At 43.7% G+C, this 143,726-nt stretch overlaps 4 protein-coding genes across 7 annotated transcripts; 3 read left to right on the top strand and 1 right to left on the bottom strand.

The window, feature by feature from the left end:
* Positions 1 to 42,256: 42,256 nt before the first annotated feature.
* TACC3 (transforming acidic coiled-coil containing protein 3) lies at positions 42,257 to 56,759 on the bottom strand. 2 transcript variants are annotated; one of them, XM_035138214.3, is made up of 14 exons: positions 56,207 to 56,759; positions 53,485 to 53,647; positions 52,676 to 52,818; positions 51,325 to 51,491; positions 50,132 to 50,184; positions 49,547 to 49,665; positions 49,373 to 49,466; positions 48,548 to 48,751; positions 48,025 to 48,101; positions 47,119 to 47,162; positions 45,365 to 45,525; positions 43,211 to 43,317; positions 42,983 to 43,103; positions 42,257 to 42,494 (listed from the first exon to the last, which is right to left on the bottom strand). In XM_035138214.3, the coding sequence occupies exons 2-14, from the start codon at positions 53,644 to 53,646 to the stop codon at positions 42,429 to 42,431; spliced, it is 1,518 nt and encodes a 505-aa protein (XP_034994105.1). In that variant the 5' UTR covers position 53,647; positions 56,207 to 56,759; the 3' UTR covers positions 42,257 to 42,428. The 2 variants fall into 2 exon arrangements, with proteins under 2 accessions (XP_034994105.1, XP_088526131.1); XM_088670005.1 differs by having other exon boundaries at positions 56,537 to 56,759.
* On the top strand, positions 56,724 to 66,066 carry TMEM129 (transmembrane protein 129, E3 ubiquitin ligase). The gene is made up of 4 exons (XM_035138392.3): positions 56,724 to 57,026; positions 58,186 to 58,660; positions 59,970 to 60,129; positions 63,739 to 66,066. Exons 1-4 carry the CDS (start codon positions 56,822 to 56,824, stop codon positions 63,985 to 63,987), a joined length of 1,089 nt encoding a protein of 362 aa, XP_034994283.1. The 5' UTR covers positions 56,724 to 56,821; the 3' UTR covers positions 63,988 to 66,066.
* Positions 66,067 to 67,422: 1,356 nt separating this feature from the next.
* SLBP (stem-loop histone mRNA binding protein) lies at positions 67,423 to 76,979 on the top strand. Of its 2 annotated transcripts, none has more exons than XM_088670006.1 (8): positions 67,423 to 67,570; positions 69,048 to 69,176; positions 69,439 to 69,543; positions 71,538 to 71,597; positions 72,950 to 73,081; positions 73,538 to 73,687; positions 74,148 to 74,232; positions 76,106 to 76,979. In XM_088670006.1, exons 2-8 carry the CDS (start codon positions 69,121 to 69,123, stop codon positions 76,184 to 76,186), a joined length of 669 nt encoding a protein of 222 aa, XP_088526132.1. In that variant the 5' UTR covers positions 67,423 to 67,570; positions 69,048 to 69,120; the 3' UTR covers positions 76,187 to 76,979. The 2 variants fall into 2 exon arrangements, with proteins under 2 accessions (XP_088526132.1, XP_034994450.1); XM_035138559.3 differs by lacking the exon at positions 67,423 to 67,570 and adding an exon at positions 67,634 to 67,786.
* A 1,451-nt stretch (positions 76,980 to 78,430) lies between these two features.
* On the top strand, positions 78,431 to 89,416 carry FAM53A (family with sequence similarity 53 member A). 2 transcript variants are annotated; one of them, XM_035138515.3, is made up of 5 exons: positions 78,431 to 78,551; positions 81,906 to 82,096; positions 83,160 to 83,214; positions 85,019 to 85,821; positions 88,077 to 89,416. In XM_035138515.3, the coding sequence occupies exons 2-5, from the start codon at positions 82,019 to 82,021 to the stop codon at positions 88,398 to 88,400; spliced, it is 1,260 nt and encodes a 419-aa protein (XP_034994406.1). In that variant the 5' UTR covers positions 78,431 to 78,551; positions 81,906 to 82,018; the 3' UTR covers positions 88,401 to 89,416. The 2 variants fall into 2 exon arrangements, with proteins under 2 accessions (XP_034994406.1, XP_034994405.1); XM_035138514.3 differs by having other exon boundaries at positions 85,016 to 85,821.
* Positions 89,417 to 143,726: the final 54,310 nt, after the last annotated feature.

Genomic DNA, 143,726 nt, shown 5'->3' with positions numbered 1-143,726 from the left:
ATATTAATATTGTTTTTAAGTTGTTGCAACCCACTTTGGGGCCTCAGGGTGAAGGGCGGGTAATAAACTGTAGCAATAATCATAATAATTGCAAGTTCATTGGCTCCATGCGTGGGCATCGTTGCTGGTTCAGACCCTGATTGGTGGGCTTTCATTGAGTTTTCCTTTTTTATAATAAATTTTATTTAATTTTCAATTTTACAAACTTTAAAATATCCAATGACTTCCCTTCTTTTCTTTCTATGGTTCATTTGACATATCATGCATCCCTGCATATTTTACTGTAACCATTGAAATCAGTTTTCCACTTTTATATCCATCAACAATTATTTGCTCTGTTGAATTTATCTTTAATGCTGCCAGCGTTTTCAGCTGTATACAGTTATTTTCCATATGTTCAATAAATGTTTTCCAATCCTTTTGAAATGTATAGTCATTCCTTGGTTCTCGAACGCCTTGTGACTCAAATGTTTTGGCTCCCGAATGCTGCAAACCCGGAAGTGAGTATTCCGGTTTGCAAACTTTTTTTGGAAGCTGAACGTCCAATTGCGGCTTCCGATTGAGTGCAGGAAGCTCCTGCAGCCAATCGGAAGCTGCGCCTTGGTTTTCGGAAGTCAGACGGACTTCCGGAACGGATTCCGTTCGAGAACCAAGGTACGACTGTATGTTCTTCTTGCTCCCTTATTCTGTATGTTAAATCTGCAAGTTGTGCATATTCTGTCAACTTAAGTTGGCAATCCTCTTTGGTTCGCACCTATTCATTTTTGGGCTAGCAAAACACGGGCTGCAGTTGTTGCATACATAAATAACCTTTTCTGACACCTAGGAATTTCAGTCTGGGTTGTCCCCAACAAAAAGGACCCTAGTTCTTTTTTGGGGGGGAGGAAGTAGTTATAAACATTTTTTTCAATTCATCATGAATCATCTCCCAATACACTTTTACCTTTTTACATGTCCGGCTTTCATTGAGTTTTCAGAGACATTGAGAGGCGTGCTTGTTTTCTCTCTGCCATTTTCTGATTTTCTATTATGCATGTTTTCCTCTCTTCTACTGGGCCAAGTGGGTATAGGATATGGCAGCCATTCCACTCCATAGCTCAAGTATAGGATTGGGTGGGTGGTTGTTCAGCCCCCCCACTTCTGTTTTTTAAGTACTGTATTCTTTCTCTGGTCCTCACTTTTCGGAAGAAACAGGAACTGTGAAGAACCTCTTGGAAAATGTCCCGTCCACAGTTTCCTACGCAGATGCAACACTGCATGCCAATAGCAGAGAGGGTTTCACTCTTAGGTCCAAATTAGTTTTCTGTATGTCTTGCTTCATGGCTTTTCTTTTTTATATATATTTCATCAAAGTGGGCACATTTGCACAACATGTTTCACCACATAGCAAAGCTACAGCTTAAGTCTATGAACATTAATGATGTGCAATAATATGGTTGGAATTGGCAGGCTGCGTTGGCAGTCACAACCGGAAATAGACAACAGTTGTAAATTACAAAAACCATGTTCTTCTCCCACGAAACTTTAAGAGGAGTTAATTCCTCAGAGGCTTCTGCTCTTTTATGTTTTTGATGTTATTGTTACACGGAAACGTTCTGTCTTTTGCTCCAAATCTTTGCCAAACTGTGGCCAGCAGTGCATCTCTTCAAGAAAAATAGGTGCCGGAACTCACTGTGACGTTTATTGCAGAGGTATTCATGAGGTGGGGCATGGGTGGCGCTGTGGTCTAAACCACTGAGCCTAGGGCTTGCTGATCAGAAGGTTGGCGGTTTGAATCCCCGCGACAGGGTGAGCTCCCGTTGCTCTGTCCCAGCTCCTGCCAACCTAGCAGTTCGAAAGCACGTCAAAGTGCAAGTAGATAAATAGGTACTGCTCCGGTGGGAAGGTAAGTGGTGTTTCCGTGTGCTGCTCTGGTTTGCCAGAAAGCGGCTTAGTCATGCTGGCCACATGACCCGGAAGCTATATGCCCACTCCCTCGGCCAGTAAAGTGAGATGAGTGCCGCAACCCAGAGTCGTTCGCGACTGGACCTAACGGCCAGGAGTCCCTTTACCTTTATTCATGAGGTGTGCAGGGTGTGTGAAATCCTGCTCCTTTTAATTATGTAGCTGAGACAACTCCCGCACTGTAGAAAATTCACAGTCCTTGAAAGCATTCGGATATTTGGCACGTGGGGAGTCCCACATGCTCCCCTCATTGAACACATCTGGTGCGTCACTGCCAGCGTCAAAAAAGCGATGTGCTTGTCAAATGCTGAGTGTTTCTCAGAATTTTCCAAGTCACAGTTTTTGAGTTTTGTTAACTTTTGTGTGAATCCGATTGTTAGTCGCAAGTAATAGTTTTGCTCACATCTCAGGGGAGTACTGAACACTGTGGGAACACATTATTTACTGTCTATGAAACAGACGAGACGCACCACTTTTGCCTCAGATTATAGCTACAAGCAAGCTCCATAGACAGGCTCCTGTCAGTACATTATTTATCTAGCTGCGTCTGAGTGTACACAGGGACTCCGGAACTGCCAGAGCACATTAGATCCCTGATCCGCACTGGATCAATAGAATACCGACAACATTTCCAAATACCTACCAGTTAAATGCAAGTGTCATCAAACACTGACAGCAGTTAACAAAAGAAGCAATGTCAGTTGCCTTCTGGGAAATGCACAGAGTAAAGGATTGCTGCCACTGTTTCCGAGCCCCGGAACCATCAGCTGCTTATGGTATAGCCAGGTGACCTGATCCAGTGGGAAAGATCCATGGGCTGAAACAGGGTTTCATGGGGTGATTACGGTGCTGGATCAAAACCACTTGCGCAGCTCAGATCCTGATACACATGGGGCACCTCAGACTTTTGGCCTGTGTTGTTGTTGTTTAGTCGTTTAGTCGTGTCCGACTCTTCATTACCCCATGGACCATAGCACGCCAGGCACTTCTGTCTTCCACTGCCTCCCGCAGTTTGGTCAAACTCATGTTCGTAGCTTCGAGAACACTGTCCAACCATCTCGTCCTCTGTCGTCCCCTTCTCCTAGTGCCCTCAATCTTTCCCAGCATCAGGGTCTTTTCCAGGGAGTCTTCTCTTCTCATGAGGTGGCCAAAGTATTGGAGCCTCAGCTTCACGATCTGTCCTTCCAGTGAGCACTCAGGGCTGATTTCCTTCAGAATGGATAGGTTTGGTCTTCTTGCAGTCCATGGGACTCTCAAGAGTCTCCTCCAGCACCATAATTCAAAAGCACCAATTCTTCGGCGATCAGCCTTCTTTATGGTCCAGCTCTCACTTCCATACATCACTACTGGGAAAAGCATAGCTTTAACGATACGGACCTTTGTCGGCAAGGTGATGTCTCTGCTTTTTAAGATGCTGTCTAGGTTTGTCATTGCTTTTCTCCCAAGAAGCAGGCGTCTTTTAATTTCGTGACTGCTTTGCCATTAATAAGTACAAGTAATGCACTTTTGTGCCCGTAGTGCTTTAATTCTTATTTTCTGCTGCTTATTATTGAGCCACCTAACATAGCTCAGTTTTTAGATGGGAGTCTTTATGAAAGAAGATATGCAGAAGCGGTTAGGTGAATGAAATTAAAATGAAGCAGGCATCTTTTAATTTTGGCCTGTAAGCTCCTCTTTTTCTGAACTGTATCTGCTCTCTGTTCATGGCACACTGCTATTGGAGCCAAATAGGATGTTCTGTGAGGAGCAGGGGTTACCGCCTGTGAAACAACAGTGGTTTGAAACTGATCTACACGGTCTTTTACATCATTGATTTTATTTATTACTTAAATTTGTACATTGCCCTTCATCTGAACATCACAGGGCGGTTCACAACCGCCCCAGAAGGAAACCATGGTCGATGGTATTGAAAGCTGCTGAGACGTCGAGGAGAATTAACAAGGACACATTGCCCCTGTCTCTCCTCTGACAGACGTCATCATACAGGGTGACCAAAGCAATTTCTGTGCCAAAACCAGGCCTAAACCCCAATTGAAATGGACCTAGAAATCGGTTTCCTCCAAGAGGCCCTGGATCTCGTCCACAACCACGCACTGAAGAACCTTGCCCAAGAAGGGGAGATTAACAAACTGTCCAGCAGTTATGTAGATTATTATTTTCTGAGTTCAGGGTTTATTGAGGAATTGTTTTATCACTGCTTCCTTCAAGCAGGCAGGGACCACTCCCTCTCACAAGGAGGCATTGATCACCTCCCTGGCCCAGCCAGCTATCACCTCCTTGCGAGCTTTTAAAAGCCAAGAGAGGCAAGGGTCAAGAGGGCAAGTGGTCGCCCTGACTGATCCAAGCACCTTGTCTGCATCCTTGAGCCTTACCAGCTGAAACTCATCCAACACAATGGGAGTAGACAGGGCTCCGGACGCACCTTGAGAGTCACCTGCTGTAACAGCGGAGTCAATATCTTTTTAAAAAAACCAAAATCAGATTTGGAAGAGGGAAATAAGAAGCGTGGGAGCCATGTGTGTGTGTGCACGTTTTTTTTAATTATAAAAAAGCAATATATATATATATATATATATATATATATATATATATATATATATATATATCAGCGCCGGTGATAGGGCTTTTTGCGCCCTAGGGTAAATCACCTTCTGGCGCCTTCCCCCCCCCTGCACATGCTGCTGACGCCGCTGCGTCCCCTCCATAGGCGGGAGGGCGCTGAGCTCTCATTTTGGCTCGCGCGCCTCCCGCCTATGGAGGGGACGCTGTGAGCTCTTCAGCAGCAGTGGCAGTGAGCGAGCGGCGGCAGCGGCAGCAACAGCGCCCATAGCTGAAGGCTTCAGCTACGGGCGCCGCCGCCGCCGTCACCACCGCCACTGCTCGCTCGTTGCTCTCGGCGCCGGCGGCAGCGCGGCCGGCCGGCGGGCAGGCGGCGAGCAGGCTCGCCAGCGCCCCCTCCATTTCAGGGGCAGAGCCGAGCAGCCGAGCAGCCACCCGCCAGGCTCTGGGGATGCGTGTGGAGGTGCTGGCAGGCAGCGGGCAGGCTCGACAGCGCCCCCTCCATTTCGGTGCCCTAGGCCATGGCCTAGTTTGCCTAAATGGAGGCGCCGGCCCTGTATATATTAGGAGAATGCTACCCACATCTATGTGTGACATCTAGTTTGGCTCCAAACAGGGCTGAGAGTGTTGGACCAATTTCACCTGAAAGCCGGCAATTTTATTTATAACATTTAGTTGCTTGTATTTGTTCCAACGTTGCATTCATTGTGGGCTGCTTATAAACGAGGAGAAAATTAATGAAACAAGATCTGAATTGAAAACAGGCTCCCCAATTATTTCACTTCCCTCAGTTTGAGAAATCCACACAGCTTCCAAAAAATAATAATGAAAATTATCCCAACTTCACCAGACATTTAAAGTAACGCTCACTAGCGCAATAGTGTGCAAGATGTAGTATCACCCCGAATATATTTTGATTCTATTTGGGTTCATGGGACATTTGCTGCTCATCTGTGTGCCTGGGGTGAACTCTCCAAAAAGAATCTAGCGCTCCTCTCCCCTTTCCTTATGGACCACAATAGTGATGTCATTTTTAAAAAAGTCTCGGCTTAATCAAGTTAAGTGGTTTTGAAGTTGTTTAATAAAAAGTGGGTATCAGCTTATCACGGAATGTTGTTTTTCCATCACTGTAATGATTATGTTTTCAATGTGCATTTATTACATTCACTTGTTACTGCAAAATTCCACGTTGTTAATACTTGTAGAGGAGCCTGTTCCATACGCAAGGAATTCATGCCATTGAAGTTTAGAGGGCCATGACTGTTGGATTTGGAAAGTTTTAGAAAGGCTTCCCATTTCCATCCGTTTAGTGCAGCCAATCAGAATTAGTACCCCAGCATTCAATTCAGACGCTTCTCTTTAACTTGGAGTTTGCCTCAAGTTCAGTCTTGCCCTCTCCTCTCATTCCCAAAGGATTTCTAGGAAGGGAGGGGCCAATTCAATTCTGATTATTTACTCCCTCCAATCTTGAGCTTGGAGGTGGAGTAACTTATTCCAAGGTTTGGAGGACGTGGCATCACTAATGACAGGAGAACTCTCACCCCCCCTTTTCATTTCTGACTATCCATCATGGATGCTGAGCAGGAGTAAGGAATACCATCAAGAAAACAGCTGAATCGCTTGATTTTAGGGTAACCAGCCTCATATAACCATTATGCTTTAGTCTCTTTAGTGCATGAAAGGGTTAAAACCATAGAGCAAGCTGTCCTGCCAGGCTTACCCTATGTCACTTCCCCTCACCTTGGGAGGAAATGAGTAACCAAGTTTTTCTTATCTTACTATCATTGCATACAATCAGTATGGAATGAGATCTGAGCTGGTCGTTCCAGCACATGACTTTAAGTAGCCTCTTTTGTTTCATACCAGAACATAGTCTGAAACTAGTATTTTCTCTACCAATAGTATAGTTTTTTGTTTTTGTTTTACCTTTTGTAACTAAGCCATGTTCTTAACCATATGTGCTCCCCCCCTAACTGCAGTATGGAAAAGCACATGAATCCAACCTTTGAAGAGTTTTGTAAGTAAATTATTTTGTGACTTACCAAATGTGTGGTCCATCTCTGTGCTAGGGATGTGGGAAGACTTGAAAATAACTTAAAAGGAACATTTTGGGCCTGACTGGAAAGGCACATTTTAAAGGTTTCACAGCCTGTACTTCCACAAGTTTATTTGCTGCGTGTTTCGCAATGTTAAGTCTCTGCCAGGATTCTCTCACCCAAGAGTAGTTGGATCTTGGCTTCCATGATTCCAACACTGATAAAAATGTTGAGAAACTGGAATGATCAAAGAATAAACAATGGGTACTAGCAAATCACTGACAATACTGTAGCAGCTGCCAAATTCTACTACACGAACTCAGAGAATATAAGCGAGGAGTTTTTGAATGGTTTTGAACCGAGGTTAGTGAGAGAGGCAGTCACTGTACTCCAGCAACTGGTGAGAGCTTAAAAAATTGATCAGTGCTCTTGGGAGTGCAATCTGGAGCACAGCAGGGTGGGAAATTCTTCCCCATGTGGTGGGATTATTTAGTGCATGAAAGGGTTAAAACCATAGAGTAAGCTGTCAGGCCAGGCTTAGCCTATGTCTTGCTCTCTTGTTTTGTTTTGTTTTACCTTTTAAACAAATTTTCAGACTGCTTCTCTGCGTAATGCCATCAAAGTGACGAACAGGGCGAAACCCAAGCTCTAAGAAGAATGACATCAGTTCAATGGGGTCTAAAACCATTAAACCACCCACACAACAGAGGCATTCGGGAACCAAGGTTCGACTGTGCCACCCGGAAGTTGGGTGGTCCCAGGTTACCTAGAGACCTTTGCCTTCTCAGCTGTATGTGAGAAGAAGACCCCCTCTATGCAGACAGGGAGGGGCTAGTCGGTGCACTCCTGTGGCAGCCCCACCATGCGTTAATTTAAACACTTAAGTAGAATGCCTGAATAAGGCTCCTGTTATCAGTTTTAAGTCTGCTGCTTAGAGCACAGAAGTGTTATTTTCTCAATTTTGTAGATGAGGAAAGGGAAATATTTTCAACAGAGTGTTCACTCCAAGCCCACCCAGAAAGCGTGGCAAGCCCTCAAATGAAATCCCCCTGGCTCTGAGACAATCTTCCTCCCCATCTTCCCCCTTAGAACAAGACTTTCCTTTCCTGTGAAGCTGTCGCAGAGCAGGCTGGCATCAACAGAGTCGGTCGAGGCAAACCTTCACGAAGCCTCAGGAATGCTCTCGGCACGGTTTTCAAGCCGTCAGGGGGCCAGTCAGCTGTCTCAGAAAAAACGCTTCCAGTAAAAATAGGACAGGAAGATTAAGTCGTGAGCAGCGCAGTTTTGGCACATGTACTTCCACCTTTCCTATTCTGCATTGCAACCCTATGTCTTGACTCAGAGCACTTTCCTGTATAAGTGGAAAGCAGAATACCCTCATACCCACCAACATTTCTCTGATAGAAATTGTTGTTGTTTAGTCATTTAGTCGTGTCCGACTCTTCGTGACCCCATGAACCATAGCACGCCAGGCACTCCTGTCTTACACTGCCTCCCGCAGTTTGGTCAAACTCATGTTCGTAGCTTCGAAAACACTGTCCAACCATCTCGTCCTCTGTCGCCCCCTCTCCTAGTGCCCTCCATCTTTCCCAACATCAGGGTCTTATCCAGGGAGTCTTCTCTTCTCATGAGGTGGCCAAAGTAGGAAATTCTTACCGTGGATTTCTGTTCCCAGCGACTCCTGGAGGACAGCCTTAACCAGGGGTCAGAAAACTTTTTCAGCAGGGGGCTGGTCCACTGTCCCTCAGACCTTGTGGGAGGGCCGGACTATATTGTGGAGGGGGGAAAAGAACAAAGTCCTATGCCCCACAAATAACCCAGAGATGCATTTTAAATAAAAGGGCAAATTCTACTCATGTCAAAACACGCTGATTCCTGGACCGTCCACGGGCCGGATTTAGAAGGCGATTGTGCTGGATCTGACCCCTGGGCCTTAGTTTGCCTACCCATGGATTTAACACTGGGATTTGCTCCTCCTCCAAAGAATTGGCTGATTAGATAGCAATTGGCCAAATCTCATCAGTTTAGAAGTGGTTTAGTATTTACACACCTCCCCGGCAAGCATTCTGAAAAAGCTTGTCTGTATTCCGGGAGTTCCTTCCTGGCTCATACTGTTGGCCCATGCCTGTTGATGATGCCATGTGAATTCACACTATTTTATTGGCCTGTAGGAGTTGTACTTTGGTTTTACTTGCTCTTTGAAAAGCACCAGCCATGGCAGAGGGCCACTTGGAAATTCAGCCCTGAAACAAACACACTCAGAAAAAGAGGAGGTTATAGTTCTACAAGGGGAACGAAAAGCTCATGAATTTGTTTCGCAGGATATGATCCAAGAGGGTTGACCCAAACAGACGAATGTCTTGCCACGTATTTCACAGCAACCAAGCTAAGATTCATTGAGAATAAGGGTAAATAACTTCCACTCAAGCGTCTACCTTATTTTTGGGTGCTGTTCATAGAATCATAGAGTTGGAAGAGACCACAAGGGCCATCCAGTCCAACCCCCTGCCAAGCAGGAAACACCATCAAAGCATTCTTGACATATGCCTGTCAAGTCTCTGCATAAAGACCTCCAAAGAAGGAGACTCCACCGCACTCCTTGGTAGCAAATTCCACTGTTGAACAGCTCTTAATGTCAGGAAGTTCTTCCTAATGTTTAGGTGGAATCTTCTTTCTTGTAGTTTGAATCCATTGCTCCGTGTCCGCTTCTCTGGAGCAGCAGAAAACAACCTTTCTCCCTCCTCTATATGACATCCTTTTATATATTTGAACATGGCTATCATGTTGTTGATCATGGCTATCTGTTGTTGTTTAGTTGTTTAGTCATGTCCAACTCTTCGTGACCCCATGGACCAGAGCATGCCAGGCACTCCTGTCTTCCACTGCCTCCCGCAATTTGGTCAGATTTCATGTTCGTAGCTTCAAGAACACTGTCCAACCATCTCGTCCTCTGTCGTCCCCTTCTCCTTGTGCCCTCCATCTTTCCCAACATCAGGGTCTTTTCCAGGGAGTCTTCTCTTCTCATGAGGTGGCCAAAGTATTGGAGCCTCAGCTTCAGGATCTGTCCTTCCAGTGAGCACACAGGGCTGATTTCCTTCAGAATGGATAGGTTTGATCTTCTTGCAGTCCATGGGACTCTCAAGAGTCTCCTCCAGCACCAATTCTTCAGCAATCTTGGTTCAAATTCTGAGCGGTGACATTTGCAGAATCATCTTTAATATTCCAAGCCGAAGGGAACTGCGGAAATGACTCTTGATTCACAATACAGTTGAGCATTATGAGTTGGACAAATTTGTAAACTAAACCTAAATATTTATAAATTTATCAACATCACAGGTGATAAGTCGCATTGAGTCAGCAGTGTGATGCAGCAGCAAAAAAAGGCTAGTACTGTACTATCCTAGGCTGCATCAACAGAAGTCTAGTGTCCCGATCAAAGTAGCAAATAGTACCGCTCTATTCAGACCACACCTGGAATACTGTGACCAGTTCTAGGTGCCACAATTTAAGAAGGATATGGACAAGCTGCAACATGTGCAGAGGGCGTTTAAGATGATCAAGGGTCTGGAAACCGAGCCATATGAAGAACAGTTGAGGGAGTTGGAGGTGTTTAGCCTGGAAAAGAGAAAGACAATGGAAAGGACCCCATGTCCCCTAAGTCATGTAGTTTAAAACTGCAACTAAATCTCTTTTCAGGCTCCTGGCAGAACCTTCTACGGTATGTTTTGTCTCTTCAAGACTACTTCTTGATTCAGGCATGGTCAAACTTGGCCCTCCAGATGTTTTGGGACTACAATTCCCATCATCCCTAGCTAACAGGACCAGTGGTCAGGGATGATGGGAATTGTAGTCCCAAAATTTCTGGAGGGCCAAGTTTGGCCATGCCTGAGTAGATATAAATAGATAGATATAACACAGAGAAAGAGGGAGGGAGGGAGGGAGGGAGTGTTTTACAGCCCAGTGAATAGAGAAATCTCTTTCCAGGTCAATGTAAGAAATTGTAGAGCACTGGAAAGGCCTAGTTTTATCTCCTGCCAGAGAAGGGATTAAGATACCATGATTCACAAGCCTAAGGTTCCCCCCCCCTGCCTTTGCCTTTGCTTCTCTGAGGGTAAACTGACAGAGACGAGTTTTTACTCCAAACAGCTGTCTGTTATTTGAATGGAGACAGCTCTTAATCCCACACATGACAGCCATCAGAGTCTGCTGTTGTGGAAATGTTTCTTGGATCCAGACAAAGCCTCTGGCACAGTACTGAAAATAACGCCGCTGCGTTTGTAAGTTGTAACCCTACAGGCTCTGTTTTCGGCAAGGCAGCAGCCTGCTGGCTAGTCGTCACCGAATCAATTAAGAAAAAGAGATGGAGCCAGACTTGCGTATGCAGGAAGAAAGGAAAATAAATGGAAGTATTTCTCCAAGATCCTTTTCGGAAAGTAGGGTGGGAATCAGAAAGTGCGCTGCAGCAAATTAGCAAGGGGTGGTTCTGTTCAGAGTACTGTTTGCAAGAGCACTCCACTATTGGTGAAGCTGTGCACTGATAGAAAATATCTTGATTAGTTTTAATTAATCAGCGTATCTGCGGCACCACTCACTTTGAGCCATCTGTGTCTGAAAACTGCAAAAGTGCCTCGGCCCAAGTCCTATTGCTGTTCATTACTACTCCTCGGCTGAGTTCAGGTCCATGAAAGGTAGCTATACTTAGAAGAGGAAGAAGCCTTCCTGCTGTACATTTGGACAAATGTCTCTTTTATAGTCCCGCAGCCCAGGCATGGTCTCCCTTGCCCCTCTTTATCAGAGTTATCCCCCTTCCCCGCATCTAATTGAACTGATTTTGTGCGAGCCTGCTCACTCCTCGTAAGCATTTCGCTAATTCATTCTCCTAATTTGGGAAGGAACGGCAGTTTCTCTCCTGGCAAAAACTTCACCGTTTTCATCACAGTTCCAGGGAGACATTTCATGGTAGCCTCTTCCTTTCTTCCACGTTGCATCAAATATACGAATGAGTGTATAGATGCTGAAATGCACGGATATTTGCACACCTTTATAAAGTTTTTGGTTGTTGTTGTTTAGTCATTTAGTCGTCACCGACTCTTCGTGACCCCATGGACCAGAGCATGCCAGGCACTCCTGTCTTCCGCTGCCTCCTGCAGTTTGGTCAAACTCATGTTGGTAGCTTCGAGGACACTGTCCAACCATCTCGTCCTCTGTCGTCCCCTTCTCCTTGTGCCCTCCATCTTTCCCAACATCAGGGTCTTGTCCAGGGAGTCTTCTCTTCTCATGAGGTGGCCAAAGTATTGGAGCCTCAGCTTCAGGATCTGTCCTTCCAGTGAGCACACAGGGCTGATTTCCTTTAGAATGGATAGGTTTGATCTTCTTGCAGTCCATGGGACTCTCAAGAGTCCCCTCCAGCACCATAATTCGTAATTTCAGTTGTACCCATTTAATTAATTGAAAATAATTTGCCAATAATTTGCTAATAAATTGATCCTGCAATGTGAATTTTGAAATGGTATACCATACCCTCCAACATTTCTCCAATGAAAATAGGGACGTCTCATTCCATAATGATAATTTTCCTATTTATACCCCACACATCTTAATGGGTTGCCCCAGCCACTCTGGGCAGCTTCCAACATATATAGAAACTTAATAAACCATTAAACTTTTTTTTAAATCTTCCCTATACAGGATTACCTTCAGACAGCTCGGGAGCTGCATGACTCCATACCCTCCAACATTTCTCCAATGAAAATAAGGACATCCTAAGGAAAAGTGGGATATTCCGGGATCAAATCAGAAACAGGGGCGGCTTCTGTAAATCTGGGACATCCCTGGAAAACAGGGACACTTGGAGGGGTCGAGTGTACAGTGTCTGTATTTAATACCTGATAATATTTAACTTTTGATATGTGACAATATATGGCAGTTTTTACCATTGCTATCTTAAGTACCGGTATGTGTTTCTTTATTTCCTTTTTCTATTATTGTATCTTGCCTACCGTGTTTCTCCAAAAATAAGACACCGTCTTATATTTATTTTTCCTTTAAAAAAAACCAAAAAAAACCACGGTGGCTTATTTTCAGGGGATGTCTTATTTTTTATTAAGTATTGTACAGTTTAACCTACAAGGTTAAACTGCCTATCACGATGGCTTATTTTTGGGGTATGGCTTATTTTTGGGGTATGACTTATTTTCAGGGTATGGCATATTTTCGGAGAAACACGGTAGGCAAATTCATCTTAATGCAGAATAAATTATTGACCTCACAACCATCCCGTTTGGGGGTTATATTTGTATTATTTCCTTTGTTGTACATACTGTATTTCTCTTTATTGCATAACTGAAAATTGGGGTGGGTGGGAAGGATTTCTCCCTTAAGGCACTAAATTAAAGCAATAATATGAAACAAATATAAATACAGTTTAATAGCAGGTGGTTGAGTCAATTTGGCCTACTTATAAGGTAAAGGTAAAGGGACCCCTGACCATTAGGTCCAGTCGTGACCGACTCTGGGGTTGCGGCACTCATCTCGCATTATTGGCCGAGGGAGCCGGCGTATAGCTTCCAGGTCATGTGGCCAGCATGACAAAGCCGCTTCTTGTGAACCAGAGCAGCACATGGAAACGCCGTTTACCTTCCCGTTCTAGCGGTTCCTATTTATCTACTTGCATTTTGACGTGCTTTCAAACTGCTAGGTGGGCAGGAGCTGGGACCGAGTAATGGGAGCTCACCCCGTCACAGGGATTCGAACCGTCGACCTTCTGATCAGCAAGCCCTAGGCTCAGTTGTTTAGCCCACAGCCCCACCTGGGTCCTGGGCTACTTATATCTCCCTTCAATAATACCGTAAAAAGAAAATTCAAGGGAACTTAACAGTAAGCAAAAGAAGAAGAAGATAGTATTTGATAGTTTACCTGCAATGATGTTTCACTATATGCTTGTATTTGATCTATGGAGATAGACAGATAGTTGAAACACGACATAACCACAGAATCAGTAACATTATTTAGAGCACTTAAATTTTATTTTTGAAGTTGAGAAGAAAAAGTTGAATTAAAAAATGGAATCCCGAGGCTTGTTTCTTTTTTACACGTGAAATGAAATATATATGAATTTGACATTTTAAAAATATTTCGAAATTCATATCCAGCTCTATGAATTTAGTATATTTCATAAAAGTATGGGTATATATGTATGAGAAAAGTATAGGAAATATACGTCAATTGGTACAAGTAAAATGAGGCAGTAATGGGAGCTCAGAGTTTGGTCCTCTGGCTGGTATGGGCTCTGATACAATCGCTCCAACTGCACCATTGAAAATCTGGCCTTGCAAGTGATTTTATTCTCCATTCCAAGTGCTTAGCAAACATGTCCCAGCACGCTTCAGAGTGTGCCTTCATCCCACCCGACAGGGTCAAGTCACAACTGGTCCCACATAGCATGGAAAAATAATAATAACACCACACTAAATTTCCCCAAACTCTTGGTTCTTAAAAAATATTTTAAGGAAACAAGATCTTCTTCATTCCACCTTTAGGTGCTTTTGCACTTTTCATTGCACACATTTACAGGCTGACTTCTCCACACCTCTTCCACCATAGTCCCACAACCAATTTTTAGGAACGAGACTAGAAAACACCAGCCGATTTAGAAGCTCGTTCAGGTGTAGCATTTGTGCATACTATATCCATTAGGTGGGTTTCAATTTTAAAAGACACCTTTGAAAAGTACTGCACTTTTCCGTGTATAAGACGATCTTGTTTTTCTGATAAAACAATGCTAAAAAATTGTGGTCGTCTTATACATGGGTAGTGCAAAGTGGGGACGGGGAATTTGTTGCTTTTGCGAGTATTAGATCGTCAGCGTCAATTCTGCGGTTGATTGGTGGGTGCGGCAAGGGCTGCTGTTGATTCGCTGCTGTTGTGGCAATTGGGCAGGCTAATGGCGGCTGCTTGCGGCGGGCAGACGATTATTGGCTCCTGTGACATGTGTGCTTTGCAGCGTTGGCCATTAGGGCGAGCAATTTTCGGCATCCCCTCCCCCCAAAAAGCTCAACCACTCTGGGTAATCCTCTCCCACAAAAGCTCAAGAACTCTTGGCAATCACCCCCCCCCCCATTTTCTTAATTTTGTGTCCCCCAAATAAGAGGCGTCTTATACACGGGGGCGTGTTATACACGGGAAAATACGGTAAGTAGTGAATGTAGGGAAGTATCATAAAAGTGGACATTAAAAATATAGGATGGCTAACAATCCATATCCAAAAAGCTTTGGAGCAAGCTGATTGGGCGCCCAGTGGTGAGGCCCCAGTCCCGCGAGGCTGGCAGAAGGCTGGCCTCGCAGCAGTGGCGGCAAGAGCCTGATCCTGTGAGGCCATCAGAAGGCCAGCCTCGCAGCAGCGCCGGCGAGGGCTTGATCCAGCGGCGAGTGCAGGGCAGCGAGGCCGTTCGGATGTCGAAAATTTCGTAAGCGCGCCGCCATTTTTTACTATTTTTTTCGCTTGGTAAGTAGAAAAATTGGTAAGTAGAGTCATTCGTAAGTAGAGGTGCCACTGTAGTTAAAAAACTGAAGAAGACCAAACCGAAACAGTATGATTACCTTGGATCACTGTCCCGCATGTCGTTATAGTTTATAAAGATAAAAACAGATACATTTCACCAGTTGGAATTGGTCGAAGTGTTGCCTCTTTTTTTGATATTTTGACTCAAGTCTGCAACACAGGGGTTGTTTCATTAGCATAGATTTTCAAAGCCTGGCAGTCATTCACACCTCCAGAATACCCCTTGCCTCTTCGCACCTCCCTGGGGAATCACACTACCCCGGGGTGGGGTGCTGTCCAATTCAAGAGCCTCTGGTTTAAACAGACCTATAGCCTAGTGTTGTTACACGCGCTTAACGTGTGGTTTGAGCCTGGGGGGGGGGGGAAGTGGCTGCATTTACTCTCCAATTCTCAGCAGAAGTCCAGGCCTCCGTCTCTCCCCTCTTGGCCTGCAGCCAATAAAGGGTGTTGTTTGACTCTGTCATCTCTTTGCTAGACAAAGTACAAATAATCGAAGTAAAAGACAAATGGCTGAGCTGCGAACGAGACTTGGGAGTGGTAGCGTTTTCTTTTATCAGACTCGACGTGTTTCATTAAGCCAGGCTGACCAAACTCATTTCACAGAGCCAGTTTCCTCTTTGAATGATCAGCCGCCTCCAACATTTCTCTGATGAAAATTGGGGTGTCCTATTCAACAACAACAACAACAACAACTTTATTATTTACGGACATAGAGTTAACCAGGATTTTTATATTTCCAATAGCACCCCTTTTGGATTACATCCCAGTCATACCCTCCAATATTTCTCTGATAAAAATGGGGATGCCCTATTCCACAACAACAACAATTTTATTAGTCATAGCCCGCCCATCTGGCAGGGTTGCCCCAGCTACTATGGGCAGCTTCCAACATATACAAAAACATAATAAAACATTAAACATTAACAAACTTCCCTCTACAGGGCTGCTTTCAGATGCTGCCTAATTGACTCAGGTGGGTCTCATAAGTCCATAACATTCAACATTTCTCTGATGAAAATAGGGAAAAGTGGAATTTTGGGACAATGAACTCAAAAAGATCTTAAAATTCTCATTAAAAAAAACAAACCTGGAGCTTATCACCAAGCTCAAAACCATGGAGTTTGAACAGAGACAATGGATTATTATCTCATAATACATGATAAAGCACTCTTCAGCCATCTCACCCATTGCTTTTTCATGCAAGACCATTTGCAGTCGTTTACAGTCGTCAACAGCTATCAGTCAGTCAATCATCCACTTCCACCACCCTTCTGAGTGATACCCCCTCCCCACCCTTTCTCTACATAAGCTTTCAGTGTATCTGAAGAAGTGTGCATGCACATGAAAGCTCATACCAAAATAAAAACTTAGTTGGTCTTTAAGGGCTGGAAGGAATTTTTTTTATCTGACTGGCAACCAAAAATGTTAGAATATTTCGAACTTGCAAAGATGACTGGGAGAATAAGAGGAAACTCTAACCAGAAAGTCAGTAAAGATTGGACAATATTTAAAGAATATCTTGAAAAGTACTGTAATAACACAAATCTGACACATTACCAAGCTTAAAACCACGGAGCCACCTGGGATGAACAAAGACATAGGATTCTTATCTCATTATGCATGATCTAGCTTTCTTTAGTCTCAGCCCTTGCCCCCCCCCGGCACGGCCTTTTGCAGTAATCAGCAGTCGTTAACAGCCATCAACAGGTTTACCACTCTTACAGCCCATCACCCATTCCCATCACCCCCCCCCACCCTCTGAATATATATAAGGGTCTGTTTGCTTCTGTTTCAAGTGTATCTGACGAAGTGTGCATGCACACGAAAGCTCATACCAAAATAAAAACTCAGTTGGTCTTTAAGGTGCTACTGAAGGAATTTTTTTATTTTACAAATCTGACAGATTTGGATTGAATCTTGAAGGTTAAGGAAATTATAAAAGCAAAAAATTTCTCCTGAAAAGAATAATAAATAATGAAGTGCGTATAGATTTGTAAGATATAGAAAAGCACAATGAGGTGAATTAGAAGTTAGAGTGTATGTAATTTCAAATGATGTGTTGTTAGTCAGGGTCTATGGACTGTTTATGTTCTTTTTTTGTTTTGTTTATGTTTTATGTAAATTGTTTTGTAATAAAGAATCTTTTAAAAATAAAAAAGAGAAAATAGGGGAAAGCAGGACATTCCGGGATCAAATCAAAACACCAGGACTGGTTCTGTATATCCAGGACTGTCCCTGGAAAATAGGGACCCTTGAAGGGCCTTCAGCTGCAGACCCTCCTCTATACTATACACAAGTTATAAACTGCATATTGCACAGCCTTAATTCCGAGTCTTGTCCTCTCAAAAAAGTGCTGCAATACTATCCCGTCACCAGGATTCACTGACTAAATTCATTGTCCGCAAGATCGCCAAGAGCTGCAGTTGGTCACATGTAGAAGGAGGTTGGGAGAGAGAGATGGCAGATCCAGTTTCTGGACTTAGACTGGACAGCCCTTCAAATGGAGGTCTGTCCTCTATAATGTAGGACATGTAGCCATCCTGCAAGACTTGATTAAAATGCATTTACACACTTCAGATGGTGCCCCTTCCTGGAACTAGTGAGGCCACCGGAGAAAGGAGAAACCTGCTCTTGCGGTGCTTTTCTGAGTTCTCCCAAGTACATACGCTGAATAACTCTTGTTTCAAGTCAGGCTATTTTAACATAGGATCACACCTATTTTTAGCTAGATTTATCTGTCAGCAGTGCAAACGTTCTTCTCGCCGTTTGGAATTGTACTAGGCACTCTGACAAATCTGACCCAAATCTAAACCCAACCTGCTTATTAGTGAACACATACATGTCCAACGTATACATCTGAGTCAGCGCAGTTGGTTTCTCATTATAAATAGTCACATTACTTTTAAGTTGCTTTCCATTTCTCCAAGCTGATTAACACCCAGATCCTGATGGTCTAATACAGGGGTTGGCAAGGTTTACCTCGCCTGGACCAGTTTACTCCCGTGGAGATCGCTCTGTGGGCCAGATCGCGTCTCTGATTTCCAGCGGCACAAAAGCGAGTCCCTGCTCCGCGCCACACCGGTTTATCACAGCGCATGGGGACTCGCCAAGTGGGCAGCTCGGTTCGGGGGCAGCTTGTGGGCCATTTAAACAACCCCCGCTGGCCGCTTGTGGCCCATGGGGTGCAGGTTGCCAACCCCTGGTCTAATAGGACACTTCCCCATCCCGAGGGCATCAAGGTCTGTTGGACTACAACTCCCATCATCTCTGACTATTGGACGTGTTGACTGTGGCTTATGGGAGATGTAGTCCAAAACATCTTGAGGGGGCCAAGTTGGGGAAGGCTCCTTGTCTTAAAACAGAGGCAAGAACACATGCGCAAGCCCTGCCTTCAATGTCCCAGGGCATATGGGCTGCTCTTGAGGCCTTCATATGGTTACTGCAAAGGTCTCAAGTGTTTTTGGTTGAATGTGTTTAGAAGCAGAAAACCTGTTTATTTCACCCGGGTCAAAGACTCAATTTGGCACACCCATTTGTGTACACACACAGGCTAGGAGCCTCAATGGTGCCCCCCCCGGAGGCTTCACCTGGGGCAAAAAACCTTGCTAGCCCCACCCCACCCCACCCAGCTATGGCTCTAATTCATCTCAAGGAGAGGGTCACTTTCCAGAGTCCTCCCACGAAGCTACGAATCAATCACACACGGGCGCCGAGGGGGTTATCAGGCTTTATTGCCATCTTCTCTGGCACCAGCTACAGAACATCAAACAGCAAGTCTAATCCACAGCATGTTCTCTCTCTCCCCTGGCAGGTCAACTCAAAGATATTTACTATAACTCAAAGATATTTACTATAACCATTTGGCACTAATTCATACTCTGAGCAGGTGCACCAAAGTTACAGTGCACAAATACCGTAAATGTGTGGGATCTAAGATGTGATGCAAGTTTACGTGCCAAATTCCACAAAGGCCCACCATTGCTAGAAATGCTACCTCTGTTTTTCACCTTGTTGTTGTTGTTTAGTTGTTTAGTCGTGTCCGACTCTTCGTGACCCCATGGACCAGAGCACGACAGGCACTCCTGTCTTCCACTGCCTCCCGCAGTTTGGTCAAACTCATGTTGGTGGCTTCGAGAACACTGTCCAACCATCTCGTCCTCTGTCATCCCCTTCTCCTTGTGCCCTCAATCTTTCCCAACATCAGGGACTTTTCCAGGGAGTCTTCTCTTCTCATGAGGTGGCCAAAGTATTGGAGCCTCAGCTTCAGGATCTGTCCTTCCAGTGAGCACTCAGGGCTGATTTCCTTCAGAATGGATAGGTTTGATCTTCTTGCAGTCCGTGGGACTCTCAAGAGTCTCCTCCAGTACCATAATTCAAAAGCATCAATTCTTCGGCGATCAGCCTTCTTGATGGTCCAGCTCTCACTTCCATACATCATAGCTTTAACTATACGGACCTTTGTCGGCAAGGTGATGTCTCTGCTTTTTAAGATGCTGTCTAGGTTTGTCATTGCTTTTCTCCCAAGAAGCAGGCGTCTTTTAATTTCGTGACTGCTGTCACCATCTGCAGTGATCAAGGAGCCCAAGAAAGTAAAATCTCTCACTGCCTCCATTTCTTCCCCTTCTGTTTGCCAGGAGGTGATGGGACCAGTGGCCATGATCTTGGTTTTTTTGATGTTTTTTTGATGTTGAGCTTCAGACCATATTTTACCTACTGAATGCTAAAGAAGACCTGTCTCTGATTGGTGCCTGGATGTTGGTGCTCAATATTTTGGAAAGACTGAGAAATGGATGAGGCTGGGAAATGGATGAGGCACTGTATCCCTTTCTTTGCCCAGTCCTTTTCTACTGTCTCTTGAGAGCGGTGCATGTTATTTGGGCTCATGGCATGTCTGATGTGTGCATATAGGGGAAAGTGTGGGGAGATGGCTTCAGAAGAAAGGAGTGAATTGGGTAGAGTGGTTTTTCCCCTTTGCTGACTTTTCTTACTGCTGCTTGGCTCACTCAGGACCCCTGCTCATGAGGAGCAGATGGGGTTCATCAACCTAGGAAGGTAGCCCATCGAGGAGAAGGAAAACTCTGACCCCAACTGTTAAAAGTGTTTTGACATTTCGTACCTTAGCTTCCCCTCTGGGGGCGGGGAAGGACAAAAGATAACACTGATTTGTTTCATGTTCTCCTCTGAGAGATCAGCTGAAGGTGAGACCATTTATTTGATAATGATGCCAGCTCGGTTGGAGACTGAAGCCCACCAACCCTAACGGCTGTCTCAATCCATTCATTTTCACAAACAACCAGCAAGCTTAACCAATATTTTTGGAGATACGTGAAATTGTTGCTAAATAACCACATTCATAGAAAATTATAGTGTGCCCATTGGCAAACATCTTTATTTATATTTCCCCCTGGTTTGTTTTATGTTTCCAGCATTTCCCTTTCTGGCAACCGTTCAGCAATTCTCGGTTAGGACAAAATACTGGCTTCTGCTCCAAAGAACACCACTTAGTGGTTTATGCAAGGCTGTCATTAGATAGCTCTCCCTCTCTCAAATTTCTGAACAGCTCTACCATATCAAAATCTGTGGTGCGGCTTTCAATTATGCTGGGCAAGGCAATAACAAAAACCAAGCGCAAAGTTCTGGGGAAAGGTCCAGAACAGCAAAAGAACACAAGGCTTGCTTTCTGATTGCACATAGTTCCGACATTGGCCTTTTCGCTTGACGGACAGGTAGATAGAGACCCTGGGATGCTGTCTAATCCCATTGTAAAATATCACTGCCAAATATTATGTGCAGTTTTCTCTGCTTGCATAATGGCAGATGGAGCTAAGCAGAAACACTCAGGTAGCAGGGAGGCAGCTGGGGAGAGCATAAGGAAGTCTTGAGCCACATCCTTCCTACAAACTGATGAGGAACACCACACCACACAACCCCACACCTTAATCTTGTGCCTCCAAGTCCTTTGTCAATGAACTACTAGTTCTGTGGCTTTAGGCCCAAGACCCATCTTGGGATTGCATATCCACAATCACCTGTAAAGTGTAAATGACGGGTTGGGTTGGCTCACAATCCCAGTGGGATTCCACCATTTAAGGCTGAGGTGCAGCACTCCTTTGTAGAAACTCTCGCGCTGCTGTGAAGTTCTTAAATTGAGAGGAAAGTGCATACCCTCCAACATTTCTCCAATGAAAATAGGGACGTCCTATTCCATAATACGGTAATAATGATGATGATGATGATGATGATGATGATTTTATTTATACCCACCCATCTGAATGGGTTGTCCCAGCCACCCTGGGCAGCTTTCAATATATATAAGAACATAATACAACGTTAATAATTTTTTAAAAAACTTCGCTATACGGTGCTGCCTTCAGATGTCTTCTAAAGGTCATGCAGCCAAGGAAATATGTAACTATACAACCTTTAGAAGACATCTGAAGACAGGTATACAGTCGTACCTTGGAAGTAAAACAGAATCAGTTCCGGAAGTCCGTTCAACTTCCAAAACATTTGAAAACCAAAGCGCGGCTTCTGATTGGCTGCACGAAGCCCCTGCACATGGCACACCCCGCCCCAAAAGGCACGCCCACCCCCAAAACGCACATCCCGCCCCTGCGCACAGCGCACCCCGCCACAAAACCCGTGTCCCGCCCCTGCGCACGGTGCACCCTGCCTCCAAAACGCACACCGTGCCCCTCCCCCAGAACGCGCGCCCCGTCCCTGGGGGCAGCGCGACTGCTCTCTGCCCCCAGTGGCGGAGCATGAAGTTCCGCCGCTGGGTACTGCTCCGGCGGGAAGGTAAACGGCGTTTCTGTGCACTGCTCTGGTTCACAGGAAACGGCTTAGCCATGCTGGCCACATGACCTGGAAGCTGTACGCCGGCTCCCTCGGCCAGTAAAGCTAGATGAGCGCCGCAACCCCAGAGTCGTCTGTGACTGGACTTAATGGTCAGGGGTCCCTTTACCTTTATTTTCATTTGGAGAAATGTCTGAGGGTATGTGGTTTTACCAGTTTCTGTGGCAAAAAGTGGTAACATACAGAAGTGTTGAAAAAATAAATGCATGAAACCCCAATTACATAGTGTTCTAGGTCGTATGGAAGCTTTTGCACATGCAGTTGCATGCATGAAGTTGCTTGGGATATAGCCAGGCTACAGGGCCCATACAATATGGGTGGGGCTGCTTGGCATGGTACCACCTCACCTTGCAAGTTGGTTTCAGATGTAAGTAGACACCTGAATACGTCTCCTTTGTCTGTTCCAAACCAGAAAAATGTAACCATGATCCGAGAGTGATTTGAGCTGCGCATTCTTGCTTTCAATCGAGGCTTTCTACTCTTGAGTATGCATGGCTGGAAGTAATTCAGGTCAGAAAGGAATATACACCTCAGACTCAACAGTAGCTGCCAATTACGCCTGAACTTGTTTTAAGGTGATTCCAGGGAGACTAATTCTATTGTTCACTACCTGTCTCTTGACTTGTTTTTCCCCTTTCGTCCAAGAAAACTTCTCAGCTTTCCATTCAAGAAGTCAGTTTGGCCGCTGTGAAAATATGATTGTGGTTGCTTTCTCAGACAAGTGTTGTGTTAACGCAGACAAGCAAACATTTGATAAAAAAGACAGCTCCTTCAAATCTTGACATATGATTTTTGTTTTCTAAAAAAGATAAACACTATTTAGTTTAATTTTCTATATAAAAGTATAGTTTGAAGGAGAAGCTCCATCTGTATCGTACGTTTTCTTGCCACAGTTTTACTAGGAACCTGATATACTTTCTTTTTTGCAAAGTTATAGATTACATGTCTTGCAAAAAAACCCCCAAAAAACAAAAAACCCACCTTCTGTTTTCTGAGATAATCTGGGGGTTTTGTTTTATATCTTTCATCATTAGGTCTTTGAATCTTAGGTCTCCAAACTAAATCAGCACATCCCTGTTCCACTTAAGCACTTTGGTTATTATATTATATTAGTTCTGTATTCTCTGAATCCAGAATAGTTATAAATAGCTTTTCAAGGTTCTCAACTAGATTTTTCCCTTTGGACCTTTCTTTCAAGTCCCTGATTTTAATGCCCAATCTTCCGGCTGAATTACCTATTTTCTTAATCCTATTTTCCAGTCCTTCTTCTTTTTTATCAGTTGCTCTGTTGATTCCGCCTTCTTTCACTTTACCCTTAAACTCTCCTATCTGTTGCACAAGCAGTTCTTTATTTCCCTTAAGCTCATTCATACCTTTAATTCCCCCTGCAGCAAATTCACTCTTCTCCTGCACCATTTTTAGCCTTTGGTTTATTCCATTTATTTTTCTTCTTCTAATGCCAGTTTGTGGAATCCATTTTGTGAATAACTTTTGCCTCTGATTTTTCAAAATATCTTCACAAAACTATATTTAACTCCCCAACAGTCAGAGCCATATCCCATTAACCATTTCCTCCTCTCCTCCTCCTCCTCCTCCTCCTCCTCCTCCTCCTCTTCTTCTTCTTCTTCTTCTTCTTCTTCTTCTTCTTCTTCTTCTTCTTCTTCTTCTTCTTCTTCTTCTTCTTCTTCTTCTTCTTCTTCTTCTTCTTCTTCTTCTTGACATTATGCTTGTTTCCTCAAGGTTCCAAGGCTACCTTTTATTTTATTTTTTGAACATGAGAGAATGTTATTAACTGGAAGTAATCCCCAAGCCACTGATCCAAAATACTGAATCAATGAGGTCACCACTTCTTGCTCCACTGTTCCAAACCATGACGATGATATCACACGATGTCACACAATAAAGTTCTGTACAGCTGAAGCTCAGCAAAAGAGAGATTCACTTATTGACATAAGACCATCTCTTTCCTTCTGACTTCACTTAAGGAAGGCAGGGGATGAGATGAAGGGACAGCAAGGTGGGAAGGAACCAGTTGTTTTATTCTGAAATAGCATGTATCTGCAAAAAAATATCCTACCCAGTCCCCTTTCCCAAGATGCTCCAGAAAAAGGGTGCCAACTGGAATAAAATGTGGGGGGGGGGGCATTGCCCCACATAATCGATCACAAGATGCAACATTCAGGCATGCATCATTTGAATGGTAATGTCCATCAACTTTGGGGAGGGGGGGCCTTGTCCCCTCAAAAAAATTTTTTTCGCCATATCATTTTTACAATAATGCTTTCCATTACAATCTCTCCTCTTATATTATGCATTTTGGCTTTTTAGGGCCATGACTTCCTTCAAACCTTCCTTATGATTTTCTATCTTTCATTTCAAATTTCTGCATTTTCACTATTTAACCATTGCTTTCAAATCAGAAACATCATATTTTCTTATTCTTCTCTGCAGTGATTTTTATACCTTTCCTTACAAAGCTTCTTGCAATACTACCAATGTGTTTGATTGACTACAATTGTCTTTCAAATAATTTACAAATTTAGTCCAGTCCTTGATGAACTTCTGGTCCCGCTGTTCTCGGATTCTTCCCGTCATTTTAGCCAGTTCCACATACTCCATTAACTTCAATTGCCATTCTTCCTCTGTTGGTAATTCTTCCTGTTTCCACTTCTGTGCTAATAAAAATTTTGCTGTGGTTGTTGCGTATAGGAAAAGCTTAGTATCTTATCTGTTAATGTCTGTACCTACAATTCCCAGTAGAAAAGCTTCCAGTTTTTTTTAATATATGTATATTTCAACATTTTCTTAATTTCATTATTGAAATATACTCGGAGTCCTGTAGTGATTTCATGCTCTTTATTGCAGCTTGTAAAACAGTGAATGAAACTTTCCCCAAAATGTCTGCTATATATACATTATTTACACAATGGGCCCCTGCGTGATTGGCTAATTCCGGGCTGCTCCTGTAGGCCAATCAGGTTGCGGATTCACTTCATCCAGGAGCCTGATTGGCTGCTCCTGCAGGCCAATCAGGTCACTGATTCACTTCCACCTGGAGCTGGATTGGGTGGCTCCTGCAGACCAATCAGACTGCTGCATTCTGGATCCTATTGTTCTAGGATTCAGCTCAGAACAGTGGTTACAAACGCTTCAGGTTACAAACTCCGCTAACCCAGAAATAGTACCTCAGGTTAAGAACTTTGCTTCAGGATGAGAACAGAACAGGATGAGAACACTTGCCCTATTAGCAAGTGGTACCTCAGGTTAAGAACAGTTTCAGGTTAAGAACGGACCTCCGGAACGAATTAAGTTCTTAACCAGAGGTACCACTGTACATAACAATTATATATCACATCCCAGAAGCATTTCACTTTCTTCCATTCCCACCATGTCTCCTCAAATATTTTATGGCGGGACAAAGGGACCTCACCTCCTGGGAGTTGACTCCTATGCTCCAATATCAAGTGTAGCCAAATAGACCTGAAAATTATAGGCTGATAAACCTTTGTTTGACTTAAGCAATGCGACTGTCTCTTTACCGACAAACAATTTGGGGGATTGCTATTTAAATACAGCTAGCAGTTCATTATCATTTGTGTTTCTCTGTTGAGCTTTTACCCTTTTTGTAAATCCACTTACATCCTGGATTGAGACATTCCCAAACCTGCCAGGTCACTGCTGCTTATCTTTCCCATGACACCCTGTGTTCTAATCTTCCTGGGGCCATGTCAGTGCATTTCCACATAAAGCAATTATTCCAACTGAATGGAGATATTCCTCCCTCTTTCTCCCACAGTGGTTTTTTTTGGGGGGGAGGAGGAGGTGGGATGCTGTGGGCGAGGTGATGAAACTATTAGCAAGGTTTAAACACAGACAAGTATGAGAGATGTGTGGCGATTTTCTCATGCAGAATAGAGTTCGGCACCACGGACTGAATGTTAAATGGACCATACCTTAAACATAAAAACAGCCCAAACATGCCTGCTTGATTTATACTAATGCTTATTTTCTCTGTCTGGTCAAAGGTTTAGGCACTTCAAATAGTTTCCCAGGGCAACATGACTGCGACAGACTTTAAAGAAGCTTCAAGGCCTAAAATTGAATTACAGTACGCTTAGCTTGCGGTTGCTAGGGAGACTCGCAAGACTGAGAGAAAGTCCCTGGCAATTCTTTGCTAGGTGAAATTAAAGCTTTTTGGAAACTCCGCTGGGACAAAACTTTGCTGGGCTTTATCCACGGCCATCCGGTCCGAGAGAACAAACTTGTATGAAGCAGATTTGACAGAGAAGTCTGATGAAGCCAGGTGTTTTGAACGTGTTGCATCTGACGGCGGACCTTAAGATTTCATCTGAGAAATTCTGGAGGGGACACCTGTATTTTCATCGGAGAAATGTTGGAGGGTATTCGGCACGGTGATTGGGAAATGCTTTGTCTTGTGGTCCTTCTCCAGCTCCCTTTCTGCCCTGTCCAACTCCCCATCCTGGTTTTCTCCCGATTTGATGTCGTCCATGAGGCGACGTGAAGCCATTTGCCTCAGGCGGCAGATCCATCCCCCGGGCCACCCTTGCTCTGCTGCCAGGGCCACTGGGGATTTCCCTGGGCTGCCACCACAGCGCTGTTGCCCTCACCATGAGGCAGCGTGCAATGACAAGGGCACAGTGGGCACAACTGCAGGCAAGCTGGCAGGGGCAACCGCAGGGGCAGGGAGGGGGCAGGGCCAAGATTTGCAGTGGGTTGTCGGGACGGGGGGCATCATAGGGGCAGAGCAGCCTATCGCTGGGTGCTCCAATTACTGTAAAAATTGCAACAGTTTGGAGAGTGTCTGCCTTTCCGAGAGACTTTCGAGCTACTTGTGAGCACAAATTGGTTGGGGATGACTCAACCCACTCTGCAGTGATTTGCAGCTGCTTCACCCAGATCTGGACAGGTTCAGGATTCAGCCAGATCTGGTACACAGCCTTAATAGAAATAATAATAATAATAATAATAATAATAATAACAATAACAACAACAACAACAACAACAACAACAACAACAACAACAACAACAACAGGAGAATCACATTTTCGTTTGTAGACAGTCATGAACTTCTCAGCCTTCCTTCCCTGGGATGCTATTGAGAGAACACATCCTCCAAATATTTAAACAACAGTTGGAAATGGATTTATTTTTCCAGGCCTTTGGAACCTGATGGTGCTCACAGGCAGTGTTGATGTTTTTTACAATGGATGCAATATAAAATTTATATTATATATATTATATATATTTACCATTTTTATTTCAGTGTTACGTTGTCAGCTCCCTTGTGCTCTGATCTGGAGGGCCATTGGGCAATGTTCTGTGGAGGTGTTTAGAGCAGTCTGATTAGCAGTCTGATCTATGGGACCCAGGTGGCGCTGTGGTTAAACCACTGAGCCTAGGGCTTGCTGATCAGAAGGTCGGCGGTTCAAATCCCTGTGACGGGGTGAGCTCCCGTTGCTTGGTCCCAGCTCCTGCCAACCTAGCAGTTCGAAAGCACGTCAAAATGCAAGTAGATAAATAGGTACCGCTCCGGCGGGAAGGTAAACGGCGTTTCCATGTGCTGCTTTGGTTTGCCAGAAGCGGCTTTGTCATGCTGGCCACATGACCTGGAAGCTATACGCCGGCTCCCTCGGCCAATAATGCAAGATGAGCGCGCAACCCCAGAGTCGGTCACGACTGGACCTAATGGTCAGGGGTCCCTTTACCTTTACCTATGGGATCAGCTCCAGTTGCTGCGGCCTGAGGAGGTGGACAGGACACTTGCAGAAACCCTCTCGGTCCCAGGACATCTTGACTTGTTCAGTTGGCTGGTTGGGTCCAGGGTGTGGGAAATGCCTCATTGCAGGAGCAAACAATGCCCACCATTTTGAAAGAAGCAGTGGTGTCGTCAGGCGTCAATGGATCAAACCCCATGGTAGGTTGCCAGGACCGGACAAGACAGAGTAAGTTCTTGCCAACTGCCTTTTATTCAATATTCACAGAGAGAGGCTTGGAAATGCAGACTCTTGGAATAAGGGCATTGCTCTGAGTACATCTCCACTCACTTCTCTCCCACTTTCGCATTCGTCAACATCACCCCCCTCCCTTACGGTTGCCGCTTAGGGCCCTCTGTCTTTGAGCTCTTTGCTCTTCTACTTTCAAGCTTGCCGGGTTCTGGGAGATGGTGATTCTGGAATGCTTTCCTGTGATAACGTGCCAGCCGGCTGCTCCAGCTCTGCCTCCTCCTCCTCTCCCATTATTTCCCAACTTTCCCCCTTATCTGCCTCTGAGCTGTGACCTCCCTCAAACCCCTGTTGTAATTCGGAACTGTCTTCTTCTCTGGAAGGGTCTCCACCGTTCCTCTTCTGCCCAGTCCCTGACAGGTGTCCACCTCCTCAGTTCCTGGGGTTTCAAACAACCGCTGCCCAGCTGGGAATATCCCTTTTCTTGTGCGAGATGGCAGAGAGGGTAGTTAGCTGTCCAACTGCAGACATTCCTAGATGAAGTGGATTATCCTAGACTCAATTCAGTCTGGCTTCAGACCTGGATTTGGTACAGAAACTGCTTGGGTAACTCTGGTGACCTTTATTGGGAGAGAAGAGGACTGGTACCCTACGGGTTCTCCTTGACCTTGCACCAGCGATCAGTACCATTGGCCCGTACCTAGTGGCCTGTGCTTTGAGATTGGTGGGGAAGATCCTGCTCATTATTTTTATTATTTATATTCCATTTTTCATCCCAAAGGAGTCCAGAGCAGCAGTTCAAGGCTGCTTGCTGCACCACCCATACTGTTAATACACAGCAAAAAAGTTCCCATCTTTAACCCATTACAGGAGTGCCAACTTGGACTCGCGATCGTTGGTGCCTGGGGCCGTGGGTGCCATGCAGCTTGCATAGCCCTGGCACCAACATTTGTGGTTGCCCAACGCCCTCATGGGGAATTTTTTGGGTGCTCAGGCATCCAGGCCCCAGGTGTTGGCACCCATGACCCATTAGGATTGCTATCAGTCGATGGGGAAAGCATTGACCTCATCTTAGCCATTACGAAAAGTCAGGTGTTGAAGCTGCAGATTTATGATACTGAATTATATAGACTTACAGCATCAACAGTGCCAACGACGAGACAGGCGTAATTCAAAAAATATCAGTCAGCTTGCCCAACGATATCTGAACTTTGCAGGGTATAATTTGTAAAAATGGAGCTGGTGAGCTAGTACAAAATTACAACCCTCGAGGAACCAGCAACACCCACTGGACTTATTGCAGAATATATTGAAATTAAGTGTAATTGGAAAAAGATGGGTGTGAGGGTTGCTGCAGAAAATCTTAGTATGTGTAGGGGGGGACACACATATAAGAACCCATTTCCTTTAATAATAATGTTATGATAAGGTTGGTTTTTTTAGGCAAGTGAAACCTTTATTTTCATTCAATGGTCTATTGATTTTGGGCAGGAATGCCTGGGGTGCTCATCTTATGGGCAAAGGCTGGCTCAGAGTTGTATAATTTCTGCTTTATTACCTCCACTGAATAGGTTCTGGGCAATCCAAAAATAACTTCAAAGATTTGGTCATAAGCATCCACTTTGGGAAATAGTTGTCTTCAGATTTCAGGGAAGGGGGGGGGGACGCAGGGCCATTTTAAGGGTATCCAGCGCCGTGGTGCAATTTCTACGGCGCCCCCCTTTCCCTCCGGCCTGCGCAGCTCCCGGCTCTGAGTCAGAGTGCAGGGACGGGAACTCACCTCTGGGAGGGATCACCTGCTGTGCCCTGGCCACAACGAGGATGGGCGGGCGGCGGGCAGCCTCAAACCCTGGGCTTGCTCAGGATCCCAAGGATGGGAAGGAGGTCGGCTCCCCCCCCCCACAGAGCCAGCAGGGAGAGCTCCGGACTGCCGGAGGGCTTACGAAGGCCCTCCTGCAGTCCGGAGTCCTCCCGCCGGCAGCAGAGGCCAGATGGGCGCCACGGAGCCTTTCCGCCAGCAGGTATGACCCTGGCACTGTGTTTCATTGGTAGTGTAGGGAGAGAATTGCCAATTGTATTATTGAGTTAATTCTGATCCTATGGTTTGCATTGCCAATATCCTATAGTTATCCTGTAGTTTGCATTGCCCCCCCCCCCAATATTCCTCCTAAAATGCTTCTTAAAATGCTTTCCTCTTTGCCTCTATGCCTCTGTGTGTCAAAGTGCAATGTAACAGTGAGACCTGCTATCAAGGCTAAGAGCTGGCCTTGTCTGGAGGACAGAACGAGAGGCAGAGAGGGGCTTATTATCAGCGATGATGCACTTCCAGCCTGACGCTGGAAGTTGCTAGCTTGATGCGTAAACTAACCTTACTGAAGGCTTACTGAAGGCTGAAGGCTTTGTTGAGTCAGCATGTGTTTATGCACAGGACCGGACACGGATCTTCCTTATATGTACTTGTGACCCCCTTTGTGTTTATGAGAAGGACCGGACAGAGTGCCTGCACACTCTTACAGAGGAGGGGGAAGGAGCCCAAAGAAGTGTATAAGAATCTTTGCAAATTTGTGTTTCTTTGCTCTTGTCGTGAGGCTTAACCACCAAGAGTCTCTTAATTAATTAAGAATTAAACTCTTTCTCTGGATTCAACCCCCGGTGTCATTATTGGCTATCTCTGTCCTGCCTGGGCGCAACTTAAGGACCCTTATCAGCAAATAAGGCTACAGTAGAGCTGCTGCCGTTGCCTCTACCAATGAAACGCAGCGCCAGGATGAGGGATGACCCTGGCGCTGCAGGGCGGAACAGGGTCCTAGTGCCTGCTCCGCCTCGCTTACCTCCCTGCTCTCCCCTGAGCGGTGCAGCTCGCGGGCGTGCAGGAGGGAAAAGGGAGGCCGCTGCGCAGCTCCCCCACTTGCTGGGGCGCCACTGAGCGTCCAGCGCCCTGGCGCACCGCGCCAGTAGACCCAATGGGCAAGACGGGCCTGGGTGGGAGGGATTTTTCAATTCTGCCTAAGCGCCTGAAATGCTCTCTCCCCTCCGCCCCCTTCAAGGAAAGCTCAGGCTGCACTTCTGAGTACACTCAGCATATTGAGAAAGGAGTGAGGAGGAGAGGTCACGTCGGGGTGGCAGAGGGGGCAAGTGGTGGCAGACCCCCACTGTGCTAGACTGGGGGGGGCAGCTGAGGAGGAACACCTGCAAGAGGGAAGGAAGGCAGTCACTATTGTCATTCACGCCCGGCCAGGCTCCTTGTCCACCTGTTCAAGCGGGACAGAGGACACTTTTGTCCAAAAACAGGACGACCCCATTTCTTCTAGTGTAATATATTTTTATTAATTTTCATTTACGACAATCCAATAAAAGCCACATTGATACAATACCAAATTACAATACAATTAAAAGAGCCAATTTATTCAATACCAAATTAAACCGTTTTGTTTGACTCCCCGTGCTCTGGTTTTCTGGGGTTGCTATTCTTATTTGGTCCTGCTCCAAAACTCTTAGTTAGTCCAAATGCATCAGTTCCGACATTGATCCTTTGTTTTATTTTAACAGCCACTGATCTGGTGACTTTCATTCATATTTAAATATTCCATATCCATTAATTTTGCAAAGGGATTTTCATCCTGTGGATTTCTGTGTAAAATATTCATTTTACATTCATCTTTTCCTTTTTCTGTTGTAATCTGACGTCTTCAAGCATTTCCTTTTACTTTCGCTTACTCAAGGACTGAAATTCTCTTTTTTTTTTTAAACATAATTTTTATTGATTTTACAAATTACAAAGAATGGTACATACATGAACACCTTTTCCACCTTCTTCCCACCCCCCTCCATGGGTCCTCCCCTGCCACAGAAGTATCCCACGCAGGTGAACAGTCAGAAGTGGTCCATTTTATGATTGGATTTCTGTCCTCCTCCCCCTCCCCTGCCCCCGAAGCCCCCCCTGCCACCAGGAAGCTCCAGTGAACCAGGGCAGTACGCAGGAGTTCATCCATCCAACCATCTATTGTCATACCAAAAAAAAAAGAGAATACAAAAAGAGAAAAAGAGAAAAAAGAGAAGAAAAAAATGACAAAAAAGAAAAAAGACCAAAAAATTCATCATAATTGTTAAATTCATAATTGTTAAACCATATTTTGTGGGCTTCCCCACCCTCCCCCCTTCCCCGGTTTTCCTCCCTTATTTATCATCTTCAACAGTTTCATAGTTTCATATTTTATAACATACACCTTTATAGCTTATACCACTTTTAAACTAACTATTATCATTTTCACCTAATGTCCAATCACTGAAAAATCAAACTCCCATTTTTTCTTCCCGTGCCTAATTTTTACCCCCTCTATAGGCCTCCATATTTTCACCTTTTTCCAGAATCAATTCACTTTTTAAACCTATAACTATTCCCAATCTAACCTTACACCCCCCCGAGTACCGGCTCCACCCCACCAATCCAGCAAGTTCCATGGTCAGCAGTCCAGTTATAATCCTATTAACCCATCCTTACAATCACAACTTCACTTTCCCTTCACCCCACCCCCTGTTTACAGTCTTTTGCCATCCAGGCCTCCATATCAGACCCCTGAGCTTCTTCTCTTCTCTGCTTAATTTTTCCTTCTTCCCTGTGGTCATTCTGGAGTTCCAGTAAATCCAATCGTGCCCCCCTCGAAGGGGAGGCACTCCATCCGACTTTTTGTAGAATAAAAACATCATTTTTTTCCTGGTGGGCTTCATTTTGTGTTATATTATCGCAGTCCTCATCCTCCTCTTTTCCTTCCAAATCACAGTCTCCATCATTGTCATTCTCTCTCTCATCTTCTTCATTTTCAATAGCTTCATCCTCTATGAAATCATATTCTGCCATCACCATCCGGAATTGTTGCTGTAACTCACGCTGTTGTGTCTCCTCTTGACATAGTTCTATTCTTACTTCCCACATTAAGGTCAAAACAGTCCGCTGAAACTCAGGCGAGTACCTTTTTGTTGACATAGTTCAATCCTGTCAAGGTCAAAACTTGTCACATGTGGTGGAATATGATCGCAGTTTATTTTCTCGACTCCATTTTAACAAGCTGGCTGCATTCTTAAAAATAAAGTTCGAACTCACATTTCAAAAGCATATAGACCAAAAAGGAGTTTCCAAAAAGTCCAGAAATAAAGATAGAAATAAAATTTAACTATAAATCCTGATCAGCTCACTGGGTTGTCTGGGCTGCCGGCTCCCGAGGAAAAGAAAGGTCTTTCTTAGTCTTAACCTCTTTCTGCAGGGCATTCACAACCACAGTCTCTCTCCCCTTTTACCCTGCATTTAGGGGAGATTCTCTTTGATGCCTTTGAGGGATCCTTTTAAGTTAAGATCTTCTGTTTACGGCTTCGGGTTTCTGTTTACTGTCTCTTATGTTACCGTGGGGGGGGTGGCTTCCTCTTTCCCCCCTCTCTCCCAGGTCCAAATTATTGCCTTAATTTAAATTCCAAACAATCCAAATTACTCACAGTCTATTCATTTGCTGAATATTCTTGGAAGAATTGGTCGCCTCCACTTCCCAGACTCGCAGCTTCGCGCTCTCAGAGCAGCAGTGTCAGCCTGTCCGCCGCGGTTCACCTCCTCGCTCTCGGGAGCTTAAACAAAGCCGATCCGGGGAGGAGAGAGCCCGCTTTTGGCGCCGCCAAGCAAAATCCGTCCCCAAAAAGCTCGATTTGGGGCTTTTAAGGAGGTTTCGCTTCGCTGGAGCGATTCCCTCCACCTCTGAAGCGCCGAGGTCCGCTCCGCTGAGCGGACCCCCGTCTGAGCAAGATGGCGCGGTCAACCGGAAGCCCAAGGTTTTTATTCCAAGGACTGAAATTCTCACTGCGACACACAAGGCACTTAAAGATGTGGCATTTTGCCAGTGTCCCAGGCAGATATCCAGTTTCTTTCATTGTCGCCTGACCTCTAACAAGCTGGTATCCTTCCAAAGTCATAACAAATAAATGCTCTTTACCATTCTATGTAAGGGACCCAGGTGGCACTGTGGGTTAAACCACGGAGTCTAGGGCTTGCTGATCAGAAGGTCGGTGGTTCGAAACCCTGCAACGGGGTGAGCTCCCGTTGCTCGGTCCCAGCTCCTGTCCACCTAGCAGTTCGAAAGCACATCAAAGTGCAAGTAGATAAATAGGGACCGCTCCGGCGGGAAGGTAAACGGCATTTCCGTGTGCTGCTCTGGTTCACCAGAAGCAGCTTTGTCATGCTGGCCACATGACCTGGAAGCTGTCTGCGGACAAGCGCCGGCTCCCTCGGCCTATAGAGCGAGATGAGCGCCGCAACCCCAGAGTCGGACACAGAGTAATTTTAAGGGAAAAGAAAAGGGACTTTTCCTCTTCTTGTCTTTGAGGTGTAAACTGGAAATGTCTTACATGCTAACTACTGCCTTCTCTTTCATCAGGGAGCATTTATTGACTTTATAGGCGATTATTATTATTACGGTATTATCCTTAGTAAGATCCATCATCCGAGTTCATGATAAATTGTGGCGCTCAGCTCCGGATCAATTTCAGGCATGGCACATGACTTTATTTTGGAAAACACACAGGTCTCTTTGATGGCAGGGAGAGGTTGGGTGAAAGGCTTCAAGAATTCACTTTTATTGCACGTAGCAGAGCTTAAATTTTATTTTCTTCTCATACCCACACTATATCATTGTGGGTTACTTATGCGTGTGGTCCCATTGGCAGAGGTTCCTCTTAATTGCTTCTGTGGCAATACTCTGGGCAGAATCCTCATTGCCACAGTTGCCTTCTCCCAACCAATTTCTGCCTCTCAGGTCACTCCTTTGGGCTTTTAAAGCTCAGATCTGGCTTGAGGTTTGGAGCTCGCTCCTCTGATGCTGGTTTCCATCACAGCCATACATTACTTTTAATATATGCATGTCTTCATTCATTTGATATCTCTTCTTGCCAGGCAAAAAGCAAAAGCATACAAGGACGATTTACACTACTGAATTTCCCCACATGGTTGGATGGGGGAATGTGTCCATATGAATTGGTTGATGTGTGAGGTTGTGGCCCTTGCTGTGATCATGGTTGTGCCTTTCAGCTTAGAAAATGTGGCCAGGGGTGCCATCGGGGGGGGGGTTGGGGCGAGGCCCCCCCCTGAAATTTCCAAGGAGGGGACTGGGACTCTCAACACTGGCATAGCAAGAGGGTGCATTGGGGTGGGCTGCCCCGGGTGCCACCCTGGAGGGGGGGGGACACTTGGCGCGTGCCCCCGCGACTGCCAAGCCGAGCGGCACCGCTCCAGCCCCATACATACGGTGCCAGGATCCCCTGCTCGTGGCTGCAGTACCATCCCCGTACAGCACTGGAGCGGCGCCGCTGGCAAACCACTAAATAATAATAATAATAATAATAATAATAATAATAATAATAATAATAATTTATTTATACCCCGCCCATCTGGCTGGGTTTCCCCAGCCACTCTGGGCGGCTTCCAACAGAAAAATAAAACACAATAATCTATGAAACATTAAAAGCCTCCCTGAACAGGGCTGCCTTCAGATGTCTTCTAAAAGTCTGGTAATTGTTGTTCTCTTTGACATCTGTTGGGAGGGCGTTCCACAGGACAGGCGCCACCACCGAGAAAGCCCTCTGCCTAGTTCCCTGCAACTTGGCATCTCACAACGAGGGAACCGCCAGAAGGCCCTTGGTGCTGGACCTCAGTGTCCGGGCAGAATGATGGAGGTGGAGACGCTCCTTCAGGTATACTGGGCCAAGGCCGTTTAGGGCTTTAAAGGTAAGCACCAACACTTTGAATTGTGCTCGGAAACGTACTGGGAGCCAATGTAGATCTTTCAAGACCAGTGTTATGTGGTCTTGGCGGCCGCTCCCAGTCACCAGTCTAGCACATAGTGCGCATGTGCGGCGTCAACGGTGCACATGTGCGCTATGTAGCGGTTTGCTGGCACCTCCGCTCCAGCGCCATACGTACAGTGCTGGGATCCTCCGTTTGCGGCTGCAGCCATTTGTAGAGGATCCTCCGTTTGCGGCTGCAGCCGCGAGCAGAGGATCCCAGCACCATCCCTGTATGGTGCTGGAGCGGCGCTGGCGGCAAACCGCTCTGTAGCGTGCATGTGCTACATAGCGATGCCCCGCCACCGGGTGCACATCCCCAGGTGCTGCTCCGGGTGCCCGAGCGGCTTCCTCCGCCACTGACCCTCAATATCCTGCAGCCTGTGGCAGGCCTCACTGGGTCTCCCCGCTGCTGTGGTGGGCTCTGGCGTACCTTGTGGAGCCTGCCCATAGTTGCACTGGGCCCTGCCAGACCTTCCTGTGACTGCGGCAGGTCTCCTCCCAACTCGTGTCATTTGTGTGTTGTGCGTGTGACACCAATCCATTTTAAAGGAAACTCCCTCCAAAAACCAAAAACTCAGTTTTGCAAAAAAAACCCACAAAAAAACAAAACCCGGAAGTTTTCTTTCGTAGGGAAATCTCTCTCATGTCTGCTACATTCAGACTACTTCCTCTTAAAACACTAGTAGTGTTTTGTTTTGTATACTGCTTGGTATTATCTGATATACAGTGGTACCTCTGGATACCCACACCTCTGGTTGCTTATCCTTCAGGATGCGAACGCTGCAAACTCGGAAGGCAAACGCGGCAAACCCGATATCTCCAGTTGCAAATTATTCAGGATCCAACCGGAGCTCCGGAACTGGACGTACCACTGTACTGTGTTCACCAGAATTTTGTTGTTGAGTATTATGGTTCGTGTACAGGGTTGGAGTTTTTTATTAATACAGTATATACAGTGGGTTTTTCCGGGGGTACGCAGGGGTATTGTTCTTGTTTAGTCGTTTAGTCGTGTCCGACTCTTCGTGACCCCATGGACCATAGCACGCCAGGCACTCCTGTCTTGCACTGCCTCCCGCAGTTTGGTTAAACTCATGTCCGTAGCTTCGAGAACACTGTCCAACCATCTCGTCCTCTGTCGTCCCCTTCTCCTTGTGCCCTCCATCTTTTCCCAACATCAGGGTCTTTTCCAAGGATTCTTCTCCTCTCATGAGGTGGCCAAAGTATTGGAGCCTCAGCTTCAGGATCTGTCCTTCCAGGGAGCACTCAGGGCTGATTTCCTTCAGAATGGATAGGTTTGATCTTCTTGCAGTCCATGGGACTCTCAAGAGTCTCCTCCAGCACCATAATTCAAAAGCATCAATTCTTCGACGATCAGCCTTCTTTATGGTCCAGCTCTCACTTCCATACATGACTACTGGGAAAACCATAGCTTTAACTATACGGACCTTTGTCGGCGAGGTGATGTCTCTGCTTTTTAAGATGCTGTCTAGGTTTGTCATGGCTTTTCTCCCAAGAAGCAGGCGTCTTTTAATTTCGTGACTGCTGTCACCATCTGCAGTGATCAAGGAGCCCAAGAAAGTAAAATCTCTCACTGCCTCCATTTCTTCCCCTTCTATTTGCCAGGAGGTGATGGGACCAGTGGCCATGATCTTGGTTTTTTTGATGTTGAGCTTCAGACCATATTTTGCGCTCTCCTCTTTCACCCTCATTAAAAGGTTTTTTAATTCCTCCTCACTTTCTGACATCAAGGTTGTGTCATCTGCATATCTGAGGTTGTTGATATTTCTTCTGGCAATCTTAATTCCGGCTTGGGATTCATCTAGTCCAGCCTTTCGCATGATGAATTCTGCATATAAGTTAAATAAGCAGGGAGACAATATACAACCTTGTTGTACTCCTTTCCTAATTTTGAACCAATCAGTTGTTCCATATCCGCAGGGGTATGCATACCCCTAAATATTTTGTGAATCTAACGGGAGAAGAAACATTTTTTAAAAAAATAAAAAAAAATAGTTTCTTCTCTAGCATGGTGAATAATCAGTTCTGTTGCTACCCCCGATGGCAACCTCGTTTCCTGTCACTGTCCCCCCCCCCCCGAGTCTCAGACAGAAGTGAACATTTAATGTGTGAAGTAGGAGTTGGTATCTAGCACAGTGATTGGTCAGTTTCATTTTTACCGCTTCCAATGGCAACTTCATTTCCTTTCCCGGTGTTTCCTGAGTCTCAAACAGAAGTGAGCGTTTAGTGTGCGAAGCAGTGTGGAATGTGGATGTGTGGTGTTTTACTGATAAAAGTCGGGAAGATGTTAGCGCACACAACCTCTTGCCAATGCGGACGTTACTGTGAATTGTCAGCTGCGTAATATGAGGTAATGCATTTGTAATATAAGGTAATGCATTTTCTTTGTACTTTTGTCCATTTACTGTATTTATTTTTCCCAATTTGAACTATAAAATGGTGATTTTCTTGAGTCAAAATGAGAGTACCCCTAAACATTTTTTTTCAGAAGAAAGCACTGTGTGTGTGTGTGTGTGTGTGTGTGTGTGTGTGTGTACACACACGTACACCCACACTCTCTAAATATAGTTCCATTTTTACCCACGCCAAAATTGTGAAGGCTGCTCTTGCATGAAAACCACTGGATAGCAAAGTTGATTAGACCATGGTACTGACAACACCAAAGTTGCAGGTTCGATCCCCCTAAGGGACTGGTCCCTTCCAACTCATGATTCTATGAGGTATCCTTTTGAAACTGGGTAGGATACATACCCTCAAAATGGCATACCAAAGTAATCCAGTAATTCTTCCTAAAGTAATAAAAAGCTAGTTTTCTGCAAGATATTTGTTGTTGATAAAGGTGCTTAGCAGAAACACCCCCTTTGTCTCTAAATTAAGGAAGGGCCCCAATAGATTGACTCCTCTCACTAACTGCAAGTACTTTCAAATCTGGTGAAGAATGAGCAGCTCTCCTAAGTTATCACTATCTTAAGTTTGGTAATCTGTATGCATGCACTTCAGATAGCTGCTTGGGTGATTTGCCTGGCAATGGAATATATTTCCCCATCTGTTCCTCATTAGAAAGGAAGGATTATAGAGGGGAAAGGATTTCTTATGTGGGGTGCTTGGTGGCAAAACAGTTGGCAACATAAAAAAGAGCTGTACACCTGGTTTAGTGTTCCACGGCACCAGAAACATGAGCTTCACTTTGCTCTGCGTTGGTTCTCGTGGCTTTGAGCCACCAAGATTTGAATATGTTTACTGAACTAACTTTAGTTTAGCCTGATCCATGACTGAAACCCAGTTTATTCTGGCTGTGGCAATGGGAATATTTTGGATTGGGAAGTGTGGTATTCAGCATTGACAGTGACTCAGGGTAAGTCGTTTCGTATTTCCATCTTAAAATTAGTTTTCCAAATGGCTTCTGTCGTTCTGCAGAGGTCAGCTGTCATTAAATGGATAGTGCAGATCAACTCCTCGAAAGATTCCATCAACGGTGTCTCTGAAATTTTTTACACATTTACTTGGGAAGACAGGCGAACTAATGCCAGTGTACTGGAAGAAGCAAAGATCACCAGTGTCGAAGCAATGGTTCTTCAACATCAACTTCGTTGGATGTGCGGGATTCCTGATTATCATCTTCCAAAGCAACTATTCTATTCCGAACTTAAAAAGGAAAAGCGTAATGCCAGTGGTCAACAAAAGAAGTTTAAAGACTGTCACAAGGCAAATATTAAAAAAATGTTCCCCAAAACTGGGAAACACTGACCTGTGAGCGCTCCAATTGGAGAAGAGTCTTTACCAAAGGTGTCATGGGCTTTGAAGACGCTCAAACTTGGGACGAAAGGGAGAAACGTGCTAAGAGGAAAGCACGTTTGGCAAACCCTCACCATGATCAACTCCCACCCGGAAACCTATGTCCCCATTGTGGAAGGACGTGTGGATCCAGAATTGGCCTCCACAGTCACTTACGGACTCACTGTTAAAATTGTGTTCATGGAAGACAATCTTACTCGGCTATGAGTGATCGCCAAAGAAGAAAGAGTGCAGATCATGCGACTGAAAGATGACAGAAATCCCGAAAGGCTTTCAGAAATAGCCAATTTAACTCCAATGTTCAAAGTTCCCCATTTATCCAGGAAGGAGGTGGAGTCCCCAAGATGCTATGAAACAGCCTTCCCACTGCACATGGACTGCACAAAACATCATTACCATTCACCATGCTGCCTTGGGCTGTTGTGACTTGGATTCCACCAACATCTGCGATCAAAGGCCTGGTCATTCATAACTTGGAGGCAGGTTCTGGCCCTGGCACTTCAGAAACAAATCCATGTTTGCATCAGCACGTACACATGAAGAGAAAGACGGAACCTGGTGCTCATAGGACAGGAGACACAGCCAGCTGCAGTCTTGATGCTGGGAGTGGGAATCATTTCTGCCAAAAGCTTGCCAGTGAGTCGAAGCACTAAACTTCCACAAGTATTTTAGCCAAATACTGCTTCAACAGAAAAGCAGGCTGAGCCTATCAACTTTTTCTAAGGCAAATGAAGCGGGCCAGAGATCATTTTAAATCCTGCATCGTTAAAAGAACATCCACATGGAAACAGTGGCACCTGCTGGTTAATGCTGAAACGAAAAGTTCAGAAACACTGCGATTTCTTTTCAACCTGATCTAAGAGCCATACATTTCATGCAAAGATCTGTGCTCCAATTATAATGAGAAAAAGGAAAACGTCTGCATACCCAGGGCAATTCCCCTCAGTATGTGGTCTTGTTTCTTAACCAATGTTCTGAATAATTTGTACCTGTCACTCACTTGGAGGGGGTGGTACAGCTGTGTTGGTTGCTATGTCTCTTAAAAAAAACACCAGTGTCACATAAAACATTGGTATGGGTAACTATCAAATCAATTATAACCCCCTTTTCCCAGGCTCTGAGCAAGAAATCAATGAAACACATTACTCCAGTTGGGAATATGTCAAAGGACGTCAGATCTGTCTGTGTTTGTTCACATCCATATTAATGTATACCAGATTTCCAGAAAGCCATCACCTGCCTGTTGTCCTTTTAGTTAGTGTTTTACTTGCTTTGTGAGTTTTTCCATGAATGCAACTGTCCATAAGTTTCATCTCCGGTTATGCGTATGAAAATTGTCCTGGCTCTTCCAGCTTTGAGCTATTCATTGCCATGTCGCAAGTAAAAGAAAAATTACCTGCTACTGTGGGGGAGGGTCTTCCTGTTTCCCATGAAAAAGAGATGTTAGAGCAGGATCCCCAAACTAAGGCCTGGGGGCCGGATCCGGCCCAATCGCCTTCTAAATCCGGCCCGCGGACGGTCCGGGAATAAGCATGTTTTTACATGAGTAGAATGTGTCCTTTTATTTAAAATGCATCTCTGGGTTATTTGTGAGGCATAGGAATCCATTCATATTCCCCCCCCCCCAAATATATATAGTCCGGCCCCCACTAGGAGGGACAGTGGACCAGCCCCCTGCTGAAAAAGTTTGCTGACCCCTGTGTTAGAGCAAGCTGAGGAGTATTCTGTATGTGCTATATTGTTATTAGGCTTAGCTCCTTAAATACGGCACCACACAGGTTTGATCAATGTCGTATGTCCACCATATACGAAACATAGCACCAATACAGTCACAGCCCCTCCAGCATAGGGGAGAAAACTGCAGGCTAATCTTATACTTCTAAATACCAGCTTTCCAACATTTTGAGCATGTTCTCCCTAATCTTGTCCAAAGCAAGTAAAACTTTTTTTCTGTCCAAATACTACAAACTGGAACATTTCATTTAAGTATATAACAGGGATGTCCAACAGGTCGATCAGCATCGACTGGTTGATCCCCGGGAGGCTGCAGTCAATCGCGGGCTCCTTTTCCTTTGCTTTTGTCTAAGAGCACCCTCCCCCTCTCCCCTCCCTGCATTTTGTCCTGTTTCGTGGAGTGGAACAAAGAACAGAGTTTTTGCAGCAATATCTTGGTGAATGAGCAATCCCCTTGCTCCTGAAAGTTAGGCGCCCCCTAAGTGGAGTTTTTACCCTGTATCCCTCTGAAAAAGCTCAACAACTTTGACCTGAACCCCAATAAAACAGGGGTAGATCCCCTCGTTTATAACTCTGCGAGTAGATCGCAGTCTCCTAGAAATTGGCCACCCCTGGTATATAAGGTTAGTTCTAAAAGAATTCCCAGCCCATATTATTTCTATGGGGTTGTACAAGAGGAAAACACTGCAGAATGGCCCTTCAACACACACTGCTTTCACAAATCACTCAGAGCCACTGCTATTCTCCAGTCGGCAAGTGGTGTCAACAAGAGGGTGCTCTCATTTGGTTTTCCATGAAGAAAAAAGTATCTTGCCATTTCCTTTCACATAGGAAGCAACCTCTTTGGAGACTCAAGGCTGTCTAGATCTACCAGGTAGCAAGGGAGACAAATCGTAGTCTAAGAGGAAAGCAATCTGCAGGGCACTTGTCATTTGAGGACTTACAGGAGAGTTAAAAACCAAACTAAAAACTCAAAGTGCACAAAAAGTTTTATTTACATACAAAAATACAGGCATGGACAGACATTCAGTTTTTTGTATTTAATAAAAACCAACATTAATAGACAAGTAAGTTAATAGTTACTTTTTTGTAATTAAACTATTCAAAGCAGACTTGTGAAATTAGAAATAAAACAGGAACAGCTCATGTTTGCGCCATCCTAGAAATCAAGTCTTCACAGATTTTTGTGAGTTCATTGTTTTCCTTTGTCTGTTAAAAGAGAAGGAGAGGTATCAGAGACTGTAGGAGTTGCACAAATATTCAGAAAAGTCACCCATATTTTTACAGATTAGAATAGTTTGCACAGTGGGCCTCATTTTTAAGTAGCAAAATGCAAGCTGAAGCAGGAGCCTGAGAGGTGCAAGCATGTGTGTCAGTAGTCTGAAATTTGCATCCCCTTTTGAGGGATCCCTGGCAATAGGGGCTTGCGGTCTCAGGAGGTGTGGCTTCAGCCATCATGTCCAAGTGCTTTTCTACACAGGAGTAGTGAATGGCAGAGATGTTTTTATATGCAAGTAGTAAAGGGGTGGACTGAGAACCTCTCACTCTGCCCGTGTCTGGAGTACACAAATCACAGCATTCTTGTTTCATTTCAGGGATCTCAGCTGGAGCTAAAAGCCTTTGGAAAGCAGTCCCTCCACTCCTCTGATTGAACCACCACTAACAGTCCCAAGCTCCAACGAAAATTTAAGACTGACCTTTTGCTCAAGGCTGCTCTCTAGTGACTGGGCTCTCATCTGTTCTTTGCGTAAACTGGCTTGGTGCGCTGCCTCTTCTGCTTTGGCTTTGCTTCGTACTTGGGCAATCTCTTCATTCGCTCTGTCAAAAAGGCACCCAGGCATATTAGCTTCTTAGATAATATGGGCATTTTATTTAAATGCACTGCAATCTGAAGGACAGCCGGATCCCAGCACCTCATTACTCACTGGCACAGCTTTTCTTCTGCGTGGGCCTTCAATGCTTGATATTTCTGTTCCTCCTTCTTAAGTCTTGTATCGTAATCCTCAACACATTTCTTCAGAGCCTCTTCATTCTAGAAGAAGATGGGGGAAAACCCAGGCCATTTCAGTTTACAAGGGGAGAGGACCTCTTAAAAATAATTGCGAGGGCAAGCCCAAATCTTGATCTGTCAAAAAGTAGAATCACTCAACACCAACACCACAAATTACACATACAGCAAAATTCTGTTAAAACCTCTACAAGTGCATTATAATACAGTGGTGCCTTGCTTAACAAATGCCCTGCTTAACGAAATTTCCGCTTAATGAAAGGTTTTTTTCTAGTGGAGGTTGCCTCGCTAGACGAATTCGTTTTACGAAAAATTTGCCTAGTGAATCGCGGTTTCCCATAGAAATGCATTGAAATTCAATTAATGCGCTCCTATGGGCAAAAAAAATTCAATGCATTCCTATGGGATTTGCTAGACGAATTTTTCATTATAAGACCAGACCCGTGGAACGAATTAAATTCGTCTAGCGAGGCACCACTGTATAGGGAACTATACTGTTTGTATTCAGAAGAAAACAGGTTGAATGCATGTGTGCCACCTGTGCTATCAAGTAACAACGCGTTAAGACTTTTGGGATAACAGAGAATCTATTCTTTAGTTTCCTGTCCAGAACCAACATCTCAGCAAATACTACATTTGGCACCAATGAAGCTCATCTAGCGTTACTGATGCATGGTCCTTTACGGCAGGGATTGGCAATGTAGCACCTGCGGGTGTCTTTGTGTGTTTTTCCGGTCTGTTTTTAAGAATAGTTTGGGAGGGGTTGTATTGGGGGTGGGGTGGGGAGAATAGCAGCCCTACATCCATAGGTTTTGCTAAAATATTCTTCATCTGGGATTAAGGGAAACACACTTGGGCAGAGAGGGAGAGATGGAGGTTGCCGTGTGTGGTCCGTATGCATCATCTGCATACGGAAACAAAATTAAAAAATTCCTTCCAGGAGCACCTTAGAGACCAACTAAGTTTGTCATTGGTATGAGCTTTTGTGTGCATGCACACTTTTTCCAGACACTGTATCTGAAGAAGTGTGCATGCACACAAAAGCTCATACCAATGACAAACTTAGTGGTCTCTAAGGTGCTACTGGAAGGGATTTTTTTAATTTTGCTTCGACTACAGCAGACCAACACGGCTACCTACCTGTAACAAGAGAAGAAGAAATGCATGTGCAGCTTTTTCTGAATTTGTGTAAGAAAGAAATCTATGGATGAAGAGCAGTATACAAATTTAATTAATAATAATGATTAGCGGCCACCTTGCATATTTTTCCTGGCACAGTGGTGCCTCGCTTAACGAATGCCCTGCTTAACGAAATTTCCGCTTAACGAAAGGATTTTTCGAGCGGAGGTTGCCTCGCTAGACAAATTCGTTTTATGAAAAATTCGTCTAGCGAATCGCGGTTTCCCATAGGAATGCATTGAAATTCAATTAATGCGTTCCTATGGGCAAAAAAAAAAATTCAATGCATTCCTATGGGATTCGCTAGACAAATTTTTCATTATAAGAAAAGACCCGTGGAACGAATTAAATTCATCTAGCGAGGCACCACTGTACTGAGAAATGCTCTGTATTAGACAGCAATAGTGTGTGTGTGTGTGTGTGAGAGAGAGAGAGAGGTTTTGTATGATCCCCACAATTACGACCAGCAGGATATAAGCAACTTCCCACGTCAAACATGAGGTTGCCTGGGCCTGGGAAAGTAGCAATGACTGCAGTATCTCCAGTCTTCTTATGCCATCCCCCCATCCACCCCGGTCCAAAAAGGTTGGAGACTGCTGCTTTACATTTTACTCTGCAATTACTTTGATGTTCGTAGTAGCAAATGAATTTATTTCCAACCAAAGATGTCACTCTTGCCAAGTCCCTCCCGATAATTAAAATACAGTGCAGTCTTCATAATAGGATCTCAAAATAGCATGCCTCCATGGTTATAGTTGCTACACACATCTTGAAATGTAATGTGTAATCAGGGATACACATTGGCTTTGCAAGCATAAGAGTTGCAAAGGTAGGTGAGGAGTGTTTAAAGAAACAAGAGACTTAAGCAGCTGGCAGAGTTAGAAATGCTCACCCTCTGATATCCTTCTATTGCCTCCTTCTGCTTTTCAAATCGTTTGAAGAGCTCAGAGAATGATTTTTCCACAGAGTTCAGATCAGAGCTAATCTGCTGTTTTTCATCCAGTACTTTCTGCAGTTCTTTCTGGGCAAGCTCCTTTTCTTTCTGTGAATTCTCTAGAGAAACAAGAGATACAAATGAAATGTACTGCTTGCACTCTAGGGTCCAAAACAGACATCAGTCCAGAGATCTTTGTGCAGAAGCGCCCCATTACCCCTATGTCTTAGGAGAGGCAGTTTTCAAGTACAGTGGTACCTCGACTTACAAAGGCAATCCGTTCCGTGGCGCTCTTTGTAATTTGAAACCTTCGGATGTCGAAGCATTGATTTTGCGCATGCGCGAAGCGCGATTTTGCGCTTCTGCGCATGCGCCGACCGTACACGCGACGAAAATACTTCCGGGTTTGCCAACTTTGTAAGTTGAGGCATTCGGATGTCAAGGTACCACTGTAACCTCAAGAAAGGCTGCAGATATTCAGAAATGTCAGATATAGATTCCATGGTGCAGAATTTAGGACACAATGTGCAACAAAATAGAACAGGGTTTCTCAAACTCAGGTCTCCAGTTGTTTTTGAGCTACAACTCCCATCATCTTGAGCTATCAAGACCAGTGATCAGCGGTGATGGGAATTGTAGTCCAAAAATAGTTGAAGACCCAAGTTTCAGAAACCCTGCATTGTTTGAACAGCTTCCTCTTAAGTTATTCAAATAATGCATATTCAAATAATGCATATAAAACTGGCTTCTGTCAGCAGCTAGGCCTCACTAGTTTTCAGTGTCTTAAGAGGACAACTAGCCTATTTTAATAATGAAATATACAAATTAATGCTGTCCCTTAGAAGAGTGGGAGAACCACATGTTCCTGGAGTCCAATTCCCATCATCCCTAACCATTTGCCATGCTGGCTAGGGCTGATGGAAGTTGGAGTCCAGCAACATATGGAGGGTCAGATCCCCCACCCTCACATAGTTCAAGTGGCTGGATTCACACGAAATGTTTAATAGTAGCAGCCACTATGGAGCAATCATCTTAACACTTTAGATCGAACTATTCCCTGTGGATGTGAGGCTTAAAGATTTTCCTAGTTTGTTTTTGATGCCATGTGGATGATTGCATACTATATTTATTTTAGTTATGTATTTGTCTTGGAAGACAACACTTAGTAAAAAAAATATATACCAAAGACTGGTAGTCAATTTCTTCCAAATTAAGTTGATGGGCTAAGCCAGCCTCTCTCAAACTTGCCCCCCCAGATGTTGTTGGACTACAACTTCCTTCTTCCCCGACTGGTCCTGATAGCTAGGGATGATGGAAGCTGTACATCTGGGGGACCATGTTTGAGAAAGACTGGGCTAAGCCAGTATCAAGTAATCTCTAATCTCTGCTGCTGCCCCATACTTCCGTGGTTCTCATTTCCTGTACTTTCCTAGTCTTTGAAAAGTTTGGCAAGAATGGAGCTGAACACTCTCAAACACGTCTTTGGAGCAGGAATACACGATGGTAGAGCACAAGCTTTGCACACAAAGTTTCCAAGGTTGAATCCCTTGGTTGTAGCAGGCCTCAGGGGGGAAAAACAACCCTCATGTCTGGCTGGGAGCCTTTGAAAGCTGCTGGTAGTCAGCATATAGTTCTGGCCAGAAACAACAGTGGTAAGATTCAGCACAAAGCACCCCCGCCCCTGTCTTCATGCTTTTGTAATTTGTACTTACCCATCACTTGTGCTGTGGTAACTTCAAACTCCGCAACAATTGTTCTAAAAGAGAGAAAGAGCTTATTTTAATATGTATAGCGAGAAAAAAATATAGGATTTTGCTGTAGTCCCAGTTCCTGGCACTAATGACCAAGAACATTAAGCTTCCTATGAATGCTCTTCTACTTGAAGAAAGGCCACCTTGCACAGGGTGGCGCTTCCTATTTGTCTGTTTTTTTGTTTTGTTTTAATTGCATTTTCTATCTCCACTGTAGTGATAGTGGTGACAGTTCCCTCTCCTTTTGAGATAAGCCGCCAGTAAAAATAATTTGCCCCCCTAACAAAGATGGTCTTAATAAAGTTAGGCAACTCATGGAGGATCTAGACCAAAACAGGTGTTTCACTTGGCAATAATGAAACATGGCCTGTCTGAAACCCTGTGCAGAAGATCCTGGGTAAGATGGACTCAATGCCCTGACTCAAAGTTACTTTAATAATTAGCAAAGCTTCAGCAGCACAGGATTCCTCGTAGGCCACGTTGCCCAGAATGCCTTGCTCCAAGGTAGGGCCCCAGCCATTTCTCAGAGTGAGGCTCACGGGGAGCCTGAGGCATGCCCGGCACTTTTGCCGCATCAGTAGCATAAAACTGTTCAACAGCTGAGGGGAAGGAAGCTAGGAGGAATAGCAGCCATGGCAAACGTGAGGATGCAGCAACAACGGAGGCCCCCTTGGGCAACACAATCATCCCTGTCAGTCCAGCAGGTATCGGGCACAAGGAACCAGCACTTGTTGCCTAAAGGAAAAGGAAGCTTCAGTTCCAAAACAGTCAGATACCTGTTGAAATGGGTCTATATATTGGGTGGTATTTGAGTCCTGTGAGAAAGCAACCAAAGAACATGCTTCTGTAACCCAGTTGTACACCTACCCCATTTCTTTATTTTCCAAATAGATCTTGTGATGCTTCCTTTCCCATTCCAAAGCTTCCATCTCCTTTTCTTGTACCTGAAACCACAAGGTGCCCAAAATGAGAGCGGAACAGTAACGGATGTCACTTTAGATCTGGGCTAGAATCAAAGCAACAGCCAGAAAAGTCCTTGGCTAAACCTCATTCTACCTTAAGGACAACTGTAGCATTTGATATGCAAGTTTACTCTCTTTTATATGGGCCCTTTGAGGAAGCCATTTATTTACAATCACCCAAGGTAAAAAGCAAAAGCAAATGACACTGGTGGTTTATATTGATCAGGAGCATTCGATGGAACTAATTTGATTAGTGTTCCAAAGATCAGTTTAAAAACTCCCATTGGTAAAGGAAATCTGCACAAATGTCTTGTGAGGTGGGCAAATGTTACCAGCTACAAGCTTATGGCCAGCAGGAAATCAAAAGCCATTCTAAACAGTATCTTTCTAAAAAGTATCAACTCAAATATTTCTTCCCATGTTCTCACCTCAGAAGTAAGCTTTTTGATCACCGCGTCCTTCTCAAGTTTAACCCTTTCGATAGCTGCATCCATGTCAAGTTTAACCCTTTCGATAGCTGCATCCATGTCTTGCTGAGTGTATTTCAACACTTCCACAATAGCCTCAGTAGGCAGCGCAGAAGGCAAAAATGAAATATCCTTAGCGGTTGGAATATCTAGAGAACCTCCGGCCTGTGACAAGAATTTAAAAACACATTTATATGTGGTACTTTTATAATGCATTTGTGCTAACAGATACTCTACAGTGGGACCTCGACTTACGAATTTAATCCGTTCCGAATGCACACTCGTAGGTCGAAAACTTCGTAAGTCGAGTTTCCCATAGGAAAAGCGGTTTCCCATAGGAATGCATTGGAAACGGAAAAATTCGTAAGTCGAGGAAACCGCATCTACAAATTCGTAAGTCGAGGAAACCACATCTAGCCGCGAACGGGTTTTCCGTTCGGATGTCGAAAAAATTGTAAGCGCGCAGCCACGTCGGATGTCGAGTAGCTCGTAAGTCGAGGTCCCAATGTATTTAAGATGCACCAAGCTGAGTCAGACAAACCATAGTTCCCTTGATGTCTAAACTGTTAAACTTTTTAAAAAACAGTAGTTGAATCATTTGAGTTTAAAATGTAATGCTTCTGACCTCTTCCAGCATGCAAGCCTGAGGTTCACCATGGCTCAGTCACACAGCAGGAAACCATGATTTCATATTATTTCTGAACTGGGCCAATGTGTTGATCTTTTTAAAAAATTTACCAACCACCTGTATCTGCAAATTACTGGAGATATTTAGATGGTGCTTACCAGATCTGTTGAAGCTCCTAGAAGGTCTAGTCCCAATGACATTTCTTCAGGTTTAGATGTTTTTATTTCATTGGCTGCCATTTCTCTAGATGGTCTAATTTAAAATAAGAAAAAATACTGAAACAATCCTAAATAGGCTCCAAAATTGAAGAGAATTAGAAACTGAATGCCTACCCATTTTGAAGTGCAGGTTTTGCTTCATTAGCACCTGGGTCACTTTTCTTAGGGCTTTCACTGAGCAGTGGATCAAACTTCAAATACAGAGATTGCTTCCTCAAGACAGATTCTTTAAACTATGGGGAAGGAATTTGTAAGTAAGCGACGCACAGGCACAAGTCAGTCAGCCAAAGATGCGATTGTTTGGGGTAGAGATCTTCCAACTTGTATTAAAGATCATCCCAAAACCAATAAAGTTTTGCTACAACTATAAAACCCAATAAAAGTAGATTCTTCTATATCTGTTTTGTGATTTAAGCAGCATAGTTTAACTGGAAGAGAATGGAGACAGGGCAGTATCTTGCCACAGAGCAAGTTTAGCTCTTGTGCAAATGAGAAAATATACACAACACTGAGTTTATATTGTCAGGTAGACATTTAGAGCTCTCCTCAGCAATTGCCTTCAGATCCTTAGGCATATCTACTCCAGCCGAAGTCTCCTCTGCTTGAGAGAAATACTTTTACTCTCCTTTATAGACTGTTCTGGTATAGCAGCTCAATGCTGTAAAAATCTTAAAATCAGTTCACATATTGGTCACTTACTGAGGTAGTTCCAAATTGTTCCAGATAGTCCACTTCAATATCGAGTCCTAGAACTAAGCAAAAGTGTGTTAATAAATGCAGAAAGCAACAGTTTTTATGTTATAAAAACTAGAAGTAGCATGGGCAAAGACAAGATAGTCCTTTCTGGAGATGAGAAATACAAGCGCACCTTCCTGCAATTTGTAGTAGCCTGTGCACCTTGTGGGAGTTACCAGGCACAGTTCTGTTCTTTCTACTTTTCATTTAAATTCATTTAACTTATGATTTAATCATAAAGGAACAGATAATTCATCAAAGGTTCAGATCTAACATTATTTTGAACACTTTTTTTGGAGTGACTTGTGCCTAGATGAGGGATGGGGAGCCTGTGGTCAATTGTCAGGATTGATGGAAAGCTGTAGTTCAACATCTGGCAGGCTACAGGTTCCCAGCCCCTGGCTTGGTAGAGACATTTACTGGAACCATTGCTGTGCCTGGAACTTCAGTGACAGCTAGAAGCACATCTTGTTACACTGCTTAGAAGCTGTTGTTGGGTTTTTTGTTTTGTTTAGAATTAAGCTATATACAAATGAATAAAAAGCTGTACTAGGCCTGCTGCAAGTGCTTTGCAGAACTTTGAGAATGACAGTAGTCTGTCCTCCAATCAGGGTATCACATGAAGACTTGGTCACAATAGTGCTTTATCGACAAATATCTGCACATTGATTTGGGGGGGGGGGTGTCCTTAAGACAAACGTCTGCAAAGCAGTCTTCATAGGAGAAGAAGATATGATAGCCATCTTCAAATATCTAAAGGGCTGTCACATGGAAGATGGAGCAACCTTGTTTTCTCCTGCTCCAGAAGCTAGAATGCAAACCAATGGATTATAAGGAGATTCCTACTAAACTTCAGGAATAACTTTCTGATGGTAAAAGCTGTTCAACAGTGGAAGGTGGTGGACTCTCCTTCCTTGGAGGTTTTTAAGGAGAGGCTGGGTGGCCACCTGTCATCTAGTTGAGATGGGTTGGACTAGGCGACACTCAAAATCTTTATACTAAAGCTGGTAATTTGTACTTATGATGTCAATTTGTTTGTGCTCTATGTAATGGCCCCAAGCATAGGAAACAAAATTAGGTATGACTAGAACTAGAAAAAAACAAACAGCACAATAATTGGAAGGGCCTAAAAGGTCTATAGTTCCAACTACTCTTACCTTCTGAGGGTGACCGGAACTCTTCGTTTTCTGTATCTGCAACCTGGTTGTTTTCATGCATTACTGTTGCAGGCCTTTCATCATGTGAAGAATCAGGATTAACCTTTCCTTCCACCTCTATCTTCTCACTTGCAATATCAGCATCTAGTGTAACTGTTTGTTGACTCCTGTTGAAAGGTAGACCCATCACTAGCTAGTTAATACGGCCTTTGAAGAATAATTAAAATAAAAGAGCCGCATTTGGCACATAGGAAAAGAGGCTTTTGTTAGGTGCAGCCGAATGCTTACAAAACAGGGCATTTACTATCCACTTCAGTTTGTCACAAAACTGGAATTCAGTTTCCAAAATGACCAGTTACCATCTCCTGCAATAGCTCTCATGAGCCATAGCACCTGCATGCGGAAAATTTATGTCAAACTTAAGTTTTTCAGTGTTTGTCTTCTACAGTGTATTCAATGTGGAACTGGGAATTAATACCCCAAAACAAGCTTTTGGCCACCTCAAATGCTATATCCACACCTCCAGGAGACAGTCTTCTATGAGAAGGCATTAAGTAGTGTCCTGCACAATGCTTCATTTGGTTGCAAGACACTGTACGTGCACCCTAAAAGAAGGCTTTGTGCCCCAAATGCTGCATCCAGATTTACAGGGAGATGCCCCAATGCATTCTTTGGGCCAAGTATAAGAGCTCAAGCCAAAATTAGACAAACTGTCTCTAAATAAGGAATGGAGGTGTGCACCCCTAAAACACTTTGAATCACACACTCAGGAGTCAGTTTGTACATATTTTGGCAATTATTGGTGTGGATTCATGCACTTGTCAGTAGCTTACACAAAGACTAAGTGTATGGCATCTACATATCCTGGGTTGTGTAGGTACTGTATATGATTTGTGGTGGGCTATTTTGTTTGGGCTATTATAGGCATAGGTTTACAACATCAACAGGGTCTTGCACCTAAACTAAGTGTGGGACTAGACACTACTCACTGCCGCCTTGAAGATGACACCCTGGAGAATGACTTCTGCAGACGTAGGCCAATCTTCACATGATATCCACTCTATTTCTAATGCCCCAAAATGTCACCAAATGGAAGACTCCTTCAGAAATCAAGGGCTAATGCAACAATCTGTTCTAGAACTTAAGTCAATGCGGCTGCTCTTAGCTTTGAAGGAGAAACACTTGCCATAAAATCTCCATTGTCAGCTTCCAGGAAGAAAAAGTCAGTCACCTCTCAATGAAATCAGAAAAGACAGCTGCAAGAGAGTATTCTAGAGAACAGGGGCAATCATACAATCTTTTCTAGTTTGAATTTTTAAAAAAATACATCAAGAAGATCTGATTTACTCACACAGCACTGGATGCAGACAAGACAAAATCCTCTGGGATATCTGTGCAGTCACCTCCTATAACAGGTGTTTCAGGATTCTTTCTTTTATCTGGACTTAGGATTCTGTGAGTCTGAGAATCCCGCATAGGAGTATGAAAAGTTACCTTGGAAGAGAAAGTCACACAGATCACTTGAGCAAGCAAGCAAGCAAGCACACACACACACACCCCTGAGAGCACACATGCATGTACATCAATGGGTATTTATACCCTTCTTTTCCATTAAGGAGGCCCTCAAGGCATCTTATAAAATAAAAAAGGCATCAATAAAAATGCCCATAAATATTATTAATAAAGAACAGATATTAGGCAACTAAAAGTATTAAAAACTGAACAGCGCTAGTACTAAAACAAGTACTAAGCAACGGAGATCCTGCGTTCCTTTATAGTGATGGGTACATTTCAAAAGAATTCTATAATAAAAAGTCCTCCCTCACGTTCCCATCACTGTAAAGGAACACAACCGCCCAATAGGCATGATGGTAATAGTTGGGGAAATTCTACGTATGTGTTACAAAGTCTGTCCGCTATAGTTATCCCATAATAAAATGAGATCTGAATATCAAATGCTTGGGCCATGTAACACCTCTCCATGGTTCCATGTTACACCTACCTACAATGCTGACCATTGCCAGTGTATACATTACGCTTGCTGCTGGTCCATGACCTTTGAATGGTCAAGCTCGCTGTTATCAGTTCAGTTGGAGAAACTGTTAAGTATTTGCCAGCACAGAAGCCGGAAAATGATGCTGGAAAGGAACATAAACATACCTTCATAGGCTTCACCATCCCCTTTGGTGGCACATTTTCTTTCTGTGATGGGCGAAGAATAGAAGGTCTGCCTACGACTTCTGGAGATGTGCAAAGTATGGAACAGCTTTCAGCAGCTATGTCATCGCTAACGTTATCTCCACTTAAGGTATGCAGACTCATTCTAGAAATGAAAGCAAAGGTGTAAACAACCATAGCCAGGCAGACAATGTTGTTTTAATGCAACTGGATACTTCTAGGTGGAAAAATGTGGTCTCCTATATGGCAAACCCTGTGGCTCTCCAAAAGTTATTGGGCTTGCAACTGCTATGGACAGGGATGATGAGAGTCGTAGTCCGGCAAGTACCATACTCAGAAATCCAGTTTCTCATCCCTTCTCTAAAGTGTAGAGCTCTTGTAAACAAAATTCAGTGTCACTCAGGTTACCATAAACACTATTCTAAGCCACAATGAAGTATAAGCTTTGCTGCCAAAAGCAATACTGCAAAAACAAGATTAAGTGGGATGGCTTTAAGTTTAGGTATTGAGACTGTGGGTGTGGAAGGACATTTTTCTCTTAATCAAGGAGATGTATGGACATCTCTTACAAGTGAATAAATAAAAAAGTAACATTCCTGCTACCTCCTCTGTAAAAAAAGTCAACCAACTAATAGCCAGTTACAGTAGTGTTTTGGGCTTACAAATTGCAGTACAGCAAACTTAGCTCCTGATCAAGAGCATTTCAAGGGAGTCACTGTGGGTGTACAAGAACAAAAAATAAAGTAGTGGCTTGAAAGGGCACTTAGCCTCCCCTAGGCTTTCAAACTCCATTCCAGGAGAAGCTAAACTGGCTCCCTCCTTGTTGTCCTTCTGCCGGCATATGCAAGGGAAGACCACCTTGTTCCAACAGGCTTTTGGGAACAGACTGCTTTTAATGAAAGAGCACTGGCTCCTAGTACGTTTCCGAGCGCAAGTGTTGGTGTTGGTGGTGCTGACATTTAAAGCCCTAAACGGCCTCAGAACAGTACAGTGGTACCTCGCAAGACAAATGCCTCGCGCAACAAAAAACTCAAGACGAAAGCGCTTTGCATTGTGCGAGGGACTCGCAAGACGACGAGGTTTTCTATGACCGCCACTTCTTGCGAACCGCGGCCATAGAATGTAGCACGGGAAGGCGGCAAAGGAAGATCAGCTGTCAGTGCGGGAAGCCGATAACTGATCTTCCTTTGCCTTCTTCCAGCTGGTTCCCCGGGGCTTGGCAAGCAGGTGGCGACAAGCCCTGGCAAGCAGCTTTTTTGCCCATAGGAACGCATTAAGTTTCAATGCATTCGTATGGGAAATCGCGATTCACAAGACGAATTTTTCATAAAATGAATTGACCCATGGAACGAATTAAATTCGTCTTGCGAGGTACCACTGTATACTTGATGGAGCAACTCCACCCCCATCATTCAGCACTGAGGTGCAGTGCCAAGGGCCTTCTGGCGGTTCCCTCACTGCAATAAGTGAGGTTACAGGGAACCCAACAGAGGGCCTTCTCGGTAGTGGCACCCGCCCTGTGGAACGCCCATCCAACAGATGTCAAGGAACTATCTGACTTTTAGAAGACATCTGAAGGTAGCCCTGTTTATAGAAGTTTTTAATGTTTAATGTATTTATATTGTTTTTAATATTCTATTGGGAGCCGCCCAGAGTGCCTGGGGAAACCCAGCCACATGGGTGTGGTCAGGGCCGGATACAGGTTTGATAAGGCCCCAAGCTACTGAAGGTAATGGGGCCCTTTATATGTCCAGCTGTCCTTTGTCAACAACCAATTGTCGCTGTTTTTTTGTGTTGCATATATGCTATACAGTATTGTATAGCAATTTATGGACCTAATAGATGTCCAAAGCCATTTGCACATAACAAAATATTTTATCAAAGTAATTGTTGAACTTATCTTGCATTTTGGAAATGTATATCCAGGTTTTTTGGGGGGGGGGCGCAGGAGAGTGTGCCTCTAAGCTATAGCTTGTTCAGCCTATATGTAAATCTGCACTAGGAGGGAAAATAGATCATTATTATTATAGCATGGCCGTTCTTATTGCAATTATCTGTACAGCATTTTTTCTGCACATATACGTATGCATATACAAAGTATTATTTCTTTAATTTTTGGGGGGAGGGGCCCAAGAGAACGGGGCCCTAAGCTATAGCTTGTTTAGCTTATACTTAAATCCGGCACTGGGTGGGGTATAAAAAAATATTATTACTCTTATGGCACGGCCGTTTTTATTGCAACTATCTGTATATTTTTTGCACATATACGTATGCATATGCGAAGTATTAACGTTTAACTGGTTAAAAAAGAGAGATGCCGCCCGCCCCGTTTTTAGCTGCTTTCCTTTTCTCTGTAAGCCACCTTGAGGTAAAAATGCAGGGAATAAACACGAGAGGACGATAAGGCCTAATAGCCAAAGACGGACCAATGCAGACAGGTACCGGTATGCAAGGGAAGGTCCCTCCCTCCTCCTTTTTTTGGGGGGGGCGACTCCCTTCAAGCCGCTTTCCCGTTACTCGCGGCCCACCCACTGAGGGCCTGAACTAGGTCCGAAGCCGCCTCCCAAAAAAGCAAGGGGGGAAGGAAATGGAGAAGCCGAGCCCTGCGGGGGTGTGTGTGAGGAGGCCGGGGGGGGGCTTCCCGCCCCCCAACACCCCTCCCCCGATTCCCCTGAGGGAGAAACCGTCTCCCGTCTCCGCTTACCTGATTCCCTTCCAAACCAGAAGCGCCGACCCGAGAGACAACTATCCGCCTACTAAACTGAGCACCGCCGCCGCCGCCGCCGCGTTCAAATTTTAAGCTTCGGCCCGACTCCGCCAATAAAAAGTCCGGTGCCGCGTTGCGTCAGAGGCTACGCTGGCCAACGAGGAGAGGCGCCGGCGGCAGGCATGCAAAGCAAGCCGTGAGGGCGGTAGAGGGCGGAGCTTGCCTAATGTAAACGCATGCGCACAACCGGCTGCCGCGCAATGTCCTAAGCTAACTGAAGGTAATGGGGCCCTTTATATGTCCAGCTGTTTTTTGCTTATGCAGTACCGTACGTAAATCGGGACCTGGTCCTGGGGGCTCCTGCCCCCCGCGGTTGGAGGTAGCGATGCTTGGAGAGCCTGCGCTGGGATCACCGGGAAGGGAGGACGCTTCCCCCACTTCAGCTCCGGTCCGACAGGGGGCGATAGAGCGCTGCCGGCCCCCCGGACTACACTTCCCAGAGTGCACCGCGCGCGGGGAAAAGCCCGGCCTTGAGCGCGGACCGGGCCTTCGCCGCCTCCCGGGGCCTCCAGCGGCCGGTTCTACCTGGCGCCGCAGCGCCTTCCCGTCCGCATGGAGAGCCCCGCCGCCACCTTCAGCCTGGCCTACGTGGTGCTGGCCGTGTGCTTCGTCTTCCCGCCCAACGAGTTCCACCTGGCCGGGCTGACGGTGCAGAACCTGCTGGGCGGCTGGCTGGGCAGCGAAGACGCGGCCTTCGTCCAATACCACCTCCGGCGGGGCGCCGGCACTCTCCTGGCCCACGCCCTGCTGCCCTTCGGTGCGTGAGCGGGAGGGAGAGGGGGCTGCGGAGGGGAGGAGGAGAAGGGCGGGCCCGTCACCATGTACCCTGCCATTCATTTATTTGTTTGGTATTATTATTATTAGTTGTAGTAGTAGTACCGTTATTATTACCTTTCTATACCGCCCCTCACGGTCCAACGCCAGATTTACGTATACGCTAAACAAGCTATAGCTTAGGGCCCCAATCTCTTGGGGGCCCAAAAATTTTTTAAAGGGAAAAAAATGTCTTTCACTATTAATATACTTCTTAATTGCATTTCAGTTCAACCATTACTTTGATAACATACATATTTTGTTATGGGCAAATGGCTATTAGATCCATAAATTACCATATAGCATATGTTCAACACAAAAAACGGCGGCAATTTGTTGTTGACAAAGGACAGCTGGACATATAAAGGGCCCCATTACCTTCACTAGCTTAGGGCCTCGTCAAACCTAAATCCGGCCCTGCCCTCACCCCAGGATCACAGGGCGGTTTGCAATATTAAAAGCGCAAAAACGCATGACATTCTGTGAACGTCCCTGAGACCTCTGGGTATAAGGCAAGGATGTAAATTCAATAAATTCAATAAAAATAGTAAACAATAACAATGCCCCCCGCAATTGGAAAGTCCATATATGGTTGAATCAAGCCAAAGGCCTGGGAAAGGAGGAATGTTTTTGCCTTTGCGAAGGCATTCCCTATTTTTAGGGGCCTGGGGAGAGGGCCCTATGAACATGTGCACTGGGGAAAATTTCCTAAGGACTTGCTTCCTTTTTTTCAGTTTCTCCTTCACTGCTCGCTCTTCACCGCTCTACACCTGTATCCCTAGAAAAAAGAAGCCTGCCATGGAAGGGATTTGCTGTGCTTTTTTGCTTTGAGACGCATGTCAAAGAGATGGTTGGAAGAGAAGCAGGGTCCTCTCTTTCCCCTCCCTTTCCCCTCCCTGACCACAATGTAGATAGGGCACAGTTTTCCAGGGATGAAAGTGCAGCAGGGAAAAAGCGTTTACACTGAGAGAAGGATATGTGGAAGTTCAGTGTCTGAAGTGTGAACTGTCAAGATGCTAGGTTCTTGTTGGAAGCTTTAAGTAACACCGACATGTATGTCAGGTTATTTTCTCTCCTAAAAGTACTTTTTTCCTCCCTTGCAGGTTACTATGCTGGCATGTGCTTTGCAGCACCCGAGAAACAACTTTGCAGTTTTTATCAGGCTCCAGAAAGCTGGAGAGTCTTTTTATTGTTGGCTGTTCTTGCCCCAACTATTGCTGGTATCCTAATATATTACTGGTCACGAAATGGCTGGAATAACCACCCCCTAGTCAAGACACTTTCCCTTTATGCCCTCCCACAGTCAGGTTGGAGGGCAGTGGCTTCCTCTATCAACACAGAATTCAGGAGGATTGACAAGTTTGCTACGGGAGCCCCGGGAGCCCGAGTAATTGTTACGGACACCTGGATCATGAAAGTGACCACATACTCTTTACATATTGCGCAGCAGCGAGATATTTTTCTAACCGTGGTGGACTCCAGACAGCATGATCTCTTGCCAGACTCGAACATGCCTGCACAGTTCCTCACAATTCGTGTTGCCAGTATTAATCCTCATGTGAAACCTTTTACTATCCGGTAAAATGGGCATTTTTTAAAAGTTTTTTTTTAGTTTTGTCATGTGTTCTCAATACAATATTCCATTATCTTGTTGTTAGAGCTGTATTTTTAAAGCAAGATTGCCTATGTGTGATATTTGGTGCAATCTGTTTTAATTAAATATATTCAGAGCTCAGGAAAGCTTGGGCAAACATAAGGGTTAAAGAGGTTTTAAAGGTCTCTGTTGCCTGTTGCTCACAAGTTACTCATGTGAGGGCATTCCAGAGGGATGGGTGCTGTCGCCAAGAAGGCCTGTTTCCACCAAGTGACAATCTGTTGGCTGTGAAACAGCCAACAGAATCTCCTCTAATCATAAAAATCGGCTTCGTTTTGTACTTGTGGGCTGCTAAGCATCCTGGTCCCAAGTTGTTTTGGACTTTAAATACCAGCCACAAAACCGTGAACTTAGCCAATGCAGATACTGTACTTTTAACACTGGTACTGTATACAGCAGGGGTGGCCAACTCCCAAGAGACTGCGATCTACTCACAGAGTTAAAAACTGGCAGTGATCTACCCCCTTTTTTGTTTTCAGGTCAAAGTTCTTGAGCTTTTTTTAGGAAGGAGGAAGGCCCATTTTTGGGGGGGGGGTTCGGGTCAAAGTTGTTGAGTTTGTTCTGGGAGGAGGTGAAATGTTGAGGGTTTTTTAGGGAGCCACAGTTGTTCACCTTCTTTGGGGGGAGCCAATGATCTACCAGTGATCTACTTCAGACATCCAGTGATCTACCGGTAGATCACGATCAACCTGTTGGACATGCCTGGTATACAGTATTATGTGCAAAGCTGGGTGCTCCATTAGACCCCCGAGTGTTTGCCCTTTGAGGTTATCTCTAGCATAGCTTGAACCACTTAATGGCAGGAAATCAGTGTTCAACCTAGCCATTTTAAAGGTGCTTTTCAAATAAATTGAGGAGACATTAACAAAACATTTCCCTCCAGTTTGAGGAGGCACAAATGAATACATAAAATGTCATGAGTCATATGCAAACTCATTTGATGCTAGAGATAGTTTTCAGTCATCTAAGACATTTAAATAACCCACTGAAAAACAAAAGTTAGTGTTGAAATCGTTTTATATATATATATATATATATATATATATATATATATATATATATATATAATATGCAGCAAAACAGTATGGTTTTCTTTGTTCCTAGTCTGTAATTAAAATGAGATAAAAGTAGCATCGGTATTTGAGAATGTGTCTCCTTTCTATAAAGCTCACATATAAAAAAGAAAGTACAATTTCTTTTACACTTGCAAATGGCTGATATTATCTGTTTTAGGCTGAATTCAACAGAATATGGGGAACTGAGAGAAAAGCTCCATGCTCCCATCCGTAATGCTGCTAATGTGGTAATACATCAGAGCCTCAGTGACTTGTTCCTGGAAACCTTTACCTCTTTGGTAGAGACAAATCAGACATACAGTGTTTCAAGCAATCAGGTAGGTTCAATATTGGAGGATGATAACTTGTTTTTTCGTGTTGCCTCTATTTAATAGTTGGAGAGTGGGCAAGTTGGTAGATTATCACTAAACCTAGAGTATGTTGCCAAATATCAGCTTTCCTGTCGAATATAAATAGCCCCAGGTGACAGGATCTGATTCCTACCTTCTGAAGTGCATCTTAAACAGGGGTCAGCAAACTTTTTCAGCAGGGGGCCGGTCCACTGTCCCTCAGACCTTGTGGGGGGCCGGACTATATTTTGAAAAATAATATGAACAAATTCCTATGCCCCACAAATAACCCAGAGATGCATTTTAAATAAAAGGACACATTCTACTCATGTAAAAACATGCTGATTCCCGGACTGTCCGCGGGCCGGATTTAGAAGGCGATTGGGCCGCATCCGGCCCCTGGGCCTTAGTTTGGGGACCCCTGATCTTACGCATGCACTTGGCCATTTAAAAACCAGTATTTTGCATATGCCATGTTCAGAAATGGGGACAATATCCAACTAAACAGTTCCACTAGTATGAGCACTTCTTGCTGCATGGCAGAACATTCCTCCCCTCTTCTCAAGTATCCCCTAAATATGGCTGGGGGAAGCCCAGAACCTATTTGGTGAATGTGCAGGGAAAGGAGAGGAATTTCTGCTGCACAGCCAGAAGTGCAAGCAGAACTGTTGAGTTGAATTCCATCTACCAGGGCCGTCTTAAGCTCCCCTGGCGCCGTGGAGCGACGGATCCCTCCGGCGCCCCCCCCCGTTTCCCAGCGCGGCGGACGGGCGCAGCGCGGCTGCCACAGACGCTGCTGTGCGGCGCCGCGGCGGGCGGGCAGGCACAGCGGGGAGTCGGACCGGGCGGGCATAGCTCGCGGCGCCCTCCTGGCGGGCCGGCGCCATGGTGCCCTGCGCCACCGGGGGTCTACCTAGAGCCGGCCCTGCCATCTACTACGGTATAAATTTTTAGTATCCCAGTGTGGGTGACTGAAACAGGCTCTTTCCCTTTTATGCAGAAAGCCTCTTCTTTTAATTTAATTTAAAATACAGAGAATGCATATGTGCTGATGTTTACCTTAATTGAGATCTAGTAATGTGTATGTAATTAGCATAAGCTTATGTTTGTTTACCTTTTCCTATGTGTTGTGGTGCAGAACTATGTGGAACTGGTTTTATCTTTTTAATCTGAAGGAGCTGCAGTAGTTATTTTTTTCTGATGAGGAAATGCTTTATTCACGTGCTTTATTTGCAAGCTGTTTTGGATCCTAAGATTTTTACTTAAGGAAGTTCTTGAAATAATGTTACGGGGGCAGAGGGGACTGCAGAAAATTTCCTTCCACGAACTTCCTCGAACTTGTTTATCTTTGGATCCAATTCTTTATCTAGATGTGTGTGCTTTGTTATGACTGGTTGTTTTGGCATTGACAATTCAGGGAGGTTCAGGGTTTTCAGTTGCAAAGCCCTGCATGTAAGCATTTATTAAGGCAAAGGATAAATTTGTGTCCATTTGGATGAAATGTGTGTCTTTGGCGTTTTGGAAGCAGAAAGGAGACAGAATAGTTCCTCCGAAGTTGCCACAAGCAAAAAAACCCCATGTATTTCCCTTTAGCTTTTTAAAGAAATGTTCTAGTACTAGAACAACTGCTGAGTTTTAAAAGAGAACATTTTTATTTAATTTAGGTTTAAAACCCCTCACATATGCATAGCTAGGCTTGTAAAAATTATGCATCTTATATCATAGCTGCCAAGTTATCCCTTTTTTACAGGGATTTTCCCTTATGCTGAATAGGCTTCCTCGCGAGAAAAGTGAAAACTTGGCAGCTATGCTTATATGCGAGCCAGGGTGGATAAAAATCAATGATTTTTTTAAAAAAATCAAAAAAAACGGATTTTTTTGATTTAAATCAGATTTTTTTTATTTAAATCGATTTTTTTGATTTAAATTGATTTTTTTAAAATAAAATGCTTTTTGAGGAAAATATATTACCATCCAAAGGTTATTCCATCATGAAATAAAGATTAGTTTTTTAATTATGTAGAATAAGGTTGTATATGTTTAATTTTTTGGGTAAATAAATTCCATTAATCCATTCACAATGTCATGCTCTTCCAGAGGTTTTTGTAAGATTATTGGGCAGTTTCTCTGCCTACAAGATGATATCACAGATGCTTGGTTTACTTTAGCAGTTCTCAAAACTGAATTTGACTCAACAGAGATCACATGCCTCTTCTTCACAGCAAAAATGTTATAACATGAACAGAGTTGAGAGAAAAGACCTTAATCCTATTGTTCTACAAACCTATGAATACAGAAACAACCCCTTCAGTGCTAAGTTTCAAGAAGTTCAGTGAATAGAACAGAAACAATATTTTTCTGATTGTTTGGAGTGGACAGTATTTAAGTTTTTCATGTGTAGGCTGGGCTGACAGTCTAAATTTCTTAAAATATATATATTTTGTTTTTGTTTAGCCAAATTAGTTAACAAGCATGGATGTTTGTTTAAGCAAATAACATATGCTGTAATGTTATTGTTTCAGTTGAATAAATCTATTTAAATTGTTATTATTAAGGTAATGATTATTTTTCTCCTTCCTAAGTACAACAGTAAAGTTGTCCAAATATGAATGATTAACCTATTAAACTGGGGATAAAAAACTAATATGAAAAGTTGTTATTCTAAAAATCTTCATCTACTTGCATATTAAAGTTATACCAGCAAGAATTGGTGGAGTCTCCTTCTTTGGAGGTCTTTAAGCAGAGGCTTGACAGGCATATGTCAAGAATGCTTTGATGGTGTTTCCTGCTTGGCAGGGGTTTGGACTGGATGGCCCTTGTGGTCTCTTCCAACTCTATGATTCTATGAATTAGTCTTTATGTAGAAAACTATGATTTAAATCAAGCCTTACTGACTAGTGATTTAAATCGTGATTTAAATCAGTTTGATTTAAATCAAATCCACCCTGATGCGAGCCAAAGAATGTTTACTCAAATGTAAGTCCTAGTGGCTTCATTGGGATTTACTTCCAATGAAATGTATCTTGGATTGCGGTTTTTAAGGCATCAAAAATATTTTCAAAGTCATTTTGAAAAACATTTGCTGGAAATTCAGCTGATGGGAGGAGTTCTACTTCAGTGGGGGTCAAAAAGCTTTAAAGCATTTACTGAAAATCTTCAGGGGGATGGGGAGCTTATAACTAAGTAGACAGATCCGTAAGAAAGGCTCACATGTAAATAGAATAACAGCTTTTTCCAAGGAGCAGCTAGCTAGATGTGATGAATTTAAAATTCACCATGCGTATAGATTTTCTCATGAGTAGCAGAACCCAGGTGCAGATGACTTTTACCCAGTAACAGCCCAAGGTGAGAACACCCCAAAATCATGCCACTAGGTGGCGTTTAAATTTGTGGCAATCATTTGTGTTAACGGTGACCGAAAATTTATACATACTGTAGTTGGTTACTTCAGATCATTAGTTTCTTTCTCTCTCCCCCCCCTCTTTCTTTTTGTGTGCTTATGACATCCTGTCTAGTGTCATGTATATTGATGGCACTATATATTAAATAAAACATAATAATTATATTGTGACGTATCTTTTCTCTTTCTGTCTGCAGGAGCTAGACCCATGCATTGGGTGTATGCAAACTACTGCAAATGTCAAGCTTTTGAAGAATTGTCAAGAGCCGAATGAAGGAGAGTGCCAACAATGCTACTGTCGTCCCATGTGGTGCCTGACTTGCATGGGCAAATGGTTTGCCAGTCGGCAAGACCAGCAGCACCCAGAAACCTGGCTTTCGAGCCGCGTGCCTTGCCCAACCTGCAGAGCCAAATTCTGCATTTTAGATGTTTGTGTTATACGATGAACAGGTCCCGGAACACTCCTTTAATCTGAATGTACTTCAAAGGTGGATGAATCCACTTGCTGTTTACTTTTTATGATTCTGTTCATGGGGACTTTCTGTTTGCTGTCTTTCTGATTATTTTTCTATTGGTTCAGTTTTTTTATTGCTGTAACCAAACAACGGAAAATGATTATTTTTCACCAGCTTTGGCTATTCTCTTTGGTTACATTAAATATTGTGTGATAGTTTAGAATCACATCAGACCTGTACTGAAGCAGAATTAGGGAACCTAGGGAACCCTGTGGCCTTCAAAGCTGTCCTTTCCACTAGTAGAAGAGGCAATTTCCATTGATTACGCTGCCTCCTACCATCTACTATGGAGGGTTGGGAGACACACAGGGGTGAGGGGGTGGGTTGCCAGAAATAGTCTCCCCACACAACCTAGCAGTGGAGGGAACAGTTCTGGCCATTATCTTCATGAGACCTGTTCAGGTTGAAACACGTAGCACAAAATGGGGTGAACATAAATTTAACTAGTTGGAGCAATACAGCCAATCAGTTCAGCTCTTGACTACATAGCATATTAAAAGAAGAAGAAGCCCATCTGCTCAGTAGTGGTTGGGGGCTTGCCTATTAAACAATACATAACCAGTCTCATCTGGGCTGGTGAACTGATCACAATTGTATTATGTCTGAAATCAGAACAAAAGTCACAGTATAAAAGTACATGTGTTAAGGTTTCAGGAATCTAGTATTAGATGGATGCTTTCTCTTTTGAAACAACTCTCAAATACTTGCCCTGGAATAGAACATCTGATTTTGCAAGAATAAATGTTCTATGGGCTTTCGCCCTTTTAAAGTTAATTAAATTAAATAGTTGGCTGGGATTCTGGGAGAGATGGGACAATTTTTGTTAGTCATGGAATATGTATCAGAAAATCTTTAGGTCAGAACTTTTTAATGCTTGTTGCTGCCCCAGCTTCTAATGCTTGGGATTCAGATGAGACACAAAATAGATCAATTGTACATGAGATACAAACTATTGTAAATAGATTAGTATCCTAAAATGCAATCCCGTATTACTTTGTAAATCAATATTAATCTTTATGGGATCTCTGCACTTACTTTTCCTTGATCTTCGGAGGCCTCCCATTATTAAATGAGAAGGATCACAGTTCACATACCCTTAATATGTATGAAATTGAACTTCACTTATTTAAAATGCTTGCTGACTATCCCACCTCCATAAGATATGTTCTTAACCTTACTAACCTTGAGGCTAGTCTAGCTGACATGCAGTTACTATTCTTCCTACTATTATGATGTGGGAAAATACAACAAGCCATAGTAAGTCTGTTTTGCCAGTTGCCATCTGGGTGTACAGCATTAGGCTGGAGCTCCTATCTGCCTCTAATGCATTTGTACTATTCCAGCAGGAGCAGAGGGACAAGTCCCTATGGATTACAGCTATGTATTGCCTTGGTAGACAAGGTCACAGTGGTTATCAGGGTTGTGAAAACATGGGAAGCACCTGCATTGCTATTTTGTTGGCATATGCCCTGAATATTGCCTTTGATAGATGCCTCTGCCTAGGTGCCTTACAAGTACCTGTTCATCTTGTGTGTCTTGTAGAGCCACCCACTGGAGGGGAACCAGAAGCAGGCATTGATCTGCAGTTTCAACTTTATAGTCTTCCACTCGCTTGGTAGTGATTTAAACTGGAGGATTATCCAGCTCTTGCTTGTGGGATCACCCTGTGTTTTTGCAGGAGGATTGTTCGAGAATTGCTTTGTGTTCTGTTATTTTGCCATTGTACGCCATTTCCCCAGCTACCTCCATGGAAATTGGGCAAAGACCACACTGTGAAGAGACATGCAATTCTAGTTCTCAACTGTGTGGGTAACTGCCATGGGGCAACTGTCTGCATCCTCAGTATTGATCCTTCACTCCGGCAAGTAACTCATGTTGTGATCTTTTAGTGGGTCTTTGAGGGTGCTCTGAAGGAGGATCCACTCTGAAAGATTGAGAAGGACACACTATAAACATTTCTCCAACATTTGTTTCTTGTACAGTATGAAATAAAAGATCATATCCAGGGTACTCTGTAATACTACTTTCTTTGTCGTCGTCGCCCCCCCCCCCCCAAATGTATTGCAACCTTCCATATTTTTTTACTTCCTTAGTATACATAAACTCATTTTTGTTGATTCTGTATTTGTTTGTTATGGATAATTAGCAATGCACAAACCCTCAGGGCAGAAGAGGGAGGGAGAGAGAGTGTGTATCTATGTCCCAGCTCCTGCCAACCTAGCAGTTCGAAAGCATGCTCATGCAAGTAGATAAATAGGTACCACTGCAGCGGGAAGATCAATGGTGTTTCTGTGCGGTCTGGTTTCCGTCATGGTGTTCCGTTGCGGCAGAAGCTGTTTAGTCCTGCTGGCCACATGACCTGGAAAGCTTCTCTGTCTGTGGACAAATGTCAGCACCCTTGGCCTGAAAGCGAGATGAGCGCCACAACCCCATAGTTGCCTTTGACTGGACTTGCTCTGTCCAGGGGTCCTTTGCACCGTGTGTGTGTGTGTGTGTGTGTGTGTGTGTGTGTGAGAGAGAGAGAGAGAGAGAGAGAGAGAGAGAGAGAGAGAGAGAGAGAGAGAGAGAGAACCCAGTTATTTCCTTCTGGATATTCAGGGTCCCTTAACTGCACTGATGTAATCAAAACAATTCTCTTTGGGCTTCCTGGAACTTAGTTCTTTCTGGTTCAGATGAATCACTTAAGGATTGCAGAGCTCCTCTTATCCCTTGCTTGCTGGGTTGCCTTTTGACAATGCCACCAACTTGTTTCCCTGGCATTTCTGTGATGAGTCAGCTGCGCTGCAGTTACTCTCCTTGCCTGACTTGCCTATACTGCTTATTGCCTCAATGTAAGGACATGATTTGGTAATCACATGGCTGTGATCCCATGGAAACGAGGGAATTATCTCCATGCCATTAATATTGCCAGAATTGTACTATCCATACACAAGAACAGTGCAATCATCACTGGGGTGAATTGTCAAGGATTGCAGGAGAACCTTTTTAAAAAATAAAATGGGGATTTTAAGGGGAGGGGAACCTAAAAAAACTCAGTAAGGGCTAAGTATGCTCAGTAGTAGGCAAAGAATACTCACTCGGAGAAAACAAACAAACAGAAAACAGGGCAGAGGCCAGAGCCGGATTTAGGTTTGATGAGGCCCTAAACTACTGAAGGTAATGGGGTTTTTATATGTCCAGCTGTCCTTTGTCGTATGTCTGTACAGTACAGTACTGTATTTGCATTTCCGACTTTCCCGCCAACTGATCCCGCCGAGTGGGCGGAGCCTTTGAAAAGCGAGGCAAAACAGGCAGACAAAGGGAAGCGCGCGCTTATGGGCGGGGCGGGGGCAGGGAGGAGCCGGGAGCGCCGAAGAAACTCCCATTGGGGGACGTACCACCTTCATCGCTGAGTGGGGGTAATTAATATATGCGGAGAGTGGGGAAATCGAGACTACATACATCACATATACGTATATCTCGAAGGGGAAATCGCGTGGCAAGGACACCCCCCCCCCGCCGCGCGCCCGTAATGGTAGGAGCCGCCCAGGCGGTGTTCGCGCAGGCGCTCTCTCGCTCGAGGCTCGCTTGAGGGAGGGGAGCGCAGTCGTTTCTTGTTTGGCGGGAGGGAAGGAAGGAGGCGGCGGGAACGAGGCGCGGAAGGGAAAGAGCGGCTATTTTCCTTTTTTTTGTCCAGCTCAGCCATGTCGTCGCGTCAGCGGAGCCCGCTCGGTGGCCGCGCTCACAGTAGGTGCGTGTCCTCTGCCTCCTCCTCAGGGGAATTGGTTGGGGGGGGGTGTCTGAAGGCGACCCAGGCCGCTGTGTGTCGAGGGCCGCCTTTCGTGCCTCAGCCCAGGGGGGGTCGGGGGGCCTTCAAACTCCTCCCTACCCCCACTCACTTTCAAAATCTGCCTGTTACGGTTTCTGTGAAGTAGGTCAGCGAGAAGGAAAGTGTAATAAGCAAAGATCTGCCCTTATTCCCTTATGGGGTACACAAGAGCCCTTATTGGGTTCTCCATCGGTCGGAGAAGGGCAGATTTTTGCTTATGACAAAGGAGGCCCTGGTAAGGCAAACCAAGAAGAAAGGAGAGAGAGATGTTTGCTTGCTTGCTTGCTTGCTTGCTTTGTATGCGAGTAACGCCCCTCCCCCCATTTCATAATTTTAAGTTGTTTTTTATTGATAATAGTTCAGCCATCGTTTACTGTAATCGCTAAGAGTGAATGTCTGTTTTATTTGCTGATGTTCTGAGAGTCCCATTTTATTTTGTGCTGTTCCAATAGGCCATGGAACAACATATCGGTGAATCGGTGGGACGGCTTTTTCAGAAATAAGTGGAAACTCTAAACTGGAGGAACTCTGTTTGAGAGAGCAGCTCTGCTTATGAAACAGTCTTAAAGCCGCCTTTCTCAACCTTAGGTCCTCTGGTGTTGTTGGACTACAACTCCCATCATCTCTGACGGCTGGCTAGGGACGATGGGAGTTGTAGTCTAAGAACATCTGGGGACCCAAGGTTGAGAAAGGCTGGTCTAGGGGGTACAGGAGACTATTTGTGCTAAATGTTTGTCAATAAATATTCCACATCTAGGGTGCAGTTTTAAGGTGTGCGGTTAAAATGCCAACATGCAGTACTTTGTCAAGTCATCTGAGGGCGGGTCTTTTTGCTTAGATTATCCCCCCTCTTCTCTCTATCCGCATAGCTGTAAAGTCCTCAGAGGGCATAAGTAGAACAATCCAATTATGATTTAAATTTTGTATTATATATATATATATATATATATATATATATATATATATATATATATAATTTGTATACTGGCTATACCTGCAGGTCTCAATGCGGTTCACAGGATAAAATCACAATATAAAAACAAAATGCATAATCAAAATAAAAACAAGAATGGCAGCCCAATAACAACCCCATAACCCTCCCCAACAAGCATTTTCTAGTGACTTTATAGTCTACATATATAAAATTGTTTACAGTTTTCACTTTCTGATTGCTTCCTCACAGACCACCAGCTCGTTGGACTCAAGGAAGGAAGCGTGGCGCAGATGGCAAACACAGAAGCACACATGATCCAAGCATGTCCAATTCTGATGATAAAAATACATGCAGTTTGTCAGACGGTAGGCCAGATAGGTATGTATATAAAGTATGCTGAATTTAAAGCACAGTTAAAGTTTACTTTATAATGCGTAGATGATATGCAGTAAGTTTTGACAACTGAATATGCACTAGCAGCATACTAGGTGTATACTACACTTTTAGAGGAACTTAAATGCAAAAATTCAAATTGAATTGTTTAATTTGTGGACCTACTGGTACAGGACACATTTTATTGTACTTTTAAAAATATTGTTTTAAAGCTGCAATTCTATATTTATTGGGATTTGGTTTATAGTTTCACAACACCAGAAGGCCATAAACCTCGTTCACGATGTTCAGACTGGGGAAGTGCAGTTGAAGAAGATGAAATGCGGACTAATGTTAATAAAGAAATGGCCAGGTATGGCTGCATAATTCATTAAAAATATTTGTTGGGATGTAGAAATACTCAATGGCTGCCTACTACTGAGATCAAAACCACCAGAATGCCTATATTACGCAAATCCAATTGAAGAAACATGTAAACGTAATAGGCTGTATGATAACAATTACAAAGTTATTTACTAGAAACTACTTCTCAAAAATTAGATACAGCTTCTCGTAGTGTCAAAATCAACATTGTGACATAATATATAAAAATGTTGATTTTGACAGTATGAGAAGCTGTATCTAATTTTTGAGAAGTAGTTTCTAGTAAATAACTTGCTATTGAAGGAATTTTGGTATTTAACTTGGTAATTGTTATACAGCCTATTATGTTTACCTGTTTTTAGTACTGATGAGATGGCAAAATTTTAACTGTCTTACTTGGATGCTAGAAGTAGATCTTACTCTGAATGTGAGAGCATTGATTTATTCCTCTGAGCAGTGAGTTCAGAATAATATTGATAACTCCCATATTCAGAAAAAGACAACATTTTGTTCTTTTTCATTTGGCAACAAAAAACAATTATTGATTATATTGTACAAAGTTACAATATAACTATAACTTTATTATTGTAAGCCTTTGAGAGACAATTATTAGACTTGTAAAGTGGGATAAAATATAGTAAAACAATTATGAAATGATAAAACTACCCATTTTGGATAAGTTTATTGGTATGAGAGCAGCCTGGGAAGTGACCCAGTGAGCTATATTAGTTGATTGCTTTTTGTTCTTGTCTTAGATCTTCATGGGCATTGCAGCTAGGGAGGGTAGGGTTAACCTTCCCCAACCACAATATCCCTGAAGATCACCTCTTTACCTGCACAGCAATTTATGCTTGCAAAATATTCACAACAGTTAAGAGACTGTTTTCAATCCTAATTGGAGGCGGGGAAGGGGTTCTTGCTGTGCATGGGAAAGGAAGGACCATGACTTTCCAGCAGTAACATCTCCAGCCCTCCTGCACTGAAATGCTTGCTTTTCTATTGCAAAATTGAGTGAATCTGTAGTCTTTGTTGGGGGATGTTTAACATTATGGGAGTATAGCTCAAGTAGGGAAAATAAATTAGGAAATAATTAAGGTCTGCTTGAATAAAACAATTAAAGCTATTTATTTATTGTAATTATTATTGAAGATTTACATCTTGTTTTCTAATAATTTTGTGATATTAATGTGTGTGTAGTAATTTTCTTAATTAAGAAAAGGGAAATACTTTTTGAAGTCTAAATGATACAGAGGTGAGGGGGCTCCCCATATTGCACCTAGCATGTGGGCCAGTAATTTGCCACCCCTGAGCCACATGGTATCATTTTAATGTTAAAGTTGGTAAATCACTGTAGGAGTGGGATTGTTAAACTGGAAACAATTGCACCCAAGCTGTTAGGTGCTTGGGGAAAGGATTCTGCTGTAGCTATTACAAGGGCAACATAGCTTAAAGCTGAATGCAGTAAAAATGTCACATGTGAAGGTTTTTGGGAGAAGCTTACAGTTTCTTTACTTAGAGCAACTGTTCTGATTATGAAGAGATTGAATGGGTCCTACTCAACTGTATAGTAACTGATTATTTACCCTGTTTCTCCTAAAATAAGACATACCCATAAAATAAGCCGTAGCAGGATTTCTAAGCATTTGCGCAATATAAGCCATACCCCGAAAATAAGACATAGTGATAGGCGCAGTTCTGGAGGGCGCCAAGGAAGAGGCTAGGCTTGGACATGTAATTAAAAAATAAGACATCCCCTGAAAATAAGCCACCGTGGGGTTTTTTGAGGAAAAATAAATATAAGATGGTGTCTTATTTTTGGAGAAACATGGTATTAAATAAGCCTCAATATCAGGTGACCAAGATTTAACGTTGTTCCGGCAGTTAGCAGCCTTATGCAAAGGTTCTGCATCTTCGTACTGCAATAGAGTGGCTATGATAATAAAATAGTGGAAATGTGTGCTAAAATAAAAGTACATTTTGTAGATACAAAAGAAAACTCTTGATAAATGAATACGGAAGAGAGAGAAAGCTGTCTTCTGGAAGGTAAGAGTCAAACTCATCTTTTGGGTGTGGTGAAATGGTTATTCTGAACTATACTGTTTTTCTGGTTAGCTATGAAAATGCTTGAGCTTTCCTGTTCTTTAATGTATCATCCTTTTAGCCCTCATCATCAGTCCTTCACTAGTGAGTGCTTTTACTCCACCCTTCAGCATGCTTTGGAGGTGGCTTACAAAATAACAATATAAAATACTACACCCACACATCTAACATCTTTCGTTCTAGAAGTTGAATAAATCTCAAACCAAATGTAACACAATTTTAGTTTTAAAAGCCTAGAAAAATAATAAAGGTATTTGCCTGGCACCAAAATGAGAACATTCCCATTTCTAGGAAAGCCTCTCAGGACAGAGCATTACAAAGCTAGGATACCATTACTGAGAGGTGATGACCCACTGCCCCAGATGGCAAAAGAATGACATTTGCTTAAGATTTTACTGTACAGACATGCACATGTGAGATAGGTACCCCAGGTGCCTTCAGGTACCCCAGTCCTAAGCTGAGAAGCACTTAAAAGCAAACACCTTGAACTGAGCCCAGGATATTGATTGGGGAGTCACTGGTTTAGTATGATCATAACACATAGCCCCAGCAACCATGTTTTGAACTAATTGGGGTTTACAAACACCTCCAAAGGCAGCTTTTGTGTAAAGTGCATTACAGTAGTCCAATCTAAAAGGGTACCACCAGAGCATGGCTGAGGTGACGCTATATAGCAGAGGGTATGGAGGGTTTAGCAGGGCAGAAACGGTGTCCACTACAAGCCCCAATAATGCCAAAAGGTTAGTGTTCAAGGTTGGCTGAAACCCTGAAAAGGAACACATCCATTTCACCACGGGGATACATTTCAGTACAGCACCGCCATCTGTGCGCAACCGCATTTATGTTGGCTGCTGCTAAATAAATAGTTTGGGCTCTCCTTGTTTGGCGCTGCTGCCTGAATGAGGGATGGCTGCCTGTGATCAACCAGCAGTGCAGGGTGGGAGGTGCCTTCTCTCTGCTTCTCCTGCTCCATTGTGTGTCTGCACCCCCTCCTGGCACCAGTTCTAGTGGCGCCCTTCTTGCACTGGATCCTTGCAGGCAGACAGGCTGGACAGCGACCCTGAGCAATTTCCAGGCTGAGTCTCCTCCCTGTGTGCCTTCCTTAAAAGTGGGGTGCTCCCCACTTTACGTAATTACACTTTATGATTGTAGGGGCTTGGAACGTAACCCCTGTGTAAGTTGGAGGACACCTATACTATATTGTGTTACAGTTTAATTTGTATTTATATAGTGCTGTTAACCTGTCATGAAAAAGCTAGTTAAAAATAAAATAAAAATCAACATTCTATTTTCAGTTCTGACTCCAAGGAGTCCACAGCAGCAGTGGAACTTGAGACGGATGAGGCTGTTCTGATGAGGAGACAGAAACAAATAAATTATGGGAAGAACACACTGGCATATGACAGATATATTCGAGAAGTTCCAAAGTATGTTTTCTTGTTTACTAGGAGCATGAGGGTTTTCTTTTATAACTTGCTACTGGTTTCATTGCAGACACTTATGGCAACCGTAAAGTATGGCTTGATTCTAATATACTGCCCTTGTTAAAGTGTATACAGTAGCTATTTTTCATCCATAGTCTTATTTTAATTTGATGTTAGATTTTTGAATATTCTTTTAGAGGTTCTGTGATTACTCACTTGAACAGGTCAGTTGTCTTTTGAAGTATACAGGCAAATAATGTTCTAAATTGAAGCATTCAGATATGTGTTAAATTAAGCAATTGTTTTGATAAAGGCAATAGTAAGCAGAAAGAATGACACTAATGAAGTGAAATTTTGATTAATTATAATTTACTGTAATTAATGCTTGGTCTTGCATTTGGAATAAAAGCATAGCTTGGTTTAAAATGCCATGTAAACAGTTTTTAATTTTTGTTACAGGTGTCTACGAGTTCCAGGGGTCCATCCAAGGACTCCCAATAAATTTAAGAAGTATAGCCGAAGATCCTGGGACCAACAAATCAGACTGTGGAAAGTTGCACTTCATTTTTGGGACCCTCCTGGTGAGAGGAGTTGTGACATGCAAGTAATGTAAGTACCAGGTGTCTTTAGAGTGAATAGAAACTAATAACTTTAAAAAATGAGGGACTGTTTAGATCTAAAGAATTTCAGTTATAGTGAGCTTCTCCTTAATATAGCTAGGTTTAAGAGTTATTCAATTTAGACTTCATTTTAAAGCAAAGTTTAGCATATAATCTGCATAATGGGCGCACTTAAGACCATTGATTTTCAATAGCATTTATACACATGTAACTGTGTGACTAAGAACTAAGACTGCCTTAATTCCCAGAAGTATTTCAGAATTAATGTGAACTGTTAAAGGTTTGAAAAAGCAGCATTACCAAGCTTAAATAGCTATTGAAATATAGCTATGGGGCCAGATGTATAAACTTAGAAACTACCGTATTTGCCTGGAATCTTGGTTCTGATACTCATAGAATCTATAACTGTCAAAAATTAATAACTGATAATTGCTTTTCTCCCCTCACAGTAGTCCTGTTGATCTTGGTGACATGGAAACAGAGTCTATAGGAAGTAATTCTGCTGGGTCACAAGGAAGCTCTCAGGATAATGATGTAAGTACTTTGAAGCCTGGAATAAGTATTTTGTTAGTCCTGCTTCAGCATGTACAGTGGTACCTCGGTTTAAGTACACAATTGGTTCTGGAAGTCTGTACTTAACCTGAAGTGTACTTAACCTGAAGCGAACTTTCCCATTGAAAGTAAGGAAAAGTGGGTTAATCAGTTCCAGACGGGTCCATGGAGTACTTAAACTGAAGCGTACTTAACCTGAAGCGAACTTTTACTCCCATTGAAAGTAATGGAAAGTGGATTAATCCGTTCCAGACTGGTCCGCAGAGTACTTAAACTGAAAGTACTCCAACCGAAGCGTACTTAAACCGAGGTATGACTGTACAAGTATCTGTTGCTGTTAAGGTGCTAGATCACTGATTAACCCAATCTTGCAACAAAGTCTGAAAGGTACTAGCTGCTTGCCAAAAGCTAGTGGACTGCCAATAGCTGATGCACTGCTGGGTTAGTTGATGTTGAGCTACCCAGTACTTGCTTATTTTTGTCTCCAAAACTACCTCATCAGAGTACATAGCACCTCTATTTTTTCCATAGGCACTGTAAAACTCTTCTTCCCTTGTGTTCTCCACCTTCCCATGCCTCTTCTGTCCCTCTTTTCTCAGCCCACCCAGTACAGAATAGGGTTTCCCTTCTTTTAGTATGTTTATGTATACTTTTCCCACCCGCTTGCTTGCATTTGTCATTTTCTCCTCTCCTCCCACCCCGCTAACATTTTCTGCCTTTAGTATACAGCCCTTGCTTTGCTAGGTAATACATTTGACATATCTGACAAAAGTTGCATTATGAACATTTTTCAGAGTGACCTCCCACAGACAACAGGAAGTTGTTTCACAGACAACAGGAAGTTGATGATCAGTTTTCCCTTTCCATTCCCACATAGCATGGACATTATTTTAAGTTATTCTGTGTCTTCAGAGGAATAATTGAAGTGTCACATTACAGTATCTGTAATGTGTAATCTGTAAAGGTTTGCAGGGGAGAAAGGATGATTTGCACAGTCATAGGAAATTTACAAAAGCTGAGATAAACACAGGTTGTGGTTCAAAATCTTATTGCCATTCACTGTTGCTGTGATGTCTGATGTCTGCCATTCACTGTTGCTGTAATTGCTAAGATTTTCTTTAGAAAAGACCTGGAGGCATAGAGGTTGTGGCTTTTTGTGAAAAGTGCAGAGAGTAAAGAATAAATTCAGTAATTAAGTTATAAGTGAAGGTGTGATGCAGTGATGGCAAAAAAATGAGGTTTGAGTGAGTAGTAGATAAAGGGTGAATGTTGGACAGGAAGGGAAAATGTCTTAAATTTTCACAGATCTGCCTTTTTCTTCTTGGAAAAAACCATAATGGTGTGAGGGAGAGGTACCCAGAACTTAGGAAAAATTAAAGCCATTTTGTTGCTCTTCTGTGCTATCGAATCCACTTCGCAAGATACATTTCTTTACAGTGGTACCTCTGGTTATGAGCTTAATTCATTCCGGAGGACTGTTCTTAAGCCAAAACCGTTCTTATCATGAGGCGCACTTTCACTAATGGGGCCTCCTGCTGCTACTGTACCGCTGGCATGCGGCTTTTCTTGCATTCCAGGGCAAAGTTCGCAAGTAGGGGCATCTACTTCCAGGTTAGCGGAGCTCGTTACCCGAAGCGTTGGTAAAGACGGTATGTAACCCGAGGTTCCACTGTACTTTGGAAAAAAATTGCACTAATGATCAACAGAGAGTGTTAAGAATGAAGTCCCAGGAGTGAGATTTTCCGTACCCCACTTAGAGACAATTGTAGCGAAGCAGTATATGAATTATTCAAATAAATAAATAATAGTTAATCTATTTGTCTTGTTTGTTAATCGAGTTTTCCATCTGTTTTAGGAAAACTGTATGGGCACACCCACCAAAGTGAGAAGCATCGACCACCTGGTGGAAGATGAATTTGAGCTGGAGGCATGTTAGGTTTTGACATACTTCATGACTGTAAAGCATGCATTCTACTGGCTGCTTTTTGAGAAAGGAATGTCTTACTCAGAAGACACATACACCTGAAATTGTCTTATCTTACAGTCTGGAGAACTGGAGTATGGCAGCTGTGAAATTGCAATCTGTTTTCGCCTGACCACCACTACTACTTCTTTTTTTCAAAGCATAAAACTTGAGTTATATGTCATTGAGTGATTGCCTAATTTTATGTATACTCAGGAGGTAGCTTTATAAACAGTTTAATTATAGTTCAGAAGATAAACCAGCCCAGACAATGTTGACACACTTGAAGAGCTTGAAAACTTGACATTAGAAGGAGAACTTCAGCATCGGTGCTGAGCTATTGGCTCTTGTCCACAGACGAAGAATATGATAGGCAGTAAGTAGTAGTTCCACTTATTAATAAGTAGGACCACTTATTGATAGCACTAGGCAGTGGCATTTTATGCCTCTTGAACCTTTGTGTTCTTCAGATATTGACAACGTGTGCAATAACAAGGTAATGAGTGTGAACAGGCTCTTTTCTTTATGATAAAAGGCTTTGACGCAGTTTCCAGGTCCACCTTACGGTGTCAGCTCTCAAGTTTATTCTAAATTGATGCTTGTAAATAGTTGTGTGCAGAACTTCATTAACTTTTAAAGAAGAATTAATGAACAGAACTTTGGAGACTTGACTTTATTTTTTTCATTATGTAAAGCTATAGACTTTTTACTAAAACATTTGCTGTTTTGTATGGGATAAGGCATAAATAAAGCAAGTAAATCTTTATGTGTATGGTGCAAACATTGTCATGAAAACATTCTGCAAATAAGATGCAAAGAGATGTAAGATTAAATTCTGAGGCTACTTTAATCAGTGCTGCCAGTCCACTTGGAAACCAATGATCACAGTGTCAGCAGTGTGTACAAAATACCACCACTCAGAATCAGGCCAAAAATCCATATTTGTTTGGAAGTAAATCCTACAAAATTCAGTAACATTCATATCTACCTTGTTAGGCTTGCAGCTCAAGGTTGAGGTCCTTAGCATACAATTGAGATCTATGGGACATAAATGTATTAAAGAGTGATTAAGTATTGGGAGCATTCTACTGTTGGAAACTGATGTAAAATCTGTTTGACTGGAACTCTGTTGGGGATATGGGGGCCAATATGTAGCTGTGGAAATGCTAGGACAAATTGCAGGTTCCCTGAGGGAAGAGAGATAAGGAGAAGTGGAGAAAATGGAAGTACAGTAGTGTTTTCCAGTTCTTAAAGCACAAGTGCCTGATCTCTTCAGAAGCCAACCCTGTCTTCCATCCTATCAGTTTGTTTCCTAGTTTTTCCTGGCTTTTTGAAATTGTTTTCCCTCTTTCAATGTCGTTTCAGAACAACTGGCAGAGGCAGTTTGTTGTTTTACTCTGCCACCCAATAGGACTTTTATTCCATCTTACTAGTTGGAAAGGAGCTAATTTCACTTTCCAGAACATAAGGCATATTGGTCTTGCAAGCAGTGTGTGAGGGAAATGGCACTTAGATGTTTAGTCGTGTCTGACTCTTCGTGACCCCATGGACCAGATCATGCCAGGCACTCCTGTCTTCACTCTGCACACTTGTTACTCAGCAACTGGCATTCCATGCATACTACCTCCAAGTGGCTAGTCGCTGTTGAGTACCATGAATTTGCCTAATCTTCTGTTTGCTAGTTAAAGTGTCCTATAAGCTCTAGACAGATTTCAGTTAAAATCCCCTTTCTAGTGTAGCTTGTGGAACATACAGGATACCTTCAATTAGATGACCCCTGTACTCCCTTTCAACTCTCTTAAGATTTTGCTATAGAGATGGATTACAAAATTATTACTATTATTATTTATTAAATTTCTATACTACCATCCATCAGAGGATCCTCGGATGGTTACATTAAACAGAAAAACTGGCTTTCCCAGTATTGTAGCCCTTGTCTACTGTATTGGCTCCCTCCTCCCTTACGGGAAAGAAGGAAAGGAAAATCTGTAAACGGCTAGGCATCGACGCCTCTGGTTCGAGCATGCGCAGTGCCTGCTCCTGAAGGGCATAGTGGGCGGGGCAGGCGGCTGTTGCCCGCAGGTCGCGGGAGGTGGGCGGGGCCAGAGCCTGTCTCCCGCCGCTCAAGGCGACGGGGTGAGAGGTCAGCGCGCGGCGAAGCCGGCCAATGGGAGGCGGCCGGCCGGCTCCGAGGGGGCGGGGCTTGCTGTGTTTTGTTCCTCGGTCAACGCGGAGCTCCACTCAGCTGCTTGGCAGCGGCAGCTGCGATTGGATCTGCGCTCTGGTGAGGGGCTCGTAAGAGTCCCATAACTGGCCCCGGCCCATGCTTGCGCAGAGGGTAAGCTGCGCCTTTCCTCGGTGGCCTTTTTTTGTGTGTGACGCGTGAGCCGAAGTAACGTGGGAAACGGGGGACACGCGACGAGGCTGGGCCGGAAGAGGAATGGGCCCCGGTCCTTTGCCCTGCGCCTCAGGACACGCGCACGCGCGAGCTGCTCAGCCGCTGCGTGGAGGGAATTTAGTAGCGTTGTAAATAATTGCCGGGGGTGGGGCGCCCAATGTTATTTAATGTGAGGAGCTTGGGAGGGGTGTTTGTGTTTGTGAGTGGCGTTGATTTAAAGCAGCCTTTCTCAACGTCGAGGTGTATGGGCGGCGCGTTCCTATATGTTGCTGGGACTATAACTCCCACCATCCCTAACCAGCAGGGCGGGCAGTCAGGAATGATGGGAGTTGTAGTCCAACAGCGTCCATGGACCCTGTCCTCGCCTCCCATGGCTTATCTAAAAAGTAAAACAACACTTCCGTAAAAATGAAAAACTATTTCTTTCACATTTAACACTATACTGGAAGGCATTTATTTTAGGCAAATTATACATCGAAACTCTTTGTGGGTATTTACTAACTTCTGCTTCAGTCTGTTCCAAATAATTGGAAATGATAATGTTTATTGGTTCATTTTTGTTCTTACGTTTATTGCGTATTTGTGTTTTTTATATTGCAATTTTATATTGTGAGCCACCCTGAGATGTATAGATGAAGGGCGGTACTGTATATGAATTCTTATACAGTAATTGATGATGATAATAGTTATAGGTAAAGGGGACCCCTGACCATTAGGTCCAGTCGTGACCGACTCTGGGGTTGCAGCACTCATCTCGCTTTATTGGCCAAGGGAGCCGGTGTACAGCTTCCAGGTCATGTGGCCAGCATGACTAAGCCGCTTCTGGCAAACCAGAGCAGCGCATGGAAAGGCCGTTTACCTTCTCGCTGTAGCAGTACCTATTTATCTACTTGCACTTTGCTTTCGAACTGCTTAGGTGGGCAGGAGCTGGGACCGAGCAACGGGAGCTCACCCCGTCGCGGGGATTTGAACCGTCGACCTTCTGATCGGCAAGCCCTAGGCTCTGTGGTTTAACCCACAGCGCCACCCGCATCCCACTGATAATAGCTATAATAAATGATCATTATTATAATGTATGATAATGATAGTAGTTATTATTTCTGAAGCAAATTGTTGGAGACCTTTGAGTGTTTAATTTGTCCGGTGATATTTAATTGGACCAATACTGCTTCAGTTCCACAGAACTGTTATCCATTGTTTACTTGTGCAGCTTGTGAGAGTTCAGAGAAAAGTTAATTGTAATATGTGATCCATTGTAAAACATGCAGGCAAAATATGCTGATCCGCTAATGATCCCGTGTAAGAAAACAGTGGTGCAAATTATCAGATGTGCCATATTCCATAAGAAATATGGAATTCTGGTGCAACTTTCTAACTTGAATCTAGATCACAGCTTTTCCAGGAGTTCACAACATTATAGAATTGTAGAGTTGTAAGGAACTCTCTTTTGCCATGTAGTCCAACCCCCTGCAATGCAGGAATCTCAACTAGATCATACATGATAGACGCCTGCCCAACCTTTGCTTAAAAGCCTCCTAGGAAAGCAAATCCACCCTCTATCATGGGAGTCTGATCCACTGTCAAGACAACTCTTACTGTCATAAAGTTCTTTCTGTTTGGTCAGAATCTTTCTTGTAACTTGAACCCATTGATACAGGCCCTACCCTGCAGAGCAGGAGAAAACAAGCCTGCTCCATCTTACACATGACAACGCCTTAGATATTTGCTGTTGGCTATCATATCTCATCTCAGTCATAGTTATGACTGCCAGTGATGTCCCTGGAAAACGGGCCACAAATTCCCAAGAGAAATGAGACTGTGTTAAAATGAGAGTGAAGAGGGTTGAAGGCTTGTTTTCGACCTCTTTTCATTCAGAGAAAGTATGCAGTTCAATAGGGTGTTTTCAAATCATCTGAAAAATATTAACTTACTGATTTTATCATGGCCAAATGGTTGTGAATGACAGAAATGTCACGCTTCTCAGAAACAGTAATTAAAACTGTGAAACTGCCTAGTTCAGCAATGTGGAATTTTAAGCCTCAAGCCTACATTGATCCTCCAGGCCATTTCAGCCAAGACATGACCATCTTCCCGACACCTTATATTTATATTTTTAGGTGTGGGGAAGTAAAGACACAACTTTACTAAAAGTGTCAGCTTGCTAAACACTGGTCAAAGATGATCAACTGATTGCTGGGGTTTGCAAAGCACAGGACTGTGTGCTTGCTGGCATACCGGCACTTTGATTTCAAACCACATGGGCAAACAATGGGTCTCTTGGTCCATGGGGAGTGCTAGGGAAAATAAGGATCTGGCCTGCTCCCCAAATTCAGTTCTCCAGTCCTGGCCTAGTTTGTCTTGATACTGCATCTGCTACTAATTTTTATGAAACGTTTTTAGAAATGTATATATTTTTCCATGGAAAACTGTAGGAGTTGAAAGTTTTCTGTGCACATCATTGTGAATAGACCCACATATTGTGACATAGGTGGCTACTACAGAGAAGCCATTTGTTGATGCTATTTTAGTGGCAACCATTAAGTGTGTTTCTGCTCTTAAACTGAATGGGAGCCCTTTCCAGTTAATCTTTCTGATTTGGGATCCAGGTAGCGCTGTGGGCTTGCTGATCAGAAGGTCAGCGGTTCGAATCCCTGTGACGGGGTGAGCTCCCGTTGCTCGGTCCCAGCTCCTGCCAACCTAGCAGTACGAAAGCACGTCAAAATGCAAGTAGATAAATAGGTGCCGCTATAGCGGGAAGGTAAACAGCATTTCCAAGCACTGCTCTGGTTCGCCAGAAGTGGCTTTGTCATGCTGGCCACATGACCTGGAAGCTGTCTGCAGACAAAACGCTTGCTCCCTCGGCCTATAGAGCGAGATGAGCGCCGCAACCCCAGAGTCGGACACGACTGGACCTGATGGTCAGGGGCCCCTTTACCTTTACCTCAGGTTAAGAACAGTTTCAGGTTAAGAACGGACCTCCGGAACGAATTAAGTTCTTAACCAGAGGTACCACTGGCCACATGACCTGGAAGCTGTCTGCAGACAAAACGCTTGCTCCCTCGGCCTATAACGCGAGATGAGCGCGCAACCCCAGAGCTGGTCACGACTGGACCTAATGGTCAGGGGTCCCTTTACCTTTACCTTTAGAGCAGATCATTTTTATTTTTTTTGTAGCATGCAGATCTGTTGGAATGTATCTTTGTCTTGAGCTTTGAATATCTGATGCAACTGCAGAAAATGTCATGTAGTTATCCAGTCATGCTTAAGCTAAATATTTGTCACTTGCTTTGTTAGAAATTTACACAACGCGCCGAGGAACTCTACCCAGCTAGAAGATGAAGACAAAACTTCTGAAGTGCCCATACCCAGAAGTGGTTGGCTAATACTGGAAGAAGCAGCAAGAGACCATGGTAACACTAATAACAGAAAAGCTGCAAAATCAGACTTTGGATGACCTGACATGCAAATCATTCAATATTGATCTGGTAAGAATATCCTTGTGCATTATCATAGAGTGTGCATCTTAGGGTGGTGGTGGTGGTGGATATTCCCAAGCATATGAACTGCAGTCAGGTGGAGGCATGGCAGTTTCCCCTTATTCGTGATGGATGCTCTACATAGCTTTGGGGTAGGCTCCCCCCCTTTTACTATGGAGGCAGCAGCAATCAGTTTTAGTTGCTGCTAAAGAGAGGATCCCCTCTCTACCCCTCCAGAAAAGCCATGCCACATGATAGAGGTGCAGGGTCTGAACAGCCCTGGTCAGTTTTTCCCAAAAAGTTGGCAGTGCCATAAACTTCCAAAATGCCTTGATCTGCTTTAGCAGGTACATACACAACACATAACATCCCCCTGCCCAGCTGTACAGATTGGATTACTCCATTTCCCCATAATCTTTCCCAACTTAACCCTAAACCCCAAATGGGTGGATCTCACAATGCTTCTGAAAGGAACTTGAATTTGAATCCGTAATTTGGGGGAGAGGCCCTCAGAGGGCCTCTCTATCCCTTTGTGTGAATCTGCCGCACACATCGGTGTTTCCTTGCACCTGCATAAATAATGCGTTTGACAGTCCTATCCCTCCTGCTTTTCAGCTTTCTTTGAATTACTTCGCCCTTACTGAGAGGCTCTGTTTTGAATTTAAACAATCTTGTTGGACTTCATGGGCAGTTTTTTTTGTTCTGCTTTAATCTGTTTTAATTGAATGTTTTAATCACAGTTACAAAGTGATTTGACAGTGTTATCATTTTGCATCAGATATTTATTATTGGGGGTCTAGATGTCTATTTGTGAAGCACAATATTCAATTCAAAACCTTAGGTGGATTTCTAACTGTGACTTATGGAAGGAGGGACTAAAAGTATTTTAAGTATGTATATTTGGGAGTAAGCCTGATTGAACTCAGTGGAACGTGGTTCTGAGTAAAATACACATGCATATAGCCTAGCCTTGATAGGGATTGCTGCTTGCTGTTTTATTTCAAAATGGAGGGAACCACTAACCAACTTCACATGGAGAATTGTACAGTATTTATTTTTTCTCTTATTTCAGTACTCCTCCGAGAAGCAGAATGAAAGTCATAGCCTGCTCCCATTTGAAATCAGTGGTAAGTTCTAAGATTTTGGGCCGTCTTTGAGATCATGTTCTAAATATAACAAAGAAATAGCATTGAGCAAGCTGTTGTTGTTGTTTGGGCACAAAATGCTTGGTGACCAAAGGGAAATGGGAAAACCTGGGGTAGGTGTGGGGAGGGAATATTTTGAGCAGGAGCTGCTGTTCTGCGATATTTTGTAGCCGGTCTCACTTGTTTTTAGTTGTTTAATTATCTATTTGTTGTGTGTTTCATTAGCATACACACACACATTATTTTATTTGTGTGCCGCTTTTCCACAGTTCAAACCATGCCCAAGGCGGCTTACAACATGAAAAAGATACATAGCTACAACAGAATTAAAGTAGTCATAAACAATAAATTAAACATTAAAAAATATACAACTAAACTGAACAATTTTCACATGAATGACATGTGGAAACTAAAGTATTTTAGTTTCAAACTAAAATAAAGATACGAAAAACAACCCTACCCCCACAAACCCCCACAAACAGCACCCCAGCCTAAGTATCCATTCAGCAGCCTCCACATTGTAGTTGGAGTCCATCCATGTCCTGCCCTCCCAGGCTTGGAGGGGCGCAGAAGTCCATGGCCCAGTATACCTGAAGGAGCGTCTCCACCCCCATCATTCAGCCCAGAGACTGAGGTCCAGCTCCGAGGGCCTTCTGGTGGTTCCCTCCCTGCGAGAAGTGAAGCTACACGGAATCAGGCAGAGGGCCTTCTCGGGAGTGGTACCCTCCCTGTGGAACACCCTCCCATCAGATGTCAAGGAAATAAACAACTATCTGACTTTGAGAAGACATCTGAAGGCAGCCCTGTTTAGGGAAGTTTTTTTTATGTTTTATTCTGTTTTTAATGCTTTGTTGAAAGCCACCCAGAGTGGCTGGGGAAACCCAGCCAGATGGGCAGGGTGTAAATAATAAAATTATAAAAATAATAAAATTATTATTATTATTATTATTCCAAGACTCAGCCAAATTATTTAGCTTTCCTATTTTCAAAATAGGCTGGCTGCATTTTGGGCTAATTCTCACAAGTTTTTACAGAGACGCTAAACTTTGTGAAACGCTGTTTTTCATGTATATTTTCATGAATGTGAGAGGTGAATGTACCACGAGGCATTCCGAGAAAGAAGCCAGACTGTATTTGGAAAGAAACAAAACTGTTTGAAGAGGCTGCTGCCTTGCCACATGTGGTTGTATTGGTTCATGATAGCATAATGAAGCAAGCAGGCAAAACATCAGGGAAACACAACAATTCAAAATAAAGAACCAATTACCAAGAAAAAACAACTGTAGATACCAGCATAATCATGTGAAAATTAAAGTTACCTTTAAATGCCTCCTGGTGTAAGTCAGGTGATGTGCTGTAGAACAATGGGTTTATGTTTCAGGAGCTTTGTTACGTTGCTTTTTGAAGCCACCGCATGGGGATGTTTATTATCATTGTTCGAAGAAAATAAAAGAGTACATTGGTACTTCATAGAGCGCCCGTTCTGTCGAACGTCCGCGGCAAACCTGGAAGTTCCGGAACGGGTTCCTTCTGGATTTGCCGCTTGCGCATGTGCAGAAGCGCTAAATCGCACTTTGCGCAAAAGCGCAAACTGCTCCACATGCAGACGCTGTGCTTTGTCCAGCGACCGGGGCTCCGGAATGGATCCTGGTTGCAAAACGAGGTACTACTGTAGTTTGCCCTTTTCTTCCCTCCCTCCCCCTGCTTTGTGGCATAAAATTAATAATGCTGCTGACTTGACCGCATTTCCCACCCACCCCTTTTCACCCCCATTTCCGCTCAGCAGAAGAAGGCCCTTGGAAATCATCACATGGGGACTGTCGGGCCAGAACTGAACCAAACAAGAACTCCGTTTGTTCTTTGCCATTGTGTCCTTTCAGTTCGAGCGCGACCCGTGCGGATTTACACTGGCCTCCAGAATCGCCGGGCCAGTCTCTCGTTTCGGGATGGATAAGTGAACTCAGTCTGAACGAGAACTGCGGGCACCCGCTGATGCCTCCTACCAAACGCCACTGCAGGTCGCTATCCGAGCCAGATGAGCTGGTTCGGTGCCGATCCCCATGGAAACCTGGCGGCAGCTCAAAGATCTGGACCCCTGTGTCGAAGAGGCGCTGCAACAGCGGAGGCAGCGCCACTTTGCAGCGATGCAATAGCCACGGGAGCACCACTTCAAAGCAAAACCCAAGCACCGGCCTGCCCCGCAGTGGGCAGTCTTGGAATAATGTCATCCAGATCGCCAACCTCGACACGTCACCTGTCCCCAGGCCATCCTCTGCTAGCAGTGGCTTTGTAGACTGCAGCGAAGGAAGTTCCAGTTCGAGTATCCGTTGGAGTTCCGGAAGGTCTTATGACTTTAATCCGAGACGCCGCCTTTCCCTGTCCCAGGAACATATTACTGGGATGGGAAATAGCTTGTCTTCAGCCAGCAGCACTCCCACCTCTACACCAGAGCTCAGTCGGCGTCAGGGTTTACTGAGATGCCGCTCACAGCCTTGTGTCTTGAATGAGAAGAAAAGCAGGCTCAAACGTAGGCGAGAAGAAGACGTCCGATGGAATCGCCCCTCGTTAGACTTTTTAAAAATGACTCGGGTGAGATTGTCTTGTCTGCATTTAAACCTATGCTATACGGCTACAGATAGGATGGTCTCTAGTTCCTCTGTTAATCTAGTGCCTTTGACGCCTTCTGGGGAGGGGATAAATACTGTGGCATTACACAAAGTTGAAAAAGAAAAAGCAGGATTTGTTACCTGAATCTTTGAATTGGCTTTTGTGGCAGATGATGATCTAAAAATCCAAGTTATCTACCCAGTGAGTTGGAGAAACTATCGTTGTAGTAATCTTAATTCTTCAAGTTACAGGTAGGTAGCCGTGTTGGTCTGCCGTAGTCGAAACAAAATTTTTTGGTCTTTGTCGGAAGCCATCCAAGATCGACCAGGATCAACCAATAACACCCCACAATCGACCAGTAGATCACGATCGGCTGCTTGGAACATGCCTGATTTAGGCTAAAGAGCAATGATTAATCTTTTGACATTTAAAGGCAATTGTGAAAAAATTGTGGAGAGGCTTAGGCATGTGAGGCTAGGGACTACTATGATACCAGGGACTCCTTAATAATCCACTGTATCGTTAACAGCACATTGCTGTAAATGTCTACTCAGAAGTAAATCTGTCTGTGTTTACTGGGACTTCCTAACAAGGAAGTGGACAGGATGGTAGCGTAGGCTCTGTTATAGGGTTAGCGTTGTGGGGGACTGGGGTTTTTGTGCCTTTAAAAGCTGCATGGCAGGCAGAAATTCAATAGGTCAAGCTTTTTCTAGTCTGGAAATATAGTTATGGTGGAGGGAACCATGACTGTATGCACTCTTAATTTTGTGTTATGCCACACACCTGTGGCAGCCATGTTGTCACTGGACTTCACAACATTCAAAATGCACATTGTGCCCACTCATCTAAAGAGGTTGGCAATCATTGTTCTATGGGGTCACAAGACCCTTCATATTAACACATTTCACAATTTCTTGACACCATACAGAAAAAAATAATACTGAATAGTTAACACGTCTCTATTATAGACAATAATATGTTCAGTAGCAATACGGGATTCCCAAGCCCATGTTTCCAGCCATTGTGACCAGAAAAGGTTCCTTGCCATTGTGAAATACTAAAAATGCTTAAATTACCAGTGTGCCATGCTGGTCAGACGTATCCCTTTGATCTAATCAGGGCCCAATTAATGACCAAATAGAGGTGTGTGCTTGCCTTAGCAGTGGCAAATGCAACAGATGCCCCATTAGGCATTAAACATACATCCAGAGCCATTGCATGAACCCCCATGCCTACAATGCTAAGGAGGGTCGTTTGCCTGAGCCAATGTTGGCTTCCTCTGTTGGGGTGGCAAAAGTTCTGTACTTGCTGCACATTAAGGGACCCCTGACCATTAGGCCCAGTCGTGCCCGACTCGCTTTATTGGCCGAGGGAGATGGCGTACAGCTTCCGGGTCACGTGGCCAGCATGACTAAGCCGTTTCTGGCGAACCAGAGCAGCGCACGGAAACGCCGTTTACCTTCCCGCTGGAGCGGTACCTATTTATCTACTTGCACTTTGATGTGCTTTTGAACTGCTATGTTGGCAGGAGCGGGGACCAAACAACGGGAGCTCACCCCATTGCGGGGATTCGAACCACCAACCTTCTGATCAGCAAGCCCTAGGCTCTGTGGTTTAACCCACAGCGCCACCCGCGTCCCACTTTCTGCACATAGAGTAAAGCTATAAAGGAATCGTTTCCCAAGGCATGTGTAGAGCTTTACAGTCACACAGTGTTGTATTAAAATGTTGAATATAGTATACATTATTGCTCAGCTACTCATTCTTGTTGAACCAAGAACGAATGCTAACTGGTATAGATGTAAACAATTGTTCAATATTTCTTTGTGCTATATCTGTAGTATGCCATTTGGTATATACCCCCTATAATTTTTAATTGCATGCTTTTTCTTTTTTCAAAATCATTTTTATTTGATTTTACAAATTAAAGTTGATAACAATACCAAATACATATCTGTATATAGAGATTTCTCTGAATCTCGAGACTCCCCCCCCCCCCAATCCCCTCCATAGGTCCCATTGCCAACATTTTCAACTGCATACCATTTCATAATCTATATTTTATATCCATCCATATTATCCATAGTATTTTTTACAAGTGAGATTAGAATCCTGCTAATGTTTTCATCTGCTCACAGTGGTCTCCTAAATAAATTATAATGTTTTCCCATTCTTTTTAAAAGTTTTTGTCCTCTTGGTCCCCCTGTAATTTTTAATGGCATGCTTTTTAATTACAGACTCAAAAAGAAAATTCAAAAAGCCTCTGCTCGCTTGATTATGAGGATGACGACAATGACGAGGCACAAATGAAGACCATTGTCTCATCTCCATGCGACTCGAATGACCTTATGAACATAAATACTCCCTATTTCAGCCGAGAAGAGGGTGATGATGCCAAGCGCTGTGGCTCACAGCAAGCCGGCTTCAGCACAAAGGGTTCCGAGGAAGAGGCTGCTATGTGTGAAAGTGAAGAGGAGACCAGTGACTGTGAGAGCATTGAAGAAGGCATTTTTCCTCTGGACTGCGAGGATCTAGATCTAGAGCAGATCGAAAACAACTGAGACAGACGCACGCCAAAAGATGGGATTTTTATTTTGCCGGCGGAAATGTTAGCAGATGACATTGCTATGTCTACGAGTTTCTGCTTGTACATGCTGCCAATGTGTGAGATAGGAAATGTTTCAAGTGGGGATAATAAGGGCATTTAGCACCGGACGGTAGATCTTTAGGAGGCAGTAGGTCAAGAAATCCTTTGGATCTGGACAACTCCCAATGTCTTGTGTTTTTCTTTCCCCCCAGCTCTAGACAATGCATTCTCTTCGGTAATTCTTGGAATGGCATTCCGTGCTGTAACCTGGATGTAGTGATTCCTGTTGAGGATTTAATGTCTCTCGCTAAGGAGTTTAACTTGCAAGTCAGTAACATAATCAAATGGCTTACGTGATTGATCCAAAACCTGCAACTGCTTGTTTGGTCGGTTGCTTTGAACTTCATATAGAAATGACTTTCTGTATGAGTTATGGTTGGTTCGCACACCAGTGTCGCCACTGAATGTCCTTTTGACTTGTGCTTGCCTGTCTTTGCATGGAATAATCCGCATGTGAGCCAGACGTTTACACATACCAGGTTATTCCTGATTGCCAAAATAGTCTTTCTTAGAGCTGCCCAGTCATGGAGATCTTAGCAGCCGCGTGTAAGCGAATCCATGTTCCATTTTTTCCCCATGGGAACCCAAGAGGGCACGAGAAGGCATAAGAACATTCATGCATAGAAAATGTTGGCACATAGCACCTTCCGGTGAACCAGCACTATGATTCTTTCTCTCAAAACCTTCCGGTTACCTTTTTTCCAATTGAAATGGTTTTGTAGCCTGAAGCAATGCTGGCGAAGTGGATTGGATTGCCAGTCGTTGCCCACTGCCTTGGTCTTTCTGCGGTTAAGAGGAATGTATGACAAAAAAGCACTTGACGAACTTCTAGGAAGGGACTTTGGAATGACGTTCCCCAAGAGGTAATATTTTCAGCAATATTAGAAGGAAACTGGTCCTTGAATTGAATAAATGATATTTTGCTTTGCACTTTTGTCTGAACTCTCTCTCTTTTTAAATAGAATTTTTTTGTATTGTATTTAGGACCCACTTTTCTGAATCGGAAGTTGCCTGAAGCTCTGTTATTTGACTTCCCAACAATGAGAGGAGGGTTACTAAGGTGTATATATACCCTGTTTCTCCTATTTTAAGACGTAGTCATAAAATAAGCCATAGCAGGATTTGTAAGCATTCAAGGAATATAAGCCATACCCCGAAAATAAGACATAGTGATAGGTGCAGCAGCAATGCCAGCCGCGACAGGAGGAGGAGGAGGAAAAAAAATAAGACATCCCCTGAAAATAAGCCATAGTGGGGTTTTTTAAAGGAAAAATAAATATAAGACGGTGTCTTATTTTCAGAGAAACACGGTACCACTTTAACTGGCTTATACAGCTCCGCAAATTATTAATGCTGATGTTTCCGACAGCAATAAATGTTTCCTGCAACAAATACATCATACACAGCTATGGACCAAGGGTTTTTTGAACAGTGACTGTACACAGGTGTTTCAAACATGTTGGGAAGGATAGCTGGCCCCACTCGCCCCACCAGGCTTTTTTCTTCCGTTCTCTACCCACCTAAATGTGCTGCTCCTGAGCTCTTCCCTGTGAAAAGATCCTGCTGTAAAACCCTCATGAATAAATGTAACACCATGTTCTTGGGCGTTGTTAGGCTGTGAATGCTGCCTTGGGAGGCATTTAGCTGATCGCTGTTTAAAAAGGAGCGCTTTACTAAATGGAGATGGCAAACCTCAGTAAAAGGCAGAGGTGGATTGTGAACCCAAAACTCTAAAGCCCCTATTTTAATTCCCTTTAATTCCCCCTCCCTACACCAATATTTTCTACCCTGCCACCTAAACGGGGGGGGGGGGGGAGTTCTTAGTCTTGTCTCTGTCTGCATGAAACACTTATGCCGTTCAATAAATCTGAAGAGGACCTCAATACTTTGCTCCCTTGTCTCCAAGAAGGGTGGGATTGGGAGCAGGAAGATGGGAAATATTAAAATAGACAATGCTGGAGACCGTTGTAGTGTGAGCCAACCTATCTCTGCTCAAAACACACTGTAAGACGCCCCTGTCTTAACTGTGCAAATGCCATTGTGGTGCTTTTTGGGTCCTTTCATTTTCCCAAGAAAAACAGCCCAAATTGCTCTCTGAAAGGGCAAAAAGCCCTGCAAAGTGGATTTCTGTCATGTCTATACATCTCTGAACTGTGCCCAACTGGATTCAGGTAGGTAGCCATGTTGGTCTGACGCAATTAAAATATATTTAAAAAATCAAAAAATTGTCCAGTAGCACCTTAGAGACCAACTAAATTTGTTCTTGGGATAAGCTTTTGTGGTATCTGAAGAAGTGTGCATGGACACGAAAGCTTATACCAAGAACAAACTTAGTTGGTCTCTAAGGTGCTGCTGTGCCCAACTATTTTTCTAAGCACTGTGTTTCTCATATTTTAAGACGTAGCCATAAAATAAGATGTAGCAGGATTTTCAAGCATTTGAGAAATATAAGCCATACCCCCAAAATAAGCCATATCGGTAGGTGCCGTTCTGGAGGGCGCCAAGGAAGAGGCGAGGCTGCCTGCACCTCTCCGGTCACCTCCGAGCCTCCGGGAGCCAGCAGCAGCAATGCCAGCTGCGGCAGAAGGAGGAGGCGGCTTGCCGGGTCGGCACCCAGCAGCACCATGCGGAGCGCCCCGAGCCTCCAGGAGATGGCAGAAGGAGGCGGCGGCTTGTCAGGTCGGCACCCAGCAGCGCGTGCAGAGCGCCCCAACCCTCCAGGAACCAACGCTCCTGCTGGCTTGGGGCTTGGAGCGCGCGGCACTGCTGGGCGCCGACCTGGCAGGCCGCCTCCTCCTCCTGCTGTGTTGCTGCTGCTGACTCGGAGGCTTGGGGCGCGCTGGGCGCCGACTCGGCAGGCTGCCTCTGGAGCCCTGACCCGGCGGCGGGACGTAGCAAGAGCCGCAGTGCGCGCCGCTCCGAGCGCCATTCCAGCGGGACCCAGCAGCGTGCCCTGCTGAAGCGCAGACAAAGCGCCCACCAGTACAGCAGCAACCAGTTCCGAGCGCCGAGCAGCGCCAGGTAAGGTAAAGGTAAAGGGACCCCTGACCATTAGGTCCAGTCGTGGCCGACTCTGGGGTTGCGGCGCTCATCTCGCATTATTGGCCGAGGGAGCCGGCGTACAGCTTCCGGGTCATGTGGCCAGCATGACAAAGCCGCTTCTGGCGAACCAGAGCAGCACACGGAAACGCTGTTTACCTTCCCGCTGTAGCGGTTCCTATTTATCTACTTGCATTTTGACGTGCTTTCGAACTGCTAGGTTGGCAGGAGCTGGGACCAAGCAATGGGAGCTCACCCCGTCACAGGGATTCGAACCGCCGACCTTCTGATCAGCAAGCCCTAGGCTCTGTGGTTTAACCACAGCGGCAGGAAGAGGAGGTAATATTTTTTAAAAATAAGACACCCCCGAAAATAAGCCATAGGCTTATTTTCTTGAGTAAAATGAATATAAGACGGTGTCTTAAAATATGAGAAACACGGTACTGTACAGATAATTAAGCAGTCTGCGAGCACTTAGAAAAGGATTCCCTGATTACTAAAACCTAGCATGGGTTTCCTCAAAAACAAGTCATTCCAGATGAATCTCATTTCTTCTTCATTTCTACCATGAAGACATCCCCGCCGAGCCCCATGCAGCTCCCGCTGCGCGCTCTGTGCAAGGCCGGGACTGGAGAGGACTGGGACTGGAGAGGTAAGAGCCCAAAGGAAGCTGGAAGGACTGGGGGGGGGTCAACTCTGGGAAATGGGGGGGGGGCGGAGGGATCTTCGCACCAGGGCGCCGGGTATGCTTAAGACGGCCATGCCAATAGGGACAAAGATAAGGTTCCTCACTTAGGCAGGAAGAACCAGCAGCACACATATAAGATGGGAGACACTTGACTTGCCAGCAGTACATGTAAAATGGATCTAGGGGTTTAGTTAGATGAGAAGCTGAACATGAGTCAACAGTGTGATGCTTCAGCAGAAAAGCTAATACTATTCTAGGCTGCGTCAACAGAAGTCTAGTGTCCAGATCAAGGGAAGAAATAGTTCCTCTCTCTTCTGCCTTGGCCAGGTCATACCTGGAGTCCTGTGCCCAGTTCTGGGCACCACAATTTAGGGAGGATATTGTCAAGCTGGAATGTGTGCAGAGGAGGGTGACCGACATGATCAAGGGCCTGGAAACTCAGCCTTATGAGGAACAGTTGTGCTAAAGAAGGTATGCTTAGCCTGGTAAAGAGGAGACTGAGAGGAGATAACAGCCACCTCCAAACCAACATAATCCCATGAGAAAGGAGATTCCAGCTAAACATTAGGAACAACTTTCTGACAGCAATGACAGTTTGGCAGGGGAACAGATGCCCTTTGAAGGTAGCTGACTCTCCTTCACGGGGTTTTAAAAAAGAAGCTGGATGGCCAGGGATTCTTTTGCTGTGATTCCTGCATTGCGCTTGTTGTTGTTTAGTCGTTTAGTCATGTCCGACTCTTCGTGACCCCATGGACCATAGCACGCCAGGCACTCCTGTCTTCCACTGCCTCCCGCAGTTTGGTCAAACTCATGTTTGTAGCTTCGAGAACACTGTCCAACCATCTCGTCCTCTGTCATCCCCTTCTCCTAGTGCCCTCAATCTTTCCGAACATCAGGGTCTTTTCCAAGGATTCTTCTCTTCTCATGAGGTGGCCAAAGTATTGGAGCCTCAGCTTCACGATCTGTCCTTCCAGTGAGCACTCAGGGCTGATTTCCTTAAGAATGGATAGGTTTGATCTTCTTGCAGTCCATGGGACTCTCAAGAGTTTCCTCCAGCACCATAATTCAAAAGCATCAATTCTTCGGAGATCAGCCTTCTTTATGGTCCAGCTCTCACTTCCATACATCACTACTGGGAAAACCATAGCTTTAACTATAAGGACCTTTGTCGGCAAGGTGATGTCTCTGCTTTTTAAGATGCTGTCTAGGTTTGTCATTGCTTTTCTCCCAAGAAGCGAAATTAAATGGATCAATGCCTTGTCGTGGCGAAGGGGCTTGAATAACTCAGAGCAGCTATGAGCTATGCCATGCAGGGCCACCCAAGATGGACAGGTCATAGTGGAGAGTTTTGACTAAATGTGATCCACCTGGAGAAGGAACTGGCAAGCCACTCCAGTATCCCTGCCAAGAAAACTCCATGGACAAAGACAACAGGCATTGCGCTACAGATCTATGATTCTATGTGTTGTGCACAGGTCACCACTAGATGGCAGTTATGTTCCACTTAAAACACAGCCCTGCTTCCTGTGGTTCCTGGTGGAGATTGCCTTTTGGAGTTGTCTGCCGTGCCATTCTCGAACGCGCATCGGAATCGGGGGTCCTCTGTCTGTCGCATGTCTTGTTACTTTCAAGCAGGGTTAATTAATGCCGCAGAGTTCTTCACTGAAGCAATGAAATCTTAGTACTAAGTTTAAAATAAACATCTTCGTAACATGGCTTCCAAAGACGTTTAAGAGATCACATACTGAGTACAGACTCTTTCCCATACTAACACGACTCTGACTGAAACCTTACTGAGGACACAGAGAGAAAATGGCTGCTACTTATAAGTCACATGTCAGAATGACTCAGCAGTTAGGCCCGAATGATTGTGCAGTCCCAGCACTTCCCAGCCTGCTTTGCTGCTTCTGCTCTCATGTGCCTTTGAGACGTATTGTTCAGTGGAGCAATAATTTGGGCGGCATGGTGGCAGCTCCTAGTGTGACCAACAATTTCCATGCAACGGACTTTGCTGGGTTTCCTGCTTTGTGGTGGATACAGCCATCGTTGTTGCATTGTGCAGAGAAGAAGGCGGCATTTGGGTTGTGTGCCGATTCCCTCCTTAATAGCACAACCTCTGGGTGCAAGGGGCATTTATCTAGCTGGCTTGATCCTTTGGCAATATCGCTCGAGAAGTGGAGTCGAAGCCAAGGCCGGGTCAGGTTGTCTTGGCCAGAAAGCGGCTGGGAATAGGCTAAGAGAGGAGAGAATCATAGAATAGAATCATAGAGTTGGAAGAGACCACAAGGGCCATCCAGTCCAACCCCCTGCCGAGCAGGAAACACCATCAAAGCATTCTTGACATATGCCTGTCAAGCCTCTGCTTAAAGACCTCCAAAGAAGGAGACTCCACCACACTTCTTGGCAGCAAATTCCAGTGTCGAACAGCTCTTACTGTCAGGAAGTTCTTCCTAATGTTTAGGTGGAATCTTCTTTCTTGTAGTTTGAATCCATTGCTCCGTGTCCGCTTCTCTGGAGCAGCAGAAAATAACCTTTTACCCTCTTCTATATGACATCACCTTAACCTTCTCTTCTCCAGGCTAAACATACCCAGCTCCCTAAGCCGTTCCTCATAAGGCATTGTTTCCAGGCCTTTGACCATTTGGGTTGCCCTCCTCTGGGCACGTTCCAGCTTGTCAGTATCCTTCTTGAACTGTGGTGCCCAGAACTGGACACAGTACTCCAGGTGAGGTCTGAACAGAGCAGAATACAGTGGTACTATTACTTCGATCTAGACGCTATACTCCTATTGATGCAGCCCATAATTGCATTGGCTTTTTTAGCTGCTGCATCACACTGTTGACTCATGTCAAGTTTGTGGTCTACCAAGACTCCTAGATCCTTTTCACATGTACTGCTCTCAAGCCAGGTGTCACCCATCCTGTATTTGTGCCTTTCTCCTTTTTTTTCCCAAGTGTAGTACTTTACATTTCTCCTTGTTAAAATTCATCTTGTTTGCTTTGGCCCAGTTGTCTAATCTGTTAAGGTCATTTTGAAGTGTGATCCTGTCCTCTGGGGTATTAGCCACCTCTCCCAATTTGGTGTCATCTGCAAACTTGATCAGGATGCCCTCAAGCCCATCATCCAAGTCATTGATAAAGATGTTGAATAAGACTGGGCCCAAGACAGAACCCTGTGGCACCCCACTAGTCACTTCTCTCCAGGATGAAGAGGAGCCATTGATGAGCACCCTTTGGGTTCGGTCAGTCAGCCAGTTACAAATCCACTGAATGGGAGGAGGAGGAGGCACTCCTCGGAGCGGTGTCAGGAGAGCAGGTCTGCCTGTTCCCACAGAAGGACATGGGCAGTCCTGCCGCTTGCTCTTTTGTAGGGTGAAGAACGCTTTCCTTCTGTAAGCGTTCTACCCGGACGCACATAGCAGCATTTAAATGCACTTTCCTTGCTTGCTGACCCACTCACATGCAGCACTAGCAGGTAAAAAGGTAAAGGAGCCCTGGACGGTTACGTCCAGTCAAAGGCGACTATGGGGCTGCGGTGCTCATCTCGCTTTCGGGCAGAGTTTCAGTTTAGTCTCAGGTTTAACCCTGCAAAGAAGCTTGCCTTCTAGTTAGTAGTTGCAAGTTCCTCCGCTTTCGTCCTTTTAGATATAGTCCACAAGATGGCGCCAAAGAACATGGAAAGGTATCCCTGGCCACAACTAACACAAACCAGAAGCAGCCTCTTTTATCCAGCACCAGTTTCTCCGCTCGACCACTCAGCTTTCTCTTTCACAGCCCCAATTTTCATTTTGATGGCAAGGACTGGAAAAACAGAAACCAACTGAACTTATTACAGGTAGGTAGCCGTGTTGGTCTGGCGTAGTCGAAACAAAATATTTTTTTCTTTTCTTCCAGTAGCACCTTAGAGACCAACTAAGTTTGTCATTGGTATGAGCTTTCGTGTGCATGCGTGTCCACCGATGCAACTTGCCAAATAATATTAATAAGCATAGATTTCCTCGAGCACATTTGTGTGGCGTAGTCATAACAGTGCATTGTGTTTTTGTTTTGAATATGACCCAGGTTCGACCCTCTTCTTGGCCCCAACAGAGCAGTTAAAAGCACCTTTACTCTGAAAAGTAAAGGTAAAGGGACCCCTGACCATTAGGTCCAGTCGTGACCGACTCTGGGGTTGCGCGCTCATCTCGCATTATTGGCCGAGGGAGCCGGCGTATAGCTTCCAGGTCATGTGGCCAGCATGACAAAGCCACTTCTGGCAAACCAGAGCAGCACACGGAAACGCCGTTTACCTTCCAGCTGTAGCGGTTCCTATTTATTTACTTGCATTTTGATGTGCTTTCGAACTGCTAGGTTGGCAGGAGCTGGGACCAAGCAACGGGAGCTCACCCCGTCACAGGGATTCGAACCGCTGACCTTCTGATCAGCAAGCCCTAGGCGCAGTGGTTTAACCCACAGAGCCACCTGGGTCCCCACTCTGAAAAGTAGGATCCATTAAATTCATCTGTGACATACTTGCAGGAAAACCTGCTAAGGATTGCAGCTGGCCCTTTTGAATGCCTTTATCTCTGTGTAAGGTAACTCTTAGGCCAAGTAAGATTCTGCAAATTTTATGTTCCTCAAAACATTTTAGAGAATATTAACAGTAACTTTTAATAGCATAACTATTTTGGCATTAGCGAACGTTCGCAAACCAGATCGCTTATTGCCAAACCGTAAATCTTTGCTTCCCCTGCCTGTTCTTACTCACCACAAATCTTTATCTTGATTGCATACGCTGTTCCCAAACAGGTTGTGTCCATTTAAGGCCAGAGTTTTTAAACTCTGCCTGCCATCGCAGCTCTTGCATCTTCCCAAATTCCTCCATGGTCTTTAGGCTTCTCATATCAGGCACCCTCACACCTGCCATCTCCTTCCTGATTTATGTGGTCCAGTTTGTTATGCCTTAAGTTCCCATCGGCAATGGCATACCCTCCAAGTGTCTTGATTTTCGAGGGACACTCCCAGAATTACGAAAGCCATCCTGGCTTCTGACGTGATCCTGGGATGTCCCAATTTCCCCCCTCCGGTGCAGCCACTGCCGAGCTCAGGGAGGAGGATGAGCTAGCACTTGTCCCGAGCAATGGCAGTGGTGGCGGTGACAGTTGCGAGGAGCATCCTGTTGTCTCTCCTTGGCTGCCACCGCCAGCCTCCCCCCTTGGGCACTCACAGCAGCTGCTGGAGAGCGGGCAAGGAGGAGGGGAGGCTGCTATCCCTGAGGACCAGCCCTGCATAACACACTGGCACGGGGGGGGGGGGGGTAGGCAGAGGGCAGGACTGCCCTGGGCTGGAAGAAAGGGGGAGTGGGGTGCAAGGTGTGTTAATTTTTTAAATAATAAAAAAGTGTTGTGTGTCCATCTCTAATCCTGCCCCTCCTGCCCCTTTCTAACATTTTTTTTAAAAAAAAACATTCATCTTTATTCATTTTACACACATGAAAAAGCAATACATTGGGGCAACAACAACAGAAAAAATACAAAATACAAAAACATAAAAAACAAAAAAAGCACAGAAAAAAATACAAAAAAGAGAAAGAGAAAAAAAACCCTAATATCCTCATATTATCTTCATAACATTTTAGACTTCCCTGGTTCCCCCCTCATTGATTCCCTATTTCAATTAATCAAAAAGCAGTTTTCATAATGTTAAATAAGCATTAATTAAACTTTCATCTCTAATTATCATTTAATTCTATCTATATGTTTTATTTTATTTTTATAAATCCTTATGATCTAATAATTATATCTCCCCTTAGCTTAAATTTTACCGGCAATGAAACTCCATTTTGATATTTCCTCCTCCCTCATAATCTTTATAATCAATCTAATAGCAATTCATCCCCCCTTCCCCTGGACCCAGATTCCCAGATGTCTCAGCGAATTCCATATTTCCTGCCAGCATCGGACTTTCCCAATCAATCCAGCCTAAAATCATACAATTATCCTATTTTAACCCACTCCCACCCTTTCCAAAAACTTCCACCAATATTTTTTAAACCAACTCTGCTGCTTTCCCACTTCTCTTGCTGCTTCCCAGCAGCCTCCTAACATTTATTTTTTTGTGTGTATTTTTCTCTTTGTAAATCTACCAAAGAATAAAATAAAATAGGGATTAAGGCAGTGGTTTTCAACAAACCTGGGGTGTCTTGAATGATGGTCAGGAGTCCCACGGGCAACACAGGCCTCTGTCCCTCTTTCCTTCCTTCCCTCCCTCCTCTGATGTCTCCTCACATCGCTGCCTCCCCAAGGCTTGCACAGCTGTTTGTTGCAGCAGCCCTGGCTATAAGCTCCACAGGAGAATGGTGACTCTGGGCGGCACCTCTCTTTGGGGCGCAGTGGGGCAGTAGCTCAGCGACCAGGGAGGACTCCCAAGGAGAGGGGAGAGGAGGCTGAGGGAACACTCCACAAGGGAGGGTATTTGAAAAGGGAAAAGAGGCTGCTGGGATGCGGGTGGCGCTGTGGTCTAAACCACTGAGCCTAGGGCTTGACAATCGGAAGGTTGGCAGTTCGAATCCCCGCGACGGGGTGAGCTCCTGTTGCTCGGTCCCAGCTCCTGCCAACCTAGCAGTTCGAAAGCACGTCAAAGTGCAAGTAGATAGATAGGTACCGCTCCGGCGGGAAGGTAAACGGCATTTCCGTGTGCTGCTCTGGCTCGCCAGAAGCGGCTTAGTCATGCTGGCCACCTGACCTGGAAAAACTGCGGACAAACGTTGGCTGCCTCGGCTAGTAAAGTGAGATGAGTGCCACAACCCCAGAGTCGTTTGCGACTGGGCTTACCCTCTTCTGATAGGAAATGCTCTGTGGAGAGGCACAACAAATGGGGGGGGAGGGGTCAAAGAGGGTTAGTTGGATGGGGAGTGAGAAATGTTCCTATTTTTATCGTTGGAAGGTATGCTATGGCAACCGCTGCTTTTCAGCCAACTACCTTGCATCGTGGCAACTCCCCATGAAGCCCTTAGCTCATTTTAGTGGAGTTTTTAAAGGTACTGAAAATGATAACACGAAAGTTGCAATGCAACATGTCTTCCGCTGTAGTCATTTCATGTCAGGCAATTCTGATAACCTCCTTTAAGGGGGCAAATCTATCTGGATTTTTTTTGCAAGGCAGTTCATACAGTCTCGCATAAGGACAGTATACCTGGAGGGAAGGACTAAGCTATCAAGATGTTTCAATATGCATGCTAAAGACACACAAAACTAATTGTGAAGAGAAGATGACAAACATCCTCCTTTGTCATGCCCCTCTTCCTCAAGATGAAAGAATGACAAGGCCAATGACATCAAGCTAGAAGTTGCCGTTCATGCTGGGAAGGTTCCGGAAGTTGTGCATGTGGAACTGGATGTTCTCACACATTGAAGGAACGGAAATGGATGATAATTCAGTCGTGCAAAGCACTGCTAAAAACAACAGCTTAGGAAGAAAAATATTTTGGGAGGCCAGTTGATTTAGAAATCATTACTGTGAGTTAGTTGTTAAGAGGTCAAACACAATTCTCGGACACGTCAGGAGTAGCTTTCCTCGTAGTGACAGGAGCACATTGATTCCCTTTTGAACAGGAAGTAGTATTGAATAAGAAACCATTGATTAGAAAGGTTATTAGTGGAAGGCCATGTCAAATTTTGAACCCCACATTTAGGAAAAGCGAAGTTGAACTGGAGTAGGTGCAGGGAACAGCTACGCTGAATACCAGGCTGGAGAATTTATATTATGAGCAGAGATTAAAAGAGTATTATCTCTATGCAGAAGCTGACAGAGGCCAACTGCACAGAGAGCAAGAGTTATCTAGGTTAAGCCAGAAACTTAACAAATTTAGATTGAGGATCAGATTAAGACATCAGACCCTCTTGTCAGCAGCGGGAGCAAAGAATCACACATAAATTTGGCTTTTCGTACTTAACAATAAAGCAGGACCTACGATTCGCAGTCTGAGAAGTGCATTACAGTACTCACCCCAGTGAAACAAAGCTTTTCCTCTGGCCCAGTGAAGAAAGGGTTCATGATCATCTGGCACGAGAGAATGGTTTTTGATAAATGGTGAGCCATCAGTGACAGGGATGAGGAAAACCACAGCTCAGAGCCGTGGTTCACACAGGCAGAGTGTGAAACTCAGAGCAGAGGAAACCCAATTCAGATCCTTGGTCTGCCACGAAGTCCATGAGATAGCCTTAGGGTGGGATTCAAAATAGGTGGGATTCAAATGGATGAATGGCTAAACCATGCTCCTTCTCAGGCAACCTTTGGTGTCCTCCAGATCTGTTGCACTACAACTCCCTTCTGCCCTAGCCAGCATGGCTGCGCTGTCTGGGGTTGTAGCCACAACACCTGGGTGGCACTTCTAGCCCAAGGCAGTTAAGCTGAGGGATCCCACAGGGCTCCATTCTGTATCTAATGCTAGTCAACATCTGCATTGCAAACCAAGTCCCAGATGCTTGTGTGTCAGGAATGAGCCAGCTCAAGGCGAAGGGTTACAGCCAAATGCAGAAAGCAGCCAGGAACAGGGAGGCTTTGATGTTAGTTAGACAGGGGAGAGCCGACCGCTGCAGAAATCGGCTCTTCCAGATCTTGACGGGTGAGTTGATAAGACAGTAGCTGAGAGCAGGCTAGAACACAGCCAAAGCTCGCTGGAAGCGCAAATGGGCGTGAATAGACATCCATAGACACTTTTTAAATTGTTAATATTTGTCCTTGTGAGCTGTGAATTGTGTTATATTATTTGTGGCTTGAACGAGTCCGCTGTTTTATTTGATTTATTTTGTTGTGTTGTGTTTTATGATGGGCGTAAGGCCGAATAAACATCCTGATGACAAGGAGACAGTTCGTCGGAAAAGGAAGAGGTGGGCAATAATCCAATCTCTCCGAGGAGTTGGCAAATGGGAGGGCTTCTAGATAGGAAGCAAAACCAAAGTCGCAAGGGGCGTTGTTTCAATATATTCTGTAGATTCAGGAAGGAATCTTCAGAAGGGTCATCATGAGCAATGATGCTGGAGGCTTTGTTAGAGCTGTGCGGAGCTATCTGTTTGTTTTTGCAATAAATCCTCCTTTTTAATTATCTACGCTCACTGTGTTATCAAGCTGGGAACCTGGACTCCTGACATTATGTTGACATGTAAAGCTCTATATGCCTGAAAACCTGTATACCTGATGCAGTGAGACCTTCTCCTTGATCTCTGGACAGGTGAGTAAAGATGCCCTCTTCAGTGCTGTACTTCCTAGAGATTTGAGAGGCAGCAACCCAAGATAGGGTTTTCTCAATACAGGCGCCCTAATTGTGGAACTTTCTCCGCTCTCAGATACCGTTGGTTTCGAGTTTTGTAAGCTTTCAGCGCCAACTGAAGACCTATTCATTCATTCAGGCTTTTGGCTAAATCTCTGTCACTTTGTAAATAATCATTTGGTTGTGTATTGTTATTATTATTATTATTAGTCTGCACTTCTTAATACTAATGCCTGTTTTATTGTTTCTTGAAAGCCTGACTACGATTTTATTGTATTTTATTGGCATTGTGCCTCACTTAAGAATTACAGTGGAACCTCGGTTTACGAACACCTCGGTTTACGAATTTTCGGTTTACGAACGCCGTGGACCCATCTGGAACAGATTAATTCACTTTCCATTACTTTCAATGGGAAAGTTCGCTTCAGTTTATGAACACTTCAGTTTATGAACAGACTTCCGGAACCAATTACACCCATGCTTCAGGTTAAATACGCTTCAGTTTAAGTACTCCACGGACTGTCTGGAACAGATTAATCCACTTTCCATTACTTTCAATGGTAAAATTCACTTCAGTTTATGAACGCTTCAGTTTATGAACAGACGTCCGGAACCAATTGTGTTCATAAACCGAGGTACCACTGTATTCTATAATGAGCAAACAGAGGGTAGCACATTTTGTAAACAGAAGAATAAATGACTGCAAACTGGAGGTGCTTATACTTTGAGGGCTCAGGTATGAGTTTTAGGGGCTCGTGACATCCGTTTCAAAGAAGAGGTGAGTATTGAGAGATTCAAATCTCTCACCTACCCCAACGCCTTGCCCTCTTCCTTCCCTTTTAACTTCACTTACCTGGCTTGTATAACAAGAAGTCACAGGCAAAAGACCTTCTCCTCTAGTACCTGGTCTGCTGCATTGCAGTGTGCTAGGATACAATGATGCATTAATACATTTACAAGGGATGGCTGGGTTCTGCGTCAAACATGCCTCCTATCATAGGAGCCAACTCCATAGGGCCGAGGTCCCTTCAGCTGCCCCAATAAAATATTTGAGGGGGCCGGGGCTCCCCCAAAGTCTATGGGCATTGCAATTCAAATTGTTTAGGTGTGCCACATCTTGTGACTGGTTATGCGGGGTGAGGCTTACCTGCCCCCCCTCCAATATTTTATTCAAGTTGGCACCCCTGAGAACCAGTGTGGTGTAGTGGTTAAGAGTGGTAGACTCGTAATATGGGGAGCCGGGTTTGCGTCTCCGCTCCTCCACATGCAGCTGCTGGGTGACCTTGGGCTAGTCACACTTCTTTGAAGACTCTCAGCCTCACTCACCTCACTGAGTGTTTGTTGTGGGGGAGGAATGGAAAGGAGAATGTTAGCCGCTTTGAGACTCCTTCGGGTAGTGATAAAGTGGGATATCAAATCCAAACTCCTCCTCCTCCTCCTCCTCTTCTTCTTCTTCTTCTTCTTCTTCTTCTTCTTCTTCTTCTTCTTCTTCTTCTTCTTCTTCTTCTTCTTCTTCTTCTTCTTCGCAGTGGGAGATGAATCAGAGAGTGGAGAGATCTACTAATGTCCCTCTCTGATGCTATACTGCTCCCTTGGGATCTTACAGGGAGGGCAAGCCAGGCTAAATTCAGATTGACTTTAGGAATGAGCCAAACCTTGTCCCCATTTGCTTGGGAAATTGACTGGGTTATTTCTGAGCCGATCCGATGGCTCAGCTCAACTGCCTCTGCTTGGAAGTTGAATAAATGCTCACAAGTCCCAAGAAGCTTCCGGGGTCCAGGACCAAGACCTGGAAGAGGACCCGTTATCCGTTTAATGAGCTTCAGAACGAGAGAAACTCTCAGGAACCAGGGCTGCTAAACTGGAGCCTCAAACAGGCCTTGCAGCACAACCTCCCAAGATTATGCAAAAGTCGTAATAAATCAAGGTGGGGAATTTAATGAGGCACGCCAGATGGCATGGGAGAAGAATCTGCTCCAGCAAATTCTGCATGAGATTCAGGGCAGGTTTAAATCCTTCAGAGCTGAAAAGGAAGCAGATAAATTTATAGCAGAGGTAGCAGAAAAGAGCTGTGAGGGATCATTCAGGACGACTGGCACCTGAAGAAGATGTGTCGCTATTTTTATGTATATTCCAGCATTTGTTGAGGATGCTGATATGTAAAACAGCACCCTTAGATTTAGAGATATTTACAGGCCGCAGAAATCTCTATGTGGTACAAGAAGCTACAGTTAGAACTGGTATATGGAATAACTGATTGGTTCAAAATTGGGAAAGGAGTACGACAAGGTTGTATATTGTCTCCCTGCTTATTTAACTTATATGCAGAATTCATCATGCGAAAGGCTGGACTGGATGAATCCCAAACCGGAATTAAGATTGCCGGAAGAAATATCAACAACCTCAGATATGCTGATGACACAACCTTGATGGCAGAAAGTGAGGAGGAATTAAAGAACCCTTTAATGAGGGTGAAAGAGGAGAGCGCAAAATATGGTCTGAAGCTCAACATCAAAAAAAACCTAAGATCATGGCCACTGGTCCCATCACCTCCTGGCAAATAGAAGGGGAAGAAATGGAGGCAGTGAGGGATTTTACTTTCTTGGGTTCCATGATCACTGCAGATGGTGACAGCAGTCACAAAATTAAAAGACGCCTGCTTCTTGGGAGAAAAGCAATGACAAACCTAGACAGCATCTTAAAAAGCAGAGACATCACCTTGCCGACAAAGGTCCGTATAGTTAAAGCTATGATGTATGGAAGTGAGAGCTGGACCATAAAGAAGGCTGATCGCCGAAGAATTGATGCTTTTGAATTATGGTGCTGGAGGAGACTCTTGAGAGTCCCATGGACTGCAAGAAGATCAAACCTATCCATTCTGAAGGAAATCAGCCCTGAGGGCTCACTGGAAGGACAGGTCTTGAAGCTGAGGCTCCAATACTTTGGCCACCTCATGAGAAGAGAAGACTCCCTGGAAAAGACCCTGATGTTGGGAAAGATGGAGGGCACAAGGAGAAGGGGACGACAGAGGACGAGATGGTTGGACAGTGTTCTCGAAGCTACCAACATGAGTCTGACCAAACTGCCGGAGGCAGTGGAAGACGGGAGTGCCTGGCGTGCTCTGGTCCATGGAGTCATGAAGAGTCAGACACGACTAAATTACTAAACAACAACAGGCTGCAGAAATTAGAGATATTTAGAGACCACTTTGACTGGCGATAACAGAGTGTAGCACCCCAGTGAGTGGGGTGTTTTGTGGAAACATTATCTGAAACTGTTCTCTTTGTGAAAGAATGCCCTTCTCAGCCCTGGCATGCAAAGATGTTTCTAAGGTGCTCAGTCTTGTTGGCATTCTGAACCCCTCCCTTAACTCATTGAGCTTTACTCCGCAAGGAACTGTGCAAAGAAGTTGTACTTTGTCACTCTAGGAAACTTGGCATATAACCCTAACCCTAAACTCTTGCATCACTGTGAATATCGAGAAGTTGGCTATGACTCATTCTCTCTACTTTCAACAGTTAAACCCCACCAGGCCCCACACTAATCTGCAAAAATAGTCCAGCCACATATGAGGTATTAATTTAGAGAGCCTAATTCAGAAGGACGCATAAGCAATCGCCTGAAACCAGCATATTTCTTTTTCTTTTTGTTATCTCACTGTCAATATTTGACCACTGTAAGAACAGTAGTAACACAATATAATACAGATCTGACGCAAATTGTATGTTTTGGACACAAACAGAAATTGCTAAGTCTTTATACCTCACAGAAGTCCTTCAGCTTGATATTCTATTTTTTAAAAATCGATTATGTGGTTATTGGATAAATAAAATATGTGATTGTTCAGCACATAAACACCCTTTGTTAAATGTGTCCGTCAATAGACAATTCATATAAATGATACTAACTATCATCAAAGGCATAATAACACCTTTATTGATAAAATAAATCTCTGAAAGACAGATCAAATGGACGTCGGTTAACCACGCATGACATTAACAGGAATTAACCTGAACGGAGGACCTGGGTCCCAAGGACTCAACTTCATCCAGAAAACACCATACTGGATATTTCTTGTGAATATTTGTACAGTGGTACCTTGGTTCTCAAACTTAATCCATTCCGGAAGTCAGTTCCAAAACCAAAGCGATCCAAAACAAAGGTGCACTTTCCCATAGAAAGTAATGCAAAACGGATTAATCCATTCCAGACATTAAAAAAACAACCCCTAAAACAGCAATTTAACATGAATTTTAGTATCCAACAAGACCATTGATCCACAAAATGAAAGCAATAATCAATGTACTGTACTGTAAAATAAATAAGACAGTATTTTAGATTATCAAAATTAAAATTATTATTTCTTCTTACCTGCACTGATGATAGTCATTTTTTGGATGGGGGGGGGCTTTTATCCACTTCCGCACTCACACAGGGCAGTCTCGAGCAGGTCGCGCGCCCTGGTGCTGAGGGGCGGAGATCGCTCCGGTGCCCCCGCCCTCGCAGGGCACAGCATGGTTTCCGTGCGGTGCCCGGCCTACCGGCCCAGCGCCCTGGCACACCGCGCCACCGGGGGTCTGCCTAGAGCCGGCCCTGCACTCACACAATCAATCAATCAGTAGCTGAACTGGGTTTCACACAGTCACAAAAACAAATTAACCGAAAAAGCCTCAAAAACAAAAACACAAATTAAATAGCAAAAACAAAAGTGCCAAACTTAATCTGTTCCAGAAGTCTGTTTGACTTCCGAAATGTTTGAAAACCAAGGCACAGCTTCAGATTGGCGCAGGCGCCCTGGAAACAACAGCCGACAGTCGCATTCCAAAAAACGTTCAAAAACCGGAGCACTTACCGGAGAGTAAAGTCAAGAAAAATCCACAAGCCTACTTAAAAACATATAGAAGTTAAAATACTAAACTGGATTAAAATTATCTCAACTTTCTAAGCATCTGGGTAGGCTTGTCTATACAAGAATGCTTTTAGCAGCCGCCCCAAAGTGTACAGTGATTATAGGGCTGTCAAATGTCCGGAATTTCCCGGACATATACGGAATACTGCATTCGTCAGCAGTGTCTGCGCGGAAATTGATCAAATGTCCAGGAAAATCTGTATAGCAGCCCATCAGCAGTGCTGATTTTGCTGATTCCCAGGGCAGTCTCGAGCAGGTTGGGCACCCTGGCGCTGAGGGGTGGAGATCGCTCTGGCACCCCTGCCCTCACAGGACGCAGCATGGCTTCTGCACGGCTTTGCCGCGCAGCGCCCCACCCCGCCTCACCTACCGGCCCGGCGCCCTGGCACCCCGCGCCACCGGGACTCTACCTAGAGCCGGCCCTGCTGATTTCCCTTTTAAAATAGCTTTAAAAATGGCTTCTTCTTCTTTCGATCTTGCCAAGAAAAGCCCACAAACTTTTCTGTCCAAATTTTCACTGTTTTAAATATGGCAACCCTAACAGTTGTTAAAGGAGAGCCACACCGGGGTGAAGACGTTCTCCTTTGCTTGTCCCAATGCGAGTTTAAGTTTGTTGGTTAACTTTTCTAATAGGGCGGTTTGCCATACATTTTGCTACCTGTGGTCTGTTTACTGTACACTCCTGGAGAGAGAGAGAGAGAGAGAGAGAGAGAGAGAGAGAGAGAGAGAGAGAGAGAGAGAGAGAGAGAGAGAGAGAGAGTGTCAGTATGGCAATGAATGTTCTGCAAATCTTTGCTTAAGTGTCCTCAAGTCACATCTGCCCAACAAGATTGAATCAAGAGCATTTTAGAGGTAAAAAGTAAAGGGACCCCTGACCGTTAAGTCCAGCCACAGATGACTCTGGGGTTGCAGCGCTCATCTCGCTTTACTGGCTGAGGGAGCCGGCGTACAGCTTCCGGGTCATGTGGCCAGCATGACTAAGCTGCTTCTGGCGAACCTTCCTGCCAGAGCGGTACCTATTTATCTACTTGCACTTTTTTTAAAAAAATTTTTTATTAAAGAGTTTTATTACAATGAAAAGAATTATTAAAATGTACACATTTAAATGAAAAGAAAAAAGAATAAAGAATCTAACACATTGGAATACATTTGTCAAGTACTGAAAAGAAAGCTTAATAAGAAATATAAAGGTATAACACATTGCTTTCAAGCACAAAATAAAGATCAAATCATTGCATAGACCTCCACCGCCTTCCACACAGTAGTTAACATTATGTTCATTAAATTTCCTGTCTTTCCATATATTTTTACATATCCAACAAGTAAACTGTTCTGTAAGGTAAAGGGTAAAGGGACCCCTGACCATTAGGTCCAGTCGTGACCGACTCTGGGGTTGCGGCGCTCATCTCGCATTATTGGCCGAGGGAGACGGCGTACAGCTTCCAGGTCATGTGGCCAGCATGACAAAGCCGCTTCTGGCAAACCAGAGCAGCACACGGAAACGCCGTTTACCTTCCCGCTGTAGCGGTTCCTATTTATCTACTTGCATTTTGACGTGCTTTTGAACTGCTAGGTTGGCAGGAGCTGGGACCGAGCAATGGGAGCTCACCCCGTCACAGGGATTCGAACCGCTGACCTTCTGATCAGCAAGCCCTAGGCTCAGTGGTTTAACCACAGCGCCACCTGGGTCCCTAAACTGTTCTGTACATCTATGCTATTAATTTTTTCTTCTTACAAGGTTAGTCTAAACATAGCCATGTTTTATTTCCCATGTCCGATTTCATTAAATATTCATTTAAGCAGTCCTATTGTCTCTTGATCTCATCTTTAGATTTTTGTCGTATTAAGTCTGTGAGTTTCGCCAGTTCTAAATATTCACATACCTTATTTATCCATTCCCCTTTTGTTGGAATGTGATTCCCTTTCCAGTTTTCGCTATCTACTTGCACTTTGTTATCGCTATCTACTTGCACTTTGACATGCTTTTGAACTGCTAGGTTGGCAGGAGCAGGGACCAAGTAACGGGAGCTTACCCCGTCGTGGGGATTCAAACCGCCAACCTTCCGATCAGCAAGCCCTAGGCTCAGTGGTTTAATTAATTGAAGCTTTTCCTTTTTTACAATTTTTAAAACTCTGCACATTGAAGTATCTACTCAAATGTAAGTCTTCTTGAACTCATAAGTTGTACAAGGCAGGAGCAGAGGGAGAGGGGCATGGGATTGCCTGGCCTATTTTGAGTTTTAGCATTTGAATTCCGTCTAGATTTTGGGCAAGATGTCAACTTTATTTAATTTAACTTCGTTTTCCTTTGTGGAGTTCTCCCATCCCGAGCTCAGATCACATAAGGATTTCTGGATGTGAAACACAAACTAAAAACCACAATACATACTCATACATTGGCTATATAAACTTCTTGAATAACAACAGATGTGGTCTTAACTCAAACGGACTGTTACACCTTGCAATGTTGCAATCACACCACCAAGAATGACGAAATGCCAGGGAGGAACGCTGGGCTAGAAATAGTCACAAGAGAGTTTACCTTCATCAGAGCTTATTCCGACACAGCCCAAACAATTTGTGCTTCTTTCCCAATTTACGACGCCCAAAGACATCCTTGAGCCTTTTTGCGACCAATGGAGTTCACTGTGGGCATGAAATGCTACCCTCTTTATACTGCAAGCACACACAACAACACACTAACCCACAACTAGCACAGGTGTGGGGAACCTTTGGGCTTCCTGGTGTTGCTGAACTACAAAACCCATCAGCCTTTGCAAGCATAGCCATTGACTCAAGGATGATGGGAGTTGTAGTTCGGCAACATCTGGAGAGGCAAATGTTCCCTAAATCTGCACTAGCACCTTCTTTCTCTGCTCCTACTCCCAGGTAACGTTGCAGACTCTTAGCTATGGTTGTAGAATTCCTTATCAGCACCTGATATTCCTTTTCCGGGGTACCTCTACCATTCACTTCAGTGGATTCTCAGTGACAGAATCCACTGGATTCTTGAATTAGTTACCAATAGAAGCGTGGAAGGGGGGGGAGGGAGGAAGTCATGGGAACAAGAATTATACTAGTAAATGTTAAATGAAATTCTATTTTCGTTTTATGCATATTTTTCTTATCTTTTTGTGTATTTTCGTATTTTGGTATGTATTTCTCTTTTTCATATCTGTTATAAAATCAATAAAAAATAATTAAAAAAAGAATCCACTGGATTCTTCAGTGGATTCTTCAGTGGATTCTCAGTGTTTCCCCTTCCCTCTTTTTTTTTTGTGGACTTGGCTTTTAAAATACAACCCATTTTCTTCCATAGGGAAACGTTGTTTTGTTTGGGTAGCCTCGCCGTTCTCATTACCTGCTAACGGTTTTAAGCTAAATAATCAATGCTGTCCTTCTCAACTTTTTTCCCTTTCCAATTAATTAATTTAAATTGACCATTAAGTCAGCAGAGTTTTTGATTGATATTTTCATTAACAACCCTCTCATGCAGGCCTGTCCGACACCTAAGAAATGTATGATAATGTCCAATCTGCATGAAAGGTCTGAGCATCTCTCTTCACCTCTCAGTGCTAGTGAGTTATTACTTGAATTGTGCTTGCTGTTTCATTGAGTGTAATTTGAATACAGATTAGCTGCCCTGGTGTTCCAGAGCTTTAGCATTATCATTACTGGGGACAGTAATTTGACTGATGAACAGTTGGGTTATCACAAGGTTATCACCTTCACAGTACCAAAATGGTCCGGTGTCCCAATTCTGAAGGAAGGAAGCCGAAGCCTTCAATGGCAAAATTAAGTCCTGTAAATTAGCCAGTCCAATAACTTATTGAATAAATTCTTTACTAATTAAAGAACCAATATACCTCTTTATTCTCAGATATTCTAAGGCTTTATTAAAATCAATGAAGTAATATCAATTGAACCATCTTTTATAACATGAATTAAGATCCTTCATCCCATTATACACAAAATACTCTATACATGTAAAGTGATTTAGAAAGTTAAATAGGCCAAGGAAATATATTGGTCTAAGCAATTATCTGTCAGCCACTCCTTCTCAAAAGACATGCTCTTTCTTAATTAGGAAAGAATAAGAAAGAACATGTCTCAAAAGATTTACAGTAAAAGAAATCAGAAACAGGGAAAGTTATTGAAATTTCTATTCCAGTTATAATATACCCAAGCTACTAAAATGTAATTATCCAGTACTGTGATTAGATGAACTACCCCAAACATTAAATCCTGACTCCATTATAAAAGAAAGTCAGTCCACCACACTACCTTCCAACTGAAGGAAGGTGGATGATACAGAAGAAATGAATATATTATTTTGAACTGAAATGAAAGCATTAGTGCGAAAATTGCAACTGAGCCGAATTCATTGGGGCACAAGCATTCGTGTGTTGTGATAAATGTAACAGTCAAAACACCAAAAATATCCAAAGTCCATTGTGCGTCCATACTCACTTTACAGGAGACCTGGAGATAACACTGAATGTTATTTGAAATCAGCAAACATCAGATTTTTAATTCCTATTAGAGCAAATTGATGCCATTCAGGATTCATCATGGGCAATGGAAATTTCATATGATTGGGACTGCGTTGTTTTATTATTAGAATTTTGAATACCTGACAATCAGCATAGTGGCAGAGGCCATGAATGCTTCTCATTGAATAATTTCAAAATATTGTCCAAAAATTGCAGAATTTTTTTTTGCCCTCTTGATAGCTCATTAGGGGGGGGGGGAACAGTAGCAATTATTATTTTTTTAAAGTCTTTGCCAGTGAATCCATTTGATGTAAATCAATTAGTCATGAAAACAATTTGGCACGTGGAAAACTGAAACTTCAATTAGATGTTATCTTCCCAATATCCTTTATATCCTCCCTGGGTAGAGATAACACTTCTGTTATCTTGCTGAAAATCCACCTCCCCTACTTTAGCAGAAATGATCAAGTGATAGTTATAAAACCCTTGATGTTTGTCCTTGGGTGAAAGAGGCCCACAGAGACATAAAAACATTAGCAGCCCTCGGATGAAACATTAGTTACTAGGGCATCAATAGTGAGATTTTACAACCTGGTTAAAGTGAGAGATTCTGGCCCCTCTGCAGTCCCTGTGATTTAGAGGTGTCTTTATGCTGGAAACTGCTCTAAACCTCGGGTAGTGACAGAAATATCTTAAAGCTGAGCAAAGCCGTAACATACCTGCTAAGGACCTGGCAGTTGGTTCCACCTTGAAAACAAGAACAATGTGTGTTCTGACAACAGGGGCTCTGAAGTTGGTTGAATGGGGTACATGGCGACATTTGCCTTCACCATGCCTTGCATTTAGCCCACAATAGTTGGAGTAGTAGGGACCCAAGTGGCGCTGTGGGATAAACCACTGAGCCTAGGGCTTGCTGATCAGAAGGTCAGCGGTTCGAATCCCTGTGGCGGGGTGAGCTCCCGTTGCTTGGTCCCAGCTCCTGCCAACCTAGCAGTTCAAAAGCACATCAAAATGCAAGTAGATAAATAGGAACCGCTACAGCGGGAAGGTAAACGGGCTTTCCGTGTGCTGCTCTGGTTTGCCAGAAGCGGCTTAGTCATGCTGGCCACATGACCTGGAAGCTGTACGCCGGCTTCCTCGGCCAATAATGCGAGATGAGCGTGCAACCCCAGAGTCGGTCACGACTGGACCTAATGGTCAGGGGTCCCTTTTACCTAGTTGGAGTAGTATACTCCTCTTCCGGTTCTGGGGCAGGATCCCTTCACTTATGTCACTGAGCTGAGTATTGAGTGTAACCTGATCTCATCCCAGAGGCCGGTAGTGACTTGGGAATAGTTAAAATACATTGTTGGACGATTGGGAGCACTGAAGGGTTAGGCACATCAAGGGGCTTGTTAGGCATGTTTCGTCTCTTCCATGTTAAGCATAATGCGCGTTTCTCCCTTTCATCCTGAATTTGAGTGTCTTCAAAGCCCATGACACCTTTGGTAATGGCTGTTCTCCAACTGGAGCGCTCGCAGGCCAGTGTTTCCAAGTTGTTGGTGTTTATGAGTGGTGGCGCTGTGGGTTAAATCACAGAGTCTAGGGCTTGCTGATCAGAAGGTCGGCGGTTCGAATCCCTGCAACGGGGTGAGCTCCTGTTGTTCGGTCCCAGCTCCTGCCCACCTAGCAGTTCGAAAGCACATCAAAGTGCAAGTAGATAAATAGGGACCGCTCCGGTGGGAAGGTAAACGGCGTTTCCGTGCACTGCTCTGGTTCGCCAGAAGCAGCTTTGTCATGCTGGCCACATGACCCGGAAGCTGTCTGTGGACAAACGCCGGCTCCCTCGGCCTATAGAGCGAGATGAGTGCCGCAACCCCAGATTCGGACACGACTGGACCTGATGGTCAGGGGCCCTTTACCTTTTTTTCCTTGGGTTACAAAAACCTCAGGTTACAAACGCTTCGGGTTACAAACTCTGCTAACCTGGAAGTAGTACCTTGGGTTACAAGCTTTGCCCCAGGATGAGAACGGAAATTGTGCGGCGGCAGCAGGAGGCCCCATTAGCGGGAGACCCCATTTTTTCGGAGACACTGTTAATGGAATCTTTCGAGGAGTTGGAGATGGCGTTTATAAGTTGTCCATGTTTCACAAGCATACAGTAAGGTATAATGCAATATAATACGAAGTACAATTCCCTGTGAATGTCCTGGTCCTCAAACCCAGTTTGAGGCATGTTTGGCAAACCTTCACCATGATCAACTCCCATCCGGAAACCTATGTCCCCGGTGTGGAAGGATGTGTGGATCCAGAATTGGCCTCCGCAGTCACTTTCGGACTCACTGTTAAAACCGTGTCTATGGAAGACAAACTTACTCAGCTATGAAGAAGAAATAGAAGTTAAGCTTAATGGTTTAATTCACACAGAAATGAAAAATGCATACATAAAGAAGGTTTAAAATGGAAAATGGCTGAATGTGTAAATGCAAAACACGGGGGGTTTTCCATAAGAGTTTTTCTAAAGGACTCTGAGCTTCCTGCAGAGCATTGTAAACCTGGGATCATGTGAGAGGTTGCAATCTCCATTTTGGAAGGAGTTGGCTTCTTGAGTCTCTTCCATAGCTGCCAAGTCTCCCGTATTCCCCGGGAAATCCCCGTTTTTCCAGTTGTTCCTAGCTGGAAAAAAAAACGGATTTTTTTGTTTCCCCCCGGTTTATTCTGGCGCGACGGCCATTTTGGAACTGGGCGGAGCATGCTCAGAAGCGACTTTTGATGCTGCTCTGCCCAGTTCCAAAATGGCTGCAGTGCGACTTCCGGTCTGCTACTTCCGCCCGGTCCCTTATTTCTCCGACAGCAACTTGGCAGGTATGGTCTCGTCTTTGCCTCCCAAACTCAAAGGAGTGAAGATGCAAATGGAGTTGTCTCTCTGAAAGCTACAGAGAGAATAACGGAAGTAACTAAGTCTCCTGAAGGAAGAGCAAACAGCCTGGAGAAACCCTTGAGAGGCAGTGGACTCTCCTTCCTTGCCAGTTTTTAAGCAGAGGTTGGAGGTCATCTGTCACGGGTACTAGCTGTGATTCCTGCATTGCCGGGGGTTGGATTAGATAACCTTTCCAACTCTACTATTCTATGATTCTATGTCTCTCCCTCTCAGGCTTCTGCCAGCTGCCAGCTTCTAGTTTCTAGCTACCTGCCAGTTGAGGGACGGGGTCCCACCCCTTTGCCCTCTTGCACAGAGCCACTTCCTTTGTCACTTTAACATCTCATATTAGGCTATTACCCAGAAGCTGGCCTGGCTATTCAAGCAACTGATCCAGAAATTAGGAGGAACTCATACATGCAGCCTTATTCCACCCCCAACTCAAAAGAGAATACATAGGTTAAAGCTGAGGAGTTAGTAAATAAACATAATGACATTTTTAGATATGACCACTTGAACATATGTGACTTAGCTTTTATGTCAGCAATGCCACTGCCCACATTCGCACAATATGTGGTCATATTTAAAAATACTACTACTACTACTACTACTACTACTACTAGAAGGCCAAAGAAAACTACATAGAAAACATTAAGTAAAAACATTAAACAACTGGTACAACACAAAATCTTGCCTCTACCCTTTGCCCTATTTGTGACCAGCCCAAAATGGGATGCTTGAATCAGAATTATAACTTCTCAAACAAAGATATGCCAAAGCATGGATCACAGAGGTCATTTGAAAATTAAGGCATCTTTATAAGAAATAGGATAGCTTATTTAACCTTCAAAAGCTCTATTATTTTATAAAGCTGCATTAGTTGCCTGGTGTAAATATAACAACATCAGATAAAAGCGAGATGCATCAAAAGATTTAAGGCACTTGTTGTGTATTTAAAAGAATTATATCTTGTTTATAGTACAGTATAAAATGCACAACTGATTTATATAGCAGCTAGTCTATTGCAGAGGAAATCTCATTTCAATCATAAATGGCAGAATTTGATTTAAGAATTCATTCTTTAATGGGTCTGCAATGTTCAAATTTAAACTCACTCAATTCATCAGCAAAATATTCAATATGGGGCACAGGGAACTCATTTAGGCAAACAGTGACTTTTAATATAAATTTTCCAGGAGATTTCTTCATTGATTCAGCAGTTTAGTGCAAAATGATTTGTGCGATACATTCTCAGGAATCGATGCAGGCTGAGTCAATGGCTAATATAAAACCATCATCATACCAAGTACAGAGAACATATCAATGAACTTTGACTTCACACTGAACTGCTTTGAAGGAAGAGTACAGTCTGATAAAGTCAAAGTGTGTAATTTTTTTTAAAAAAAACTTGAAATATTTTTGTTTGTGTTGTTGTTGTTGTTTAGTCGTTTAGTCGTGTCCGACTCTTCGTGACCCCATGGACCATAGCACGCCAGGCACTCCTGTCTTGCACTGCCTCCTGCAGTTTGGTCAAACTCATGTTTGTAGCTTCGAGAACACTGTCCAACCATCTCGTCCTCTGTCGTCCCCTTCTCCTAGTGCCCTCAATCTTTCCCAAAATCAGGGTCTTTTCCAAGGATTCTTCTCTTCTCATGAGGTGGCCAAAGTCTTGGAGCCTCAGCTTCAGGATCTGTCCTTCCAGTGAGCACTCAGGGCTGATTTCCTTAAGAATGGATAGATTTTATTTTCTTGCAGTCCATGGGACTCTCAAGGGTCTCCTCCAGCACCATAATTCAAAAGCATCAATTCTTCGGCAATCCGCCTTCTTTATCGTCCAGCTCTCACTTCCATACATCGCTACTGGGAAAACCATAGCTTTAACTATACGGACCTTTGTCGGCAAGGTGATGTCTCTGCTTTTTAAGATGCTGTCTAGGTTTGTCATTGCTTTTCTCCCAAGAAGCAGGCGTCTTTTAATTTCGTGACTGCTGTCACCATCTGCAGTGATCAAGGAGCCCAAGAAATTAAAATCTCTCACTGCCTCCATTTCTTCCCCTTCTATTTGCCAGGAGGTGATGGGACCAGTGGCCATGATCTTGGTTTTTTTTTATGTTGAGCTTCAGACCATATACGCTTGGAATTATGTCCAGGCATCTGCAAGTGTTTGGTTTGCCTGCTTAACAATGGATAGCCTTAAGGAAACTCATACAGGACTCTTGAGAGGATGAAATCAAATGAATAGTAGAGTTTACTTTGCATCCCTGAAAGTTGGGAAAGGCAGACACTCTCACTATTGGGGGAGAAATCCATAGGGGCAAACATTTCGAGACCATTAGTATTTTATTGTTAGAGCTGCAACAAACCCGTCTCTTTTTGCTATGAAAGGCCTGCCTTCCAGGTGTTTGCAGACTGGTTCCTCAGCAACAAACCCCCAAATTCTCCATATTAGGACAATATTTTTATTAGGCCAATCAATATGTGACAATATGATTATGTGACCTTTTAATAAACCCCATTAGCAAAATTGATAGATTTATGCTTACATCTTAAAAGATAAAATACAGTGGTATCTTGGTTCTCAAACGTAATCCGTTCAGGAAGTCCGTTCCAAAACCAAAGCGTTCCAAAACCAAGGTGTGCTCTCACATAGAAAGTAATGCAAAAACAACCCCTAAAGCAGAAATTTAACATAAATTTTACTATCTAACGAGACCATTGGCCCATAAAATGAAAGCAATAATCAATGTACTGTACTATAGAATAAATAAGACAGTATTGTAGATGATCAAAATTAAAATTAGTCATTGTTTGGATGGGGGGGCTTTTATCCATTTCCACAGTCACAAAAACAAATTACCCCAAAAAGCCTCAAAAACAAAAACGCAAAATAAATAGCAAAAACAAAAGTGCCAAACTTAATCTGTTCCGGAAGTCCGTTTGACTTCCGAAATGTTCAAAAACCAAGGTGCAGCTTCTGATTGATGCAGGTGTCCCGGAAACAATAGCCAGCAGCCGCGTCGGACATTCAGCTTCCAAAAAATGTTTGAATACTGGGACACTTACTTCCGGGTTTTTGGCATTTGGGAACCAAGGCGTTTGAGAACCAAGGTACCACTGTATGATAAAGAAATTATAGCCAACTAATAATTTGTACTGTACATTTGCTTACATAATTTTAAATGTTAAACAGTATAGCAGGCTTGGAGAAGAGAAGGTTGCTCCCAGGTGAGAATTGGGAGGACGTATCTTTTTTCTGTATATTTGTGAGAGAGGTTCCTGTATTCTTTTATCTCTTCGATTTCTTTTATCTTCTTCTTCTTCTTCTTCTTCTTCTTCTTCTTCTTCTTCTTCTTCTTCTTCTTCTTCTTCTTCTTCTTCTTCCTCTTCCTCTTCCTCTTCCTCTTCCTCTTCTTCTTTGTATAGTTTGTCTTTTATTGCATTGTGAAAAGCATTAATAAAACTTTATTTTTTCAAAAAAAGAGAATAGGACGTCCCTATTTTCAAGGAGATATACTGGAGGGTATGGAATAGCAATACAGTGGTACCTTGGTTTAATAACAGTCCAGTTTAAGAACGACTTGATTTACAAACTCTGCAAAACCAGAAATAGTGTCTTGGTTTGCGAACTTTACCTCGGTCTAAGAACAGAATCCGAATGGTGGAAGGGCACTGGCGGCGGGAGGCCTCAGTAGGGAAAGCGTGCCTCGGTTTAAGAACAGTTTCAGTTTAAGAACCAACTTTCGGAACGGATTAAGTTCGTAAACTGAGGTACCACTGCCTGGACACTGAGGTCCAGCGCCGAGGCCCTTCTGGCGGTTCCCTCGCTACGAGAAACCAAGTTACAGGGAACCAGGCAGAGGGCCTTCTCGGTGGTGGCACCCACCCTGTGTAATGCCCTCCCACCAGAGGTCAAAGAGAACAACAATTACCAGACCTTTAGAAGGCATCTCAAGGCAGCCCTGTTTAGGGAAGCTTTTAATGTTTGATGGATTTCTGTATTTTAATATTTTGTTGGAAGCTGCCCAGAGTGGCTGGGGGAACCCGGCCAGATGGGCGGGGTATAAATAATAAATTATTATTATTATTATATACGTTATGATGGGGCTCATTCACACTTCTGCTTGTCTTGTGCTTTTAAGGCATGAGACCGAGCAGTTTTGCCTTTGGCCCGCTCCTTTCCCCTGCAAAACCCACTCTATAGTGCTCAGTCTGAGCAACCATCAGCCTGCAGAAAACCAGACTGAGGTTTGCTTTGATTCAGCCGGCGGTAAAAATTGGGTTTTCCTGGGGAAAAGGACCAGTGGAAGTGTGGATCCAGCATGAGATAGAGAAATTTAACTGTGCTGTCTAAAAAATAAAATAAAAAATGCTTTCTACTTCATTAAGTAGAGCAAGAAATATATCTGTTTCCTTGTTCCTTTCTGGGTAATTTTGGGGAACTCATCTGAATAGCATTTATCGTGCTTTGCCTGTGCCTCAGCCTGTAAATTAGATTTGCATTGCAATTCTATGCATGTTTCCTTCAAAGGAAGTTCCATTGCGTTCAATAAGACTTACTTTTATACCACTTTGCGCAGGCCTGGAGCCTTAAGACAACCACTCTAACCACCAGCAATATCTTTTTTTTAATAATAATTTTTATTGATTTTACAACAAAAAGAAACAGCACAATATAAGAATAACAATAAACACAATAACAATAAACACAACAATATGAAAATAACAATAAACACAATAAAACAACATTAAAAAGACAAATGCAGAAATCCAAATGCAAAATCCTTATTCTTTTAACATTGTATTGGGGGGGGGGACTTCCTCGAGTTCCCTCCGTCTGCGGTTCAATACTCCTTTATCTTTAGCAATTTCCAATTCATTATTTAAAACTCCTTATGATTTCAAATCTCTCATACTTCAATTTACTTCACATAATTCCAAAAACCCGCAGTTTCTATAAACTTCTAAATCTAATCTCAATATACAATTTTACCATATTTTTTAAAATAAATTTTGAAATCTTTCCAATCTTCTTCTGTTGCTTCTTCTCCCCAGTCGCGGATTCTCCCAGTCATCTCAGCCAGTTCCATATACTCCATCATTTTCATTTGCCATTCGTCCACTGTTGGTAATTCCTGGGTCTTCCAATTCTTGGCTATAACCACCAGCAATATCAAGATGGAGCTCTGTCATCCATAAAAAGTAATGCACTGAGGCATTTGTGTGTTTTTAATATATATATTTTTAACAAAGCTGAAATGCAGAGTGAACGCTCAGTTGCCTTTGAGTACACCAGGAGAGCAATTGTCTTGGGATTTCTGTCCACAAGTTCATTAAGCAAATGTCAAATAGCAGTTGTGTATTGTGGGAGCCTAGGAGAGTTTTATTTAGATCTGAAGCTGTAGATTCCTCTTTCGCTCCTCCCTCCTCTGATATTTTCTGCACGGAGCCATGTTGAATCTCATTGCAAATACATCTACAGGGGGAGTTGAGCAAATGGATGCTAGTGGCAGGGAGGGGAGATTGTGTGGTGAGGGGCTAAAGACAACCTTTGTGTTTCCCCATAGCTAATATACAGTGGTACCTCGTCTTCATAAGTCGAGGTTTTCGGATGTCGAAGCACGGTTCTGCGCATGCGCCGGGCGCGCAGGGAGAAAAGACTTCCAGAGGTTGTCGACTTCGGAAGTCGAAAGCTTCAGAAGTTAAACATAGCTGCCAAGTCTCCCGTTTTCTCCGGGAAACCCCCGTTTTTCCAGCTGTCCCCAGCCGAAAAAACGGATTTTTTAGTTTTTCCCCGGTTTATTCTGCCGCGGCGGCCATTTTGGAACTGGACGGCGCATGCTCAGAAGCGACTTTTGATGCTACTTTGCCCAGTTCCAAAATGGCTGCAGCGCGACTTCTGGTGCGGCAGCCATTTTGGAACTGGGCACAGCAGCATCAAAAGTCACTTCTGAGCATGCTCCGCCCAGTTCCAAAATGGCCGCTGCGCTACTTCCGGTATGCGAATTTCGGTCCGGTCCCTTATTTTTCAGAGAGGAACTTGGCAGGTATGAGTCAAAGCGTTCGGTTGTCGAGGTATGACTGTATAGCTTATTTTAATACAGGGCCAACATTTCTCCGGTGAAAATAGGGATGTCTCATTCCATAATGATAATTTATTCCCCACATATCTTACTGGGTTGCCCAAGCCACTCTGGGCTGCTTCCAAGAAATATATAGAAGCATAACAAATTTTTAAACATTAAAAAAACTTCCCTATACAGGATTGCCTTCAGACGGCTCTGGGGTTGCATAGCTCCATACCCTTCAACATTTCTCCAATGAAAATAGGGACATCCTAAGGAAAAGTGGAACATTCCAGAATCAAATCAGAAACTGGAGCAGCTTCTATAAATCCCTGGAAAACAGGGATGTCCCTTGGAGGGTCTGATCCTGGTTTCCATTCTCTTAGGTAGAGCTGCAATTTTTAACCTTGCTGTTTTCAACTCAATAGGACTTGAGCAGCACTCATTTAGGAAAGCACGCCATTACACATGTGCAGAGTGCCATTGTTTCCTCATTGAAATACAACAGTTACCATCTGCAAATCCACGCAAGAGGGCCCAAGAATGATTTTCAGACAAGATTTAACGCCATAACTCTCATCTAAAAAATTAAGCCATCCCACATGCCATAAGTTTTTGAATTTGTGTATTGACACATCCGTTGTCAAAAAAACCTATACACACAAAAATGTTTTAAATGTGAGGATAACTCACGTCCCATTTCATGAAGTCCCTACCCCATCAGTTTAACCTTTCATTATCCAAGACACCTTTTCTCCAAACTGAAAGAACCAAGTATTCCAACCAAAGTATTCCAACCAAAACTGATAGTGCCAGGACACACCAGAACATTCTTCAAGTCCTGAAAATGTGAAGAAATTATTTTGGGGGAGATGCCTTGCCTGAATCAAAGGATCTATGATTCAGCCTCAAACACCATCATGCAGATCCCACTATAATGCAAGCCAGTCCTTATTGATTTAGTTTCCAGACTGTTTCCAGCTGAGCAAGTTGCATTGTTCAACTCAAACACATCCTATCAACTTTCTCTCAAACAATGACGCAAAGAGTTGACGCACGCATGACAAAAGGAACTATAGTATCTTATCCCACGCCAGTAACATGCCTCATTTCTGAGTAACAAGTACTTTGTTCTCTCATTGAAACCAGTAGGAGGCCAATAGGCAGAACTAGACCAAATGTCTTCCTTTTCCAAACAAACAAACAAACAAAAATCCCCACGGTAAATAAACTCATTTTAGAAAATATGTAACGTCCTCTGGCATCTTAAAGAGTAACTAATTTATTATGGTATGTGCATTTGTGGACTATATAGCCCACTTTTAATGTATTTTTAATCTTTGTTGGAAGTCGCCCAGAGTGGCTGGGGAAACCCAGCCAGATGGGCGAGGTACAAATAATAAAGTATTATTATTATTATTATTATTATTATTATTATTATTATTATTATTACTACTTTAGGGGCATAGTGGGGAGGGGCTGTTGAGGCGATTGCCTAGGGTGCATTTTTCGGGGGTGGGTGGGTTATAATAATAATAATAATAATAATAATAATAATAATAATAATTTATTTATTTATTTATTTATTTATTTATACCCCACCCATCTGGCTGGGCTTCCCCTGCCACTCTGGGCGGCTTCCAAGAAACATTAAAATACATCAAATATCACAGATTAAAAACTTCCCTAAACAGGGCTGCCTTTAGGTATTTTATAAATGTCAGGTAGTTGTTTATCTCTCTGACTACTGATGGGAGGGTGTTCCACAGGGCGGGTGCCACTACCGAGAAGGCCCTGTGCCTGGTTCCCTGTAGCTTTGCTTCTCGCAGTGAGGGAACCACCAGAAGGCCCTCGGTGCTCCTTCAGGTATACTGGACCGAGGCCGTTTAGGGCTTTAAAGGTCAGCACCAACACTTTGAATTGTGCTCGGAAACGTCCTGGGAGCCAATGTAGGTCTTTCAAGACCAGTACTATGTGGTCTCGGCGGCCACTCCCAGTCACCAGTCTAGCTGCCGCATTCTGGATTAGTAGTAGTTTCCAGGTCACCTTCAAAGGTAGCCCCACATAGAGTGCATTGCAGTAATCCAAGCGAGAAATAACTAGAGCATGCACCACTTTGGTGAGGCAGTCCGCAGGCAGGTAGGGTCTCAGCCTGCGTACTAGATGGAGCTGATAAATAGCTGCCCTGGACACAGAATTAACCTGCGCCTCCATGGACAGCTGTGAGTCCAAAATGACTCCCAGGCTGCGCACCTGGTCTTTCAGGGGCACAGTTACCCTGTTTAGGACCAGGGAGTCATTGGGTCATTTTAGCCTCACAAAGTGGCCTCGGTAGGCCACCACCATAAGTCCACTTGAAACTGAGGACATCTTGATAGGAAGACAGATTCACCACAGAATCCTGCAATTAGACCTACCAATTCCTCAGATTTCACCTGTATTCTGCTTTCTGAAAATCCAAGGACTTTCTGGATCCTCAGAAGAGGCTTTCAGGGGGAGAGGGAGTACAGTGGGGAGGAAGAGCAAAAAACCCTCCTGGTACAAGGGGATGTGTAATTGTGTATATAAACATATATATGACTTCTCACAAAGCATAAAGATATCTACAGAAGAACAGCGGTACAATATCTATGGCAGCGTTTGAATGACCCTTCTCTAAAATCTGTCTAAACGAACTGTTAAGAAACAAGCAAAAAGGTACGAATTGTTGTAAGAAAGTATTAGGAAGTACATTTGTCACCAGAAAGGTTATATGCACTGGGAAATGATAGGAAGAAGATTGCCGGAAGAAATATCAACAACCTCAGATATGCAGATGACACAACTTGATGGCAGAAAGTGAGGAGGAATTAAAGAACCTTTTAATGAGGGTGAAAGAGGAGAGCGCAAAATATGGTCTGAAGCTCAACATAAAAAAAAAAAAACCCAAGATCATGGCCACTGGTCCCATCACCTCCTTGGAAATAGAAGGGGAAGAAATGGAGGCAGTGAGAGATTTTATTTTCTTGGGCTCCTTGATCACTGCAGATGGTGACAGCAGTCACGAAATTAAAAGACGCCTGCTTCTTGGGAGAAAAGCAATGACAAACCTAGACAGCATCTTAAAAAGCAGAGACATCATCACCTTGCCGACAAATGTCCGTATAGTTAAAGCTATGATGTATGGAAGTGAGAGCTGGACCATAAAGAAGGCTGATCGCCGAAGAATGGATGCTTTTGAATTATGGTGCTGGAGGAGACTCTTGAGAGTCCCATGGACTGCAGGAAGATCAAACCTCTCCATTCTGAAGGAAATCAGCCCTGAGTGCTCCCTGGAAGGACAGATCCTGAAGCTGAGGCTCCAATACTTTGGCCACCTCATGAGAAGAGAAGACTCCCTGGAAAAGACCCTGATGTTGGGAAAGATTGAGGGCACTAGGAGAAGGGGAGGTCAGAGGACGAGATGGTTGGACAGTGTTTTCGAAGCTACGAACATGAGCTTGACCAAACTGCGGGAGGCAGTGGAAGACAGGAGTGCCTGGCGTGCTCTGGTCCATGGGGTCACGAAGAGTCGGACACGACTAAACAACAACAACAACAACAGGCTCTATTTTTTGCTTCACTACAGTGCGTTGAATTTCTTTCACACACCAGAATTAGTTAAGACTGTGGGAAATAATGCACAGATTGTTCTGATTCCCCCCCCTCCCTGTAAAGGAATATACTTTCACTGAATGTGTGTCTTGTCACAATCTGAGCATTGTAGGCAGAGTTGATTGGTGTTGTTCTGGGTTGTTATTTAAAAATTTAACCATAGTTATTTTAGTATTTTTACATTTTAAATGCGAGCAGATCTGCCAAGCTTTCCTTCTGGCTATGAGTCTAACAACTGTTGAAGGGCAAAAAATAATCTATGTGAATCCCATTGCCATGGTCCACTGTCTTAAAACAAATGGCCCCCATTTGACCTTTAAATGGAAGGCTTTCCCTTTATGTCATTAGAGGCAAAATGTGTGGACACGACGTACAACAGCAGCAACAGCAGCAATGGAAAAGGACCTGGGCAGCAGAGCTGGATTTGATTTGCGAGATTTTTATTCATTTTTATGGCTCCCCCCCCCCCTTTTCCTTCGAAGGAGGTAGAATAAAAAGTCAAACTGATGAAGAAAAATGGAATCTCAAACTGGCCTAGTTTTGTTCCACTGCTGGTTGGTTGGTTGGTTGGTCACCCTGAGGGAAATGATATGTGCCCAGGAAGGATGATGAATTGGGTTTGTTTAAAGCCATCATTACATTGTACTTTTTTATGGACCTCAGTATTTATAACACTTAAAGTTGATTGAGTAATGTGGCCTGCTTTGGTTGTCCCTGCTGGTCAGCAGGGGTGACAGGCCTTGACAGCAAACATGAAGATATTACTGCTTCGACTGGTCCAGGATGTCAGCGTAATCTTAAGCAATCTGCTGCTTGCTCTTGTGTGTAATGCACTCTCGAAAAACTTTCCGTCCAAGTAGATATGTAAGTCGGTTTGTGCGTGTTTCATTTCGTGCATGTCCTGTAGTAGAGGATACTAACAGATGCAGAAATTCCACACACGCTCGACGCAGTTTCTTTAACAAGTTGACTTTTAGCAGATCAGCTTTTGCTTTTCAACTTGGCAGACAATAAGAAAATAACCGGGGAAGCAATATTTAGGGAGGGTTAACCTTCTGACTGGTCTGTCACCTCTGCATTACCCCATGAAGTTAATTTGAACGGGAAAAAAATAAATTGCACTTTCCGGCACGCACCCTCCCTTTTCTCTGTTTCTCCAAGGCCAAACTACACATTGCATTAAGAAACAGCAGCAGATTTGAAAACCCGAGAGAATAAAGAAATTCTATATACATTTCCACATACATTTGAGCCGTGCCGCCCCTGTGGGCTACCACTGATGTGTGGGGAGTGAAATATACTCGGAGTCGAGAGTGCATTTCATGCTTTTTATTCAGCTCATAGTCATCAAGGAGAAGAAGAGAAGAATGGCTCCTTTCCCAAAACCATCTGCTTATATACATTATTTACACAATGGGCCTTGCGTGATTGGCTACTTCAGGGCTACACCTGTGGGCCAATCAGGTTGCGGATTCACTTCCACCTGGAGTTGGATTGGGTAGCTCCTGCGGACCAATCAGACTGCTGATTCTGAATCCTATTGTTCTAGGATTCAGCTCAGTACATAACAGGGAGCAAGGGGGATAATCGTGGCAGGACCCACCCCACCCTATGCTCTTCCGGTTGGTCACTTGAATGTACGCATCAATCCAGCACAAAATCTGAGTCCGTACACATTATCAGAAACAACCTGGCCAACTCTAGACAGTTCAGCCATTCCTGGCATCAGTGAGTCAAAATATACAGGGCAGCAGAGGCAACGAGAAGAATATCTTCAGCACAGAATCATAGAGTTGGAAGGGATCCCTTAGGATCATCTAGTCCAACCCCCTGCAATGTAGGAATATGCAGTTGGCCCAATTGGGGATCGAACCTGCAACCTTGGCATAACCACAGTTACTAATGGAATACAGACAGCCAGGAATATGAGATATTAAGAACCATACAGGGATAGTGGGAAGTCAAGATATACCGTAAATTGGGGAATCAAGCAAGAAGTCGAAAAAGGAGATACTCTAAATATAGAAGAGAAGGAGGTTACTAAAGAGTTTGAAACCATCTTAAGTATAGAAGTGTTCAAAACTCAAGCACTTTCCTATATAGAGACATTTTCAAAGCACCTTTGCTTCAGCCAGTGCTTTTTTCTTTAAAAAAAATGTTTAGGGGTATGCGTACCCCTGCGTTCCCCCCCAGAAAAAAAAAGCACTGGCTTCAGCCATACCAACACAAGGAAAAGTTCGTGGTTAGAGTACATAGCAAAATGTGATTTCATTTATATTTATGCCCCTTATGGATCATCTGTAGTCATTTACTATATGGTTCTGACAAGCTACATATAATGATGTCAAAGGATGAGGATGAAAGCCTGAGATCTGCCATATTTCTTGGGTTTAACTTTACATGAAATTGTGTTTAGGGGAACATACTTTTCCTGAAGTCCATCACGATATACGATAAGGTAATGTTAATAATGTCAGTTCACAGTTTCTTGGGCATCAAATAAGACTACATCGTCTGTGTCACTGCAGTGGCCAATCACAAAGGCTGGCACTGTGAATGAAATGGTATTTGCCTGTTTATGTGAAGAATGATGAAACTTTAAATGAATCGTTGACCTTTCTTGAATGACATGTGACCTGTAAGATATCTGAGCTGTAGATCATGAGCTGCTCCTGAAAATTGCTGTCTGCTGACCGAAAATAAACAATAAGATATCAAATATAGTTCGAAAAAAATTGCCTTGGTTTAACACTGGGGGGGGAAAGTGAATTATTTTGACTCACCAGTCAGAACACATCAATTCATTTCAAATCACCCTTGATCTGGAGACTGGGACTTCTCTGTTTTAAAGCTTCTTTATGTTTTAGCAATCACTGTTTTCTGGAATACATGCTTTATTTAGGCAATATGCTATAATAAAATATCTTCATGCAGGATAGTTAGAGGAAGACTGGTTCTAAAATATAGAAAAGGCCCCTCATTATATATTTGTGTGTGTGTGTGTGTGGTTTCTTTGACAATCTGTTTGGACTGAAATGTCAGAAAAATTGGTATCGCTTGTACTCCAGTGAATTTTGTGCCATCTTGAGTACAGACTCGTTACCAGTTCCTGAAAACAATCCTGAACAATAAGAAAAACCAGAACTAATACCACTCAAGTGTATGTACATTTCAGATAGATACATTTCATCACTGCAAATCATTACTGCATTGTCTGCTGCACCAGTAAAGTATGTAGATAGAAATGGGAATTTTTAATTTAATATTTTTTTTAAAAAAAATTGCTATACATTAGTATAGAAGTAGGATTATTTGAATTCTTTCATTCCATCTTTTATTTTTATATTTTCACTCCTGTATATATATATATATATGTGTTTTACAATAGAAAACAACTAACACAAACAACACAGTAAAACATAATATACACACAAAAAAACCATAACATAACATGACAATGAAAAGAAGAACACAAAAAGAAAAAAAGAAAGAAAAATTCCAAATATCTACCTAGTCCTTATCTTATAACATTGTAAAGAGGGGCTTCCTCAAGTCCCCTCCAACTGCGGTTCATATCTTGTTTATCTTTTAGCAATTTCCAATTCATTATTAAAAATTTCATACAATTACAATCTCTTAAGCATCTTTTTACCTCACCTAATTTTCCAATCCACAGTTTCTATACCTTTCTAAATCTCATCTCAATATACAATTTTACCATACAGTGGTGCCTCGCTTAACGAATGCCCTGCTTAACGAAATTTTCGCTTAACGAAAGGATTTTTCGAGCGGAGCTTGCCTCGCTAGACGAATGCGTTTTACGAAGAATTCGTCTAGCGAATTGCGGTTTCCCATAGGAATGCATTGAAATTCAATTAATGCGTTCCTATGGGCAACCCCCCCCAAAAAAATCAATGCATTCCTATGGGATTCGCTAGACGAATTTTTCACTATAAGAAAAGACCCGTGGAACGAATTAATTTCGTCTAGCGAGGCACCACTGTATTTTTTAAAATAAATTTTAAAATCTTTCCGTTCTTCTAACGCTTCTTCTCTCCGGTCACGAATTCTCCCGGTCATCTCAGCCAGTTCCATATACTCCAAACATCTTCATTTGCCAGTCATCCACTGTTGGTAATTCATGGGTCTTCCAGTTCTTCGTCTTTCATTCCATCTTTTAACAGGGGGGGGGAAGGCTGCAAAATGGGGGTCCAGGATGAGTTGTTGGTTTCTACTTTTACTTATGGCCTTTTATTACTTAAGGATCTGGTGTAATAAATCTGTGGTTACACTGCGTATTCCCTTACCAAACTGACGAGTCACTTTTGTCGTCCGGGAGAGGCTGTCTGGGCGGCCCAGAGGTTGCATTGCTGACTTGGCTTCCTGACGATGCGGCTCCCTGTCAGTTACCAAGACAGGGCCGGCTCTAAGGCAAGGCTGGGTGGCGCAGGGTGTCAGGGGGGTGCCGCGCGGCTGCACCTGCTACAGTGGCGCTGCGCCTGCCAGACAGCCGCGGTGGGAAACGGGGCGGGGGGGCACCGGAGCGATCTTGGCACCACGGCGCCCGGGCGCCCGATATGCTTAAGACGGCCCTGTACCAAGAGGTGGAGGTGTAACTCCCCACTACCTTGCCCCATTGGTAATGGGGGTTACTAATGCTTTGAAAGATGGATGTGTTTTTTTCATGTCGTTTTCACTTGCTCTCAAGCTCTCTCACCCTTCTGGTTTTCATGCGGCGTTGGTTGCTGGCCTTCTTCCCCGGTTAGTGAAAATGTGTTTTTAAAAATATATATATTTGGAAGTTCCAACAAAACAGTAAAGGAAAACAACCTATGCTGACCTGCTATGACGCCCCCCCCCGGCTTCTTACCTGTGCTAAGAATTGGCTTCATTATATGCCGTTTTGATGGGTAATAGTTTTATGCCCAGGTGGCGCTGTGGGTTAAACCACAGAGTCTAGGGCTTGCTGATCAGAAGGTCGGCGGTTCGAATCCCTGCAACGGGGTGAGCTCCCGTTGCTCGGTCCCAGCTCCTGCCCACCTAGCAGTTCAAAAGCACATCAAAGTGCGAGTAGATAAATAGGGACCGCTCCTGCGGGAAGGTAAATAGCATTTCCGTGCGCTGCTCTGGTTCGCCAGAAGCAGCTTTGTCATGCTGGCCACATGACCCGGAAGCTGTCTGCGGACAAACGCCGGCTCCCTCGGCCTATAGAGCGAGATGAGCATCGCAACCCCAGAGTCGGACACGACTGGACCTGATGGTCAGGGGCCCTTTACCTTTTTAGTTTTATGCTGCAATCCCACTATTCTTGGGCATCTCAGATCTAACTCTCTGTTGTTGGGAATCCCTGCCTTGCCTCCATGGTAATATCTAACGCCCTGTCCCAATCAATATTGGTGGGCAAAAAAGGGCAGTTCAGAGGCATGTCAAGGGAGGAATGGAATGGAATTGTGTGCTTCATTGTTTGTTTCATAAAAGATATACAGTTGCAATTGAAATCATTCAACCCCTCCATTGCAAATCAGGTGTATTATCAAAATTTACAGGCTTTCGGCTTTTTGTGATGAGCAGATCAAGCAAAAGCAAGTGAAACAACAGCTCAACACAACGGATGCTTCAAGTGGTTCCCCTGAAATTGCAACTTATACTGGTTTCCCCAATCTCACTATTATCCAACCCCCTGAATAGAATCCTTCACAACAGCACAAATACAACAGGTGTTGTCTCAATCACAGCTGATGTAGCTGATCAAGGGCTTCCTTAGCTGCACCAGGTGTGTTTGAGTTGGAACACATGAGATACCTGAGCTGGCTAAGGGTTTGCTGAGTGTCAAATTTGGCTGCATGTTAGAAATATGGCTAAGTCAAGAGAATGCTGCAAGAAGGTAAGAGGAGAGACTGTCGCCCTTCACAAACAAGGAGCATGATACAAAAAGATCGCGAAGTGCCCTGGGGTGGAGTTAGGGGTACAAGCAGGGAGGCGGTGGTGCTGTGGTCTAAACCACTGAGCCTCTTGGGCTTGCTGATTGGAAGGTCGGCGGTTCGAATCCCCGTGACGGAGCGAGCTCCCATTGCTCTGTTCTAGCTCCTGCCAACCTACGGTAGCAGTTCGAAAGAACACCAGTGCAAGTAGATAAATAGGTAGGGAAGGTAAACGGTGTTTCCGTGCACTCTGGCACTCATCACGGTCCTCCATGCGCCAGTAGCGGTTTAGTCTTGCTGGCCTCATGACCCAGAAAACTGTGTGGACAAACGCCGGCTCCCTCACTCTGAAAGCGAGATGAGCGTCACAACCCCATAGTCGCCTTTGACTGGACTTAACGGTCCAGGGGTCCTTTATCTTTAGGAGTACAGTGCTGTAGGAGGGGGGCTCTCAAGTGCTGTTGGCACATCAGCTGAGCATAGCTCTCCCTCTCTGCCATGTTGGGAATGGGGGGAAACACATCCGCGAGCTCTCCCTGGAGTGAAGACATGGGATCTGAAGGTTGATTCAGTGGCATAGCATGCGGGGGCACAGGGGTGGTTGCCCTGGGTGCAAAATTGTTAGGGGCACAAAATTTCAACACCCGGTGCAGCCAAATACAGCTGGGTTCCGTTGAAAACAGCTTCTCCATGCGAAACAGGAAGTGACCTCTCCAGGCAACGGAAGGGCTCTTTTCTTATCTCCGCAGCTGCGATCTCCTGGGTGATGCAGACAGTTGAATGTGCATGCGTACTCTGTCCGTTTCCCTCCCTCCCCTCCCCCTCCGCATGGCCCTGGGTGCAGACAACCCATGCTATGCCACTGGTTTGATCGTGGCTTCATATCTTGGGGTCCAGGGTCTTCAATAGATTTGGGTCTTCCCTCGAGGGCTCTTCCATTGATGGTGCTGCTGGCTCCTCTGTCGCTGTGTTTCTGCAAGTCAAGCATAGCAGTGGAGGGATAGTGAGGGCTAGTGGTTGCAGGAGCAGGCCTGGGCCAACTTATTCCCTATCTCTCTCCTTTGTGTCCTGAGATCCCAGGTACATGCTGGGCAGCAAAACAAACCCACAGCAAGCAGCAGGTAGGGCCATACCTGCCATGAGAAATAAGGGACTGGACTGGAAGTAGCAGACCGGAAGTAGCGCTGCCGCCATTTTGGAACTGGGCAAAGCAGCATCAAAAGTCACTTCTGAGCATGCTCCACCCAGTTCCAAAATGGCCGCCGCGCCATAATAAACCGGGGGGAAACAAAAAAAATCCGTTTTTTCGGCTGGGGACAGCCGGAAAAACGGGGGTTTCCCGGGGAATACGGGAGACTTGGCAGCTATGGGTAGGGTGAATTCCATACTCTCCCACCCTGGAAGAACTTGGATTAGGATTGTGCTGCAAGTCAGAGGAAGACTATTGTACCAGTTATCAATCATTGCCTGCTATACATAATTCTGACATCATGAAGCAAATGCTGATGGGCTTGATCTGTAACCAAACACCACTGAAATAAATGGTGAAATTAATGTGGCTTTTTTAATGACAACAGGCTGCAAACTCAAGAACTGCCAGTTCTAGAGAGATGGGAACTACACCTTCTGACACGAAACAGCTCTATGCCTCAACTCGCCATTTTTGCTTCTGAGAAATACATCCCCGAGGCACTTAAATAATGCTGGCAGTTTTGAAAATGTTGCTTTTTGTGACCAACGGCATGGAAGGATAAAACGTTGGTTTAACTACTAATAGTGTGCTGTGTAGACATCTTTGTTTGTCTTGTTCAGTTTCAAATTATGTGCCACATCTCGCTGGTGTGCCTGTCAAAACTCTACGGAGAAACAGATTTTAGTATATTTGAGAGAAGCTTTCAAATGTTTGTGTGGAGGGGGCCAACTCTACACAACGCGCGGCTGTATCATGCATTCAAGGAAACCTCACAAAACCGGGAGGCTGTAGATTAAAACAGAGCAAGTTACAAGGCCTGGTCTTTACATTACAAGTCATATAACGGGCAAAAAGAAAGATAACTGATAGGTAGTATTTTAAGGCATATTAACTCAATTACAAGTATATTTTTACAATTGTAGCTCCGGCATTTATCACACGGCATTTATTAGACCTCTGAGCTAGGTTATGTCAAATGAAACACTGTGAAACTGCAGCATTTCATTAAATTGCTGCTGGAGCAGGGCATTCAATCCTGATCCTCTTAAACCACACGATTTTATCAAAATCTCTGGAAATTGAAGCAATCACTAAAAGGTGTCAGGAAATTAAAATGTTCTGTCTCAGTGAAAGAGATACACTCCTTGTAACATATATCAGAGGTTTTCTTCTTTTTTTTAAAAGACACATTACTATGCAGGGGAAAGTCATCAAATACAGAAGGCACAGGAGATTCCAGAATTACCTCGCCGCTGCCATTTTTCATACTCATGGGGAACGCAGAGGCTCTCTCTTGCCACTTGGTTCCCCCGCAAGCCTTGTGGAAATCTATTGCTGATAAATTATGTGCAGAAATAATACAATCAGGCATCAATATGGAATGTAGATTCCTATTTTTAAGCAAAGCTTTTTGGGTTTAGCAGACAGTGCCCTGACGTATTCATGCGTTGAAAGCATAGCGTATGAGCTGGCTGCGTGATGTATGAATAGGGTTCATGAACACCTGATTCTTCCTTTCTTGAGAGAGAGAAAAAGAAACAGAAACAGAAACAGAAAAAGAAAAAGAAAAAGAAAAAGAGAGAGGGTGCAAATGAAGCTTTTGGCATTCATGTGGTAGCTTCATTTTATATGTTATAGCAGGCTTCCTCAACCTCCAGATGTTTTTGGCCTACAACTCCCATGATCCCTAGCTAGCAGGACCAGTGTTCAGGGATGATGGGAATTGTAGTCTCAAAACATCTGGAGGGCCAAGGTTGAGGAAGCCGGTGTTATAGCATTCTGTGTGGTGTTGAACGCACCACTTTTTCCACCACATGAATGTCTTCACTGGGGCTCAATTGTGCAAATTTACAACATTATCTGGATGTGGGAATAATCATGGATCAAGTGAGAAAAAAACCACTCATAGCTAGATGTGTATTACCTCATTTGCAAATGCCAAGGTCAGTTATAACATGTCACTCTTGGATATATAATTTTGGAAATATTTTGTGGAAACTTGGTGCTGATTATACTGTACAGTGGTGCCTCGCTAGACGAAATTAATTCGTTCCACAGGTCTTTTCTTATAGCGAAAAATTCGTCTAGCGAATCCCATAGGAATACATTGAATTTTTTTTGAATTTTTTTTTTGCCCATAGGAACGCATTAATTGAATTTCAATGCATTCCTATGGGAAACCGCGATTCGCTAGATGAATTTTTCGTAAAACGCATTCGTCTAGCGAGGCAACCTCCGCTCGAAAAATCCTTTTGTTAAGCGGAAATTTCGTTAAGCAGGTCATTCGTTAAGCGAGGCACCACTGTAGTTGGGAATGGATGTAAATTTAGGCAAAACATGTGGTCTTCCAAACCATTGGCTCCTCTTTCCCTCCATTGGTCCGGTTGTTCAATTCTCATTGAAATGGAGGAGATGTAATCCTAGAGTGATGCAACAAGCTTGATACCACTGAGAGTGGAAAAAGAAGCGACTTGGCGAATGTGGAGCTTTTTTGTTGACCCAGTGAGGAGTATTTATGAACTGAAATCTGCTGCTGGTGTTTCCTAGGATTACTTTCTACTTGTACACACTTGCCTGACAGTGGGAAAACTGTGGGGCTGACTTGTAAGTAAATATGCTTAGGCTTGTACTGCAAGGCCCCAACCAAGGACATGGAGAGGGACAGCTGGACTCCCAGGAGGCTAAAATGAAAGGAGACCTTCTGCTCTCTCCTCTGTGGGGATTAGTTGGGGAGGGGAGTTTGGGCAGACAAATCCTTGCATACTAGCTGTGCCCCTTCACAACTGGATAATTATATAATGCGTGTGAAAGGTGAGTTTGCCTGTTTTTCCTCTGTGTTGTGAGAGCTCTCTATCTGTTATGTCGTGAGTGTGATTTCAGCTCTTCGTGAAGTCAGCTCAGAATAGTGATTCAGCAAACTAGCAAGGAACTGCTAGGATTCAAGTATAACAAGAACAGTCTTCTTTATTGCAGTAGGAATCTTGACTGACTGGAGGGAAATGTATCTGAAGAAGTGTATCTGAAGAAGTGTGCATGCACACGAAAGCTCATACCAAAATATAAACTTAGTTGGTCTTTAAGGTGCTACTGAAGGAATTTTTTTATTTTGCTTCGACTCAGACCAACACGGCTACCTACCTGTAACTGGAGGGAAAGGGTGAGCTCCTTTTATACTCTCAGGAGCAGGGGTTGGGGAAAGGATACATTTAGATTTTGGCGGGAACCTATCAGAGTGAGGATCCAAATTGTGCTAACAAGTTAACCAATAGCAACTGTCACCGCACCCATTTGAATCGCCCAAGAGCGGGAAAGGTAGTTACAAGACTAGCAGAGAAGCTCATGTACACAAATTAAACCAATACATAACACTATCTATAGTTTTTTCTGACTGCGATTGACAAAGCAAACTTGTATCTGTCTACTCGAAATTTCACTGTCTTCTAGGGGTGAGTGAATTTTGGTTTCTCTGCTTATCTCATTTTCCAGTTTTGAATTCAGTTCTTATATCGGAATATCGTGAAAGACCATTGTTATTTCGAGCATGTTTTAGATGCTATGCAACAATGCTCCTTCCATGCCCAGATATCATTCTGGGCCTGGGGTACATTCTGTCTGTTACATAAAATATTACATTCTAATAGGTAGTTTATATGCTGAGATAAGCAGATCTCAATCTCTGCCCATGTCAAAACTACTTCTAGACAAGTATGTTTAAGGAGTGCACTCAAGCACTGATAGGTGTAATCTCCACTTAAAGGAATTTCAATTACTTATGTGAATATTCTGGAAAATAAATGTTCCTTGAAGCATGTGAATATATTATTGCATTTTTATTCCACTTTTCCTCCAAGAAACGCAGGTTGGTGTACATGGTTCTCCACAGTGCTATTTTTCTAGAAAACCATGAAGGCTTCTCTTGTTCTCTTATAATGGCAATGGCTAGTGCATTTATTTAATAAAACAGCAACAGCAGAACCATATCCCTTTGATAAAGAAACATTATGGTATGTGTTATGGGCCATTAAGAACCAACTTGATTTGCCCAAGAAGTGTGCAAACCACAGTGACGCAGTTGTAAGTTTGCTTGCACAGTTCATTGTGGAAATCGGCTAAGCTCCAGGTGTACCCTTGACTTCCTCTCATCCTGTCTAAGAAAGATTCTGAAATGCTGGACTTGCTTGGCATATGTAAGAAGTGGGATTTGGGTTTTTTAAGCCATTCCCCACAGACAGTAATATCTGTCTCAATATGAACTGAGCCAAATGTTCCCTGTAACATTTGCATTCATATGGTAGGTTGAGGGTTAGGTAGCTAAGATTATGCCCTCCCTATCTGGTTGGGTTCCAGCTCCCAGCAGCCTCGGCCAGTTTGGCCAGTGGTCAGGGATGAGAGAAGCTGTTGTCCAGTTACATCTGGATGTCACTATGTTGGCAACCCTTGCAGTAGGCTATAAAGGCAGTTGGCTGCATTTGGTGCTACAGTGGTGCCTCGCTAGACGAATTTAATTCGTTCCACGGGTCTTTTCTTATAACGAAAAATTTGTCTAGCAAATCCCATAGGAATGCATTGAATTTTTTTTGAATTTTTTTTTTTGCCCATAGGAACACATTAATTGAATTTCAATGCATTCCTATGGGAAACAGCGATTCGCTAGACGAATTTTTCATAAAACGAATTCATCTAGCGAGGCAACCTCCGCTCGAAAAATCCTTTAGTTAAGCGGAAATTTCGCACAACTGGAAAAAGTTTTATTAAATGGCATTGCCGGAGTGCCAAGGTTATATGTGTTTTAGCATTAAAAACAATGCTCTGTGTCGGTCCAAGGGCTATTCAGTTTTCTCCTGTTGTAACAAATAATTGGCATTAAAATTATCCAGGTTGTAAATGTCTGAAGAACCCTGACTAGATTGCATTATGAGTCAAGCATTACTATTTGCCTGTCATTATTACAAGTAAATGGTTATTTTATTTATGATACTGCTGCACACCACTCCAATCTCTGAGCCTTGTGAGATTCCAGGGCTTCCAGGCAGCCTTACCCAGAGTTCACATTTCCTTTTGGAAATGAGGCACAGCGGGGACTGTGGTGTCTTTATGATATATGGTTCATTTATGCATAGATATAACCTAAGCCTATGTAGGAGGGTTTCATATCATAATTAGCTCAAGAGGGTATTGCTTTGCCCATTGTCACAGTACTGGAGTCAACCAGACCTCAAATGTTACTCTCTGCCTTTACCCTAAGCTTTTGTCTCACATTGCTTTCCATTCTCTCTTTTAAACTGAGGTGGTCCTACAGGACCACCTCTCCTGGTATGCCTCGTAGAGGACCTTAAGGTCCACAAACAATACTCTGGAGATCCTGAGCCATAAGGTGGCTAGATTGGCCTCTACTAGGGCCAGGGCCTTTTCAGTATTGGCCCCAACTTGGTGGAACGCTCTTTCACAGGAGACCAGGGCCCTGCGGGATTTGTCATCTTTCCGCAGGGCCTGCAAGACAGAGCGTTTCCGCCTGGCCTTGGGGTTGGACTTAGTCTAACCCCTGTGTTTTCCTTCCTCATGGCTTGGATTTATGGACTACTTAAAATCAGGTTGCATTTTAAATTTTAATACTGTATTTTAATCTGTATTTTAATCAATTGCTTTTTATGTTTTATTGTAATTTTGTTGGTGTGAGCCGCCCTGAGCCCGGTTTTGACTGGGGAGGGCGGGGAATAAATAAAATTTATTATTATTATTATTATTATTATTATTATTATTATTATTATTATAAACTGAGGCTTTATCTGTTAAGGGAGGGACCCCAACCATTTGCTATCTCACACTGTGTTCCTTTGATCCTTTGTTGTCTGAATAGCTCACCCCCAGGCTATCACCTCATGCAGGAAACTTAGCCTGCCTTAATTAGTTTTTGACACTTGCTGATTCCAGGGCATTAGCAGTGTCTAGCACACAACTTAATACACACAGGTTTGGCGCCCAGCCTTGACCAAATTCTAACACTTCCAAATCCAGGAATTTGGAAATACAAATAATATTTAGCAGATAATCACACATAATGCAGAGTATTTTGTGAATATCACTTCTCTTTTGTTTTTAGTGAACATTGCTCAGTCCTATACATAGAGTTTGTGGAAAGAACATAAGCTTCCTAGCTACCACCCCGTTTCCAGGATCTAGGCTACCAGAAAAATTGTATCTCCCTATCTCTCTGTATCAACATTCCTGGGCGCTAAGGTCCTATTTGTCCCATCAACATCAGAAGCATGGCCTTTTCTGTGGCTGCTCCCATATTATGAGATTACTTTCCAAGGGAGGGTAGATTGGCTCCTTTTTTTTGACATCCTTCCACCAGCAGGCTAAGCCCTTCCCGTTAATAAAACTAAAGTGCAGATGATGCTAAACACTGGGCTTCAGTCAGGGCAAACTGTTTTTACTTGCTGGTTTAAAATGTAATTATTGTTTTTAACTAGTTTGATTTTTATTTTATTTTTCCCATTTTATAAAGTTGTTTTTAACTGCTGCAAGCTGTCTTGAATCCCAAACTGAGAGAAAAGCAGGATATAAATCTGCTAACTAACTAAATAACTGATAAAAGTGACACTTTCTCCATCTAATCTACCTCAGGGTATTGTTTTGAGACTGAAATGCTCCTTTTGGTGCCTTTAAAGAAGTGCTGGATGCAAAAGTAATACATTTATCTCAGAATTTATGTTTAGGATAAGTGGTCTGTCTAAATCAATATCCTTCCCTCCAGCTGTGGACGGACTTTGGTGAAGCTGCTCCGATAGAAATGTCTCAGTTTTAGGTTCATCAGATATTAGGTTCACTGAGTAGTAGGGAGCAAAGATGGGCAATTTTCATTTTCTCTCACTTTCTCATTTTCCATTCTTAAGTTCAGTTCTCCACATGTCTACCTCAGTTTGCAATATTTTTTTAAATAATAATAATAATAATAAATTTTTATTTATACCCCGCCCTCCCCAGTCAGAACCGGGCTCAGGGCGGCTCACACCAATAAAATTACAATAAAACATAAAAAGCAATTGATTAAAATACAGATTAAAATACAGTATTAAAATTTAAAATGCAGCCTCATTTTAAGTAGTCCATGAATCCAAGCCATGAGGGAGGAAAACACAGGGGTCAGACTAAGTCCAACCCAAAGGCCAGGCGGAACAGCTCTGTCTTGCAGGCCCTGTGGAAAGATGACAAATCCCGCAGGGCCCTGGTCTCCTGTGAAAGAGCGTTCCACCAAGTCGGGGCCAATACTGAAAAGGCCCTGGCCCTAGTAGAGGCCAATCTAGCCACCTTATGGCTCGGGATCTCCAGAGTATTGTTGTTTGTGGACCTTAAGGTCCTCCGCGGGGCATACCAGGAGAGGCGGTCCCGTAGGTACGTGAGTTCTCGTAGTTCCCGTAGTTCTCGTGAATATCCGTCAGCATTTTAGTGTGAATTTCCTCCATTACACACAGCTTCATATGCATTTTCCTCTAACCTACACATTTAATATAATGCATTAGGTATGCAACTTTCACTAATGTATGCATTTATACGCACACTTTAGGCATTTTTTGTACATATTACGGTACTTTGCACTGCAATTTTCAGAGAAGTGCACATTGGGGGGGGGATGACTGTGTTCTGAATTGTTTATTGTTTCAGAAAGTGCAAATTTAAATGTGAACTGAAGCAAATTTCTCTCCCCTCTCCCATTCAGGGGATAGGGGCAAAAAGAAGAGGAGGAATTTGAGATGAGATGGATAGCCAGTAATGTTAGCTACACAAGTATGACTTGGGGCTGTTTGTTAACCTAGCAATCCAACATATGGGGACATTTTAGGCTGAACCAATAATTTCTTTTGAAAAAGAAACAGGTTAGCTAAGGGTACAACCTACTGAGAAATTGTCCTGCCCGAACCCCATGAAGTCCTTCTGTATTAAAACAAAAACGTCTCTGAAAGGAATACCATTAGAACTCAAATCATTCGCCGCCACCAATGGACACTGCATAATTATTATTATTCTGATTTTAATTCCAATTAACTGGCACGGTGGTGTTCCTTTACTCTTTGACTCATGTCACAGCAGAAAGGCTACATTGTGCCCGGGTCTCATTGATTTAATTACTCCAGCCCGAATGAATGTAGTCAAACCTAGAACAGCTACTTAAAATGTAATTCAGTCCACTGATGCATAAAAATACCGCACTGATAACAGTAACTGAGAAGAACCTCTTGAGAAATAAGCCTCTGCTCATACAGTGTGAATGAGGAAGCCTGGGGAAGGCAGGCAATTTGGAAGAACAGAGAGCCCTTATTAAATCTTCCTGCAGAGGGAGCTTGGCAATAGGCTTTGATCAAAAATGACACTCTTATGAATTTGTATATGTAGATGTGTTGAAACAGAAAAAAAAACATTGTGCCCTCGCTAATTGTTTCTCCATCCAACCCCAAAAGGCCACATTCCTGTTAATCCCCTTTTCTCAGACCATTGTTGCTAGTGTGGAAAAGTCCCGTGGAAAGACATAGTTGCAAAGTGTTTTGTCTTCTTCATTTCTAGTTACAGGTAGGTAGCCGTGTTGGTCTGAGTTGAAGCAAAATAAAAAAATACCTTCAGTAGCACCTTAAAGACCAACTAAGTTTTTATTTTGGTATGAGCTTTCGTGTGCCGTTAACAGCCATCCACAGGTTTACCACTCCCATCAGCCCATCACCCATTCCCACCCCCCCACCCCCCTCTGTATATATATAAGGGTCTGACACTTCTGTTTCCAGTGTATCTGAAGAAGTGTGCATGCACACGAAAACTCATACCGAAATAAAAACTTAGTTGGTCTTTAAGGTGCTACTGAAGGAATTTTTTTGTCTTCTTTATAACATTGAAGATGATAACGTTTGCGTTAGTCTCCACGAATGGGAGTCCTAGGTCTAGGACTGGAAGGGAAGCATTAAGAGCAGAATTATAACTCATAATGTGTGATCCACTCCGAAAGCCAAATCTACATTTTTATAGCTATAGCACCAGATATAGGCAGGGGTTTCTTTCAGCTGGAATTCGCTGGGACTCAACCTCTCAGGTGGGCACCATTGCCCTTATAAGAGAACAAGGTGAGTTTCATGGTGACTTTTGGCACTTCTTTTCCTAGAAAAATAGCACAGGATATATGTAAATCACTGACACAACTACCTGCTTGTATATGCCTTCTTTCCATAACTAACCACATCCTTGGAATGCCATTTGCTGCCATGAAACTGTGCATTGTGGTAGCGATAGGAAACAGCTATGCTAAAAGTAGTTCATTTTTCATGATGATGATTATGATAAATTTATTATTTATACTCCGCCCATCTGGCTAGGTTTCCCCAGCCGCTCTGGGTGGCTCCCAACAGAATATTAAAAACATGATAAAACATCAAACATTAAAAATGTCCCTAAACAGGGCTGCCTTCAGATGTCTTCTAAATGTCAGTTGTTTATTTCCTTGACATCTGATGGGAGGGCGTTCCACAGGATGGGCGCCACTACCGAGAAGGCCCTCTGCCTGGTTCCCTGTAACCGCCAGAAGACCCTCCTTGGAGCTGGACCTCAGTGTCTGGGCTGGACGATGGGGGGTGGAGATGCTACTTCAGGGATACTGGGCCAAAGCCATTTAGGGCTTTTAAGGTCAGCACCAACACTTTGAATTGTGTTCGCAAACATACTGGGAGCTAATGTAGGTCTTTCGGGACTGGTGTTATATGGTCTAAGCGGAAGCAATTTCTGAAAAGAAATTCAAACTAAGCTATTAATCTACCTTTTTTGGTAGCTTACTATTGTAGCTTTACTATAATTACATAATCATTTTTTATCCGTAGGGGACCACACCACCAAAGGGTCACACATTGCTGAAGGTTGTTCTGGTATGCTATATTTATCTACTCTCTAGTAGCTTCCCCATCATATATTTTTTTGGTAAAATAAACAACACTTCAGGGTTTGGGGGGTTGTTGTTGTTTTGTTAAAGATGATATCAGTAAAAACAAAAACAAAACCACTGCTCCTTTTCCCTTATGGGGTACCCACGAGCCCATATAGAGGTCCTTTTGTAGGTTCTCTATCGGTAGGAGAAAATAACAGAGACCAACCAGAGAATATTGAGAAGCAAAGCAGCTAGTAAGCCTGATCTTTATTAACTGTTGCAACAGGGTGCTCCCCCACACACAGGTGAGAGGAGGAGGACCCAGAGCCATGTGTACAAGCCCTTATATGGACATTTTAAATTGCCCACCCTGGAGTCCAAGACTACCCCCAGAAACATCATACATACATCACAGAAGGGGTGTAGCCCAAGACCACCCCACCCCCAGATACATCATGCCTACATCACAGAAAAGGCGGTCTACAACAGAAATCTGAGTACGTTGTTTATCTCCTGTCTGGCAAGTTACCTGATTGCATTATCTGGGTTTTGGCCACTCTTGTTATTATAACTACTTAATTCCTAAATCTAGGTCACAGGTCACAGGCTCACACCCTGTTCATATCTTGAATGTGCCCTTAAGACAGGGTTTGTGAGGACAGGATTTGTGAGGAAAGAGACAATGGCGAGGTTTTCTACTTTCACCTTGCAGAAAAATATTGGAGGTGATTTGTTCAGGACCTTTTCTGTTACGAACATTTATTTATTTATTTATTTATTTATTTATTTATTTATTTATTTGACCTTAAAATTCTTATAACAAAGATATACTTGAAATCATGTTTAAGTGCAATGTTTAAGAGAAAACTGCTACAACGTAATTTTAAGATGGTAGATGATGTGCATTTTTGTGTTTTCATATTGTGATCTTTGAATAAATTTAACAACAAACAAACAAACAAAGATGGCGACCCTGGCAAGAATAAACAGAACTTATTCATATATATGCTGGAAATGTCAGAAGGAGAGAGGGGATTTATTATTCTACAGTATAAAGTGGCAAAGTCAGTTCACAAAAAGATAAAAGGTTAAGGTTATGAAGTTCCATTAGACCCAGGAGTGTAAGGAATCTAGTTACCAAATGGTAACAGCAGCAGAATTCTTATATGCTAAGGGATGGAGACTACCAAGAATACAGTTGTTTGTTTGTTTGGGAGGGTGGATTAGGCTGTATGCCCGAACCCCTTCTAATTCCTGGCTCTAGCAAGGATGCAGTGGGTCTAATGGAGGTTTCAATTACTGGAATTGTTGGTGAGTCAACGGCCCCCTAAGTGTGGGCCTTTGGGTCTCTCTCCCTCTAGAGAGAAAGCTAGAAGCTAGAAGCAGGCTGCAGGCTGAAGCCTGTGAGAGGGAAACATGCCTGATTTCTGTTGGGTTCCAATGCTTTGGCTATGGGAGAAGCAAAACCCTCTTGGGTGCTAATGCTGTGAGCCCCTCCATCGTGGGCTCAGGTTGTAAATAAACCATATATCATGGAGACACCTCCTTCTGAAGGAGACTGAATCCTGGGTAAGTGCCCAGACCCCTGGAATCTTACATCGCACAGAGATTGGGTGATACTCCCAAACACACACTGGATATCATGGGGCTGGCAAGCCAGGTAGTATTAATAATTTTTCTCTTTGTACCCCACCCATTGGACTCGGTTGCCACCAAGAAGGAGGCTGGGTGGTGATTCTGTTTATCTTGCACCTGCCTTTGTACAGATCTCACTGGAGGAATGGAGGGCTCCTTTGGCCATCCCTGTTTCATCTAAATGCCTGAAACGCACCAGAGATTGACCATCTCTCTGACACAAGTCATCTCCAGTTTGCTTATGTTCTATGTATAGCAGGGTAGGGCAGCCTAGTGGGAAGCCATTTCCTTTCTCATCCTGGGTTGATCATCGAAGGTACACAAATATACAAATGATCTAATTATCACCGCAACAGCTACTCGCTTTGGGTTTTACTAAAGCAAACAGTCTAATTTGTCAGCACCTAAATGATAGCGAGCGTCAGAACAACTTGGCCACAATAAGAAAAATTTGCCCATGGTATGTCTATTTTCCACCTTCCCATTTCGATTCTCTGGCACCCTATCTGCAAAACCTAGCAGTTCTAAAATACAGACGTGCTTTTACTTTCACAAGATTGAATGTATTGCCCTTGGCTGTATTTGAGGGACGATTCCAACAGATTCCACACAAAAACCGCTTATATCCCTGTGGAGATGGCTGTACCGAATCGGTGGCACATGCCCTTCTGGCTTGCACTCTTTATATATACAGTAATTGACTCTTTACTGTATTTCTGTTCTTTGTATATTGTATTGTTGTTTTATTGCTATGGCTGATGGCTGATGCAAATAAAGATTCATTCATTCATTCATTCATTCATTCATTCAAATGATCTAAGGAAGGGTATCCTTTAGAAAGACAGAAATGAAGGGTTTCTTTCTTAACAGTTACAGGTAGGTAGCCGTGTTGGTCTGAGTCGAAACAAAATAAAAAAATTCCTTCAGTAGCACCTTAAAGACCAACTAACAGCTATACACAACTTCTTCTTAACAGCTTCTTCTTCTTCTTAACAGCTATATGCAACTAATGTAGCAATAATACAAGCACTCTAGCATGAGTCTAGTTTGTATATGGCGGGTGGAGTCAAAGGGGGGCTCGCCAGGTGTTGCTTCAACCACTCCAGCTCCATCTGACATGGCCCAAGGCCAGGATGATGGGATTTATAGTCCCACAACATTGTCTATTGTAGGATTTTCAGATGGAAAGATGTCAACAGAGTCATGTTCTGCCTTTTGTTTTGTTTTAATTTTTATTTATGATTTTCAGTTATATACATTTCATTAGTTTTACAATCCTAACATTTCAAAACTTGACCTCCTTCCTCCTCTTTCTGCGGTTCCTTAATTTTTTTTTTTTTACATTTCCTGCATATTCCAAATTAACTTATTCATTTATTCACCTACTTTAAATATATATATACTCTTATAAAACTGCAGGTTATTACAATAATCTTACCTGCTTATGGTTTGTTTGCAAATATTCAATAAACCATTTCCATTCTTTTATAAAAAGTTTATCTTGATTTCTATTTTTTTCGGGTAAGTTTTGCCATTTCTGCACATTCCATAAGTTTTTGTATCCATTCTTCTTTCGTTGGGGAAAAAAGAAAGATGGAAAGTTCTGGGTTTCCTCACGG

Source organism: Zootoca vivipara, chromosome 5, assembly GCF_965207765.1.
Source record: "Zootoca vivipara chromosome 5, rZooViv2.hap1.1, whole genome shotgun sequence".
NCBI classification, from domain to species: Eukaryota; Metazoa; Chordata; class Lepidosauria; order Squamata; family Lacertidae; genus Zootoca; species Zootoca vivipara.
Note: the sequence above shows the minus strand (reverse complement) of the source record. Positions and strands in the feature narration are given on the sequence as shown.

Excerpts from the sequence above, each read along its gene's own strand:
- TACC3 (XM_035138214.3), bottom strand. The coding sequence starts at position 53,646 with ATGAGTCTGCATACCTTAAGTGGAGATAACGTTAGCGATGACATAGCT. Across the intron at positions 49,467-49,546 it reads AAACCTGCACTTCAAAATGG|ACCATCTAGAGAAATGGCAG; the intron begins GTAGGCATTCAG and ends ATTTTAAATTAG. Across the intron at positions 43,104-43,210 it reads GCAGAAGAAAAGCTGTGCCA|AGCGAATGAAGAGATTGCCC; the intron begins GTGAGTAATGAG and ends CCTTTTTGACAG.
- TMEM129 (XM_035138392.3), top strand. The coding sequence starts at position 56,822 with ATGGAGAGCCCCGCCGCCACCTTCAGCCTGGCCTACGTGGTGCTGGCC. Across the intron at positions 58,661-59,969 it reads GTGAAACCTTTTACTATCCG|GCTGAATTCAACAGAATATG; the intron begins GTAAAATGGGCA and ends TATCTGTTTTAG. Across the intron at positions 60,130-63,738 it reads ACAGTGTTTCAAGCAATCAG|GAGCTAGACCCATGCATTGG; the intron begins GTAGGTTCAATA and ends TTCTGTCTGCAG.
- SLBP (XM_035138559.3), top strand. The coding sequence starts at position 67,740 with ATGTCGTCGCGTCAGCGGAGCCCGCTCGGTGGCCGCGCTCACAGTAG. Across the intron at positions 69,177-69,438 it reads TCAGACGGTAGGCCAGATAG|TTTCACAACACCAGAAGGCC; the intron begins GTATGTATATAA and ends TTTGGTTTATAG. Across the intron at positions 73,688-74,147 it reads AGTTGTGACATGCAAGTAAT|TAGTCCTGTTGATCTTGGTG; the intron begins GTAAGTACCAGG and ends CTCCCCTCACAG.
- FAM53A (XM_035138514.3), top strand. The coding sequence starts at position 82,019 with ATGGTAACACTAATAACAGAAAAGCTGCAAAATCAGACTTTGGATGAC. Across the intron at positions 82,097-83,159 it reads AATCATTCAATATTGATCTG|TACTCCTCCGAGAAGCAGAA; the intron begins GTAAGAATATCC and ends CTCTTATTTCAG. Across the intron at positions 83,215-85,015 it reads GCTCCCATTTGAAATCAGTG|CAGAAGAAGGCCCTTGGAAA; the intron begins GTAAGTTCTAAG and ends ATTTCCGCTCAG.